Here is a 121,896-nt window from a genome sequence, read left to right as displayed (position 1 = left end):
ACCGTGCCAGAGGTGACCCCTGGAACCAGTTGGCCGTGTGCTCACATTGACCATCCACGATGCCATACGAACATTCTTGAAAGCCTCATCAGTAGCAATGCTAATTAGGCACATTGGTGAGGGTGCTTGCATTTGTGTCATTAATTGACTGTGTTTTCATTTTTGTGGGTGCCTTTAAAACAGCAATGAATTTCTCTATGGGTCAAGCTAGTAGCTACTGTTTTGATGTTTTGTTTGCTGTTTGACAATAAAGACCAAGGGTAACCCTGCACTGTGCTCAAAGATGGCTTTGTGTTTTTGTCTCAGCAGTGTCCCCAGGGATAGTCTCTCTCTGATACAATAGGTAACAAGCCCATGGCTGTGTCCTGCCTCAAGCCCTGCTCTTCCATGGAGAGATAGCAAGGGAGAGTCAGCACAGGAGAGATAGTAGGGGAGAGACATCAGTGAAGAGGTAGCAGTGACCTGCTGCCACCCTGCCCCCAGCCCCAGACACCTCTGCTCACCTCTTCACAATGAAGCTCTTCTTGTGTTTATCCAGAACTGCTCTGCAAGTGTCACCCATCTCATTAGATCTCAATTACACTACATACTCACCCTTGAAGTGACACCCCCACACACACACACTCACTCACAAACTATTTGCATTTAACAGGCCACCTCATAAACATGAATTGTGCAACTTTGTAACTTTGGCTAAGTGGCAAAGAAAGAAATGATAAGGTGATTTCCAAAGCCCATTGTTTACATAAATATATCAGTTTAGTTATTCAATGTAAAATATGCATTTTGATTAGCAAATAAGTTGAATATTTTTAAGAGTACTCTTGCTGGGCATGACATTAATGTGGATGACTCTGATTAATGTGTTTGTGTTTGCCTGTTTTCTATTTTTAACCAGCAGTCTACATCTCTGACCTCCTTTCCCCACTGATCTGAATGTGGTGACTTCAGGACACATCAAACTTTGCATGATTTTCTTGAGTAACCCATATATCCATATATGTAATCCTACAATGAGGTCAAATAGGAAATCTGGGTTAATACAGGCTAAACAGTAAAAGAATGTGTCATTTTGCTTTGACCACCTTATAAAGGATCATTTGTATGTTCTCTTTATCATACAATGAAGTACAAAGCAGTTTAAATAGATGTCTGGATCCAAGCAAAGAATGGGAGGCACTGCAAGAAAATATCAAACCAATAACTGTACTGCAGTAAAAATAACAGTGATTTGCACTTCTTACTTTTGCACTCCTGCTTTGTCTCTTCCTCCCTCTCTCTCTCTTGTCCCAGGCTGAGGCTCTTCTGCAAAGGCATCTCACTCCCTCCGTGAGCTGAACAAACCCTTTGTTTGGGGAGAAAGGGGATATCATGAGGAGGCAGACTTTGACACCCCCACCCCCTACGTACATACATGCATGCACGCACGCGCACACACACACACACACAAACACACACACACACACACACACACCCCTGCTTTCACCGATCTCTCTGTTTCTATGGTCAGTAGATAGCTAATGTTTACACCTTTCTTCACTGCATTGCTATGAGAAGGTTGGAGAAGGTTATTAAGGCTTTTATGGACAATATCATTATGTGGGTATATCAAAATCTGAATTTATTTATTCAAGAAAATACTTGAGTACTTGTCAGTTATTTCATTGGACTAACTCTGGGGGAAAAAGCAGAAAAAGAAATCAGATCTCTCAAACAACCAAAGGCAGAAGGACATCTTATTCATATAATTTTAAGACAAATAAGATTACATTTTTAGAACTACGGCTGGGCAGACCCCACTGCGTTAATTACCTTCAACCTTCCTGTGCATAAGTGTTGAACTGGGAGTTCCTCTATACAGGCCATTTATGTAAACCATTTGTGAACTCTGGTGATAGCTTAGATTTCCATCTAATACAACTCTCTTTGTTCCTGTCATGGCAAACTGTTTCTATTGCACTGAGCTCTCACAATCAGTAACAACAATCAATAATCCCACACATCTTTTAAATTACTCTTCTTTCTCTCAGGATGTTCTTACATTTCTCTTACAGAATGGTAGAGTGCATTTACTAGGTTGCAATATTAACTATTTCTAATAATCTATTTTGATCAAATGGAACAATTTTCCCTCTGCATAACCAGTCAAAACAGGCTGTAATTCTGTAGTATCAGTGCCTTGTTTACCACTGACAGCAATTCCCCTGCCTCCACCACCTAGGACTCTACATCCTCCAAAACCAAGCATACAAGAACAACAAACGAGGCCCAGGGCTGCAAAGAAAAGCCTCCCAGTACTTGAGAGCCACCCGGCGCCATAAACAAACAGGCTGTTTTTGAAATGAGAAAAGGATCGCTTCCCATCCCTTTCCGCCAGCACACAATGACAGGAAGCGATTAAACAAGATGGTCCTCAGAGAGGTGGAGGGTGGGTCTCGAGCCAGCACAGCAACTGTTTCATATATCCATCATCTCCCACTGGAGATGAAGGTCTAAACGCTGCGCTGAATTACCACTGGAGAACTGAAGACCAGTAGCAAGTCCAGATCCTGTAGACCATGTGGGCCTTAGAGCTTTACTTACTGTTTTAAGTGGTATAGAAGACAAGCTCACTGGCAAGAGGTCTGCATCATACACACAGCTAGAAACTATTGATTACACCTTTTTCTCTTCTGTTGTGCAAGCTATAAAAGTCAGTCGTCATGGTCCTTAAGGAGCTATTACTGCTGCTCTTCATATGCAAGGTATAACTGCCATTTGCCAGTCTTTACAACAGAGTTGCATTATTTCAAATGTAAATGTACTGAATTGTTAGTCTTTACAACAGAATTGTTATATCAAATGTGTCAAATACAACTCTTATTTAATTTGGGTAAGAAAAAGGAGTTTCCTCTGTGAAGAAGATATAGCCTGATATATCATATGAACATATAAGCTTAACAATGAGACAGAAGAAGTAAGATTTTTGGCTCATAATTAAGCAATCCCTTGTTGTTCAGTACAGTTATCTTCAGTAATTAAAAGGGAATTAAATTAAATGTGCATAATTTTCACTGCCAGTAGATTTGGCAACACAATTTGGTCACACTAAATTCTACTCAAAAATTATATTGTCAGATTGAGTTTCCCTTTGACACAAAGCTAATGGAATTTGTGTTCCTCTGTAAGTGTACGTTACGTAACACACCCTTTGCTGAGTGGTGAATAGGCCGTGTTCCCCTCCATTGTAGCATATGCGCTGTGTAACAATAGGGAAAGTACCGTGCCACAGGGCTTTGTATGATGTCACACATGAACATCCTCTATCCATCCGGCAACAGACTGGAGCTAGGCACATCCAAGCATGCGTATGGCTGCGTCCCACACCCTGGCCAATCCTCGCTAACACCTGACTCTGGACATGGCATGACCATGCAGTAACAGCCCTGAAGCATGCGTAAATGTTGCCACTTTGTCTCACTGGCTGCTCCTTGATTCTTGAGCTAGCATCACATGACCACCGGGTCAGTTCAGAGAACAAAGACTGTGTTTATGCCTGTGCTTCTAAGAAGAGGGCAGTCAAGTGACCTCCATTCTGTTTTTCTTTCTTTCTTTTTTTTTGTTTTGAGAGAGTCCTGAACATACAACTACAGACCATACTGTTATGCCTTCATGCAAGCAGAACAACATCTCTGTTCTTTCAGATGAGAGCCATGAAGGAGCTTTTAACATTAAGCAATCATCTCAACTAAAGCCTGATAGAGACTCAAAACACAAAGTGGACCCATTTAGTGCATTCTGTTTTTCTCCCCATAATTAACCCTCAGAATGGTAAAGACCCATTAGCCCTACTAGCCTGCTGTGATAGGTTATGATGCAGTCTATAGGAAGCAGAGAATGTCACTGGAAAAAAAACAAACACATTCTCAATGTTACATTTGATGTAGCTCTAGCATAGACATGAATGGTCACCACAACAGGGGGTCAGATGTAAAATGAAGTTAGTAAGATGAAGAACATAACAAACAGTATTTAATTTACAGTATTTGGCAGACAATCATACACAAAATGACTTACAGCTTTATTGTGTACTTGAAAATTATTTATCCATAGAGCTTGCACATATAGTGCTGAGTCTAAGGAGGTCATCAATCTTAGTGCCAGAGTCAAGAGCCAACAAAGAAAGATTACAAACATAGAATATAAGTGCAATTTTTTAAAGTGCATCCATTAGTGATAGTTTAAATGCTTTTTAACGTTTGCAGGCTGAGTTTGAAGAGAGCAAGGAAGTTATTCTGACTACCAGGGAAATTTCAGTCCATTCCACTGAAATTGCCAGTGCTATGCTGAGAAGAGGCTGGGTTATTGTCTTCCTTGTCTGATGAGGGGTGGCAGATCTAGTCAAACTGTACTTGCGGCTCTACATCTAATGCAGGCAAGCTACAGAGGGCAAGTGGAGGAAACACAAGAGTGGAGTGATTTTGGAGAATGTTAAAGACAAGTCATGCTACCACATTCTGGATCAGCTGCAGGGACATAATAGCACACATAGGCAGACCTGCCAGGAGCAAGTTGCAGTAGTCCAACCTCAATATGACAAGGAACTAAATAAACACTTGTATGGCCTCACTGGAGAGAAACAGCTGAGTCCTTGCTGATGTCGTACAAGAGAAAGCTGCATGGTTTGCAACATGTGTCAAGAATGATAACTGGCCATCCAAAACAAACAGGGTTTCAGACATCTATTTCTAACTGAATACACTTGGCTTGGGGACACATTATATTTCACAAAGCTCTATCAGAGTCAAACACAGCAGGCCCAGCAGGGCGAAAACCAGATGAGGCATAGGGATGAGGTGCTGCTCGCCTACATTGAGACATCCGGGCTGGGCAGCACGTGTGGGCGGATTGCTCCTCCTAAACTAAGTGAATTATGAAAACAAAGAGACGCATGTTGACTCCAGTGCACACACACTCCTCTTCCCCCCTTGATGCAGGGATGGCCTGGCCTGTAATCGAGTTTCTTCTCTCTTGTGTCCTATCAGGCCGACATGAATAAGCAGCGGAGACAAAGTGGGGATTCATTCTCGCAGCCAATCACATTGGTCCCGCTTCAGTTCCGCTGTCATGCCCGCCCAGTGGGTTTGGGCTGTGTTGAACAGAGAGCAAACAAACACGAGCTGGTGTTTGCACAAGGCTTGGAGTTCAAAGTGCAACAGGCGCTGCTGGAAACAAAGTATTGAAGAGTCACATAAACAGCTTTGCTCTGAGACAGTTTGCTGAAAGAGCACTGCTGCAACACAACAAGTAAATTAAAATGGACCTGAGTACAGCTTGGAGAAACCCTGACATTGATTTCAATATGGGCCGTGTATGTCTATGTTTAAAGGAACATGACAGTATGGGAGGAATGACAACTCAGTGCCCAGACAGGAAATGGGCCTGATAAAATATTTCTGATGAGAGAGAGGGAGGCAGAGAACGGCAGCTGGGCACCAGCTCTTGACTGGTGGAGACAGAAGGAGCTGACCACCCCATCCTTAGCCTACCCCCACCTATGAAAATATTTCAAATGGACAACTGTTTTCATCTTCTCCAGATTAAATACTAAGATTATTTCTGCAATTTAGAGTTTTTACCACAACAGGTATAAGTGAAAGTAACATTTCAGCTAGAGGCTACATAGTGGAAATGTGAGGTTAACACCAGTTCTCCCCCACTCTCCCTCTCCAGTTGTTTCAAGAATAAACAGGAAACTAGTGGCAGTGTGTTTGCGTTTTTGTGCACATGCGCGTGAGTGCAAGCTTGTGCGTGTGTGTGATGGGGGTTTCAGAAATAACAGACTACTAGCCACACTCTTAGCAATCTCCAACTAAAGCATTGAGGGCCATTGCACTTTATCAATTTTATTTAAAATTTGCCATTTGTTGTTTAAAGTTATATTTGAGATCTCTCTCTTAGGTGGTATTACAGCTGTAGGTGTGGAGTTCTGTAGGCTATTACTAGTACTTCTTATCACACTGAATTTATAATTTAATTCAATGAACCTGGTAATTATGCAAAGGAGGTGATGAATACAGTACTGACTTGACAATGTATTCAGAGTAAACGTCACGATTAAGTGAATCAAAAAAGTAAATGTTTAATGAATAAAAGAACTATGTAAACATATGATTATATTCCATTAAGTATAGACACCACTGGCAGTGTAAGCAGTCTTCTGAGTACTGTGAACACTACCCTGCCACAGTCATTTAAGTAGCTGTGAGTGTAAGTGCTTTGGACATTTCTGCAAGTCATTATTTGCCAAAGAGCCATGTCTTTCCCTCATAACCCATGTGTGTGTGTGTGTGTGTGTCCAAGCCTGGCTGCAGCAATAAGAACAATGAACTAGAAGCCTTTGTTTTCTTTTCTTTTCCAAGGTGAGGTATGGATGAAGTGTGGATGATGATCATGATAATGGTGGTGGGTTGTGTGTGGGTGTGTGTGTCATGTGTATTGGAAGACAACAAAAGGAAATATGTTTCCTCAGAGGACAGTGTTTCAAAAATAATGAAAATGTACATTTGAGGAAATAATTATCTTTCAAAAAATAATAAACTGCACAAAATAATACAGGAAGACAATAATCATGATGAAGAAAGAAAGAAAGAAAGAAAGAAAGAAAGAAAGAAAGAAAGAAAGAAAGAAAGAAAGAAAAAGAAAATCCAAAAATAGTTAGCAGGACAGAATCTGAAGCCCATTGCATGAATACTTAACACTACTGTCAGGCAGAGAGAGCAAAACAATGAATGAACCTTTTAAGTGTGGTGTGAGCAATGCACTGAAGGAGAAAGGCACATATGCTACACAGAGCAAATCCTCAATGCTTTAATGGTCATGAATAATTAGGGCATTCTCTCACAGAGCAGATGTCTCTTTCGACAGAACTATCACTGCAAAAGAAGCAGCATCCCACAAATCTCATAGGCAGAGTGATAGAGAGCACTCAGAGAGACCAGGCACGAGAAGCCTGACCCATGAACAATGAACACTGACCAGTGAACAGTCTCTTTCTCCAAGACACATATACGCATACACCCAAATACAAGCAGACACCCGTGCACACACATGCACACACACATTCAAACCCTAGAGACTGAGCGCAGGAAGATAGTGGACCAGCATCTTTCAGCCCTGCTTTCATTGTATCACTGAGCCTATAAATTATTCACCACCACTCAAATATTGATATGGAAATCTCCACCCAGACAAGTGACGACCAACATATAGATAGAGCACAGTCTCATTTTCCCATCACACCCTCTTGATTCTTCTCAAGACTTCCAGAGATTTTTTTTTTTACAGTGTTATACTGTAAATCTGATTTGTTTGAATCTGGACCTTTGAAAACAGCTCTGGTGCAAATATTCTTTGTCTTCTCCTATGGTCCCATGACAATGAGTAACCATGTTCATGTTAGAGTTACATGGCAAAGCATGAATGGACTCAAAAGGTTAGGGCAATACAAATGAATGGAATGTATTCAACTCTGTTTGCATATTGATTTAACCTGCCTAAATGCCAATGGTGGAGCGAGAAATTATTTGTTGCCACTCAGATATTGATATGGAAATTAGCAGTCAGACAAAGTCAAAGCCAAAATATAGATAAAGCATTCTCCATAAGAACCATTGGCTGTATTTATTTCTGCATATATCTTATAGAATTTCCTCTTAATATATTAATCTCAAGGTTTCAGATTAGAGGTTTTTGTTTACAGTATTATACTGTAAATCTGATATATCCCCATCTAGACCCAGTCTATAAAATCAGCTCTGGCATGAACATTGTTTGTCTTCCCCTATGGCCCTGTGACAGTAAATGGTCATGTTCATTTTATTGTTCCATGATAAAGTATGCCCATGTCCAAAAGGTCATGAAAACACCACTAAATGGAACATGGCTGACTCGCATGCATATCGATTTAACCTGCTGAAATGCCAGTGCCACACAGGGAAACGGTGCAGAGAGGGCAAAGGACGAACAATCGAGCACTTGTGAAGGCTCGGAGATGTGCATTTGTGATGTGGCTGGGAGGGTCCATGGGGGCTGCGGCTCATGCAGCGTTCATTCTCCCTGTCATCCAGCGGTGACATGCGAAGGTCAACTTAGGAAAACGTGACACACCATATATTGATTCCGCTGTCAGGAATTCTTAAGTGGCTTAGGGGGGGTTGTGTTAAATATGGTAACAACATTAACACCTATAAAGTGTAAACATCTATAGGGTTAGAGTTGCATGTTATAAAATTAATTATCTTTGATCAGCATGGCATGGTTTTTCTGGCTTAATTTTATCCTAACAGCATCAGTACAAAAGGGCAAATAAATAATAGAGTATAATGTAAAAGTAAAACAAACAAAAACCCACTTCTGTATAAAGAAATATCAGGGAAGATATTATATTAAGATTGTGATGAAATCTAATAGCCTCTGACTAGATATTTGTGCTGAATGGCAAACAAGGAACTGTTCTCCTATCTCCTCTGAGACTACACTGCTGCCACTGTTGATGGTTTTGTTGCTGGCTGCTGTGCTTCTGCCAGTGTGTTTGTAAAAAGTGAAACCTGCACAGCTCTTCTTACCTCAAACGTTTATTTCCCTCCTGTACTGATATGAGTATCTGACCAGCACCACTGTGCAAGGCACACATAAGCACACACATGCATTGCTGATTGCACGCTCATGTGCTCGCTGTGCTTGATAGTCAAGGTCTGCTATTTTGGTCACGTTGCACAGAAGTGCGAGTAAGTTATCAACACAATTCTGCTCCCCAATGCTCTAGGAAAGTCCAGCAGCAGCAGTCCACTCCAGTGCTAGTGTCCTCACTGACAGTACACTCCAGGCTAGCATCATCACTGACAGTACATTCCAGTGCTAGCGTCATCACGGACAGCCCACTCCAGTGCTGGCGTCATCACTGACAGTCCACTCTAGTGCTAGCATCATCACTGACAGTATACCCCAGTGCTAGCATCATCACTGACAGTATACTCCAGTGCTAGCGTCATCACTGACAGTCCACTCCAGTGCTAGCATCATCACTGACAGTATACTCCAGTGCTAGCATCATCACTGACAGTATACTCCAGTGCTAGCGTCATCACTGACAGTCCACTCCAGTGCTAGCATCATCACTGACAGTATACCCCAGTGCTAGCATCATCACTGACAGTATACTCCAGTGCTAGCGTCATCACTGACAGTCCACTCCAGTGCTAGCATCATCACTGACAGTATACTCCAGTGCTAGCATCATCACTGACAGTATACTCCAGTGCTAGCGTCATCACTGACAGTCCACTCCAGTGCTATCAGCATCACTTCGTGCATGTCTCTGATGCGAATGAAGCCTCTCTGACAGGTTATGGTGGGAGGCAAGGGATGATGGCTTTGTAGTTGCTTCTGTCACATCCTCCAGCCTAAACTGCCCTAAAGCTCACAATTACTCCCCCATGCACTTTCTCTGCATGCATAAACACAGCCTCCCTTCTTGCAAATGAACATGGCTAGAGATAAGGAATGGGGGGGGGGGGGGGGGGGGGGGTTAAGTAAACAAGCATCTAATTTCCCCGTTAGTGTGTCAATGAAGTGACCAGAACATAATGACCACCAAAATCGAAAATTATAGGTCACTGCTGACTGATGGTCAGATTGCTGGAGCATGTTGTCTGCTGTGGCTTAAAATAAGACATTTCCTACTGCCCTGCATTGTGCTTATGTGCTCACCACCCTCCTCTCACTCTCCCTTACTGGCAATAAAAGGCTGTTGTCTGAGCTGTGTCTCCCCCACAGTTTCCTAGCAAGGATGACAGCAGCGCGTGGGGGAGCAGAAAAACAGGATGCAGCCTGTGCTCTGGTGACCAGTGGGCTGAGCCTCCCATGCGTTGGACCTGGGCTGTAGTGCTGATACAGGGGAGCACTGCTCAATATAGTGCCTGTGGCCACGTGTGCATACACACATGTGCGCACACAGAGGTGTGTGTGTGTGTGTGTCTGAGAGAGCATTTTAAACCAGTCCATATAGACATGTAAAATGCCACAATATAAAACAAGAAAGATGAATGTTGACATAAGACAGGGAACCTGACCCAAATGAACATAATAAACCATAGGATTAAAGAGGTTACATTAAATATAATCATACCATAGGATAACATATATCTCACACTGTTATTTAACTTGAATTTGCCTTGCAAAGTAGTAGTACACCTGCTTTTTTGACAAAAACCTGGAAAATATATGCCCATTGAAGGAGACCATTCATTATTTATTTAATCAATCAGCAAAATGTGTGTCAATGAAAAACACTATGGGATTATGCTTGAGTTGCTTAGTAAACTTAATGTTGTACAAACTTAGTGTCAAGACAGCAATCGTTCTATAGTAATACCAGAATTTCCCCCCCAAAATCTACATTTGGCTTCAGGTCCTTGACTCATGTTACAAGTTTCAGTTGAGTTAGGCCAAGGGTGGTTGTTACTAGCTATTGTGTCTGGCGGGGTAATGTGCATGTGTGGGTTTGGGTCTGAGTGTGAGAGAAACAGCACTCTACTGAATGGATCGTTGTCATCTGCTTATGCTCCATAGGGCCTGTTTGTATCCAGGTTTGATTTTTACCAGGAGAGCCAGGCCTTTGACGTGGCTCTAAGAGATCTGTGTGAGAAAGACTGTGTGTGTGTGTGTGTGGGGTGGGGGGGGGGTGGAGGGGGGTGTCTAAGACAGGGAGAGTATGTGGTAAGGGGGGTGGATGTTTTCTCTCCAGTGAGCTAATTGACACAGATGTCAGGAGGAGCAAAGGGGGGGGGGGGTGGCAGAGTACCCACTAACATGACTTTCAACCCCACCAAACACACGTGCACATACATGCACACGCACACACACACACACACACACACACACACATACACACAGCGAACGGCACCCAGCACACCCTGCCAAGCCTGGTGCATGTATGTGTGCGTGGGAGAGCAGACCGGTGTGTGCAGATGGGGGAGGGGTGTCAGGAATGCGCCTCTCGGCCTGTTCTTTTGTGTGTTGTTTGTGAAGCAAAGTGGGTGCGTGGCCTGTCAGGTATCTAAAGCAGTCTCCTCACTGAATCATGGTCACAATTGAGCACCACTACTGCTCAGAAGCTGGAAGGAACATTTCAGGCAATGAATGATGTAATCTGCCATGCCAAGAAACCTCTGCAGCAAAACACTCAAGCAAACTTGTTTTTAAGGGGGAAGATTACACAGTTGCATAGAATCTTTGGTGCTTTCTTTCTCTCTCTCTCTCTCTCTCTCTCTCTCTCTCTCTCTCTCTCTCTCTCTTTCTTTCACTTGCTCACTCTGCCAGGCTGGCATTGGGACTCGGTTCTGCTCATCTCTGGTGTGCTCCTCTCGGCACTCTCCCCGATGCCCAGTGTATCCTCAGGCCCCTGCTATGGAATACGCCCAAGTCTCAGTGCTAATTATTCAAGAACAGCCACCTCATTATTAACTGGGCTGAGATAATAAAAGATTCATGCACCATTTGCGCTACCAATGTGAATACAGGCCTTTTCTTACCAAACTCTTCTAGCCTCTGATAGACTGTCACAGATAATTATTTACTACTATCATCAGGTACTAACATTACAAAAGAAATTGTTAACAGGAAAATGTGCTGATAGAACAAAAAAAAAACAAACAAAAAAAACATTGGTTCATAGATGGTATACAGCCTTACAAATGCACAACAGATGTTTAACAAGCTTCAATTCATATCTATAGCTTCTTGTCTTCCAGACATAATTTTTTAACAGATGACATTTATGCAACCTTAAGAGAAGATTGTAATACTGGTGGTTTAAAAATATCAGCCTCAATGCCTGAGGTACAGCATCAACATTACACACTGCAGGCCATACAACTCTGCATAGCTCTAAATTCTGACATCAGATTCCTGGGAAAACCACTCAGCAAAGACCAAAAGATCAGATCCTATCATTGCTTGGGAAAAGGTAAACAGGCCATTTCTAATTTTACTGGAAGGCATGCTGAACTTTGGTTTCATATAAATGACTCTGCTGTTAAAGTTCCCTGATAATGACTTTTCAGTCAAAATAATTGTTTCCAGTCTAAATGATATATAGATGTATCAGAATTGGTCACTAGGTGTATTGAAGTTGTTTTTTTTCATTACTTCTGGATAAAGTTTCATATAAATGTTTACAGCACTTTTCACTTTTTGAGTGCCACTGCGCTTCCTGCATAAGCGACATGCCAAAACATCACATTCTGCATTAGACTGATGTTAGTGATAGCTAAAAAAAACTGCAAGGTTTGGTTCTCACGAGAGCTGCAGCTTGGTGTTTTGAGGGTTCCGTGCTTTGTGCAGTATTCTCAGACAATTTGGGATAAGGGCCAGTCTTTGGTGACAGTGTGGGGGTGAGGTATTGATGCACTAGCTGCAGCCCTGCAGTCACTGAGAGGGGTTGATTGATAGCCCGATCTCCAAAATCTATAAATAAAGCAGCCCTTCACTATCCTGGCATAGTGAATGGGGGAACATTGGGCTCGTCTTGATGCAAACACAATATGATCTAGTTAGTGTAAAAGGGGTAGCCCTAAACCATAAGTGAAAGGCACTATAGGGAGAGAGCAGGAATCCTGAGTTGGCAATAACATGGCAATATCAGATAACCATTGGCACCATCCTGGGTCAGCTAAATGTTAAATGTGATGTTTCAAAACACATTAGACTGACTATCTTGGGTAAACTTTCAATTATGGTGCACACAATACATGTGATATATAACTTTTAATGAATGCTCTCTTTCTTATTGTTCATGCTGGAGTAGCTCTTTCCTCTGTGGTCGTACCAGATAACTAGCTTTGACCAATAACAATGGTGTCTCACTGTTTTGGATCTGATAGGGGAATCAAGCAATAAGAGTAGCAGATTTCATACTCCAGCTAAAAAAGAAAGGGACCGAAAACTCAAAGATTAGCGATCTTGAGTGTTGTCTCTGTAGAAATCCCCAAATGAACATTGAGGATTCTTTTTGTCCCACTCAGCTCCCCCCACTGCCCCTGACTCACACATCCAGCAGCCTCCACTTCCCTGTCACTGGGCCTTCTTTGCACTAAGAGGAAGCCCTCAATGTATTTATAGAACCCTTCATTTGCCTGAACAATAATGACAGCCCCCACCCTGAAAGTAAGGGTAGCGTGTAGGACAAAGGTTTTGTTTCACTGTCGTGACAACAACAAAACCCAGTCTAACATACATGACTGGGAAAAGAATTGTATTAGTACAAGATAAAGTTTTTGGGGTTGAGAGCAAATGTTGAATATGGTGATTTCTATGTGTCATTCATTTGGGGAAAACAGTTGATAAAAACTGAATGTTGCATCTGCTGTGTACATCTCACATCTAAATGGACCATTAAAAAACTGCTTGGGATTTTCACTGTGATTTGTCTGGACCATCCATATTGTTTCCCATGAATCAAAACCAAAGCAGACACAGGTGTAGTTCACGCACATGCTACATGTCTTCACACCAAACACTGACACTCCTCTGACTTATTTTTTCAGACCCTGGAAAAACCCTGAAGTCTTATTTTTGCTCTGAATCAATGTAATTCAACTGGCTTACACTCAGTGTCATGGGCACCCAGCAAGGTTCCTGTTTAATCTGCCATCACTGTAAACATGGGACAAGACTTACCCGAGCTCTGACAGCAATGCCACCAGCTCTGCTTCCCATTGTTTGGTATGGGCTGCACAGCTGTGCCTGTCATCTGCACTGAGCGAGGGGAAAGAGCATGCAAAATTGGTGCACACACTGCAGATGAAACACACTAGTTTGCCAGAACAAACACAGGAGCAGCAGGTGTCGAAACTTCAGACTTGTTGCTGTAGATACGTGCTGATGTCTGTTTATTTGATTCGGTGATGTGTAGCCTAGATTTACAGTTGAACATAGGGCAAATAACATGTAGCTCTGAAGAGAGTGTTCTTTGGGATTTCTTAGACTCCATATCTATGTTCACACTGGTATGCTCAGAGGCATGTTTCAAATACCAATCTCTGTGGACTGAAAAGACATACTATAATACAATGTGTGTGTGTGTGTGTGTGTGTGTGTGTGTGTGTGTGTGTGTGGATGTGTGAACAAACAGGCTCAGTGATTAACAGCACTTAACAACAGTGTAGTCCTGATTACTGTGGTAGCAATGCAGTAAAATCTAGAAAAAAGGCCATACCCATCCATAAAAGAAGGGAGCTTGACTTTGAGAAAGCACAGTAGCACAACAGTTATTATACTTGAACACTCTCTACAATGTAAGAGCTATGTCAGACACTAAAGCTGAGCTGTGGCTAGTTCTGTGTCCCTTTAATAAATGCTTGAGTGACAGTAGCACTCTTGTATCCATTAATTATGGCCTACTTATTTGCAGAATAGCTCAGTTTGCACAGGCTGCACCTTTGCTCTCTGCTTAGTTATGTGACAGTTGTAGGCTTTTTTTTGGGGGGGGGGGGTGCTATTGGGCTTTATGACTGGAAAGAAAAACGAAGGGCAATACAGGGCATGTGGTTGTGAAGTTTCGGCCGAATGAGGTTGCTGAAAGTGCAACAGACACCTGCTGAGAGTCAGAGAGGTTCTGACTTTCAGCAGGTGTCTGTTGCTCTTTCAGCAAGACATGAGAACACCCTGTTCCCACAATTAGGTCAACATCTTAATTAAATATCTAAAACACATGGTAGTTTCAGTACATCTTGGGTTGTTGGTCATACCACAGTTTTAATAGCATAAGTGTACAAAAAGATGACAACACCCATGCAACAATTCAGGGTTTATTTCCTAAAGTTTGAGACTAATAGAGCTGTTCATTCAGTTACACTAGAAGGGAAAGGCAGCTACACCAACTAATTTTTACCACAGAATTTTTGCACTTCAAAGGAAGGAGTTTTGAAAGGGGGTGGGGGAGTCAAGGTGGTATCCAGTACACTGCAGTATTGAGTCCTGGAAATGGTCAGTGTGATCATGTAAAAAGCTACATTTATTTATTTAGCTAATGGATAAAATCAGGATTTTTTTTCCAGAGGAACCAAACTGGTGTTGTATAAATATATGTCATGTGAGTCCAGTTTACAAAACAGATGTAGTAATGTAGTGAAGGTAACCCTAACAACTTTAAGAGTTCGGACACATGCCCAGGACGCTGAGTGTGGCTGGTGCAGTGAACCACCCTGAATCAGCGTGACCCTGCTTTCTCTCTGTGCTCCTCCTGTCTGCTGCTGGCTGGCTAGGGTGCATGCCAAAGGCTTGCCTGCATTCCACACACGGAGAAGAGCACAAATACGGGCCATTACTCCCAGCTCCAGCATAAACACGGGTAGACGCAGGAGCCGACGGCATTCCAGCGTTCTCCTGCCTCGCTGCCCCACCTCGCCGCAACGGCCAAGAAGGGGACAACAGGCGAGCGGGCGAGAGGTCATGTAGGAGGTAAATAAACGGAGGCAGTGGGCACACTGGGGTAATGAGCTCAGAGTGTGGGGGATGGGAGAGGGGAAGTGCTCCTCTTAGCTGGATCAACCCACTCAGTGACAAGACTATACATTAATGTACTGTATTAGTAGAGCTTGTGAACGTTTTAGAGCACAGATATAGGACAATAAAAGCTGGTGTAGTTTTAAGACATTGATATTGCTTTGTCATAATCCAGCCCTCTTCAATTATGTCAATTTTTGTACTAAATACAATGTATAATGTATAAGATACAAAAACAGAGAGCGCTAGAGAGAGACAAAGAGAGAGAGAGAGAGAGAGAGAGAGAGAGAGAGAGAGAGAGAGAGAGAGAGAGAGAGAGAGAGAGAGAGAGAGAGCGCGCATGTATACTATATCCCTGCTTGCTATGTGGAACAGCTCCTGTTGGCAGTTGGCCGGCCCCTCCTCCACTCCCTGGTATCTTTGTTAATCAGGTGTGGGGGAGGAAAAGAGCCTTGGAAAAGAGCATGCACTGCTCTGCCCAGCGGCACATAAAGAAAGGGTTAAAGGAGAGTCTTTGACGGAGCAGCCAGATACAGAGTACAAACACAGCCACTAAACCACTGACTGCAGGGAGCAGCACAAGGGTGTGGTGCTAGACATAGACATGTCTGTTTGATTAGACAAGCATATGTTGAAATTATTTATATGTCAATAGACACCAGGTCTACTCTCATTTTCCCTTCTCTATACTTCTGTAAGTTAGTGAAATACATAAAATTGAAGATTTTTATTGTTTGTTTTCCCATGGACTAGGCCAGTGCCCATATAATCAGACAAGATCACTGCAAAAGCAACTCACACATAATTATTTGGTATCACCGTAAAATCTGAGCAGGGCACATATGCCCAGACTTTAGCCATGACTCCCTCACCGTGTCCCTTTGGCAACAGTCAAAACTAAATTTAAACATAGAGTAAGAATTGTGAAAACACAATGTGTTGTTTCTTTAGAAACAGTACTGTATACAGCTATATCAGCTTTGCTCAGTTGTGTCCTTGCACAGCAACAATTATGACAGATCTTGTACGAGTTGTTTTAGCTTTCGTTATGGCTTGAAGAGCAAGAGGGGTTGACCTATATTATAATAAACCAGTTTTGTCTGTTGAAAAGTTCACCACATGATATGAAGAGATTATAAGTGACAAGTTTTGAGTGGGCCAGAACGTGATCTGACATCAGCAGGGCTTTGCCATAGCAGGGCTTTGACCAGGGGCCAAACAGATAGTCATGCAAATTAGAGTGCAGGAGCACAAAAAAAGAGATGCTAAAGATAGCTAATACACTTTGGATGTTAGCATCATTCCTTTAACCAGCTAAAATGATATTTGGGTAAACAGTCAGCGATCAAGCTCACACAGAATGTTGATTCCCTACTCTCCTGAATAGACATTCCAAACTGTCCCCTGAATGCCCATGTGATGGGGATCATTGACACTTGCTAAGGGACACCAACATGTTTGAGAGCACTAGGCACAAACCTGGGTTAGTAATTGGTATATATTAGATGGATGCTGGCAGCTTCACTTTGTTTTCATGCTTGCCTCACAAGGTTGACGCACTTGTTTTGGAGCTGCTTCTAAACTGCACGTGCGGGTCCTGCCTCTGCAGCCGGTGGCTCAGAATAGCACCAACCCCACCCCTCCCCCACACATACCCCTCATCAGACAGACACAGCACTAGGTCACATGGACTTCCACAGAGCTCATACATTTCTCTCTCTCTCTCTCTCTCTCTCTCTCTCTCTCTCTCTCTCTCTCTCTCTCTCTCTCTCTCCATGCTCTCACATAGACAAACAAACTCACATGAAACACAAACATGCCTGACATATAAAACTGAAACAGTTAAAAAACTAACACTTTTACACATTAGTTTGTCAAAGATAATACACAAAATGTGATAATTAAACTTTTGCATGAAAGCAGGACTGCCAAATGCATTAGCTGTCTTTGTTAACCCATACACTTTTCTTGTAATCTTAAACTATTATAGAATAGTGATTACTTTTTTCTATCTATCTATCTATCTATCTATCTATCTATCTATCTATCTATCTATCTATCTATCTATCTATCTATCTATCTATCTATCTATCTATCTATCTATCTATCTATCTATCTATCTATCTATCTATCTATCTATCTATCTATCTATCTATCTATCCGATTGTGTAAATAGGCCTATTTATCTATCTCACTTGTTTATAGCCTTCTAAAAGATGTAAAAAGATAGAATAATAATCAAACTGATTAACTGATATTTGAACCCTATAGTAAAATTTCCTGGTGCCTGTAAACAGTAAATTTGCCAGTTTCTCATAGAAACCTATTGGGGTTTATTCGCAAAAATATTAACCGGGGCCAATCGTAACAAAGGATACTGAGCACACGGTGACTCCACCTCTTTCTCTCAGCCTGCCTCCGAGCTTTTCACATGTGTATATAATCCCTGAGTTGACCCAGAAAATAGTCATTCGTTTCAAGATCTGATGCGGAGGTTCTTTTGTGCAGTGTATGCACTCGAGTATGAATCTTAACCTTTTGGAATATAAACTGTAATCCCGAGGCTTGTGCATCGCAAAACTAAGCCTGATTCGTCCTACTGCGGCGAAATAGTTGAATTTTGAAAAACAGGACGCAGGGTAAGGATATTTTTAAATGCTGAGCTGATTTAGGACTTGGGGTGGTAGCTCTATTGTTCGCTTTACTGGTGACTTTCTTAGCTACACGATACACAGTTGCAATGATGTTATGATAACAATAATACCAGTTACGAGTTTCAATACAACAATACATATTTTATGTGTTTTTTGTTTTTTTTATTGTGATAAACATAATCCAAGGTACAGTTCAATTCTAATAACTGTTATACGCTTTTGTTGCTTCGACTCTGATTGGCTTATTAACCAGTATACTTTGACTACTAGGATCGGAGAACGCCAGAGTAAAACATTCAAATGTGTCACTACTACTACTATTATTATTATTATTATTATTATTAATAATAATACTACTACTACTACTAATAATAATAATAATGATGCTAGTAGTAGTAGGTGTCAACTTTTATTGTTATTAGTAGTAGTACTACTACTAGTAGTAGTAGTAGTAGTAGTAATAGTAGTAGTAGTAGTATATTACTGTGTTTTAGAAGTGTAAGTGGTTTGGATTTGCTTCACTGGTATTTGTAGAGGCTATCCCTGAAGTACCAGTCACGAGTAGCCAGGAAGATGAGGAGTGCAAGACACCTTGGTAATTCTGCTATATTAAAAGTCAGTGCTGGCAGTGATGAGGAATCTTGTAGATCTTTGTGTTGCCATAACCAGGTGTCTCAAAAAGGTAGATTTTGTTTAACCACTGCCCAATTAGGACATTATCCTTCTGTCAAAATTGTGGTCTTGTGTCATCCATGTACAAGCCTGTAGCTTGGCTTTGTTTTTTGTTTTATGATTAATACTCACTAGACACACACAATAAGATGCATACCATAGCTTTGGTTTCATCTGCTCTTTGCTGTCTTGATACAACATGCACGCTTACTTTGAATGCTTTTGGTTGGTCAGTGAAGGGCTATTTGAGGATGGGGATTGGTAGCAGTGAACATGAACTAAAGGTTTGTTACCACTCCCCTTTTCCTGTAGCAGCCACCCTTGTTGTCCTCAGTATCCCTGTTCTGAAATCTAACACTGTATTCCCTTTTAATGAAGGGAGAAGCCATGGCAGAGCACATGATGATGCCCATGAGCCACGGCCAGGCCAATGGCCCCCTGCACAGCTACCGACTGGGCATGAATGGTCAGCAGCACGTGCCACCGCCTGGCCTCAGGGCCATGCCCGGTGGACAGATGATGCACTATGGCCCCCAAGGAGCGATGGAGGCCACCATGAGGCAGCGGCCCAACATGGTGAGCCCCATGAACGGGCCGATGAACAGCACACCCATGGGCCACCACCAGATGCAGACAGCCAATATGATGTACAGTAACCAGGGCCAGCAGCACCATCATATGCAGCAGCAGGGCCAGCACCAGCACCCACACCCGGGCCACCCACAGCCCCAGCAGCAGGGCCAGCACCAGCACCCAGGCCATCAGCAACCACAGCAGCAGCAGCAGCAGTACATGGGCGGGGGCCTAACTTCCCAGCAGCTCATGGCCAGCATGCACCTACAGAAACTGAACACCCAGTACCATGGGCACCCGCTCGGGGCCGTGAACGGCAACCACATGGCGAATGGCGTGCAGTTTCGCATGGGTTCCGCTCAGTTGGCCAGCATGCAGCACATGGCTGGCCCCGCTCTTGGTCTCAATGGTATGGACACTGACCTGATCGATGAGGAGGTTCTCACATCGCTTGTTTTGGAGTTGGGACTAGACAGGGTGCAGGAGCTCCCAGAGCTGTTCCTTGGACAGAACGAGTTTGATTTTATATCAGACTTTGTCAGCAAACAGCAGCCGAGCACTGTGAGTTGCTGAGGCATGGACAATGAAACTCCGAAAGGGTGGATATGCAGAAAGGGGTAATGGATGCCCTGTTCTTATTCTTGGAGGAAATCATCCAAGCAGAGCAGAGAAAAGTAGCCAGATGTTTCTCTGGTTCATTGCTGAAGTATAGTGGTGCTCCAGCCAGCACTGTATCTCTGCATGGGGATGGAGTACTACATAAAGCTTCTGCCCCTCCAGATGTGAATGTAATAACATTGCAAGACTGAGCTTGATTCAATGCAACACACGCTTAGTCCTTATAACAGTTTTACATTCACATGTAACTTATTTATGTTCTTTTGATTATCAGTGTAGATCACACCCACAAAAAAGAAACTTTGGGTGGGGAATGTTTTATGTTGCAGTTGTGATTTTTCTTTTTTTGGAGGGGGAGGGGGGGTAAATATTGAGGTTGAGGTATGAGGATTAATGGTTTGGACTTGAATTGTCTGCTTGTAATGATCTGGTCAGCAACGATATAGCTGGATCCTTAAAATATATTGCATTGATCTACGTATATCAAGCCAATTCTTTTAGACACCCCTAGTATCTTCTGTAGATTATGCCATCACATCTGTTCTATATGAGCTATAGAGCTGCCTTTAAATCACACAGCTTCTCTTTTTGTCCTTTTAAGGAGGTTAAGGAGTATTCAACATGTGACTTAGGTCTTGTGTTAATAAATAGAAAGCCAGGTTTCAACCATGGTTTTATTTGTACATTTATGTCTGAATTTACTGGAGTAATGGAAAATGCTGCTGAAATCAACAAATGGGTCACCAGTTGCCATCTTGCATCATTTCTGGTTTAGACTTTAAACAGTGATCTGATCATATTATTCTCATGCATCTTTTCTCAGAACGGGCAAGATTTTAAAAATGTATGTATAAAAAGAACCAAGAAGTCATAAAGAGTGAAATCAACTCCCATACAGATGATGGTTACAGGTCCAGTGCATCTAACACATACTGGTAGTCACTATTGTATTTTCCAGCTCAGCAACCACTATGTTCATGCCCTCTAGTCTCATTTAAGAATCTTAAAGCTGAAGTGTTGGCCCTGCCTACCTGTCTGTGCTGTGGTACGCTCTTCTGTTCTTCAAACAGGATTCATTAGGTGGGTGTCTTTACTTTGTGTCCCAAATTCAAGTGAGTTTTACTTCTAAAATGCATTGTGAAAGTGTATTAGGTTGGGGGTCAGTGCAAACAGTCCAGGTTAATCTGTGCTGACCTGACTACCAAGACTTGTGGGTTTTGCTCCTGGGAATGGAGTACATGCTCCATTTATGGACACGTGTTGCATGGGTTTCTGGAGGGGATTGCAGTGACGAGCTGTTAACGCTCCACTGTCATTTTCCTTTCTTTCAGAGGGGCAAGGGAGGGCACAGAGGACAGGGGGATGGATTAAAGGTTTCCAGCAACATAGTCCTCTACTGAGAACATGCAGACTAGCTGAAGATGTCCCTTAAAACCTGTACTGTGTCCTCTTCGCTTTTACTAGAACTCTGCCCTAAGCCTGTAGAACTCTGCCCCGAGCTTGGATGTTGATCTTGAAGATGTAACTGTAGTCATGCAGTGCTGCACATGCTCATGTACAGTCTTTCTTTTTTTTTTTCCTTTTTTTTTTTTTACCAGTGTAATTAACTTTTCCAGTCTTGACAAGTGTATCCTCTGCTTCAATGGCTAAAGGAAGCTTGAGTTGACCGTAATGGCTGCCCAGCTATCAGTGTGGACACAAATGGTCTTCTCTCTTGCTTCTGTTTGAAGAAAATGTATTTATTTTAAGCAATAATAAACTATTTTATTTATGGAACAAAACTTTATGAATAAGATGTTGTTTATCCTGTCGAGTGCTTGAAAACAAGGTGTGAATGTGAGGAGTTCAAATGATTTGTTAAGATCACATTTTCAATAATCAAAACTCCAAGTCTTTCAAGTGGCTGGTGAATTGAATAGTTGGGGCTTTCTACACAAAGCTACATCACCAATTTCAGCACTCTGGGGAATTCATCTGCCTTCTTTGCCTCTGCAATTTGAAACTTGCAGATAACAGTCACAGTGTGTGTTTGTCTGTGGTAAAATGTGCAGACAGGGCGTGTGAGGAGAACTCTGGGCTGGTCTATGTAACGGCTTTCGTGTTTTTATTTGAATATAAAGATGATCTCCTCCCAAGCCACAATTGTTATCTAGATAGGAAATGTGTAAGAACTGTGAATACACCTTGCCCTAGTCTTAGCACAGTGTAATACTTGGTTAATATTACAACTTTGAATGCAGTGACATTGTCTTTGTGTGTTTTCGCAATTAAGTCACATTTGTTTATTTTTGAATGTCATCACATAGTAGACAAGACATTTGCTAAACAGGGTGTGACACGCAGATTTACATGGAACCATTGGCTGTTTCCCTTCCTCCATAGGCCACCCACAAGAGCTGCTACACACAGTCTTCTTCCTGCGTGTGCTTTCAGTCTTCTCAGTCTACATCAACAATCTGAAATCCACTACAATGAGATGTAAAATCCATGAATCCATGACAGGATTACACAGTGGTCAGAAAATTCTCATTAGCAAAAAAAGGAACAAAATACAAGCAAAAATAGTTGTTTTTGTTCAAAGTCTGGGGATTTCTCCATGGGGTTTACCCATGAGTTTCAGAGGATTCCTGTGAGACCACCTCTTCAAATCAGCTCTGGTTTTACAGGCAGGCAGCATTCACTTCCTCTTACAGTACTTAATTTCCTGTCAGTATAGGCGAATGTTGAAGCTTACTCGCTCAGACCTATGTCTGGTAAGTGAGGACAGCCTGATGTCACATTTGCCTCTGTGAGTAAAGGAAAACTGACCACTACTGTTTACACATCCACAACCATTTTCAATAGAACATGATTTTGGCTGTTCCTGGGTAAAGTAATAAGTAAAAAATGTAAGTAAAAATATGTAAGTACTGTAATATTGTAAAAGCCACAACAGAAATGTAAGCAATGATTGACAAAACCATCAATGTTTATATCAAATATGAAAATCGGTTCTTACATTTTTCATTTATGCTGTTCCACCATGAACTAATGTAATACAGGTTTGAATTGTTTTAGATCAATGAATAAACAAACCATTTAGAACTTATAATTAAATTTCTTATACTATTGACAAAATGCATTTACTTTCCTTCTTTGTTATTTCCGTCATTTCCAAAAATTATTTGAATTTCTGAGTGTGACTTCTACAAACTTCCATTTCAAAGACAGCCTCTGCAAAGCTATGAACTTCATTTTATTAATCTCACTAATTTGGGTTTGGTGGCACTCAGTGAATTGCTGTTTAATCCTTTAGCTAGAAGAATGTCAATGGCTTCATATAGGATTGCTGAAGAAGTTAGAGAACAGGTAGATGAGGTCATCTAATGCTCACATATGGGAAAGGTGCTTGCAGGTAATGCACGTTTAGGCATGTTCTCTATACATGCATGAACATGCTCTATATTTTAGCTGTGAAAAATGTATTCACCTTTGGAAAATTACATATTTCATTGATCTTCCATTTGAAAGAAATTCTGTAGAAGACTGAAGTTGCTGATCTTTTTGCCTGACTGCAATAGTAGTTCAGCGGTTGCGTGGATCACTGAGCCTCTGAATGTCATGGTCAGATTTGGACATTGGCTAAACCTCCCTTCCATCAGGTATTGTACATTCGGGAAACTTTCAAAGTGATAGGAGCACTTATGTAATCAACGCAGATAACAGCCAACATAAAGTTAACTTTTCAGTAGTGATGGTTATGTAGGCTTCTAATCAGTATGTTAATGTTGACTCATTATCCTCCATGCTGGCCATTTAATGCATATGATGATAGAAGGCCATGGCACAGAAATTGGGGGCTTGAATGGCTAGAGATCCTCTCCATTCTCTTGTGCATTTTTTAGGCCTTTGATGTTAAGGGCAATGTATAAATTATTAATTTTTGCTGTGTGAAGTATAAGCCTCAGCCTGGCCAGCTACAACAGGTTGAGATAGGAGTGGCAGTGTTTTTTTTTTTTGTTTGTTTTGTCTTGTTTTGTGTGTGTGTGTGTGTGTGTGTGTGTGTGTGTGTGTGTGTGTGTGTGTGTGTGTGTGTGTGTGGTGGTGGGGGTCTCACTCTGTTGTGTCTCCACAGATCTGGCTCTAAGCTTCTTCATGTCTTAATCTGACCAACAGACACATGGCTACTGGGAGCCAACTTTGAGCACACTAAGCTTTTGGGTTCTGGACATAAGGGGCCATTGCTGTTTGTGTACTGAGAGCAGGGTAGTGGAAAGGTTCACACTCCAAATGCCTCCTGAGCACTGTTAGAACCTCAAGGGCACTACTTTGGCAAGCTACGGCCAAGCAGATTGAGCTTGATAGGGCTTGATCAGGCTGACATTTGTTGTGCAGCACCATGGTTTTGGCAATGCTGTGGGAGCCTCTTGGAGGTTCAGATAAGATCTGTAGCAGCACCTGTGTGTAGAAAGCCAGACTATTGCAGTTCCAGTGGCAGGGTCTGGATCAAGCCCAAATAACCTATACAGCCCTCCTGCATGGTGAGCACACTTGCTTTCAAAGCAAGCAGAGGGTTCTGGGCTGGGAAAAACTGTGCCATGTTTCCCTACTGGACTTCATTCTGAGTTTGTTAGAAATGGACCTGATAATGTAAGTACAAACTGTGGTGCACTAAAAAGGAACACTTTACTTAGAACACCCCATTTTTACCATAGAGTTACTACTACCCTAGTGTTAATATAGCTAAATGCAGCTATGGGAACACTTACTACAGACATTATTAGAATATCCTACCATGCACCTATACTTATCATCCACTTTATTGCACACATATCTTTTATGGTTGTACAACCACACACTGTAACTATTTCTATACACAGTGTGTCAGCTACTATCTTCTGCATTAAAGTCTGGTCAGTTTCTAACCCTGGGACCACTGCTCATATTTTATTTAGGTGACAGACCATTCCCAACACATCAGTGACACTGACATGGTAGTGGCACAGTCGTGGGTGTTGTGCTGCTATGAGTACATCAGGAGCAACAGTGGAGCAACTGCTGGGTTGATAATGGTCCACTACCCAGACGTATCCAGCTCACATTTGTCTATTAGATGTAATTAAATAATACACAAGATGTAATGAAATAACACCTAATAACAAATAGTTATTACATTTCCAATAAAGTGATGGCTAATCACTCTATTTTCCTGAGTTCCCCTTGCTGTTTATTTCTCTCAGCTGAAGGATTTAAATGACTCATCCCCCTCATGTCTCAGATCTTTGCTTGGACTTTACTGACATTTGGTAATTAGTATGCTAATCACAGCTGAGAAATATGATGGGAATGCAACACATGGCCTTGCATCACAATATTCAATGCAAGGACACTGGAACATTTCTGGACAGAGGGCTTTCCCACTGTATCTAGTTGTGAAACATGAAAGTGAAACATGTGACATTCATTAATTACTACAGGGTACACACGCACTTTGTGGGTTAGATCAGTTAACTAAGGTTTTAGAAGTTGTTTCCTGTTTGCTGTGAGGATGTGGCAAGATTTACAGTATGTTGTATCTTATTGCAGTCTATGTGCATGATCTTGTCAACACCAAACAGAGATCTCACATGAAGAGTCTATGGGAATGGTCTTGAAATGCACTGAACCTGAAATTATGCTTAATTAATATAATTTCAAACAACCATGTAAATCGGGATGTCTCATTAACGCACTTATAAAATAGCCATTTCGATAAGAATTATATAATACATACACATGCATTGCTTGCAGAGATATGTCCACAAAGGATGGCACTGGTGCTTGAGGTTTGGAAATGAAATGAAACAGTATAACTCTCTGATGGCAGCATGCAAATGCTTACACAAATGTGCATTTGGTAAAGTCAGAATGGAGCCATGGTGTGATATTGTCAGTATTTTACTATAGTGCCATATGGAGCCAACATTAGCATCACAACTATATAAATACAAGTATTTTCTATTGAGATATTTACCATACTGTATCTAAAATATAAAGATTCAGATGCAAGAAATGGCTGTTTACTTCAACTCTAAAGTGCTTGTATGTAACTCAGAACATTTGTCAGCAGCCAGTGCTTGTGCGCCAGACCCTAAGAGACAAGAGATTCGCCCGCAGAACCTAAGAGATTTGCTGCCCCCTTGTGTTACTTTGCAGGTACAAACAAGATGAATTTAACGTATTCACAAGCAAAGTTCTATTTTTTTTTCAGCATTTTTTGCTCTAAATTTTAATTTCCTTTGAATTTAAGATGGATTGTAGCTCTATTGGCTTGGCAAAATCAGTAGTTTTAATACGGTCAAACAAACAAACAAACAAACAAACAAACAAACAAGCAAACAAACCCTTCTTGCCGGACCACCAAACAGCTTGGCGTAGTAGAGGCATGAGTCCCCTTACGCGCATGCGTAAATTCTCTCAGCGTACCTCAACTAGCTAGCTGGGTGCTAAATTAACGGTCATCAGTTAGCTAAACTAAGTAGATAGGCTATATGGGTGAATTAGGTCCAAGAATCATTTTCACTAACAGCACGTTATCACCTAGGCCACCACTTTACATTATACAAAATGTATTTCTCCGTATTTTGAAATATATACGAGTTTGAATGTACGTTGGGTTCCAGCGAGATGTTACTAAAGGGAAGGAAACCTCAGAAGTGGGATTTCGAAATGGGTGTTTAACATTCTCTTGGCCATTAAGCCCAAATACTGCTACAGCCATATATAAATAACCTGTAAAGCCGAATACCCCCTATTCACTTCTAAACTTAAACGCAATTTAAAGTACCAGTTGCAATATGCAGAATGCTACGATGTCGGCTGTGGGATTAAAACCTGACGTCCTCATACGTTCTCTAAACGTAACAAAATGACCGTTAGTAGGACTTAATAACCTACAAATATTTTTCTGTTTCAATTTTTTAAGTAATATAGTGTGTTATATTCTCGAGGTCCTGAAGAACAATGCAGGAAAGTCTACAGAAGATTTATTTTATTTGAGCCTTACTGAGTATAACGCTCAGAATGTATGAACTCTTTAACAATATTGTGTAAAAATAAAATAAAAAAGTACAAATAACACACACAGAGTAAACATTAAAACAATACAAAACACAAACTTTATCATGGAAATAACTGCAGGTTAGGTGTTATGTATAAAGTACAGTATTAGGTACAACAAAATGTCTCTGAAGGAGACATCAATCAGAACCAATCCCAAAGGAGAGATCTAGTGTTTACCTGAAGTTTACAAAAACATGTCCAAGCCCTTATTGATTGGGGCTATAAAATGCATGGGGAAAAAATAAAGATGTCTTAAAAGCCAAGGCCTAGAAATGACCTGGATATAGTCCACATGTCTCCTGAACCTGCAACCTAAGGCAGAGACAAGAACACACAATACATTCCAGATGTATATAAACACCTTGGAGAGAATTGTGTGTGAATCAACAGTCCTGATCATGGAACCTGGGCAGTCTGTGCTACACTGTGTAATGAGTACCACAAAGGATGAGGACAAAGAGAAATGAACAGGTCACATCAGATGAAGCGACACATGTTGAGAAATGGCCAGTGAAGGCCACTGCTACAGTATGCTTTAGTAGGCATAAGCCTTCTCTTGGAAGGGGTGCTTGGTAGGAGTAAAAGGGGGTGTCAGAAGACAGCTCTGCCTTTCAAGATCAGCGCCCCCTGCTTGAGTCTGTCGATGTGCAAGGTGGATCAGCGCCCCTGCTTAAGTCTGTCGATGTGAAAGGTGAGCTTGAGGGCGGGGCCAAGTTTCAGGCCCATGTATTTCATCATCATGTCGCTGCGCAGCAAGAGGAGAGCCTTCCCATCAATTTCCTGAAACAGGCCAATGGCAAAGAAGACTGGGTCAAAATTACAATCTATCACATTGAAACCAATGAAGTGCATAACGATAGACTTGTAAGTATGCCCTAAATTTGCCCACATGCTCATGAGTGAGAGGCCACACAGTGGTACACTCATATTAGCAGCTACTCTGCTCTCCACTGGCATGAACACTTTAGAGCCCTACATCTTTACTGGTTTATATATACACAACTATTACTATTATCTTGTTCTGCTATTCCTTTGGTTTCTTTTGTCCCTCTCTACTCCTTAATGTACATGCTTCCTGAAGAGGTCTGCGTGTGGGCCCAGCTGAGGGTCCACATCTCTGATAAACTGCATGACGTCCTCCACTGTCCACAGGTTTGGGTCGTGGCCACTTGGCCGGGGACTGTCCCTGGTGTTCAGGAAGCGCTCTGAACCTGCACACAAGCGCCAATCACAAAACTCTACTCAGACAAATATGTCAACTGTGCAACGCTCACAAAAGCCTATTATGAAATACTAATTTAAATGTACTTGATTCACATGTGCTTTTACTTAAGTCATTTTAAAAAACTGAGGCGCGTAAAAAGCCAATACATTCTAAGATTAGGCAAAGAGCACTGCTCATATGTTCCATATGTCCCAACATAATCATGTAATGACAGGAAAAAACTGTATTAAGAAACACAAATATCAACATCAAAAATATGACTTTTATGTGCAATTCAGCGAAATCAGTATATTGATGTGATGTTGTGATATACAAATTTTGTATATCCAAATCCATTTCACTGACATGTTCTCAGGTTCTCAGTTCAAAGAGACAAAACTACAGAAGCACTAACTGGGGAGACAGATGTGGGATCAGGGCCTATGTGGTTTTGTGTGTGTGCCTGTGTTTGTTTACAGGTGTGTACACACCTGCAGAGCCTAAGCGATGCAGCTGGCCAGGTGAGCGGCAGCCCTGTGTATGAGGGTGCAGACCCAGACTCTTACTAGGTGACAGGGGGGTTTTCTCCAAGTGCTCTGTGCCTCCATTCTCCAACAGAAATGGCTCTGCTGAACACAAACACAAATTCATTCAGTGATAAAACATGAGAAGCTGAGAACATAAACACACTTCATACAGTGCAGAGTACATTCTAGGATGAAAAGTTTTCATCTTAGGGAATGCGTGCCTAAATCCAAATATTTCAGGCATGTTCTTGCTGCAGCCATGCCTGACTCCAGCCATTGTTATTCTGTACTAATGGTGTGGTACCTTCAGAGGAGAGGCGATGGCTTCTGGCCATTTTGTGGGGCAATGGGCTGTTGCTGCAGGAGTCCTGGATGAATCTCTTAGTGCCTCGCCCTGGTCCTGAACTAGGGCACTCTGCGAAGCTCCTCCTCTCTGACAGACAGACAACAGGGGACACACTTACAGATGCATGCATGTCTGTACAGACTCCAGCATATGACTTACATTCACCTCAGTGCCACTCAGTGACTTCTGTGTGCATGAGTATGTGCTTGTGGGGATGTGTGTGTGTGTGTGTGTGTGTGTGTGTGTGTGTGTGTGTGTGTGTGTGTGTGTGTGCGTGTGTGTGTGTGTGTTTATGTGCATACCTGCATGCGCATGGCTTTCATAGTGCACCCCTCCCTGAGACACAGGCTGGCTGCCGAAAAGCGGGTCACAGTGCAAGTTGTGACAGAGCTTCTCTAGGAAGCGCAGCACGTATGTTACGCTGTTCACTGCTGGAAGGGTCAGGGTGTGCTGCTTCTGCTCAAAGTGCGCTGTGTGGCAAAAGAGCAAGAGGTCTGAGTTCGAGCGGCTGGGGCATTGCACACAAGATTTAAACAGAAAGGATTCCATAACCGTGTATCTGTAAATGGAAACCACTTCTAGCCTGGAATCACAATAAATAAACTCTAGCAACTATAAGGACATGGTCCATAGGCATTGTAAAGATAAGCTGCAGAAGGTGAGTGAGGGATCATATGTATGTATATGTGTGCTGACCTGAGATGATCTCTCCACCATGGCCTGGTTTGAGGCAGGAGAAGACGGTGCTCTGGTTGTGGGCAGAGTCCACGCAGGCCTGCACACACTGCTGCAGCACTGAAGAGGCCCGCCCCGGCCCAAAGTGGTCCGGCAAAGCCTGCACCCGCCGTGAGTCCAGGTGAGGACCCACCTTCCCGTGCTTGTTGAGGTACACACACACTAAAACGCACAAGCGCAGCAGGAGAGAGGGCACAAATAATAAGGTGGAACATTACCCAGTCATCACATCATGGCATCTTCTTTCAGAGCATGCGCACTGCCTGACCCAAAGCTGGCTAAATCAGCCATGCAGCTGAATCTGGATGGCAAATGGAAGACACCAAGCTAAATCTAAGATGCCTATTCAGGTAATTGAATTGACCATTTCATTTTAATAAGACTTCAAATCTACTTGTGATCTCATAGTGAGACATGGTTTAAGGGTTCTGGAGAGGAAGTGTAAATGTCAGACTGATACCAGTACCTGTGGGAGCCTGCAAGGCAGCGCTGGGGATAGTGGCATTGTCCAGTGGCACGGAGCTGGTGTCTGGCTCTGGAGTGCTGCTGGTGGGGGAGGTGGGCACAGGGTCAGGCATCACACGCGGTTTCCTCTGTTTATTGGAAGGATGAGACACGCACACAGTAGAGTCACCAACTATTGGTGCTTATGTTTAACCTTCCACACGACCCAAATAATGACAGACATATGCAGACATCAAACAGAGTAGGGGGCAATAGGCAAGGTGATTATATAAGGAGACCTTGCTGCCAGGTTTAGGGCCTCTCTTCTTTGGGATCTTGATGGGTTCCGTTTGGCTCTGAGCCCAGTTGGCAGGCAGTCGACCTCGGGGTCTGCCAGGACCTGCCATTGCTCCTTCCAGCCAAGCAGCACGTTTAGCCCAGCCGAGCTACATGTCATACAAACAATACACATGTACAGATATTTGAGAAATATCCTTACATACACCTGAAGTAATAGACATACACCTGAAGTAATCTGAAGTTGAGATGCTTTTATTGTGATGCAACAAAGGAATCCCACTTAATGTGCCATGGTGCTCCCTGTGCCATGGTATACCCTGTTCCTTGGTGCTCCTTTTTCCATGGTGTACCCTATCCCATGGTTTACTCTGTTCCATGGTGCACCATTTTCCGTGGTGCACCCTGCTCCGTGGTGTGCCCTGTTCCGTGGTGTGCCCTGTTCCGTGGTGCGCCCTTTTCTGTGGTGTACCCTGTCCCATGGCATACCTTGCTCCCAGGCTTAGGGCCTCTCTTCTTAGGGATTTTTACAGGTTCTAGTCCTTTTCCAGGCTGCTCTACGTGGGGCTCCATGATGGCTGTGGTGCCCTTCTGGCTCCAGGGAATGGCCAACTTTCTTCTTTTGCGGCCTGGCTTGCGTCCCTTCTGGGCTGGAGGCCTGCCGGACGTAGGGTGCATGCCTGTGCCCTCCACACTGCCGTCTGGCAGGGTACCTAGGGTACCCAGCGGTGGCTTCAGTAACCCCACTGAGGGCATAGGAGAAATGAAGAAGGAGTGTGACATAACCAGATGGGTGCTGCCACTGGCAGACTCTGGTTTCTACAGAAAGTAAACTAGGCTTTCATCACCGGGTAAACATGGCACACCTTTTATAAGGACAAGCACAGCAATTTTATTAGGACCAGAAATGGATAAAATATCACATTTGTGGATGAGACAGCCCTCTTATATATGCCCAGTGCTTAAAACTGAAAAGTTTGGACTTAAAAGATCAGTACTTGAATCTGTATTGGCTTTGAAAAATGATCTCTAATCTTTAGCTTGATTGCAGAAGCAATACTGACACTTTAGAACTAACCCTGAGTGAGTGATAAGAGCAGCAGTGGCCACAACAAACACCAATCAGACAACAGCATCACAGGGCTTTTGTTTTAAGAGCCATGGTGACCCATTTCGCTTTAGAACCACTGAACAAAGGCACGAGTTGTGTTACACATTCCAGCTGCCAGTGGCCCCTGAAGCACAGCATGAGTGAGTGTATGAGCATGCATGTGTGAGTAAGACAGAGAGAGATAGAGAAAGAGAGAAAAGGGGAAGAACTATTTCCAAAGAAGGGTTAGCAAGCTTGAAGAAAAATAATTAAGAGTTAAATGAACACTGCATTTTTGTGCAAAATGACAAAAACAATGAACACTCACAAGCGAAAGAGACATGTCTAAAATATGACCTGCTAGAGTACTCTCTCTTCCACAGCAAAACACAACACCTTTCAGCTGACACAGAGCAAGAGTTATACGCACCTGTACAGGTAGCCAGCTTTGCAATTCAGACTAAGCTAAGAAGGAATGGAGAGGTTCACACACAGCCCAGGTTCACACAAGCCAAAGTGACAAGGACACACATTACACAGGCGATGTGCCCTGATTTAGGACTGGTGTGTATGTGTGACTGGGGTGTTACAAGCCCCACACACTTCCTTCCTGCCCTCAGTTTCGATCTTTTTGCAAAAGACCTTGAAAAACAAAGTGAGGAGAAGGTACCCTGTGTGTGTGTGTGTGTGTGTGTGTGTGTGTATGTGTGTGTGTGTGTGTGTGTGTGTGTGTGTGTGCGCGCGCGTGTGTGCGTGAGGCCACTCTTGAGGACTGAGAGATTATGATAGCATGACAGCAATGTGCCAACTATGTGCCAACAGTGGGCACAGAGCACAAGTTCCAGTGCATGTGTGACCACTGGCTAAGCACAAGTTCCAATGCATGGCTCATATCAACTGTTTGTAGGCCTCCCTTACCATCTGTCCCTCACAAGGGGCCCTGTCACACACTCACACACACACATTTGCATATGTCGCCTACGCGAAGTTGAGGTAAACACACACACACACACACACACACACACAGATCAAATGTGTGAATTAAATCTGTACTAACACACTGTCACACACAGGCAGGCGAATGAAACAAAACAGTACACAGCTTACCACAAATAAATCTACAGCTTTCCAAAATGGTATGAAGTCCCTCAGTGCATGCAATGAGTGTAATGGAGTCTCATTCTTTCTCTATCCCTTTCTTGCACTTTCGCCTGGGTGAAAACTCACTGAACTCACTGTCCCTTTTTTCACCCTCTCCTCCACAGTCCCACCCAAAGCGTTTTGCCACTCCTTCTGTCTCCTCCTCCCTGCTCTGACATCACAGGCCATGCCCACATGAAACAGGAACCCTTAAGCTCAATTCTTTCTCCTTGCCACTCCCGCTGGAAGCTCCTGGAGGGCAGGCGCCAACGCGAGGCCCACTGCTGGGTAAGAAGCATTCAGCAAGCAGCAGCATGCCAGCTGGGCATGTGCCAAGAGCTCACAAGTACCTGCAAGTGCCCTTCACATTCACCCCCTCTGCCACTGTTTTACCAGTAGCCAGGACATGCAGAGTTCCACACTTTACAGTGCACTTTCATATTCACTGTATTCCACTTCTGTGACTGGGGAGTCCATCATTCTTTGTAGTGTTTATCTCCATCTTAACATTTTTAACCAGTAGTTATTTGAAAATGCTGCATTTCTGCCCCAAATTATTAAATTTTTGTTATGTTGGTGTTTCTGTTAGGTAAAACAGAAACACATTTACATCAAAATGAATGTTCTCACTAAGCTACATTGAATTAAAACCACATATCTCATTATTGCACAAGAGCTCAGATTCTGCCTATTTTCTGGACAAAGGCAAATGGCACCTTTCATCCAGTTTCTCATTTGAGCACTATGCTGTTCTGTTTCTAAATGCTGGAAAAAGCACCAGTGACGAAGCATATAACAAGTACTGGCTCAGAGACAGAGAGAAAAATGAGAGTGAGAGAAAAAGAGAGACAGTGAAAGAGAGAAAGGGACAAAAAGAAACACCTTTGGTGCCGGGGGGCTGCAGGTTGTCTCCAGTGAGCGCACACCAGCCGACAGGGAAGATGTCTCTGGAGTCGTAGCGGCAGTAGTAGTCAAAAGCGCCCCTCCAGCCGTCGAAGGTGACCAGCACCTCCACACCCCGCAGGGCCCCCACTGTGGCAGGGCAGATGAAGTGCGGGTTCTTCCTGTCCACTGCCTCCAGCTTCATCCCCACCTGGAAACAGTTCTGCTCCGGTGAGGGAGGCTCCTGCTGAGGAACCACAAAAATGGCATGAGAGAGAGAAAGATGGAAAGAAAGAGTGGAAATTAGCGTGAGACAGAAATGTTAGGCCAATGAAGAGACACGTATGTCTTCCTCAATGCACTGACACAAATACCAACATGATTACCAATACTGGCACTAATGAATCAGCATTTCTAATGCATGCATTGGTACCATTGCCACTCTATGTTGGAATTTTTTTGGAATGTTGTAAAATTGGGCATTGTTTTACTCACTAGTCATTTTAGGGAGATAGAAATAACATGAAGAAAAGAATCATTGCAGACACTTTTTGTTTGTAAATAAGAAAATGAAGCTAAGAATTTTGACTGGCAGAAATATATGCTTGTCCCCTCAAGGATTTTGTTTACTGGACTTAACACAGAACATTCAATCACACATTAACATGCATATTTCACATATACTAGTGTCATAATTGAATATTAAAATAACTTTTCATAGTCTGCCTTCTTAAAATAATTTAAATTCTTCATTTACTGTATAAACCCCATAATTATTCACAGTGCAACAGTTATCTCACAGTTCTATAATTTTTGCAGTCCCACAATAGGAGTGTGTGTGTGTGTGTGTGTGTGTGTGTGTGTGTGTGTCTGTGTGTGTGCATACATGTGTATGTGGTTACCTTGTGAAAGATGCGTGCTGGGGCCATCTCAGCACCATTAAGCGTTTTTAGTAAGAACATGGGCCAGGATGATGCATTCAGGCGGAACCCTGGAGATCAAAACTCCCACTGAGAAATCATCTCAGAAATGAAACCCATTAAACAAGAACAATCATGAGGAAACACTCGATCCTCTCTACAAGGATTTACATCGTGAGGATATGCCCCAAAATATAAATGCTAAATACTTTAATATGTTGTAATTACTAATATAAGTTCAGCAATTACTATGTAATTGCATGAAATGCACTATGTAAATGCATGACTTGAATTACAATTAACAAACCATGTAATAAAAAAAACTTGATTCTGTAATCTTCTTTAGTAACATCCAGAGGATGGTCAAGGCCTTACTAAAGACCTTACACATGGAGTTCTGATCTGCTAAAACTTGCCAGTGGATTTATGTCATATATTAAATAGAAAAAAAAAACATTTAATAGAGAATTTAATATAGAAATATTAATTTCTATATAGATTACTTTCTATATTGATTTAATATTGAAAAATATTTAACAAGAAAAGTATTATAAGATCAAATATGTTAAATCTCTATATAAAATACATGAAATCTTTCAGTAACTCATACCAAATGAGAAGATGAACTGAAGTCTTTGCCTCAGTTTTCTATGTGTTTCTATGTGTCTGTGGGTGTACATATGTGTGTATGTGTGTGCTTATATGTGCATGAGTGTATGTGTGCATGTGATATATGTATGTGTGAGTGCATCTGTGTGTGTTTGTGTGTGTGTCCTGCTTACCCAGAGGTGGCTGCAACATGCCCCCATTCTTCTCACAGTTGCCAATGGGCTGGATCTCAGACGAGTCAACCAAGCGCCAGAAGTCGTTCTTGTTGTCACTGCCGTCGAGACGCAGGCGTAGGCGTGAGCCAGTCAGCCCCACTACGGTGGCGATGCAGGTGGACGTGGTATTCCTGGGGTCCTGGGCCTCCAGCTTCATCCCTGCCTTGAACTCATTCACTGGAGGTGTAGTGCTCTGTGGGGGAGCAGCATGCACTCAGAGTCCAGCCCCAGCCTCAGTGCAACAGTGCTGCTACTACTTTAACCCAGTGATGAAAACCCTTTTACAAGGTCTGTCATGTCAATAAGTCGTTCCAAATTAACTCATGGTGCTTGTCAGCTAGGCTATTAAGATTAAGCCCATTCTAGAGCTATGTTTGTGTGGACAAAAAAGATGCTCACCTGTTTGAAACAGTGGGCAGGGGCAGCTATGGCACCTGTTTCTTTCAAATACTTCTCCCAACTAAAGTGCCCTATGGAGGGACAGTGAGGAAAAATCTTTGAACCTCATCAGGTATACTGTAGTAGTATTCACTTATAGGTTCCACCCCTATCTCTCAGATGTAAGTCTAACTATGGAGAAAGTACACTGGTCCAGACATGGGTAACATTTAATTCTGAAAATTGGAAGGGTGCAGGTCAAATATGAAACAAATGAAATAAAGCTAACAGGTTCAAACCAGATTAGTGATGACCCACAGGTACCTTGATACTGTGAAGGAACGCGTGACGGCCTTCCACTCCGGGCATGTTTGATTCGCCTGCCATCTTTCCACTCAATAGCTAATGAGAGAGAGTGGGAAAAGTACAACAAATGGACATATGTCACCTTTACATCACATAAAATACAGTAAAAATGAAAATGCTTTATTTTTATTTGGGAAAATATACACCTTGTTTACCAAGTAAAGCCTACCTTACTTATAACAAATAGCTTTGGTAACATTCTTGTAAAATGTCATGAATTGTATTCATGTCATGAGCCATATAAAACCTTACCTTTCGGAGGCACAGGTTTTCTCATGATCCTGCAGTACTTTCACTTCCCTCTTTAATGGACACAAACCAGTTTCATTGAAATTTAAGTACTGCTAGACTGAGACCAAGCCTCTAAACATTCAAAATAAATTAGGACTTTACATCAAGTCGAATCCATATTTTGGTTTATGTTTACTATGAGTCTGTGAGAGAGGTGAAAAACGTTTCTCTTTGATTTAATCAGCTAGCGAAATGTATTGGGTATCTTCCTTCTGTGCCCCAGGCAGGGGGTAAGGGTGTGGGACACATCAACACTAAGTAACAAAGGAGCAAAACCAGCTGTCATCCCTGTCTCGCTGTCAGATGGACCGTTAGATATCATGTTAAAAAAAAGACTGCACAATCTTTTTTTAACCACAGTCCATCTCGCTTAAGTGACACTAAGGTCGTCGGGTCAGACATCGCGCAAGTGACCCTCGAAGTCAGAGTAAAGTGGTAGACCTCGTGATTGCTTTTCTTAAATAATAACAGGAACACTGACCATTTGCGCACCCATTAAAGTAGCAACGCAGTACTAACCTAGCTAGCTAAAAAATCTCTGTCCCACTTTCACTAGCTAGAGTAATAAAAGCACCTTGATGTTGCTAAACAAATATCAACACTCCTGTTTACAATATATATCACGCAAAACTGACATGGTTTTAGAGGTAATGAAATAAATATATGCAATCGTGTACAACTAGATAAATAATAAACCCATGAACAACAATACCTTAGGTCTGCATTAGTGTCTTGGGATACGGTTCCTCAGTTAGGTATTTTTCTCTTTCAAAAGAAGTGCGCCTTTTTGCGCCAAGAGGATGGCGTCCAAATTCAGGCGACCAGTCCCTCCCTCTCCTCTCGCAAAGAAAATGACAGCAACGTTATTTTCCCGGGACGCAACAGAAGAGCCAGTAATAACACACGAGAGCTAACGGTTATCAAAGAAAATCTTAGTTAAGTACTTATTAGACCAACGAATATATCTAAAATAGGCAAAGACAAAAAGCAACCATCCAAAACAGAACACAAAGCCAAAGCCGACCTAAGGATACGCCAGGGATCAAAGCAATAACCCGCGACAAATAACCAGCTAGCTGCTAACATTACTAGCACAACATGTCTCAGTTTGAGTAAAGATTCGTTACGGTTAGCTGTCTAGTTGCGTAATCGCCGTTATAAATAGATACTTTTTCACAACAAATATAAGAATCGAATAAGCGTCCGGGTAATGATATCTGCATCACTGATGTCTGCTGGTACTCAACTGCACTGGCATTCTCATGGAAGGCTAGCTAGCTAGTAGGGCTAACAACAACAGTAATGTAGCCTAGCTAGTGAGCTATATTAACTATCTTAGGAAACCAAGCAACAAGATTAGCCTTCTGAGTAGCAATGTATCAGAGACTGTAGCTAGGTAGCTAGCATTGTAGTTCCCCTCAATGGCTTATTAAAGGAATGTTTGTAAACCGAGGTAATGCCAAAATAATATTAATATGCGCATGTAAACAAGATAATTTACCTCGTTCGAAAGATTTTAGTTAATTTCCTAAATGTGATGTTAGTCCGCCATGTTTTGTAGTGCGCATGTAGTCTTGTTTTTAGTGAGGGGAGGGAGGTGAATGAAGGGGTCTCCAGCACGTGCCTCGGCAGCGCAGAAACGCGCGAGGGAGCTATCTTAGCCGACAGCGAGACCTCGGAGGGAAAATGAGTGGAATATTTTCGGTCTTTAGTAGCATTTAATAAGAAAAACTTAAGTGAAGAATTGACAGCTTGGAGAAGTATTGTAATTAGAGTAAAGTTGGTTGTATGGGGTAATGCACATTATTTTGGAACTAATTGTTTAATCTTCAAGCGCTTGAGTACAGTTCGTGACGAAAATGCAAGCAGAACAAAAGAAAAGCTTGTTTTCTCCATGTATTTATTTATTTGTTTGTTTCTACGCTCGTTTGATTTCATTAGCTAGCTAGTTCATTTAGGTACAGGTAAGCAAAGCGCACTCCCAAAATGGAATGGCTAAAAAGTTTTGTTTTTTTTCGGCGTAAAGCTTCAAGGAACTTCGATACACTGCCCATTTACAAAATGAACGGAAATTGTACAAAACATTGTTTTTCGTATATTTACCTCTATCTGAAGATGATCTGATAGTCTACTAATCTTTACTTTGCCCATTTGTGAGAGGGTAAAATTTTTCACTGGCTTTTAGAGCTGTCAAAATTGCTGGGTCTAGGTGATGGAGAGTTCTTGCCACAGATCTTCATTGGGGTTCAGGTTTAAGATTAGGCTACTCAGAGTTTGACAGATTGATATCAGAATAATTACCATTTTGATATTCAAAGACTATATATATTAGACATTTTGTATAAATGTGTTACCATCTAGTATGTCTCCATCAGTGCTGGTCTCGATTGTCTGTGGAGATATACTTTGGAACAATTCTCTGATGTGCTGTTATTTAAGTGACATAAAAATTGACATAAACATATCGAACGTGTTGTCGTCTGAAAACTTGGCTAATCGAAAATAATAGCATCATGATTGATAGCAGAGTAGTAATAAATTATCTTCCACCAACACCAAAAATCACACATCTTAAAACATTAATGGGACAAACTGAATAGGTCAGCTTTTAGAGAGAGAAAAAAAGAATCAGCTTTTTATGTTTGTTTTTAGAAACACCTGCTTGCGCGAACCTTGCAGTTGTATTGTCCGGCTTCTGTTTGCAGGACCCTCGCGCTTTGTTAATGTAGAGGATTAATAATCTCGTATTTTTCATCAAAGTCTTGACGGTAGGGGGCACCAAAGATAACGTTCCCTCTTCTCGGTCTAAAGTGACAGCAAAAGTGGGCAGGGAGAAAGACGTGTCCAATTGGATTGAGAACTCCCAACTCACCTGGGAAATTACGGAACACGACCACGCAGTAGATCTACGAAATGAAGTTGCGGAGCTGATTTTTTTAAATTAATAACACGGGATACAATGTATACAACCGAACGCAGGCGCATGAGCTTGCACGAAACCAGAAGGAAAGATCCTGTCAGAGTATCGGCGGGAAGTTTGTGGCAGGACCCTCTGGCTATCGAACTCAGCGGCACGAATAAGGGCTTAACTTCACCTCGCTGTCGCAGCCGAGTCTTATCGGTGGTGTATGTTGTTGCTGAAGACGCTTCGGTGCCACAAACTGAGGAAAATCTTTCACTAAGGTGCCTTAAGGAAGCCTGCGCAGACTCGCAAGGGGATCTTAAAACCATCCCATTTGAATGTATTGCGGTGGGTACAGCCAACAGTCTGGATAGTTTCTACAATGCAGGCAAGTGTAGGCATGTGAGAACACCCCAAGGTCTGTTTGCCTTTAAACGCTGTGGGAAACGTAGCGCTCTAAAACATTGTATAGACCATTCATATACATCTAAGAGGCTTTCTAGAAAGCTATTTCTTAAATTTCATTGCAGATGTTGCTGTTGTTGAGATGAGCGATTCCTTTCGCCAACCTTCCCTCTTTTATCACCTCGGTGTGAGAGAGAGTTTCGGCATGACTGACAATATTATATTGTACTGCAATAAGCAAGAAAATGATCTTCATGTTCTAAAGGTAGGCAGTGTAGGACTCTTAGTATTGTGCAATAAATACTTGCAAAATAACACATGATTTTTGAATTTATGCATGTAATCCTACATACACTGCTAAAAATAAAACAATTCATGGCATGTCTGCATTGTTGGTTTTTGCATGGACACCTATGACCAATTAAATTCTTGAACATTTCCTTTATTATTATGAAACACGAATGCTTTGCCATATAAGACACAAGCCACAGAAATCCAACATTGCTTTGATTTCAGAGAGTTTTCTTTATTTATTTACTTATTGTTTGCTTGTTTGTTTGTATGTATGTTTGTGTCCCAACAGGAGCAATGTGGGAGCTATACTTTTATACCATACATGGTGTCGCCTCAGGGAAAGGTTTTTCTCTTGTGATGCAACTCTAATGTGGGGCATTAAGGAGTTCTTGCAGCCTAGCTTTAGCATTGAACCATTGCTGACCCCTTTAGTGAACCAGCTGGTTAAGCTTTTGGAGAATGTGCAAGTTCATGCTAGGTCAGTAGTTGTCTCTTTGCAATGAGTACTTTACCCATTAACATTTCGAATTTTGAAAAAAACTGCTCGTCTCCTGAATGAGATGAACTGATAGAGTGGACTCTATCTCCACAGCGAGTATGTCCATGAGTCCATCCGGCGGGACATCCGCATGGCGCGGGAACGCTTCAGTGGTCAAGCCCTGAGCCAGGAGCTGGGCCACATCCAGAAGCGCCTTGATACGGTGGAGCTGCTCAGTCCCGACATAGTCATGAGCCTCCTCCTGTCCTACCGTGACATCCAGGTGGGGGTTGGCAGGGCAGCCGAGCACATAGAGCACAGTCAGTATACTGCTGATTTCACGCTTTCGTGCTGGTTTCTTCTATTGCTGCATTCTCTTGTATGAGCAACAGCATTTTCTCCTTCTGTTGCCTGTGCATGTGAATTTGTTTGTAGATGAGTAATGTCTGATTACAACCTAACATTTTGATTTATGAACAGATGTGGAAAAATTGACCCAAATGCTGTTTTCTTGTAATTAATGTCATAAACAAATCAGCCACAATGACGCAAACACTGTGATACTTCTGGTAAATTGTATAAATGATTGAATATAATTTAGTCCTTTGCTTTTCCACAGGACTATGAGTCCATAATTAATCTTGTGGAAACCCTGAATAACTTGCCCATGTGCATGGTGGCAACACAACCAAACATCAAATTTCATTATATATTTGCCCTCAACAGGTAATGTTCTTTGATGACATGCATCATCATAGCAATATGGACTATTTTCTGTCATACATGTTTTCAGTAGGTGTACAGTATTGTACTGAGATTTATGATTTTATGATTTATAAAATTATTGTGGAATGATGGATCATCTTAAGCATGTTGATTTTAAAGAATGGCAATCTTAAACGTGTTACCCAATATCTTGTCCTGTCCCCCCCCAACTGTCTTTCCAGGAGGAATCTTCCTGGCGACCGTGCAAAGGCCCTCTCAGTTATTCTGCCCTTAGTGGGGTCCGGAGACCAGGTTGCATCAGATGTGTACTGCCTTTGTGGACGCATTTACAAGGACATGTTCATGAGCTCTGGATTCACAGACACGAGCAGCCGTGATCAGGCCTGCCACTGGTGAGGCCCGATATCCTATCTGCGTCTCTGCCATTTCTACTCCTCACCACAGTGTTGAAGATGTTTATGCTTGTCACACACTTAATGGTGTAGTGTTAGATGCAAAGGAAATATAAACACATGAGACTGCAATTTTTAAATTCCATTCAAAGTTCAACGTTTTTGTCACATACATAGTCATACACAGTATAACTGGCAGTGAAATGCCTTTGGTGAGCTTAATTTAGAGTAGGTCAGCTTAATTTAGAGTAATTGTTTAAGGTGTAACCCTACCTTACGAAATCTCTCCACTGATTTGTTTCGCCTGAGAAACTGGTCATGTAAACCCTTAAAACTAATACTGTGTGTCTTGAATGGCAATGTTTTATGTTGGTTAAAGTAACACATGTAATGTTTCAAAAGGAAGTAAAGATACTACTGCAAGAGAGTGCATCTCTGTGATACAGCATCAACCTGCTGCCATTGAGACAGGGTCTGAGCAAGCACACACACATATTTGTGTGAAGAAATTTTAGGCACATACACTGCTTGCACATACTACATAGACAAATGTAACTAATAATAATAATAATAATAATAATAATACATGAAATGAATATAGTGCTTTTCAAGAGCCCAAATATATAACTAGTATGTGTGTATTAGCAGTTGTTACATATATATGCGCAAGTAGTATGTACACAACTGGTCCACTGTATTTGGTCTCTCATAATTAAGGGATTTTTTTGGACATCTGTTGCTTATTCTTTTTGCATCCAAATAGACAGCGGCAGCATTATGATGTTACATTATTTCAAAAGAAGTAAAAGGCATAGCCAATATTCCATAACAGGGATAAAATGTAATACTGTTCCCAGCCAGACTCCCTCCCCTCTGCACTATGTGCATCTAAGCCTCTGGGACAAAGAATGTTGAGCTACTGATATCTTCACAGGCAGTTTGACCTTAACCCATGGATAGCTAGGATATGGGTGCTGTAGGTTTGTGCACATAATGACCTAGTGGTCTCATCTAAAGGATATAATGTGCCGGTACATACCTACCATCTACTGTGGGCACTGTGGCTGGCTAAGAGATTTCATCGGAGCCATCAGCATGCGCAGAGAAAGCGGACATGCAGCATTCATGCTATCGGTGGTGACAGTATTTTCACAACAGAAGCTGGCTTTATCTGCACAGCCATGCTTTCAGGTCGCCCTTATCTGTCCTGTTTTTACCCATACTTTTCTGTACAGGTACGGTAAGGCTTTCGAGATGGAACCCTCTCTGCACTCAGGCATCAACAACGTGGTCCTTCTCATGGCTGCCGGCCATGGGTTTGACACCTCTGTTGAGCTGCGCAAAATTGGTATGTGTCATTCAGTTCCTGCACCTTTGTCCTGTGCCCTATATATTTAAGGAACAAGAAATGCTCGAGGGTGAACTGATGCTGTACTGCCTCATTTGTGTGCTTGTGAGATCATGTCCTCAGCATCAGTAGGACAGAGAGTTTTCATGATGGCAGTACAGCAAGTGAAGGGCATTAGTGTTCTCTTGCACAACTGAAGCTACAGTTTGCCGGGATTGTCATGTTTCAGTATTGGTTAACTGACATTGTCTTCATTGTCTTTGTTTTGCCCTGGGGGCCAGGTGTCACTCTCAGCAGTCTACTTGGCAGGAAGGGAAGCCTGGAAAAGATGCAGGACTACTGGGATGTAGGTTTCTACCTCGGAGCTGGAATTCTGGCCAATGAGCACAAGAAAGTCATAGAGGCCTCTGAGAAACTCTATAGACTCAAAGCACCAATGTGGTGAGTATCTTAAACAGTTAATAGTGTTGTTCTCAGGAATAAGCACTTCCATCTGGACATGTCTTTAAGATGACGGTCAGGTATTTACTTTAATGGGAGCCCCATACATAACACTTTACCTAATTGTTCAATGTGGGTTGTATTATAGGTATGTAGGATCAGTGATGGAGACATATATTCTGTACAAGCAGTTTACCAGACCACCAGAGGTGAAGCATCCTAAACAGGAGATGGTGGACTTTTGGATGGAGCTGATGGTGCAAGCATGCAAACCTACCATATCCACAGCGCACTGCCCTGTAAGAGTGTGGTCTGTACTCCACCTTGGGACTCTCATGAGCAGCTAGAATGTTGGCCTGAAGCCTGTGGGTATTGGAAACAGTGGTATCTGTAACGGCTATCGTTACAGGTCCTTATCCTGGAGCCAACCAAGGCATTCCAGCCCAGTGTAGTGAGTGTGAGCGAGGAGGACGAGAGCCGCACAGTGCAGCTGAGACACGTTGCTCCATTGAAGGTACGTGACACGCCAACTTCTCCTCTCTGCTCTTCCACCCTGCCATGTCTAGCCCATGGTGGGCTCATGTGGCTGGCCACCCGTCTGTGCTGTGGGCTTCTGGACGAGTGCCGCCAGTGATGGATCAGCAGGGTGGAGCTTTCTAGTGGTGATGAATTATTAACAAGGTGTTTTTTTCTTAAATGAAAGGCAGAGGAGACTGCGCATAGTAGACAATAGCTGAGGTCCGGTTTCACAACACTGTAATGTGACACAGCGTTGTGAAGTTCACACGTACCAGAGAATGTACTAGCACCATGGCTGAAGAGGCATACATATACATTGGACCTTACTAACCCGGGGCAAGTCTTATCCAGCCATAATGCAGCCGTATTATCGCTTCAGAAACAATCGTAGTTTTGGTCATACAGTGAGGTGAATGTTGTATTCAGTATCCCAATGGTCAGAAATGATTCAGTCGTCTTGCAGCTTATTAGAATGTTGTAGAATGTGTTTCAGCAATATGTCTTCGTATTATTTTGACCTTTTTTAGTGGATATTTTAGTGTCTCACTAGAGATTTGTGGTGAGCACTTGTATTAAAGGGCTTTGTATTAAGTCATCTGTAAGCATGTTCCATTTCCTCTTGTCCCACTTAGAAAGGCCTCTATGAGTGGACTTTCCCTGCATCAGCAATCCGTGGCGTGAGGTATGCTCATGTGGGACACTCACTCACCACAGCTCTCAGGCATTTATGTTCACATTTATATTAAGTAGATTAAGCAGACACCCTTCTTTAAAGTCCCAGCTGTCTCTCTCATGCCGCCGCCTTCTCTCTGTGAGCCTCTGAGCTAACAAACAGATATCTTAAACCTTTTCCCATGTGGCTACAGTTCTCTTCCTGATTCCAGAAACAACTTCTGTGCTATATTTGAATCTTTGTCTTTCAGGCCTTTAGCCTAGTTTTTGATCCCATGGTCAGCCTTCAGAGCAGTGGAGGGCTTGTTTTCTGCACAGATGCTTGCAACATCAGTCTGGCATTGTTATGTAATGGGTCAGATGTGATCATTTCCTCAGGAGAAGCAGGTTACACTACTTGCCCTTTATGCTCTTTCTACTGCCTGGAAAACCTTGTTTCCTGGTCTTGCAAAGGAAAGTGTGAGCATGTTTTTGGGTATACAGTGTGTCATTGCACTGAGAGAGGAGTGCATACAGCAGTTGATGACTGATGACTGCATTATTCAGCTTATTCAGCTTTAGTTGATCTGTTTGCTGTGTTTTATCTATTGCTTGGCCTAATTTATACTGTGTGAAAGAGTACCCCTCACTGTTTCTGCTGAAATGACATGCACATGGTTTTACTTTCACATAAGATTTACAGAAAAATGTATGCCACAATGTGAGGTGTCTGTGAATAACTTATGTCTAGGGTAAAAATTTGTGTACCAATCAATATGCTTTTTGGTCTCCTCTTTCAGTATCTCTAAATTTGATGAGCGGAGCTGTTTTCTCTATGTCCTGTATAATTCGGATGATTTCCAGCTGTGCTTTCCTAGTGATCTGCACTGCAAACGGTGAGTAATACATACACACATGCGCGCACACACAGTGAAATGAAAACAAGAGTGTGGAACTGTCATGTTATGCTTATTATATAGATAGAAATATTCACAGTCAGTATTATTCTAAATAGACAAGCAGCCTTCATTACTGTAACGACAGATTTTTTTTATAGCTCATGTGAGTTATGACGTACTGGAAAATGATTGTTTAAATCTGTTTGTTTAGGGATTCAAATAATAACATGCAGAACATTACTATTTACCAGAAAAAGCAGGAGTATTGTTAATGGTTAATTGCTTTATCATTGTGGGTGGGGAGGGGCATGCTTCCTGCTCTGCTCATGTGAATGTGACTATCTTCCCATAGATTCTGTGAACTGGTGAACTCTCTGATATGTCAGGGAGAGTCTTCAGTGGATGAACTTAGCCCTGCTAGTGGAGGAGTTTTGGAGGTGAGACAGTTTTGATAATACCCATTTAACCATTACAAATTAACTACAGTATAATAAGAACATTAACTTTTGCTAGTTTTAGTGTAGTGGTTCGTTTTCATAACTTGAAACTATACAGAACAGTCTCTGTTTGGCAGGATACACATAAAGGGGGTGTTCATTTTATTAGCAGTCGAGTGCTTACAATTTACTAGCTACCTCTGGGGGAAAAGTGGAGTAAGAACACTGACATATAGATCATCCAGGTACTTCAGTTCCCACCACGTGGGCAGTCCCACCAGTTGTCACTTACTTTCTTTGCTTCTCCACTTCCTCCTGTGCCATGTTTAGCCTTGCGTGCATCTGTATTTAGAGCCCCGACAGCAGTTTCACCGTATCCTGAATGGGTGTTTCTACACAGGAATGTGTTCCCCTCTACTGAGGATGTGGGGATAAAGTGCAATATGCTCCTTACCTGTGTGAGGAATACAGCATGAGAATTGGTGTCTAATGGCTGTCCGGTCTCTGCCGTGTTCTCATTCTGCTTCTCCAGCACATGTATGAGAAAGGGGAGAATGGAGAGAAAGTGCTGCTCGGGAAAGGAACGTATGGAGTGGTGTATGCCGGCCGAGACCTGAGCAATCAAGTGCGCATTGCCATCAAGGAGATTCCGGAGAAAGACAGCACGTATGGACATGTTTGACTGCTGTCGTTTCATTGATCCTTTCACAGTCTTTCCTGTTCTAGCACTAAACATTGAACTAGAAAAATGTTTAGGCCTTTCTGAACATATTCAGAGGTGCCAAGGTTTTGATAACTTTTGTCCTCAAGAGAGATTAATGTGTATTTAGACTTTTCCCACTCAATGTTTATCCCCAGAAAGCAATGTGGGTATATACCTAAGGGCCGCTGTTATTTCTTTAAAGCAAACGACACCATAATGCAGACTTGCAGCCTGTCATTCAAAATGGGAAATGGGTCATTTCACTTCACTTGGGTTACACTGAGGGTCACCTTTTTTGTCTGTCTGTCTGGCTGGCTGTCTGTCTCTCTCTCTCTCTCTCTCTCTCTCTCTCTCTCTCTCTCTCTCTCTCTCTCTCTCTCTCTCTCTCTCTCTCTGTGTCTGTCTGTCTCTCTCTCTCTCTGGCAGCTACTCCCAGCCACTCCATGAGGAGATAGCTCTCCACAAGAGGCTAAAGCACCGCAACATTGTCCAGTACCTGGGCTCCATCAGCGAGGATGGCTTCATCAAAATTTTCATGGAAGAGGTGCCAGGAGGTATGTGACGTTGCCCCCTCCTAACTCCACGTCATTCATTGAGTCACACAAGCAATGTGGAAAACCAGTCTTTTATGTTCAGCTGGACATTTTGGTTGCATGTTCATGTGTGGGAGGATGTCTGGCAGACAGTAAGTGCTGCATGCTCTTTGATTCTTCCTGTAAAAGCTTGCCTTGTTTGATATTTCAACATGAGTGCACATGAGCACACAGAGATAGTGTATATTTTATTGTGGCAAAAATATTGATCTACTCTCATTTGTTTCCACAGGAAGCCTGTCCTCTCTCTTACGATCAAAATGGGGTCCCCTTAAAGATAATGAGCCCACCATTGTCTTCTACACCAAGCAGATCCTTGAAGGACTCAGATACCTTCATGATAATCAGATAGTTCATAGAGATATCAAGGTACAGTCCTAAGAGAGCCACAGATTTGAACCTGTAGCTGTGTAGACATGAACAGATACCTGTCCTGTTTTTTCTGATCATTTTGCCTATCCCATCAGGGTGACAACGTTCTGATTAACACATACAGTGGTGTACTCAAGATTTCTGACTTTGGAACCTCTAAAAGACTAGCAGGAATCAATCCATGTACAGAGACCTTTACAGGTGAACTTTGTACTTAAGTTACTTTGAATTCACATATTTATCATGCACTGATTGTGTGTGTGTGATGGTGTCATAGCAAATCAGCTACTATGGCTTGGAGAAATGTCTCATGCATGAGCACTTTTGATTTCACATTGACATGGTCAGTTAGAACATGCTGTTGGTCAAGACTGAACTAGGGAGATGGGCCACATTAGCAACCCCAGGACTCGCCACTCCCTCGTGCTTTCACATAAGGGATGACAAATTATGCAACACAGCCTTCTCTTTCTTAATTTTGTATTTGACTGTATTATAAACCTTTAATAAACCTTTTAATCATTGAGACCTGTTTTTTAAAATCCCAAATGCATGTAGGTACTCTGCAGTACATGGCTCCAGAGATTATAGACAAGGGCCCACGGGGATATGGGAAGCCAGCTGATATCTGGTCCCTAGGCTGTACCATTATAGAAATGGCCACTGGGAAAACACCCTTCCATGAGCTTGGCAGCCCACAGGCAGCCATGTTTAAGGTAGCACTTTTGTCACACTTATGATGTAGCCCTCCTATAGTGTACTGCAAATGTAGTTTTGACAGTGCATCATAGGCATATACTCTTAAGGCCTTGGTTTAGACATGTGGATGTGATGAAGGAAATGCTCCCATTAGGACTGCTAAGCCCAGGCCCTTGTGTTCCAGGTGGGCATGTTTAAGATCCACCCTACCGTGCCAGAGTGCATGTCGGTGGAGGCCAAAACCTTCATCATGTGCTGCTTTGAGCCCAACCCAGACAAGAGGACCACTGCCTCTGAGCTGCTAAAATATGTCTTCCTTAAAGGCAGAAAACGAGCCAAGCTCCAGCCTTACTTAGCCGAGGTCGAATCCAGCTCTGCTGGTGAGTGTGGTCCTATACACTATACATTGATAGCTCTGTTATCTGTATAATTAGGCATGAAACTTCTTGTGCCTTAGTGTATGTGGCTACTGTAGTTTTGTGCAATGTGTCCAGTGCCTTTTGAAAATGTCCAGGTTAGAGGTGCCATTTCTATGTATGTTATGGAGCATTGTAGTTTCAATTGTTAGGTACTGCAGTGTATTCCTGTGTATTATTATATATAAGCATAAAACTGCTGTTCACTGATTTGGCCTGGTGTGAGCAGGAGAGTACCACAGGAGCATGTCTGTGCCCATCGCTGTGTATGTGGAGGACACAGATGCTGAGAAGATGGAGCTTTCCAGCTCTCTGGACCTGAGGAGTCCAATTCACCACATCAGAGGAAGTGATGTTTCAGAGAGCCCTCCCAGCTTCCTACCGTGAGCTAGAGCACCATGACAAACACCTGTTTATTACACCATGACAAACACCTATTTTTATTACACCATGAAATGGGTGCATGGTGCACAAGCACTAGTTAAATGTAACTGAAGTGTTGTGTTTGTGCATGTGGGCGTGTGTGTGTTCCAGGGTGTCAGGGGAGCAGCAGGTTGACTTATCGAGTCCTTCTGTGACAGGAGAGCAGCTAGGCCTGTTCCTGCTGAGGAAGGACAGTGAGAGGAGAAACACCCTTCACAAAGTGCTTACTGACTACATAGGCCAAGTAGTATGTAACATTCAGGACTCACTGCCACCGGTAAATCAATTCTCACACGCGCGCATGCACACATGACCCACATCCACACACAAAGGCAATGTGCATCTATTTTGTGTTGTGAAATATGGACTGCATTATCCTGAAATGGTGTTTGTTTTGTGGGTTTTGCTATTTGCTCTACACTCCTGTCCTGCAGACTGAGGAACCCAGCATCACCTCAGAGCAGATCAAGCAGCTGATAGGCTGCCTGTCTGAGAACATCCGCTCCCCAGACAAGAAGCAGCTGACAACCCGACTCCTGAAGCTTCGCTCAAGCCTGCACACGGACGCAGTAGCCCTCGGCAGCCTGCAGGCGGTGCTCTTCAGCTTCCAGGATGCTGTATGTGGCAGCATTGGTATAATTAACATTGTATCAGCAGACAGCTCAGGAGCACACCCTGACGAGAGCCTTGCCATTGCTTCTACAGGTGAAGAGGGTGCTGCGGCAGCAGCAGGTGAAACCTCATTGGATGTTTGCTCTGGATAACCTGCTGAGACAGGCTGTGCAGGATGCCATCACTGTTCTACTGCCAGGTACATCCAGGCCCACTCTCCACGCTGCCCCAGTGCCTTTACACACTCCACCCTCATGCCTCGTTTCCTTGTGCTCCTTAGAACTCAAGCTTCAGCTGCAGTCTTCCTTCGAGATGGAGGAAGGCACTCCTATCGAAACAGAGCAGCCCAGGGAAAATGGCCAGGAAGCATCTGCAGAGTCCCCTGCTGGGGACGGTGGCCCTGCCCAGCACCCAGAGGGGTCTGAAGGGCAGGCCACAAGTTCCAGACTGCCTGCCAGCCTCCTAAGCAGCTATAGACCCCTGGCCCAGGAGTTTACCAAGTTACGCCAAGAAACCTGGAGGTGCCCAACAGCCAGCTCTGGACAGTGTTTACCCCAGGAGTGTTCTAGGAATTTATTTTTCAGTGCTAGCTCATTTGGGCTTATATAAGTAGAGATGACTCTCTTTGACTCTTCCACCTATCTGCTTGTGATCATTGTAGGAATGAACAGTGAAACTGATACTGAATCATGGAAGTTCATATTACTACTCCAGCTATATTCTAGGATAAGAACATTCCAAATGCCTCATAAACGGCCAGAAGGGGGCATTGGTAGAACAGTAAAATCATTTGTGAATCCTTGAGGCTGATAGGCATCATGCTTTATTTTGGGTTTCCAGATTACTGACTCAGCTAAGTGAGAAGGAGAAGGAATACCAGGAACTGCTCAGGGATTCAGTGCAAAGTAAACAAGGGCAGATAGATAGCCTTAAGGAAAGGTCTGCACCAGAAACCAATGGTAAGTATTATGTCCTCCTTTGTCCTACTTCTCCTGTCTTGTTTTTCTTCCCCTTTCCTAAAGTGTTTATTCTTAAGAAATAAAAGCATTTGCCTGTGCCAACTGGAAGTTACAACAAGGCAGTGTTTTATACCACCCTCACTCGCCGATGCAGTACTACATTACTGATGTGAACAGCTGTGGGGGAAAGGTGTTGGACCTCAACATAGTCATTAGTCAGTCACACCAAGCCCAGGCACAAACTCTTAAGGCTTGTCTAAATATTCCTTCCCTGTTAACTGTAATCCATGAAAGTGTGGTGGTTTTCTTTCATGAGTAATTAAGACTCTCCTGAATGTTAGTGTCTTGCATATTTACATTTGCAGCATTTGGCAGATGCTCTTATTCAGAGTCTTATTCAGGATTTGTTACTGATGCTCATCCATGCCCCTGTCATCATTAAAATGAAAGGGTTGGCTTAGTGTTATAACAACTAAAGACGGTCTCTCTTTGTGTGAATACATGTGGAGTGAGGAAACCCCTGTTTAATTAAAAGAAAACCTTGCTATCATGTTATGATGCATCATAACATGTAACCACCTCACCTCTGAAGTTCACACATCACTCCCCTGCTGAATTCCCTTCATTGGCTTCCAAACCTTGATGCTCTCCTACAAAGCTAAAAATGGACCAGCCCTTCCATACATGATGTCTATAGTCAAAGTCCGATCCGTACCTCAAGTACTTCAAACCTCGAGTACAGCTCGGCTTGAAACGCTTCAGGTCTCGTGGAACAAGCATTGAGTCTATCCTGTCCTGGCTCCCAAATGGTGGAATGAACTTCCACTGGCTGTCTGGATAGCAGAGTACCTTGCAGTCTTCAAACACAGACTAAAGACATTTTATTTCTATTTGTGGAATATTTAGATTGACCAAAGATTCCGCACTTGTTGGGTAACCAAAGCTCTAACATGTATAATTTGATATTGTTTCATATTGCACTCATTGTCTGAGATGGAGCTTATATATGTTTTGTACTTCTAGGTATCAGCATTGATCCCTATATTTCAACAGTATTCTAGTTCCATGTTATCTGAACTATAACCTACTGTACTGGCTATGATGCATTGTATGAGTAGATGACAAGACAGTTTTGTAAGTTTCTCTGGATAAGAGCATTTGCTGAATGCCAAAAATGTAAATGTACACACCCTCTCTCCCCAGATAACAAGGTGGAATGGTCGCATGATCAGACCCAGGCCCTGGTGCAGTGGCTGAAGGCTGTCCCAGTGGATGAGCACACCATAAGCACAGTGAGTGCAGTGCTCTGTCCTGCTCTACACAGCACTGCCATGCAGAGGCCTCATGCTCATGTTTGTTGTCATGCAGGTCTTGGCTCATGGCTTCACCCTGAATGTCCTGCTCTACATGGCCTGCAGGGATGATCTGAAGTATTGTGGCATCAAGTGAGCACGCGTGCAGACTGGCCACCGCCTTTCAGAAATTGTCAGGAGACAAACTGCGAAGTAATGTTTTTGACCGTGTGTGTGTGTGTGTGTGTGCATACAGAGGTGGCATGCTGTGTCGTATGTGGAGAGCCATCTTGAAACAGAGGATGTCTCATCTGAATTCAGTGACTGAGGAAAGTGAAGAAAGCATACTGTAACTGACAGAACTCAGCTATCATCCTGTGAGCTCAATGAGCTTGAAACATTTGTGCCTTTTGTCTGGCATCATTGTTTATGTATTTTCATTTCATTTGGGATGGCTATTAATTTTGATTTTGAGATCAAATGTGTGCCTTTTCTAAGAAGTTGATGTATAGAGTACTCATAGGTCATACTGGGAAGATGTACTCTAATAGGTATTTGTTTCAAGTTTCACTCAGGAAATTAAGCAGGCCTCAGAGCCTAATATCAGAACCAGTTGGGACCCTGTTTCTGCAATTCCTGATTTGGGAATATAATGGGAGTCTGTATATTGAATTTGGTCTTGGGATTTAGAGCCAACATAGTTTGATATGAACTATTTCCAAAACAGTTCTATCAACATATTAAAGTAAAAACTACATCTTTTTCACAGAAATATGAAGTCCAAGTTCAGGCCATATGATGTGGAGACATAAGCAGTAATGTTCAAGTGCATTATTGCCATAGAAGTGTAGCAAAGTAAACAAAAGAAATCTGCTAACGAAGCAAAAACTAGAGGTTTATGTTTCCCTTTACATTATCCAACCATTAATGTTCAATTTTCTTTTTATGAGATTTTTACTATGGCGATTCCAGGCATAACTAAACATCAGTACTTTCAGAGCATAAAATAATGCTGCTGGTTTCACAATATAACATTTCCATTGTATGTTACATCTTATTACTGTGTTAAATGAAGGAAAGAAAACTTTACTGACATTCTTAAAAATGTACATTTTTACAATAAATAAACTCAAATAATAGGCCTGCTATGTGTTGGTGTTAGAATGAACACTTCTGGACATTTAAAGGAACAGTTTTTCCAGTGATTCCGCTTCACATTAGGAAACAGCCATTATACTGACACCTTGTGGCTTGGATGTTTCAGAGATTATGTACTAAACCTATTCTAAACATGGCCACCTCCATGTGTGGGACCCACTTGAAGGAGCATAAACTGGTTCACTTGATGATTTATAAAGCAATTTGATTCATCTCATGTAAACTGCACTATATAAAATATAAAAATCACTTTTCATACATATGGAAATTTCATATATACACTGTAAAAATACAATATGATGTATAATATACATTATACATTGTACCACATACCTAGGTTGTGTGTGTGTGTGTGTGTGTGTGTGTGTGTGTGTGTGTGTGTGTTACTGTGACAGACTTGGACTTAGTTCACAGACAGGCTATTTGGAAGGAATGAGTCTGCTTTGAGCATGCCAACCATACTTCCTCATGTTTTTACACTGTTGACATCACCATAGCAACAGCTGTTCATCTCCTCTTGGTATCACAGACTGCCTGTCTCGTCTACTTTCTCTCACCCACTCTCTCTCTCTTAATATCACTGTAAGTCATATGTAGGATTCTAATGGAATAATGCAGCTGAAATTTCCATTACTTTAGTCTTGAACTTCACTTTTACTTAATTTACTGCTAGGATATTAAATATGTTACTGGTAAAGTGCACATTTTTTTCTGTTCAATGAGGTAAACATTTGAGACATTATGAAAAGTTCAGACATTTCTAAAATTACACATTGTGCCTTTTTTGTTTTGTCTCTCTATTATTAGTCTTTTTTCATTAACTGTTTTGTCAGGGGTGTTTCCCTGAATCCGCCAGGTGAGGGCGCATGGTAACGTGACTGCTTTTGAGAACTCGCAAGATTACAGCCAATCCACTCGGTGGCAGACATGGTGCACCACCAGGAAACGTGTATATTTTTCACTCATTCTTGTATTTTCAGTCAATTCGTTTACAATGATGTGTGTTCATACCTGAGTGCAATTCTGAGTGAGACTGAAGAAGAGCTCAGTCCTGAACAGCTCCCGGCCACATCTCCCTGTCTCATCTGATGGCCTGTGGAATGCTGTTTCTGGATCAGGCAAGCCCACATTCTTGTTCTTCTCTCTCTAATCCAGAATTCCTTTATGCATAATCACGTAATCACAGCCTTTGGATAGGTTTGCCACCATGACGGAGGGGGTGTGGTGTGGTGTGGTGTTGGGGGATGGGCAAGGGCAGCTCAGTCATGTGACTGAAATGAGGCATGATGCTTGAGCACATGCTGGAATCGGTTGGCAGCTGAGTCAGGTTTACCACTGCTACCTGCAGGGACACCCACTGCAGCAGTGTGCATGACAGACTCTTAAAACACGAGCTAGGATGAAAGCCTTCATCAATGCATGGGATGAACCTCTGCTTAACATAGGCAAATCTATAAACATTAAATCTAAAGAAGATAAAGGATTTCATTTGAAGCTTTTGAGCTTCTCTTTGAACATTTCGCACTAGGACACTACTAGAGGATTTGGAAAGGGTCTTTGCTAATTACATATTCTTGGTAGGGTCATGATTGTAATACTCTTTGTTTGTCGATTATGATGTGACCATAAGATCACTTCAACATATCCATGATGCAAAATAATTTAAAGCAGTTAATGATGCTAAAATAATCTCACATTCTACTGGGAACAAAATGTATCCAAATGGAATGCCAATTGAACAAGTTCTTTTGGGTCTCATGCTTTTGTAAGTTAAAGCCTTGGTGTGCATGTCTTTCTTCAACCATCAAGTGATGTAACACACACAAACCTTACACCCTGGTCTTTATTATCAAGGGGAAGCCTATTCAGACTGCATTTTCCTGTGGGTTTGAATATTGCTGTACAAATCCCTTTGTGGTGCACAAAGGCAAGTCATGGACTGTGTTGAATACCAGAGAACCAGCGAGTCTGAGCCTTTTCATTGAATTTTGTCCACCTGGATTGAATGGGCCATTTAAAGACTTTGCACATTTAATAGCTACTACATTTCTTGTTGTGGCGCTTTGATACTATAAGCTTTCCTGAGCAAACATTGCTAATTGTTGGTGGTATTATATCTTGGACAATTTGATAGGAAAGCTGAGGACAGGCAGTGTTCTGTGTTACAAGTTCCTTAAATGGCTTGCTTCCTCTTCTACACCTGGTGCAAGGCCTGTCTGTCCTTGTAAAGGCTGATTATATATCCAATCCCTTAAAGGAACAATCATGCTGTTTTCTGGAAAGGGTTCCTGTAGGAAGGGGATTTGCCCTTTGAGGGGCCCAACATGTGGAGGAGGGCTTGTCTAGTGCACCATGAGGTGAGGAAGACCAGGAGCAGGATGTGCAAAAATAGGAGGAGCTAGAACTGCAGCCACGAACACATCCAATGGGCTCTTCTTTAAGGGTTGTGCATGTTCATATACACAATTATAATTTCATGCTCAGATTAAAGACACTTTCTACCGTACCACCTCAAATGCCATTTTGATGTTCAGCACAGTATCAAGGGCTTTTTGGTATAAATTGTTGAAGCTGCTGTTTATGATGATCCTGAGATTATGTATGTTTATGAATTTTTTGTTTTATAGTGTTCTAGTGTGAATATAATAATAATAATAATAATAATAATAATAATCTAATGCAAATAACTATGAGAGAGAAAATATATGTGAGATAAAAGCAGTCTTTGATATAACATACATTTACTGGAAGGAGTTATTTCAGTGTCACCTGAGACCTCATGCTCAGTACTGAAGAACAACTTCAACTTCATTCTGCAAATAACAGGTCTAATTTTTCACCTAGCTGAAGGTCATAATGCCTCTTACACATCGTGTTGAATCAATTAAAAATGTTGTAGGGATTGGAAGAATGCTGACCAGTGTCGGGGGAGGGTGGGGATCACAGGCTCATTTGTCCTTTTCCCTCTCTTTCTTTGCCTCCGTTTATAATGTTAATGAGAGAGAGTAGAAGGGGAGGATCTCAGCTGCAGCAGAGGGGGTGGGGCCTGCACGAAACATGGCAGGACAGAAAGAAAACTTCTGGGATATAAGGGGTCTCAGATCAAATCTACCGTAACCTCTCTTCTCTCTCTCTCTCTCTCTCTCTCTGTGTGTGTGTCTGTGTCTGTGTGTGTGTGTGACTGAGTGGTATGTATTATTTGTATATTGTGGAATAAAGGTGTAGGTTGAACGTATGACTCAAAAGACTGAAATAATCTGGTTGATTTTTCACCTATTAAAATCTAATAGTATTGTTACCTTGTTTTTTTAAAGTTCAGTTAGTATCATTTTTCATTCAATATAGTCAGAACAAAATACAAAAAAATTGGAAAATTATAAAGCCTCTATGAGGATGTGGGTATTGTGCTGAATTTACTTGTCTTTAAGTATGTGAGCTATTTTAATAGCTATAACTAAATCTGAAGATTTAGGACAGGGCTGAACCTTATCTTGGAATATAAGACTGAAGTTCAATATTGTAAGACTCACAGAACCCAGCATGCTGTCTAGGGATATAACTTGGTATGTAACATTGTCAAGAAATAATACGACAATAATAAAACAAAGGTTGTTAACCAAACTGTGCTATCTTATGATACACACTAAAGTGCAATATACAAGTGTTTTTTAGAGGCAGCCCTGTGTAACGCCATATCCTGCTGTGCTCTTCTTTACTGCTGAATGGATAGGGTTCATTTCCATAACCATCTCCCTTTTGTGGAATTTTTTTTAAATGATCAAACCCTTTTCCATCATATTTTTTTCAGTTTACATTGTCCCCTGGCATTCTCAGAAACACAGCAATTCAACACTGAACCATAGTATTAAAGATTTTTAAAAATCTGTTTAGAGAAATCAGTTTTAATATCCCAAATATGCTTCTCAGCTGCTTCACAGCTAAGCCTGAAGAGACTATAGGAAATGTGCTCCCCTATAGCAAGCTAGCACCCCTGTAATGTTGCATCAGTACGCATACTTTCTTATATTTTTCTCTTCCTGCCACTACTGCAGTTTTAATCAGTTTAACATGTAGAAGAGACTTATGTTCTTTCCCACAGAATTCCTGTGGTCTGAGATAGAGGTAGTACGCAAGACTGTGGATGTGGGGAAAATCCTGACATTCTTGCTATTGTGATTTTATTAAGGGGCCACACATGACCCTGGTCACTCAGAAAGGCTGACCCATGGACTCTGTGAGACAATAGGCAAGCTTATCCAGTGAGAACATATTGAACCTAGGCTTTAGCACTTCACTATAAGCCCAGTCATTATCCACAACACATATATAGCTGGAACATGTGGCTGTAACAGATGACGAGTCTACTTTTTTTTTCTGTCATTTTATGTGATGACAGTTTTCTGAACCACAGAATAACATTCAATTCTCTGCATCCATGCAGAACCTTCAAGAGCTGTTTTTCATTTACATTAGAATTAAATTTTGTAGTCAAGACATCAGGCCATTTTTCTATAAAAAAGGGGAAAGAGCAGTTGAAACAGCATGGCAGCACTTTCTTTCCTCTTGGCAGTGACAGTTTTAGCCAGGAGTTTTAAGAACACTTCTTTATTATCATCTCCTTTAACCCCAGTGTGCTATCCACTGAATCACTTGTGGCTACACCATTGCTGATGTGATTACATCAGTGTTCTATTGTGTAGGCCTATACGCTGCTTGCTTCAATCCCTCTCACTCACTATTCAACTTCAGTTATGTAATATTCACTTACTGAGTACCCACAATGAGATTATGTTTGTGAATGTTGTGAATATGTCACCAGGTGTGCGCATGTATCGTGTTTCCCTGTATCCGTCTGTGTGTTTGGGGGGGGCGACTGTGAGTGGGCTTCAAGAGCAGTGGGACAGCTGCTTTTGTGAATGAAGCCTATTTCTCTCTTTCTTAAGCAGAGTGGGGACTCTTTTTTTCCTGTGCACCCATGTATGGTGGGACCCTTAATAGACTCCCTCCTGCTTCATTCCCTCTAGCTTTCCCTGCCTGTCTTTCTCTTCCTCCGAGATGCTTTATACACACAATACTGCCACGTGATGAGGATCCTCTCTTTTTTTTTCCTATGCCTCCCCAACCATCACAACCTGAATACGTTTACCAGCACTGCACAATAACTCCCCCATATCACTAGCAAAAATGAATGACACTACAAGAAAGGTACTACAAGGTACTATTATTTTGCTAGATGGAACTCAGTCTTGTATGTTTGAGGTGCAGATGGGAATGTATTATTTTAGCGTCATCGACAAGCAGTACTGTACTTTGATAACATCATACTATAAGGGGTATATGTTGCATCAAGATGATAGTACTTGCTCTCCTCAGTCCTTAACTTCACAGTAGTCCACATAGTCAGGAAATATCTGCATATAATCCTGAGGTTGTGATTTGCTTATACAATGTATTTTTATGTACACAAAATTACAAGTACATTATGCTCTGCAAATAACAGATTATACTCACAAATGACAAAATAGCCAAGGGTTGGTCCTGTAAGGAAAATGTGTGAATACTTGTACATAGTAGGGATATAAGGATTAGGATATAGCTGTAATTTAAAAAAAATTCCATGTAAAGGTTATCACAAACAGTTTAGTCCCCTCTACACAAACACAATTTATGTAGTAGTCATAGAGTGGAATGCAGAGGTGACAAACTGTTTTAAGGTTTTCATCTTACATCCTTTGAAACACTGTTACATGTTTGCTGTGACCTGTAGTACAGTCACACAAAAAAAGGCAGAGTAATGAAAAATTTGAACACTGTCTAACGTAAACCAAAAATATCAGCATAGATTTTTAAAAAACGTTAGAAAAAGATTGTGTTTCCTGACATTTACTTATTTTTACAGAATAACTAAAATAGTAGGTAATGCTATAATAACTATAAAATGAAATTAATCCATGTCATTTTTACAGGATTGTTCCTAAAAGTGGTGCGGCTCATGGATTGATGTCACTTTTCCATAGGCAGCAATCACATTAATCACATTTTCATGTCCACATACATTACATGTCATGTTATTAACAAACATGTTAAATTAAGTGTTTGCTATTTTTTATATTGTTTTTCTGTAGTATTTCTTTCCTCTGTTATACCATAGAATCACTATGCATTTAATATGTGCTTGCATTTGACTGTGAAATGTATCTATTAGACTTTAATTCAGAAATAACCTTTATTTTCTGATATCGCAACCCCAGGTTATTATCTGTCTCTCAGTAGCTATACCTTACTTCTTCTTGAGTAGGTTGGTGGTTTAAGGCTTCTTTAAGTAGGACACCCACCTTCCCACCCAACGAGTCCTCCTCTGGGTCCAGTTGCAGTGCCAGGTGGCTTTTGGGGGGTTTGTGCTAACGCAGACTAACAGCTGTACAGAGGAGCCCCACTGGCTCTTTTTGGGGATGGGATATTCCTTCTCAACCACACAATTTGCCACCCCCTCTCTCATCTGCTCCATGTCTGCACTCAAGCAGATGCTAGCTGTAGTCTACAGGCACATTCATGAGTTTGTTTTTTGAGCGTTAAAGTTCCACTTCATACCAGCTTGTGGACAACTGTCAGGACAAGTTACGTTGCAGAATGTGCATGTTTTAACCTATTTAATGAACATACTATTGGATATTGCCTACATAGTTACTACTGAATGTAGCAAAATTAATCTAAATACTTAAATACAGAGGAGAGCAGAAATGTAAAAAAAAATTTGAAAGGTTTATGTAAACTTTAAAAAGACGATTGTCAGTCTACATTAGCTATTATATTCAACAAATCTCACATTGCTTAGTTTCTGAGGTTTGATTACTTCGACAAAATTCGATTAGGGCTGCTTTTAATCTCGAAAAATTAGGTACATTTAAGCAATTGGGGAAGATTAATGATGTCAATAAAATACATCGCTGAACCAGGCACTGTCACCTATGGAATTTGTAAGACCATGCTATGCAATGTATCGTTATTGCCTGTTTAAAGGTCCAAGCTATCCTGTACCAGCGATCAGCGAGTCGGGGATGTGTTAAAATCAGTGGTAGGATCCACTTTATGTGTAAGGCAGGTGGGGACTCGACCAATGAAAATAATTCCATAACAGATAAGAAACTGATCCTAAATCCAAAGATAAAACTAATACAGTGTCACAACGAACTAATCTAAGGCTGGAAATGAAATATCTCTGAAATGGAAAGAAATGTTTCATCCGTCCGCATAGCCTACGCCCATCCCTTCAAGCCTTATTGGTACAGTCGAATTATAAGGCCGAGTTAGGACGATTCTTGAACCGAACATACTATCAGCTGTTGACCTGGGTTGTGTTTGCTGAGGTGTTCCTGTGAAAGTTCCCCAAATTTAACTCCCACCAGGCCGAGAGGAATCTCGGTTTTGTGGTCGATCTACGAAATTGCAGTGTGTAGTCTTGCGATTTTCTCAAATTTTAAGACTCTATTTAAATAGTCCGCGTTTCTCTCGCCCCCCAGTGTTCTGGGTACGTGGGGTAGGTAAACGGAGTGAGCGGACCAAGTTTTCAATCTCCTGAATCCAAGAGGAATGAGTATACGGTTTATTGGGAGAACACGACTATCCGCCTAATTGAACATAACAAAATGGAATGCAAAGATCTTGACACTGACCTGAGTAGGAATGGATTACTCCCAACAGAAACGCGTAAGTTGGAGTTTTTGACAGGGACGCTATGCATCAATCTATGTGATGGTGTATAGACCCCCACTGCAAATAGTGTGGTTTTAAACAGAATGGTACATGTTGCCCTGTCCATCTTTATCACATGGATAATTGGCCGTAATGTTAATTATATTGGCATAGAGGTTCATTGAAACCAGCAGAGTGTTCAGTTCAGTTTGCTTTAATAATCGCATATAGTAGAAAATATAGGATAGTGGGCTAGGAGCAGTTACATTTTAGTTCATATCCACGTTCATTTTTTTCTTAAGTGATTCACATAATTAATTAGTGTCCGTTTTTATCAGTTGATCTTGAGAACAATGTTGCCGTCCCATGAATGTGTCATCAGCGCACATGGCATGATTCAGACGTTAGTTGGAACATGTTACAATGAATCATTTAAGAACAGTGGACGGTTCATAGAGTAATTGCACAACCCAGTCAGGGTGCGAGCATGATGAATTTGATAGTCTAGTTAAAACAGGACATGTATTAGACTCGCTTGATATTTATTTAGCTTTGAACAGTCAGGTTGCATACACATGGCGTGTCTGATGATGCCCTGTGTATGATCGTAGACTATCATTTTTTCCCGTTTTTTTAGTCGTGGATTATAGTGACGCAATGATCTCGAGATGTGCGGGTAAATACGATACCAAACATGTCCGATGCGGGCTACTCTTGGCCCCCTCCCATGTTCACACTACCCGAGCAGAATGTGGATTTGCGTGCTGTAGTAACCTGTAGGCTATCGCGAATTCACCCACTGTAATGATCAGTCCAATGATGTCAACGAAAGATGGATTGCTGGTGATTCCCAGGGGTCAGATCGATTAATTCCACGGGGTAATGGTTTTATATGTGACTGCAAACAATCCTGCCCCTAAAATGAATGTCACTTAGACTGCCAAGCTGTTGTGCGTTTAAGAAAATTATTTTATTTGTGAGTGGACTTGAGGTGCATAATTTTATCCATTGTATCTTTAGCGCAGGGAGCACAATCTTGCATGTTAATGTGTTCCCCACATGTTCCCTACGTTTTTTTTATTTTATTTTTTTATCGCATTAAAACTGGAATTAAACTTCCCTATATATAACTATATGAGACCAGTAATATTTCTTCCCTTCAACTTATTTTTGTGAGTACAAAGCCACAACATTATCTCACTGGTGAATGGTATAATCAGCTAAATATAATGGAATTCCTTTTGAATATAGCTTCTTGAGACTTACTGATTTGATATATGCAATGTGTCAGTTCCTCCTCATATGGCTCCTTGCAGAGCTCAGAAGGAAGAGTTGCTGCAGTGGTATTTTCAGGCAGTGTCGCCTCTGCATTGTGTGTTCCTCTCCACATTGTTCTGGAAATGAGGGGTTTCTTTCAGCCTTCTCTCTGCTGACATCAAAAGATTGTATTTGAGCCTTCCTGCTTGGGGGGGGGGGGGGGTCCTTCTGGTGGAGAACAAACTCAGGATCTTGAAAATTTTGATAATAGGAGCTTTAAAGACATCGAATTGTTCTGCTTTCCCCAGATAGGGTAAAGACCACAGAAGTCAGGCAATATATGTCAATGTGACCTTCATTCAGTATAGGTTTTAGCTGAATACATGTGATGTGAACATTTGTGTGTTAATAATTTCAGATGGAATGCAAATAACAGCTTTAATTGAGTAAGCATAGCACCTCAGGTGTGTCTTTTGTAGTCATGTTCTTACTTTGGTGAACTATACCTTTATACAATGTGCATTATAAACCTATTTATTTTCTAGAATTCTCTGAACATTTTTGTCCCAACAACAGTGGTGACTCATTTTTTCTTTATGCGAGCTGTTGTTTTTGGGAGATCTACCTCACATGCCATAAGTTTGATAAGCAACATTCTTGACAGTCTTTACTTTCCATGCCCTGCTGGTCTTACTGTCTGTGCCCTGCTGGTCTTACTTTCACCTACCCAGAGGCCCTACCTTGATGCCCTGACAACAACTGGATGATGGCACTTAAGGGTTTTAAAGGGTTTTTTGTGTTTTGTTTTGGGTTTTTTTTGCATTTGCACACTGTGAAAAATACCTCAATTTTATTCTTTAATTATTTAGCAGAACTAGAGATAATCTTCTCTTTTCAGTTTATTTTGTTTGTTGTTTTTTGGTGCCAAAACCAAATTAAAATATGCCATGTGATTCAGTGGCAGTAGAGATACTTTTAGTTTTATGGCACCATCAGATAATTTGTATACCTCTGTAATGCATTACATGTGTAGTGCACTTTGCCTCTGTAGCAAGCACTCCCTCTCTAGAATTGTTCCCTGTCAGGACATTTGAAAAACATTGTATAGTCTCTGTTTACTTTTGATCTACAGTAGTTTGCAATAGTCCAAGGCTCTGTGGTGAGCACCAACGGACCCTCCTTTCATGCCTGTGAAGTTGCTGTTGTTTGGTTATGTCTTTAATCCCCTACAACCACAACTGAGGGTCTGAGCACAATGAGCTCCAATCAATAAAGCTATTTTGCTCCTCAATAGATCTCTTCCTTCTACCTCTCACCTCAAAACTAGTTCACTATGGTCTTAGACTGCTCATACACTCTGTAGAAAATTAATGATTAGATGGAAACAGATCTGATTTTGTTTTTCCCTCAACCAATGGAAAAATGTAGTCTTATCTGTAAATCATAGGAGAATACAAGATCATATGATGTGCTTACTATTCAAAAAGCAATATTTTCTAAATTGTGAAGCAAAGAGACCTTTTCAGATTTCTGCATTAACTACAAAAGGCTACAAAGACCAAATCCCTGTAAGTAAATCAGTAATAAGAATATTCCGGATTATGTTACTGTATTTAGCATATGCATAGTGTAGTAAACAGCACTTCTTCAATTTTTAGTCTTTGTGAATGAGCTAGATAGCTGTATCTGTTAAGATTCGAAAACCAGTTCGCATTTCAAACATCCTATGTGGATACACAGTACATATTTTAATATCAGTTGTAAAAGGATACCCTAAACGTTGCCCTGTAGTCAAAATATTGACTCTGAGGCAAATCTTCCTTGGAATGCTGCTACTCTTTCAGCTATTGCTGACTGCTGTAATTGAACCAGAGCCGTGCAACATCAATAAGAGTAAATTCTACAAAAGCAGTGCTGTAAACCAGTAAGGCCCTAGCCAATTAGTTTTCAGTTAACAGTGTTTAAAACTCTTTGGTGATCTAGTGCTGGTACTTTGGTTGACATAAATGTCTGCCTAAAACAAGCTTCTCACCAAGCGGCACATCGCCAGCTGATGAGCTGGACCTCAAACAACCCGGGATGCTGTGTTACCGCATGGTGTGTCGGCGTGTGTTTCCGTAGCCCTACCAATGCTGAGGTGGCAGGGGATCATTTTTCTGGTTTCTGTTTTCATGTTTTCTGAAACATGCCATGTGCCCCCTACCACCCCCCTTCTGTCAGGCCTGTGGAACAGGATCGCTCAGCTCTGCAGCCCACAGATCCCACCATGGAGCCCTTACGCAATGGGCAGCAAGTCTGCACCAAGGTGACGTTCTTTGGGATGATTTGAAGGGAGTGGGGTTTGGTATGGTATGTCTTCAGAGGATTTGATAGATTCAGTAGGAGACTAAGGCCTTCTTAGATACAACCCTCTTTATAGGGTCACTGTTTTTAGTATGGTGTGAAGTAGGATGTTTTTGTGTAGTGCCACTTATGCGATCATGTAGCATAATGAAGATATTGAAAAAGCATATTGCGTTATGGTCTCTGTAGAATGGGAGAGGTGTGTTTGTCCTGCTCTTTGACCTGGAGAAACTGATGTTGTGTAAATTGTGTGTCTTGTATGCACAGTTTGATCATGGTTCATCGGTTTGAGTCCAGTAGTTTTATTTAATGTATCATAACTGTCAATAAGTGTAATGACCTTTGACCTTGATGGTGTTTAGGATATCATTCAAGCCTTTTCCTCCTTTTGCATTGAGCTTGTTTAAAAATAAATGTTTCTGCTAAGGTGTATAATATATTATACACACATTCTCATACACACACTGTAATATATTATACACGCACTCTCATAGCTACTCTCAGCAGTGACATTAATATCTGAAAGGTATCAAACTTATTTTGTGCATAATAAATTGTGCTATATCCAGGAGCCATCAGTAGCAGGTGTAACCCACTTTATTTATTTTCATAGTTAGAATAATTTAGGTTAATACTGTCTAAACTTTTTAATTGGCTATCTGAGCCAAAAAAAGGCATAAACAATAATCTGTCTTGGAGCTGTTTTGATGGAAGTCAGGACAGATCCTTGAATCCTGATTAGTCATTAGTCTCTGTAAAAAATGTGTAAACAATCACTGCATTATTTTCTTGTTCATGGGGGAATCTTTATATGATCTATCATCTAGTTAATTCCATATGCATATGATCTTCCCTACAAGAATATATTGCAGATCAAATGTCCTTTACCTAGCCTGCAGTGCTAATATAATTTTACAGAAGAAAAGGATACGATGGATGCTTCTTAGTATAAAATCTCATTTAAAAAAAATCTTCAAATTTTTCATCATTCTGTATCATTAACTCTTTATTGCTAAGGCGTTATGTAGCCACCACTGTGCACAATGGTTCCGACTATGTTTTCCAGTTTCTTGTGCAAGTGTGAGTTAGCTGTGCTTGGAATATAAACCATCCCTCTGTGAATTTGTCTTCTATTCCTGAGGTTCATCAGAGAGAGAGAGAGAGAGAGAGAGAGAGAGAGAGAGAGAGAGAGAGAGAGAGAGATGCTGAAATTAGAGGCAGATAATTAATTAATGAATCTATAAATTAATGAATAGAAAATTGGAGGGGGAGCCAGGAGAGGAAAATGGCAGAATGGTTCCAGGGGTTGAGTATATGCTGGCTGAGCATCACACCAGCATGGCTTTCATCTGCAGCACCAAGATGGCAAAAATCACGTAGTGTTGGACATTGCATATTCACATGACAAACAGTCCCTCCTCTCCTCCTCCACCTAAGGAAATGGTGAACAGAAGACAGGCCAGGCCTTTCAGACTAAACACCAGCTAAAGTAACTGTTATTGAAATCATATAGTATTTTCTATGATTATGCAGGTGATCAACTGCTTATTTTCAGAAAATAAGCCACAATGTACTATAGATGTGCTAACAGTCATATTTGGAGAACTGCTAGCAGTTCTTGATAACCATAACAGTAAGCAGAAGATATGAATACAGTCTTGATATAATGGGTTTAATTAGTAATCTTTCATTATATACTGCAGATCATTTTTGCACAACACATCATAAAGGCTCTTTAAAAAAATTAAGTTGGTAAGTCAGGCTTTAATAAAGCCATCCTTAATATGTGAGGGAGTTTATTAGTGCAACATCATAGTAGGATCTCATGGCCTGATACTGGCAGATGCTTTCTAGCAAACATCATATTCAGAAAGATCAAAATAGCTTTAGTGAGGTCTAAAGTTTAACAGTGCAGACATCACAAACAATAGTGATTCAGTCTTTCATTGTGGTGCAAAACCACTGAATAGCTATCAAAAATTACACTGAATGTGTCTTATGAGCCTTTAAAACTGTGCTCACTTATTCTCTCGAAACATGAAGCCTCTTGTTTCTTTCTGGCTTTCCCTTTTGTTGACTTCTTTACGTACCTGTAGTTCTTCTGAGGTCCGGGTGTCAAGACGGGGCCTAATTTTAGTCTCCTGAAGTTGTACCCCCCCTTCTTCACTGAAGCAGGACAGAGTGAAGGGGAATTCGCGTTTATTTTAAGAATGTTCTGGAAGTACAAAAATCACACCACGAGGCAGACAGCCTTCACACAGTCAGCAAACCTCTAATATTAGAGCCATAAGAGTGCTGTTAAAGCCTGCTGATGTGGATAATGGGCCGTGTCTCTGTCTCATGTGGACATTTACATGTAAAGGCAACAGGTTTATTTACTGTTATTTTTAACATGGATGTGGCAGTAGTATCCCTCAGACACTTCATGGCCACCTCAAGATTCCTGCATTTTACTTGATTGTGCCCCCAATAGTAGCTGGTTACAGTACATAATCTAAAGGCACAGTTCAAACCGGCCTTTAGATTTAGTATTAAGTAGCATTTGTTGTCATATGCACCAGGCACAAATGCATGGTCCAAGGGAATTCCTGCTTGCAGCGGAACTCGGTCTTCAACATCAACCACACTGTCCAGTTCATTGGATTATGTTTTTATAAATGCCAGTTGGATAATGGACATTGGATTGGATAATGTTTTCATAACCCCTATAATTTGATTCCCTCATCTGAACTCTTTCTCTATAGCTGAGAGTCAGGGCTGTCTTTAGTTCTCAGTGGCCTGGTGGTAACGGCCGTGTACATGGTGTTTTTAGCTCCATGTTTTAGCTCCATGTTTTGCCTGGGTGTGTTCCTATGGAGCCCTTAATTAGGCCTATCATTTTCGGATAGTCCCAGGATGGCTAGGTGGGGCTAGCAAAACCAAAACACTGTATTTAAGAAGATCCCTGTGTCTCTGCAATTACATGTTAGGTGTATAAAGAATACACGTTGGCATTTCCTAGTTGTTTACTCACTCAGTTCAGTGGTTAAGGTACTCCACTATTAATTAGAACGTTGCCAGTTCAAGCCCCACTATTGCCAAGTTGCCACTGTTGGGCCCCTGAGCAAGGCCCTTAACCCTCAGTTGCTCAAGTTTGTATTCAGTCATAATTGTAAGTTGCTTTGGATAAAAAACATCCACTAAATGCCGTAAATGTAATTCTATTGGTAATTTTTTCCCCCCAATCCGTTTGAGTCATTCTATGTATTCAAACTGCAATAAAAAATGAACGAACCCAGCCTAGCTCTGAAAACGCTAATTTGTCTTAAAGGGTGATGCGTTGAAGTTGTATGTCACCTTCACCAGAAGTGTAAGCACCAGCATACATAGCACATGTCCCAGTGAGATGACTGACAGATGCTTCTGCCTCTTGCTTGGAGCATAACAGAGATACAGTAATCCTGGCTGTAGTGCTTGTACTGCAAGAAACGGATGTGGAAGAAAAATTGTAGCTTTGACAACACATTGGGGTGAAAAATGCATTTTTGCATATACTCTTCACTGTTTACTAAGCAGGCTAAAAGTGAAAGGTTGGACTGCAATCTGACTGGACTGTAGTCATGCTGAAGACACTCCCTCAGCATGCACTGTCCAGGCTGAGCTGACGTGCTCTGGTTTTATGTTTTTAACAGTGGAACAGATTAGCCCAGAAAGTGGCTCAGATCTTGAGACATCTCCTGAGAGACATAGCAAGACACAGTGAAAGCGAATGAGAGAGAATGTACCAAAACAGACAAAAATCATATGTAATGAAATCAACATTTCATAGCAGGATAATATATCTTGAGTATTATGTTTAACTTTGTATTTTAAAATTTTGAAAATGGGTTGCTTTTAATTTAGAGAAACTAGAGAAGAGGAACCTTTGAACCTTAACAGTCTGCCCCCTGCCTCCCCTCCTCCCCCGGCATGGATCCAGTAACTGGTGTTTACCCTGGGCCCCCAGCTTGACTGCTCTTGTCTGGTTCTTTCCCCTCTTGTGAGGTTCACCCTCCTCCTTACATCAGCCATCCGGGTTGGGGGGAGACGGTTGCAGGCTGGAGGATGAGGTCATTCATTAGCCACGTAGTCCCACTTAAATGAGATGCATTTCTATTCTGTGTGACTCTCCCCCCACCCCATCCAGACTTTGGCTTCACTAACAGTACTCCCTAATGCTTTTGAATGCCATTTCATTTCCATTTTGCAAAGAACATGACTGGGTTCCTTGTCCATTAGAAGCAATCTTGTTGGTGGGGCTTGTTCTAAAATCCTAATTTGACCTCCTCTTTAGGGTTCCTGCTTTCAGTCTATGGATTTTGAATTATGTACTCAAATCTCTTAGCACTCTTAAAAAGTACCTTATTAGCTGAGTGTCTGCAGTGCAGTTGTTAGAGAAACAAATATGCTAAATGTCTCATAAGCCATGGAATTATCTCCTTAAATTAATTGAGGGAATTAATCGGAGTTCTTGTTGACTGCTTGTTGTATACTATATGACTTTCACAAGGTTGCCTTGCTTCTGTTTGCAGATTAGGCTTTCCTTTACAGGCCTTCTGAATTTCATTCTCTCATACCAGCTTCTCATAGGCTAGCAGCCGAGTTTAGCCTTTTACTGCCTCACCATGAGTAAAGTTTATATAGATGGATACATTCCTGTCCTGCACCTCTTCTATGTGACTATAGAGCAGGAACCAGGTCCTTGCGAATCTCCCCCTCTTTCTCCCCCTCTTCAACTCCTCTCCATTCTGCATTGTTTTCACCAGTCATATATGCTTACATCTCAGTTCCTGGGTTGTTAGAGGTTTATTATGAGTGAAGTGAGTGACCCTATGTGAAACCCTAATGGTTTGGCACAGGATATTTGACATATCATCCTGTGTATAATTACATCTGAACACTCTCTTATATTGATTTTAGGTCAGCCCTGAACAAAGGTTTTTCACTGGAGAATCCACAGTGATGGTGTAATTTAGGTCTACAGCCTATATTGATTAATATTGCTTCCTTTGATGATTCAAGTCATGCACTAAAGATGCTAGTAAGACATCTTTTGGAATGGTAGCCATAGCAGTGTGGGCTATACTGAAAGGTGCAGTATCCTCTGTGGCCTCTTGTAATGAAATAAGATAATTAGAAAGTGATAAGACTTGGAGCAGCACTGTAAAAGCATGGGTTTTGGGTGGCCTGTAAATGGCAGCGACCCACTTCGAGGTGACTGCATGGTTCTGGCTTAGAGTCAAGCAGCACTCTCTCAAGGTAGCTGGTGCACTCTCAGCTCATAAAAAAAAAAAAAGAAAACGTGAGCTAAAGGGTTACACTTGAACAAACCACAATCAAATCTTTGCTGAGGTACTCTTGAATCCCTTCAAGCTGAACTGGAGTTGGAGTGGTAAGCTTTAGCTGCCAAGCAGTAGCCGTGGCTGAGTTGGACTGGCTGCTTCCCCTCTGCTCCCTCTCCTCCATCTATCCCCGTCACTTGCTCTTAAACAAACTGCTATTGCCTTTGTAAGTACAACTCTTCCGCCTCATAGCTGCTGAATGGTTATGTGAAAGGAGGGACGGCCTCGCTGTCTCAATGAGAGGATCCGGAATGTCTGGGTTTCTGAAGAGTGAGGTTATTTTAAGTTGATGGAATGTGATGGAGCATTGGGGACAGTTCTTCTGATGGATGTACATGTCAGAAGGAACTGCACATCTGTGAAGTTCAATCAGAAGCATCACGAACTCTGACAGGATTGAGGATGTTCTGGTTAAACATCTGGTTGCCTCTGTTGAGTAGTGACTCAATGGCAATAAAGAAATAACTTACTGGAGAGGATGATTTGTATGGACAGAGATTTTGCAGTGAAGTATTGATTTTGATTTTACATTGGCTTTGCAGTGGAGTTTGCACAAAGTACTAAACAGGGTTACTATGGATATTTTGATAGCACATTTTGTAAAAGAAATAATAAACATTAAATAAAAATAAATAAAAATACCACTTGTTTTTTTTAATAATGTTATAGTAGCTTGCTTTCTACTTCGCCTTGTCAAGGGTATTGATGATTCTACAGTTATCTTTAGGAAAGCCCTGTTTAATGCCATATGCCTAGCTTAAACTTTATAGCAGGTTTCTCTCTGTGGGCTTTCATGGCTGAGCAAGAGTTTGTCAGGCAAATTAAGAAAGTACGATTCTCTCAAATAACATTAAATGAAACTGTATTATCTCTATATTCAAATGTTGTAATAGTACTAGATTGATAGCATGTCCCCAGGCAGCCATGAGGTTCAAATTGTTTTGTAGCCTGTGTTAGAGGAGGCCTGAAGTTATTGTTTGAGAATTTAGTCTCGAAGAATGTCTGCTTATATTTATACATTCAATATTAAACAGGCCCCTTGCCCTCCACTGACATTATGTCTTGACCGTAAGAATGAAGTCAGCTTTTATCACTTTTTCTTCTCCTGTCACTGCTGAACCAGTGTGGGGAAGTGAGGAAATCCAGCCAAATTCACCATTAGAATCCATGAAGGTATTTCAGCTGTTAGTAGGAAGCTCCCCTGCCTACAGTCAGCAAAACAGTCTTCAGCTTATTATAATGCAATTTCATTTATTTAAATCTGAATTTAACTATTTGTGCATCTTGATCTGCTGGACTGAGTTGCAGAACTGACCATTTTCCAGAAATGATGAGAACCAAAGGCAAATGCTTACTATTTATCTATTTATCGGATGCCTCTCTGTCATACCTCCGTGTTCTACCAGATTTCTACTTCTGAAAAGTCAGTTATTCTCAAAGTCACTGCATTGCTCTTTTTCTAGCTGCATATAGAAATAGAAGTTGGGCTGTACTTGTTCACTGTGTCTGTGTGGATGCTGTTTACATGCGCTCTCCCTCTCTCCCTCTCTCTCTCTCTCTCTCTCTCCCCCCCTTTCTCTCTCTTTCTCTCACACATTCTCTCTCCCCCCTTCTATCCCTTCTATTCTTTAGATGTCACTTCTCCAGAGGTAAACCCCACTATAGCCAATAGGGAGGAGGTAAAGACCCTGTCCAAAACAGACTCATGCACACCCATTAAGAAGGAATCTAGAGACCTCACTTCAAAGCCACCTGTGACACCCAGCCCAGAGTCAAATACCAGTACCCAACCTAAAAAAGGTAGGCCTGTGATCTGCCTGATGCAAAGTTGTGCTCAAACAAACTGTACCGCAACACCTTCATGTTTACCTTACGACAAATGACAGTTATGAAAAACTCTCTTTATGTGACCAGATAAGTGTGAAAAGCCTGAGTAAACCAAGAACTGCAATGACCTAATTCACATGTGATAACAGCGCTTTCCTCTGCCTTAGAGCCATACCAGAGCTCATCACAGTGCTCATCACCGAACCACAGGTGGTTACTGTGGAGACATGACCTGGATTTTTTCCCTCCCTGGAAATGGCATGAAATAGTCCTCCCTCAATGAGTGCCTGTGCTGTGTACCTGTTACATACAGCAGTCTCTGCTTTGGAAGTGTGTTGGCTGCGTTTGGTCTCAGGGCTTACATTCTGTGTTTCTGTTTTCGGTATGGGGCTACAGCATTAAACTCCTCTCTCTAATGTCCACTGTAATTATCTGTTATCACATAGTTAGCATTTTTGGAGTTAACCAGAGTGAGTTTTGATCCTCTCTCTGATGTAACCCCTGTATATTCACCTTCCATGAGGAAAGCCTTCTCTGTCTGCCTATGGATGAGAAGAATCAATAGCATCACATCAGCATGTATTTCCTGTTTGGTGGACTTGAGCTTGACCCCACTGATTCGGCTTTCAGGTGAGGCTGTTGCAGAGGAATCTGTGTTCGCTGTATACCCTCCATGCACCCTTTCTGGGCTGACCCACTACTTTTGCTGTCCCAGCCCGAGTGACTCATCAAAATGAATGAGGGCTGATCGTTAGCACGGGTGGCCCACGGGACTCGGCTTTCCGACAGCTATTAATACCAGTGCCAAAGTGGAGCACCACACCGAGCAGCAGACCATTTCTACTCTTTCACGTTTGCCAATTATCAGGCTTCCTTTTAGCTGTCATGTTTATGCGATGTTGGACTTCTGACATGTGGTACTGGCTGAAAGTCCATATAGTGATTGGGGAAAGTTGTAATTATGGTGATAGGAGACACCCCCTGTCACACCCCCAGCCATGGAGAAGTGATTACATAGCTGACTCTCTGTCATTGTTTCTGCATCGTTGTCACTTAGAAATAAGTCAGGACCAAGGAGTGCAATATCTGGATGTGTCTGATGACCTTGTGTTGCTGGATACACTGTGTCAAATTTGGGTTGATGCTGGATGGAACTTCATTTGCTGTGTTGGAGACATCTGAGCCTACTTGGTCACATACAGCATTAGTCTAGACCAAAGCCATATGACTAGCATTAATGGCAAGTTGTTCATTTTCCTGTCCTGTGTCCATGTGATTATAGTATAAAAATATGTAAATCACACCAATAAGAGAAAATGCTTCCAGGTCTGAGAATTAATGTGAGAAACACATACTCTGTTCCTCATGGATGATGGTCTCCATTCTAGCATGCTTTTGGTGACAAAAAAGGATCAGCTTATAGGTCACAACTGAATGTACAGAAGTTAACTTTAGTTCTGTTTACAGCATGCCTTGTTATTTTCAAACCATTTTGGCTAGAGATGTGGTGTTTCCTTTCTCTTTTATTTTTTAATACTTTAGCTCAGGCATTTCTAAGACATGCTCAGATTAGTCTTAAATATGGTATCTTTGACTCCCCTGAGGAAACATGGTGTGAATTGCCCCAGACCCTGATAGCTGTGTGAATGGATTTTGTTCCTGCTGTCAGGTTCCAGTGCCAATTTCCAGTGTCATATAGCTCTGCAGATGTAAACTGGGGCTAACCTGCCCAATAACTCTACTCCGCTCTCTCTCTCACTCACTCACTCACTCACTCTCACACGCACAGACTCACTCTCACACACTTTGTATCTGTCTTGTATGCTTGTTCACTTGCGCTCTCTCTCTCTCTCTCTCTCTCTCTCTCTCTCTCTCTGTCTCTCTATCACTCTACAGAGGCGGTGAAATCAGAGGACAGGCAAAAGCTGGCAAAGGAGAGGAGAGAGCAGAGAGCCAAATATTTTGGTAAGTGTGCAAAGGGTTTTCAGGAGCAAGGTGCCTCCTGCTGGTCAGGAACACTTGTGTTTACCAAAATGAAAGACTTCCTTATGCCTTGTGAGCAAGTATGCCAGGGCTGAGTGCCTAAGTGTGCACAGGTTTTTGGGCCAGACCTGTAGAGAAGCACCAGCACCCCGAGTTAATAGGCTGAAGTATACTGAAAATCCTGCAGGGTCACTGCAGTTATTAAAAAAAGCTGTGACTGATCATCCTATTTTCTGTGGGCATGAGCTGGAGACAACCTATCCTCATATCAGGCTAGTCTCAGCATGAATGTGTGTGCTCATAACTGAGAAGCAACAACAGCCCATCCCTAGTATAGTACAACAATCCAAGAACATGTCCATAGCTGATGCACAGTCATTGAACCAGACATTCAGCAGCCATTTTATGAGAAACTTCTATCTCGCACCTACACTCACTGGCCACTTTATTAATTGTATAGCTAGGATTTCTTATAAGACATTACAGGCAATAGTCTCTGTGTTGCTGAACATAATTTTTCAGCCTGGTAGTGGAGTCTGTGCTAATATGAGTGTATTGAGCACTGTTGTGTTGCTGGAATTTTAACATTTCAGTGCTGGGTTGAGAATGTTCTAGTAGCCAGAACCATCCTGCCCACAGTGAAATGGACACTGATAAACAGTGGGACAGCCAGCACAGACTTAGCCATGTAGCAGCTCAGCTGCTGTCCATGACTGTACTAGAGAAGTTCACACACCATGTGGGAGTAAAATGAGTGGGGAGTAGATGAGCTGTCAGGATGTCTCGCACTTCATCCCATTTTAAACACACATCATTTCTGTGATTGCCCTTTTTATGAGACCTAAGTGGGAATCTCTCACTGGCCGTGTGTGTGTGCGTGTGCGTGTGCGTGTGTGCACGCGTGTTGGTCTTCGCTGTCCACATGACAGCAACACACTGCTTTGCATGATTGACAGGCACTCTTGTCTTCTTTTTCACTTCCCCCCCAGAACAGCGAGGCCAGCTTCAAGGTAAGTCTTTTAGTGTCCGTGGTGGTGGTGACTTATGTTGTGCATCGTCCACAATCGAGGCCATTTCCTCCTGGCCACTTTCCTCCTTTCAATTAATTGTTTTAATGTGACTTCTTTCCTTCTTCCATTTTGTTAATTCCAGTGGCACTATAACACTATAACCTCTCTATCTCTTCCACCTCTCTCCTGAGAAATGACAAATTCACAAGCATCTATGTCATAAGTTAGGGAAATAGATATTTTCAGTTAACTCCTAATTTAGCTAATCTGCTCTGACTAATAGGACATACATTGCTCCATAGCTCTGTAGACATTTTTTTAATTTGAAGGAATTAAAAAATCTGCTACTTGTACTCAATTTCTTTTGAGAGTGAACCCATCTTGGCAACTATTACATTTAAAAGTTAAAAGCTATATTTAATGTGAAGACAATGTCCATCGGTTGATGGGATAGTTTGGACCTGGTTTCTCCATTCATCTGAGAGTCAGTAGTAAATAAATTAGGTTTAGGGTGATGTACAGGTCACAGGCTCCAAATCCAGTTGGAACTTCTCTTCACAAAAGTGCTTATTATATTTGGGTATGTGCATTTTGTTATTGTTTGTTACTGCAACAAGTTCAGTGTAATTACCAGATATCTCTTGGAAAGCACTCTCACACCAGTCAAATTTGGCAGGGAACAGATCAATGTTCTTGTTTTGTTTACTTGATCATGATATCTTGTGAGCAGATAGTGTTGATTCCAGCCACATGGGTGCAGTGTGCATACGTCATTTCTAGATTCTATGTTTGTATGGAGCTTGATGTTGGTAGCAATGACAGACATTTTGCTGTTTGTTATTTTTATCTTGAGAACATATTGGTGCATTTATTGAAATATTTTTATAGGTGTATTTATTCAGCCTGTGAACCTTTCATTTGATCCTTTCAGGATAATTTTAGTGTGCACTGCATAAAACATCTGTGACTGTGCATGTGTGATCAAAGCCAGGGGCTACTCCTTCTGATACTGGCAATGTGGGAAAGACAACAAACAAACAAAACTGAAACATTTCTAAAGCTAGACTTCTTCAATATTCACCAGCTGCAGCTCTTGGTAGTGGATTATGAATTCTTAATGGAGAGAGAAACTGGTCCAATCAGACCACTACTGGTTCATCGCTTTACATCTGCGTTGCTTCAAAAGACCTTAATGACCTACTTTAAGACCTCCTTTAATTGCATTTTTTTATACTTCACCCTTAACTTTTTAAAAGTATTTTTTAATTAATTGTTTATGTTTTCTGGTAGACCTAGTCCTGTGTGCTCAGAGTGTGATTTTCGTGTTCTATCATTTAATAATTCTGCTCATGTAGGAAAGATATAAAGTACTTTCCCAGCCCCTCATATGAAAGTGCTCTTAGGTAGTCTGACAGCTTATAGTAACAAGTGGCTTTTTAAATCTACTTACAAAGTATTTACCTCCTAACATGGATAGTACAAGCAGGACATCTCTGCAGACTGAGGCATATGGTTGTTCCTAGGAATAGCTGGAAGCACCTGATGTGGCTGTGTAGTATCGATGTCAGTCAGAAAGCATTAGAATATGTTTAGGATAACCCTTTAGAACACTTGACTGTAAGTACATGAATATGTGACCATGAGAAATAGAAAAAGTATGTGCATTTGAAAATGGAGGGCTTTACAGGCATCTGCTACGTTGGATAATATAAGAAAAAAAAGTGAGTCTTTAAACCTAATGCACAGGGTGTATGGAAGTCAGAATCCCTCAATGTGTGGATGGGTATATTTAAGTGTATACTGAAAACCATGCAGCTCTTGGTCTTTGTTTTAAACAGCATCATGTGCCATAACTAAAAGCTATGAAACACTGGTCACTGGTGATTCATGAGGTTTATAATGGCTTCTGCATGTGAAAAAGTGTCACTGTGCAACTGAATACTGTGAGAAAGAAAACTACTGGTAGACCAAATGTCTGTTTTGTATTTCTCATGTGCTAGTGTTATCTAAATCTTGATGCGAATCAAAGGGCAGGTTTGACTTGAAATGCCTGTCCCTGCCTGGTCTGCGAATGTGGCCTTGTGTATGGAATCATAGTGTTTAACACTTCATGACTCTTGGCCTTTGTTTGTTTTTGTTACCTTGTTTAAAAACTGATAAAGAGATTTGTTTTGTAAGACTCACTGATGGACTTAAGGGACACTTAACAGACTTAAAGGAGCAGTTTTACAGTCCCTTATTGAGATTTGACTGGATTTCCTGTTGAGAGACACTCAGAGAATGCAGTGTAGTCATGATCAGAAAAAGAAAAGAAAGGTACTGGTGCTGCTTGTTAAGTGTGTATGCCTTTCCCTGCTTCTCCCCTGTGAAGCTGCTAAGAAGTCCGAGTGGCTAGAAAAGGAGGAGCGGGCAAGGCAGCTGCGGGAGCAACAGCTACAGGAGCGTAGGAGGAGGCTGGAGGAGCAGAGGTTGAAGGCTGAGAGGCGGCGGGCCGCACTGGAGGAGAGACAGAGACAGAAGCTGGAAAAGAACAAGGTGAGCTGTGCTTCAGTGGCCCAGATGGACTCGCAGACCACCCACACAAGCAATGCTCCGCCCACACAACTAATGCTCTACCCACACAAGTAATGACTGCAGACTGTAATCCAAACTGAAACTGAGACAATTTTTGTGGCATAGCAATTCATCATTATTACAGCTGGTTGATATCATTGGCTCTGTAAGAAAACATGGAGATTGTTCATTGCTAACCGAGTCTGTCTGTGGTTAGGAACGATATGAGGCGGCCATCCAAAGGTCTGCGAAGAAGACGTGGGTTGAGATTCGCCAGCAGAGATGGTCCTGGGCTGGCAGGCTGAGTGCCAACTCCAGTCAAAGCCAAAGTGAGTAGAGTCCTGGGCAAAATATCTCACAGGGCCTCATCATATTGAAGAGTGTGTTATAACTGTTCTCTTCAACAGCACATAAGAATCTGGTATTAGGTGGTTTGTGCTGGGCTATGGAAATTTGGTTCCAAGCACCAGCCGAATCCTGTTGACATTACTGAGCACAGAAATGTAAAATTAAGTAAATAAACAAATCACTGCTAAATTGGTTCTTTAGCCAAAGTAAATTATTGTGACCATAATTTAGTATTGGTTATATAACACAAATGAATCACTCAACCCATATTTTAATGTGTCTTCAAATTGGTTGTTTTGTTACACACAAAAAAGAAACAAGAGAAAGAGCACAAACATATAACAGCTGAAGACTCCCAAACTCTAGCTGTATTTTCCAAATCAGATGATCACAAGTCTGGTCATGCAATAAATGTAGTAAATGTTGCTGTTAAAAGCCATAGTATGACTGACTGCATGAGAAAGGATACCTTTGTGCTCATCTTATAGATGGTGCTCTCTTCTTTATCCCTAGCATTCATACCACAGCCACACAACACAACAGGATGCATCAGTAGTAGATAACCAGCTAGCTTTGTTACTTGGTTCAAGGAGATATATATATATATATATATATATATATATATATATATATATATATATTGGAAGCGTAGCAAGGTTTGAGTCATCAGTACTGCTAGCTTGTTACCTGATGGGTGGTATGGGTGGTTGTTGTTTTTCTGCTGCAAACAATTACACACAGAATTTATGCATAAATATTTCAAACGCCTCAAAAACAGAGAAATAATTAAGCCTTATTTCTGCTTCCTTTATGAGAGTGGATGATGTATGACTAGTATTCTTACTACTTAGGGTGCCTTGAAAAATATTCATGAAGTTATCACATTCATTTGGATTACTTTATTTTCACACAATTTTCATACTTAATGACACTTAATATTCATATTTTACTTTATAAAAGGCTAAACATCAATATGAATTAATTTATCATATTAAAAAAAATATTGGTTTTATGTAAGAAAATATTTGATATATTACTAACTGAAAAATGCTGTTTGGTTAAGTATTCAACCTCTGCTGTGCATGCTCCAAGTTTTCACCCTAATGAGGACAATTGGCCTCTACAATCATTAAAGGTTTCAGCTTTTCTGGATCAAATACCCCCTTAATTGGTCATACTGTGAATTGAAAGGAAAACTCTGAAAATGAAAACAAAAGAGCTATTCAAGGGAATGAGAGAGGCAAAGTTTATAAAATAATATCCAAAAGCTATAAAATAAGTGTCTGTATATCCCAGTGAGCACCATTGGATCAGTTGTGAGGAAGTGATGCCACCCAGGCTGTCCCACAAAACTCGTGAGGGAAGCCACAGCAGTCATTTTGAAGTTAGAGTTCAATGACTGGAGTGAAGTTAAACTAGTCAACAATATTAAGAGCTGTGTGTAGAACTGGCTTGTATGGGAGGGTGGGTAGAAAGCAGCCTTTACTGAAGAATAGCCACATCACAGCTCAGCAACACATTTGGAGTTTTTCAGAAAACATCAGAATGACCAGCTAAAATGTGGAATAAGGTTTTGTGGTCCCAGGAGCCAAACTGGGGTCTTTGGACAAAATTCAAAATCTTACCACTGCTCATTCCTCAATAGCCCTCATCCTAATAGTGAGGTGGCATGATCCTGTTGTGGGGATGCTTTGATACGCTTAGAAGGAGAGAGGTTAATCAGATCTCATACATGAAAATAAGAGGACTAAGTCAGGGTGAGCTGGGCTGCTGCATTTTGGACACTGCTGTGGTTTCTTGGCTCTGATGAAGTTGGAGGGGAGAATGTCCTGGTCTGATGCTAAATCACTGCAGTGCACCACCTTTCTACCACTGAAGTGGTGACATCTCCTGAGCCTCACAACCTCTTGTGCTAATTTTTCAGTGTGTTATCTTCAGGAAAATGGGCAAAGTAATTAAATTTTTTTTTTCCCCCATGCCCTGAACAATTTCATTATATACCGAAATAGTAACAATAATTTGACTAACGAACTTGATAAACATTGGCCTAAAGCTTAGCCAATGAAATGTTACCTGTAAATGCCAGATGACACTGTGCTTTGATAGTAATGGTTATTTCCTGTGCACAAATTCTTGTTGATGTAAAATATCCTGAAAACCACTGCTGGTAGGGTTTTATTTCTGTCAATGGTGCTTCATTACTTTATATGAATGCAGGGTCTCAGCTAAGAGTCAATTCTTGTTTTTTTATGTGGTGATGAAAAGCGTATGTTTGGAAAGTTTTCCAGAAGGTCCTTTGTGCAGCCGTCATTTATGAGTACCACATTGGTTTATAATGCATGTGTGCTTCATGGCTTGCTGCTGGGCACCTCAGCACCTCAGACCTCTGCAGGAGCCAACGTTGTGTGTGTACGCTATTCTTTGGCTTTTACAGGCCGATGCTCAGTATCTGCGGTCAACCTGCCCAAACACGTGGACTCTGTTCTAAACAAGCGCCTCTCCAAATCCTCTGCCACCCTCTGGAACTCCCCCAGCAGAAGTAAGGCCATGCCCCCCCCTAGACTTGATTCCACCCCCTTGCTGTCTCTGATTCCTCCCCTCACATTTTATCATTTGTTTTATCTTTATATGATTTTCATTTGGTCTTGAATCACCTGCCTGTTCTGGGCAATCACTGAATCATTTTTCCTGCCCAGACTCTCCAGCTGTTATGGGTCTTGAGTTTGATAGATTCTGACATTTATACATTCATACTCAAGTGTGAATGTATGAATTTTCATGTCCGGTCTGTATATGCTCCGTTCCCCCCACATTCCATGTTGGACCTCCCCCCTGTTGCTTGTTGTGGGGCTCCATCGTCTGAATGGTTCATTTTTGGTGGTGGCTGATTCTGTCTCCTTTTCTTTCTTTATTCATCCTGGTCTAAATTTCATAAACAGACCTGTTTCATTGTGTTCAGTGTATTGAATGTTTTAAACCCAATGATAATAATGTATGATTTTAAGTGCAGCCCATGGCTCATGCTTGGTTAATCAAGCCAAGCAGCTTTTTGTGAGAGTAATTCTTTTTCATTCATTAAGTAGGCCAGTCTATGTAGTGCATGTGCCAGAACTAAAAAGTGGAACATATTCAAGTGAGTTGAACCAAAATGGAGTGTATATAGCTGCTGAGACAGCCGTGAAATCTGCACAGTACCAAGGTGACCCATCTACACAACAAAATCTTTCTTTTCTTTCTCTTGCTTTCTTAAAATGTTGGCATTATTTGTAGTATATAATATACTGTATGATTGATATGATCCCACTGGCAACTTTATTTAAGTGTTTTGTTTAGTTTTTTTTTTGTTTTTTTTGTTGTTTTTTTTTTTGCCTTGCTGTTTTATGGATATCCATTTTCTTTGTTTCAACCTCCCTGACATTCGATTCATGTGTTTAGTTTATGATAGTTAACTATTAATCTTTGTTTCCTTTTCTGTGCCTTGGGAAATGTTTGTTGATCTTGAGTATGACCTCACTATTTTTTTATTGATTGGGTGTTATGCACTTGTTTCTAGTTATTATGTAGCATTCATAGCATAGCATGCTAATATTACAGTGTATGTTTCATCTTGACCTCTGTGAGCATCCTTGCTTACCCCAAACTGTGGTGGAATCAGTTTAATCTACATATATTCACCAGACACTTTATTAGAAGCCTTTACTCACTGGCTATTTTAGTAGGTACATCTATGTCATGGGTTCATTTTATGTACAATTACCATCTACAGTACATCTCTTTATGTGCACAAACTACCCTCTTTATCTGTATCATCCACCCTCTTGCCTGTTCATCACTAGACCACATGACCATTGCTGAGCAGATGGTGTTTGAGGTTTGGACACTTCTCAGCACAGCATGACGTGGTAGTGGTACGGCTGTGGAGTTTTTGTTTGTCAGGCATAGCAGATGTCACTGTCACCATTTAAGGGCTAGAGAATCCTAACACAAACTGTGCCTAGCGCATGATACAGACCAGAACTGCACACCTTTTATTGTGTTTCTAATATAGAGATTCTAACAAAGGGCCTGGTGAGAGTATACTGTTGATTTTATATAGTGTCTGTATATAACTGTAAGGTGGCTCCTTTTAGACTGAGAGTGGATGAGGAGGTCTTGATCCTTTATTTCTTTAAAGCATGTGTCTGGTGTGTGTGTGTGTGGGTGTGTGTGTGTGTGTATGCTGACGTTTCTCTCCTTCTGCAGCACGCAGGTTAGAGTTGAGTCCGTGGGAGAGCAGCATTGTGGACCGCCTGATGACACCTACTCTGTCCTTCCTGGCACGCAGTCGCAGTGCAGCCAGCGTGCTGAGTAGCGGCAAGGACTCCCGTAAGTAACAAGTTTATATGGTCTTGCAGCCTGTCAGCACACAGGTAAGACTGCTTACAGGCAATGATTGTGATGCAGCATTTCCAATATGGTAAACATGAAGCATATGAGGAAAAGCCACAGTGGACAGAACATTCTATACATTTTATATTTGCTTTTTGCAAATATGTGTTTGTGCATACATGTGCTGTTGTGTGTAAACATATGAATGCGCATGTGTGTGTATATATCTATATCTTCTAGAGTCTCCAGTGTGCCCTCGTTCTGCTTCAGCAAGTCCGCTCACAGCATGTTCCCAACGTTCACACCGGTGCTCTGAACGCTGGAGAGTCACGATCAGCACGCCAGACATCACCCAGCGCCAACGCCGTGGAGATTCCACGCCTGTATGCTCATTTTTTTGTGCTCAACGCATACGCACACACATATTCACAGACAGATATACACACAGACACACACACACACACACACACACACAAAACACCCATTCATTTTGTGGTTCTCTCAGCGATATGATATAAATAAATAAATAGACAAATAAATAAATAAATAGATATATTCATTCATGTGTTCGCCTCTGTAGGTCAGCTGAACCCTGCCACCACGAAGTACCCTATGACTATAATATTGATATTGTTTCAGTAGTGCCTATTGTTTGTTTCTTGGCAGATGGATAAAAAGAAGAAGGAACGAGAAAATGAAAAGGAGAAGAATGCCATCACCAAAGAGAAGGTGCTGAAGAAGAGACAGTCCATACCGCCTATAAGAAGCAAAGCTGAGCCCAGGTAACGCACACCTAACTGAAGGACTCGTTTCTAATTTGCTAACTGTTATTTTACCTTTTGTAATATTGTAACTGTGATGACGAACCCGTCATCACCATACTGCATAGAAGACTGTGACATTGAATAAAGAACTCACCATTAAAATCATTAGGTTAAGTACATCTACTCAGTTGTCATGATGGGATGCAGATATTTTAAGGCCTCCTTCTCTCCTGTTTCCAGCCCTAGCCCCTTATCGAAGCAACAGGCATCTTCTCCCATCACGCCCAAAGGCAGGGCGGCCTCTCCCGTCACGCCCAAAGGCAGGGCGGCCTCTCCCGTCACGCCCAAAGGCAGGGCGGCCTCTCCCGTCACGCCCAAAGGCAGGGCGGCCTCTCCCGTCACGCCCAAAGGCAGGGCGGCCTCTCCCGTCACGCCCAAAGGCAGGGCGGCCTCTCCCATCACGCCCAAAGGCAGGGCGGCCTCTCCCGTCACGCCCAAAGGCAGGGCGGCCTCTCCCGTCACGCCCAAAGGCAGGGCGGCCTCTCCCGTCACGCCCAAAGGCAGGGCCGCCTCTCCCGTCACGCCCAAAGGCAGGGCCGCCTCTCCCGTCACGCCCAAAGGCAGGGCCGCCTCTCCCGTCACGCCCAAAGGCAGGGCCGCCTCTCCCGTCACGCCCAAAGGCAGGGCCGCCTCTCCCGTCACGTCCAGAGGTAGGCCTGCCTCATCCAACCCTGCAGATTCCCTCAGACCCTCATCAGCCAAGGCCAGCCCCAGCACCCTGAAGGCACAGATTAAGAGGGCCAAGACACCTGTCTGGGTGGAGGGGGACACCAATGCACCCACCTCTGCTGAGCAAGCCCAAGACAACAACGACCCAGCCATTCCAAATGATGCGTGCAGTGAGTGTTATCTTTACCTCAGCTCTGGACTGACTGCTGTAATTAGAATTATCTTCATTACTGGAGCATTATTGCATCAGTGTGTTCTGGCTACATCATCCACTTTTCTTAGCTTTTGTATTAGATTTAGTTTGCTGCATTGGACTTTAATCACACAGCTACAGGCTACAAAAATGAATAAATGGGGTGTGTGTGTGTGTGTGTGTGTGTGTGTGTGTGTGTGTGTGTGTTACAGAAGCTACAATACAAGTGGATTATATGGCTGTTAATTAGGCTCAAGAGTGTAGGCAGCTCGTTAAGAGAATGGCTGTATCTGCTCCAGCCCTGGTAGCTGTAGTAATAACTGAATCATATACTAATGACTGTACCATTTACTAACTACCACTCAGCTCCCGTTCATTCCAGCAGGAGACCCAGATCCCTGCCTTAAGGAATGCCTTTCCCACTTAATGGTGAATTGTTTTTCTTTTGCACTTTCAATTTGTATAATATTCTCTCTCTCTCTCTCCCTTTTTTCACTCTCTCATATCTCTCTTGTTCTCTCATCCAGCCTCCTCTCCTGTACCTGCAGATGTTTTGTCTGCTGCCCCTGACACCCCTCCCTGCCCCAGTGCTCCAGTCAAGGAGGAGATGTCCTTTGTTTCTGAGCACTCCCGTACCAATTCCAGCATTCCTGTAACCTCTTCATCCCATTCTCCTGCCAAGCCCATGGCTGGAACCAACGATCCAGAGGAGGCTGCCCGCATCCTGGCTGAGAAGAGACGGCAGGCACGTGAGCAGAGGGAGCGGGAGGAACAGGAGCGTCGGTATCAGGAGGAAAGGGAGAGGTGAGCATCAGAGTCTGAGAACACACACACTGCCTTAGCCTCGCAGCACACTTCCATGAGATACCATGACTTTCAAGGTTTTTTCAGGTTCCAGTAAAGGACACACTTTACAGCATGTCCAGGTGTTTAGATTTGAACATTTGGCATTGCATGCTCCCACATTTTCTCTCAACAGCATGCACAATGATGGTTATAATAATAATAATAATAATAATAATAATAATAATAATAATAATAATAATAATAATAATAATAATAATAATAATAATAATAATAATAATAAAGCTCAGTTTAAATTGTGCTTAAAAAAAAATCTGATCTAGGAAAAAACTAGTTTGCATGTGAGGCCTTATATTAAAGCTGTGCTATGTAGCAGAATAAGTTGTCCTTCAGTGGTGTGTGATTTGCCTGTGGTGAGGAGCTGTTGATGTTTAAAGAAGGCCAGTTCAGTTGTTTGTGATGGTGTTTATGAGGCAGGCAGGCCTTTGGCACAAGTGTAATGAGAGTTCCAGGATACAGTGGCCCTGCCCCGATATCCACTGTGGATCCGCTTATTTTTAGAATCTCTCTGTTTCCCCACATTTCACTGAGTACACTTTATAATGTCCTGCATACATAAATGCCTGGAACATGCACAGATTGCCTAATCTGAGACATTCCTAGTCGAGCCTATTTTTTGTTTAAAAGACTGATTTTTTTTTTTTCTTCTTTGTGCTAAGAATGCCATTATGATACAAGTTTACTGATTGCTTCTGTATGTATGTGTGTATGGCAGGTTGGAGCAGGAGCAGCGGGTAGCACAAGAGGCAAAGGAGAGGGAGCGGAGGGAGGAGGAAGAGCAGCTCTTGGCGGAGCAGCAGAGGCTGAGGGATGAAGTTCAGCGTCTGCAGCAGGAGAAGGAGGCTCAGGAGAGAGTGAGGGCCCAACAGGAGGAGAACCAGCGGCTCCACAGACAGGTTCAGTTCACCTCTGCTGCCTTTCAGCCCACTCTATACCTACTCTCTCAACCCCATTTTTCAGTACAGGCCTGGGGAGTTTCTGGTCATCAGCTGGTCCCAGATCAGTCTAGGGAAGCCAGCCAAGTGGAGCTCTGGGGAGAGTTCTGAGGAGGAAAAAACTTTGTGCCCACAGTGGCAGTCAGCCACTAGAATGCTGGGTGACGTCTGCATGCACTTTTATTTCTCAACAGTCAGAACTGCAGATTATATTAAAAAGACTGAGCAACCATTTTGTGGACTTTAACCTACTGTACTGGCTAGAATGTATTCTATGAGTAATTGACAGCACTTTTGTAAGTCGCTCTGGATAAGAGCATCTGATAAATGTATGTAATGTGTTTGAAAAGAAGTAAAATAATTGTGTTTGTCGTAGTGTGTTGGGCATTCCCAACTCTACTTTGCCTAAGATAGGAATGATTTAAGGGTAAATTTTAATGCAAGTCATTTGTGGGGCATTCATTCTGTTCTGTATTGGATTTAACCATGATAACCAAGACAGAAATAGTAGGATAGAGCATACCTCCTTTATGTGTAACACCCCCCCCCCACCCCACAACCATGCACCAGATGGATAAATTGGCCTGTGTTTTGCTCATAGACCTTATAATTGCCAGTTTGCACAGGAAGAAAAATCCATAAATAAAATGTTTGTTGGCCTTTACACTCTGGATGATCTGTGCAGATGGAGCCGTCTTTGAGGTGCCAGTCTTTATTCTTTTCAGCACTGGCACCACCTTGTGTTCAACATGGTGAACAATACAATACATAAACTCAAATTCAATCTTATGTGTATCTGAGGTATACATACATTACATGGGGAATTAAAGTAGTGGAAACCCATAAAGGAATATGTTTGTTTTGAAATGCACTGGTCAGCAGTAGCCCAACATTTCTGTCGTGTTATTACTGCATGTGTTACAGAGAGAGGAGGCTGAGCTGAGGGCACTGGAGCAGGCAGAGAAGCAGCGTCTGGAGCGGGAGAAGCACTTCCAGAAGGAGGAGCAGGAGAGGCTGGCCAGGAAGAAGGTTGGAGACTGAGAAGCCCCTTGCAGAGGCACCCCTGGCCTGGGCCCCAATATTGGCATATCGCCTTTAGACCTCCACTGAGGAGGGATGTTTATTTCTGTTCTGTGTAAACATGGAGCATTACCATCATGATGCATCAATCCACTTACTCCCACAGGACTGGCATGACTTTGTAGAAGTAGCCCTAAAGAGCAGCTAATTACTGGGTCTGGCACAGGGGGAGTATGACTCCGATACACCACCATAAAGGCGCTCAGTGGCTTGCTTTAAGCCCCAGAGCGAGGAGCCTAGCATTTCTGTTTACCAGACACAGGCAGCCTCTCTATCTGACCGGCACCAGCTCCAGCTCCAGTGCCAGCAGACCCACTAGAACAGAGCATCTTTCAATAGAACCACCTCGGTGTTCCTTTGTCCCATCAGCTTTTGGACTTCAGAGGGATTTTATATATGTCTGCACATGTTTCTGCCAAAGAGCTTGGCTTGATGCCTTATTGTTCCAAACCCAGTACTGTTGTCCCTAGGGAAGACTTATTGTTGCACTGTGTTCATGTTGTATCAAAACACATACTCTTGCGGAGAAGGAGACAAGGGCATTCAGTGTTGCAATCTGATTGATTTTATTTATTTATTGCCTTTGGATGCTTTTCATGATTCTTTTTTTCCCCTTTTCACCAGCGCCTGGAGGAGATATGAAAAAGAACACGCAGAACAGACGCAGGAGAGAAGGTACGGTTCTCATTGGAGATGCCTTTCCACATAAGTTGGCCTGAGCTCCTAACCTAATTTTGTTTCCACTTCCCTTCTCTCTACAGAAGGACACACAATCTTCCCCTTCTTCGCAAGTCAGTGGTGGAAGTGCCAAACCTGAACTGGAGAGCAGTAAAGGTAAAAGACTGACAAGCTTAAAGCATTTCCTTTTTTATTACTAGAAAAAAGCTTTTCAAGTTCTTTCTCAGTCCTTGGCATTGTTAAAAATTTATTCTAGGGCTGAATGGAAATTTGTAACCCCCATTACCATTATGTCCTTTTCTGTCCTAATTCATTTTGTGTCTGTTGGTAGGCTAGTTGCTCAAGAGTCTTTTACCTTTGTTGCACAATCAGTAAATTCTATGCATGAGAGATGCTATTGTAACGGAATCAGCATTATGTTGCATGTTTGCTGAATAGCCAAACCTCATAAAACACATCTGCTGTTATGGGCAAGTGGGTTGTCTTTTGGGTATTTCTTCAGGGTTGAGTTACTGTGTTGTGAGTCACATGTATTATGTCCTGTTTACTTAGCATGTTGTCTTAAAGAACTCACACAGGGACCTGCATAGGACATACAGTTTCTCCATGCTTCCTACCTTATAGATCTTATCAGTATTGCAGTTCTGATGAAATGAGTTCTTAGGAATGGGGCGCAACACAGCTTCATTGCTAAATCCATTACATGACACTGATATGGTACATGGTAGTTGGAGCCATTCCTTCTCCTCTAATCAAGCACTGGATAGGTGCACCTAAACATAGCTGCAGTCCATGAGGATGGAATAGATAAAATGGATGGAGTAGATGCATAGTTTGAGCATTTTCTTTTCAAATAAAAGTGGTATGCCAAGATCTGTCATCAACTAGAAAGTACAGTGAGTGCTTTCAGAATTTGTTAAATGAATCCAGATGATGTGAGTGATTGTTTTGACAAGCTTATAGCCAAGTGGCTAAGGGAGAGAATGAGAGTTCATTTATAGGAGTGACATTATGATATTTTCTCTTACAGCATCAGGTGACTCCCATCCAAATACAGAGCTGAAAAAGGAGAGCCATTCACAAACTGGCATGAAAGAGGGGCAAGTAACAATATACTTGTTTTTAAAACCTTTCTGTGAGCAAGTGATCAGTGTTTAAGCACTTGATTTGGGTGCGAAGATGTCTGTTTGTAACACATTTTTCAAGTGTTTAAACAGAGAATTGTACTTTGCATTTGTAGATTGTTATTAAACCAAACAGAGGTCCACTGTACAGTTCTTAAGAACTGTGCAGTTCTTAAGCTCAGCCTATATATATTTTTTGTATCTGAGTGAGGTACTCAAAATGACTTGGATATTTTTGAAACTGGAATACAACAATAAATTGTACATGACTGGATTGGGAACCATTGCTTTAGTAAAGCCAGTCTATTTCTATGTGTCTGTACCTGAGGGATTGTTTCTGTCCAAACACTGCAACTTGCCCATTTCCTGTTCTCAGTTCTTCAGTCTTTGTGATGAATGGCATTCAGCCATCCCAACATGAGAATGGCTTGTCTTCAATTGGCGAGGCATCCCCCTATAAAGAGATTTTCCAGTTGTCCAATCAGAACAACACCAACAGCAGTGGGCAGGAGAAGTCAGACACTAACATACCTGATGAGCCAATTGTAGCTTTTGATGGTGGGAGTTCCTTTCTGAAGAAAGCAGGCCCAAATAAAGCCTCAGCATGCTGCAGGTGAGACTGGATATATTGGCTTGTTTTTGTTCAGCAATGTATAAATGGTTGACAGGAATGGAAGCACATGTCTGTGTGTTTTACTAATAAGGCAGTAGGCTTAACTTTTCATAGAAGACAACGCACACATCTAGCTGTTATACACACTTCTAACATTTCTTTTGTTAACGTCAAGAAGAAGTGACCTTTTCAGACTAACCTTATTAGAGTAGGAAATGTAGGTAGAATGTATCCTCCCTAAGAAGCTAAACCTGTTCAGATGTGCAAAAATGACTCAAGTCATTCTTCCATGAAACTATCCCTGTCAATGAGTCAGAGTTTTTCTCCACTGGTTCTTCTGTCTGATAGAGCTTTTATGTCTTTAAAACAGGCAAACTGTGCTGTTACAATTCGGGGAATAGTTTTCTGATACATTTCAAATTGGTAGAATTTGTTTGATTGTCACATGTGTAATTTGGACTCCAAATTGTTCTTTACACGGCATATGGTTTTACATGTCATATTAATTTCAAATCTCAGTGTTTTCTCACAGCAGTTTTGCTTCATTCAGTATCAACATTTATGTAACCAAGTATGTTACACATACAAGGAATTTGTCTTTGTGAGGGTGCACATTGCTGATGTGTAACTAAATAGACCAGACAAGTACCCAGACTATTTACATATATCAAGATAAAAATAACATATTAAAACTAAAGGGGAGTAAATAAAATAATAAACACAAATAAATAGGAAAAAAATACTCAAGACTACAGCGTCTCTGTTGTCTTTACGTTGGAGTTTGGCTCACTGTTGTGGAGGATCCAAAGCAGATGGTTATTGATGAAGCTAGGATGGTCTTGAGGATTACTGTAAAGAATTGGATCATTAGGACCTGTCAAAAGTTGAAGTTCGTCAGCTACTATAGAAATAACGTTCTCTGTAGTGTTCTGTTGGTGATGTGGACTGTGTTTCTACCCCAACTTCGATGCCTAGATATGTCAGTTCCTAGGAACTTGACGACTGTTTATTCGAGAAACCCAACTTGTTGAACTTGTTTAAGCTGTGATTCCGTTCAGTTTTCTAAAGGAAGAATTTCCTGCCTGCTGATGAACATAATGTGGGTTGGGAAATGCCATGATGCCAGATGCAGTGTGTCAAACTGCTGTCATCTCTGTAATGTGCATCTCCTCTGAAACTGTCCATAATGTACCATTCTTAAGGTTGGCCATTGCTTACTGTAGACTGCAGTGTGAACATTCTCCAGGCAGAGCGAGAACAGCAGCATGGGACAGATCCCTTAGTACACATTAAACCTTTTACATTTTAAGTTCAGTTTGTAGGCCTGGCCATGTCACTGGCACCGTATGGCACCACATATCTGAAGTGTTAGCCTTGGCATGAGTCCTATGAGCTGTCTCTTCGCCTGGTCCTCTTGGGTGTTGATGTCACAGCAGGTGTACCTTAATCCCTTGGGATGGGGATGGCTGCCTGACATTGAGCTGATGCAAAGGAGCAAAGAGCCTGGCAGACATTCTCTATGGGAGCTCTGCCATGCGCTGCATTGCTAGAGGGGTGGTGAGGTATCCTAATCTGGCCTCACGGGCAGTCAAGGTTGGAAACAGGAGCCTGGCTCTGGTATGCCCTCTAGGCCTCCTCTTTCTGAAATAGTCAGCATTACTACCAGCTGCCCCCACCCCCTCTCTTCTGCCCAGAGCACCAGTTGCTGCACTGCGGACAGGCTCCGATTGTAAATTACCACCAAAGCAAACACAAAGGAGGTCACACCTCAGGGCGGTCAACTCCCATAAACCAGCATTTTCAGTCTGCATTTATATGTGGTGCTTTGTCCTGCTCTGCCCTAGCTGACATTCAGTCCTTGTTGTAATGTTAGCGCTGGATTCTTAAAGTCTCCTGCTGTTTGTCATAATTTGTGCATATAATATCTCACAAATTTAGTTTGTGCACATGATTTTGTAAAAACATGTGGCATTTTTGTCTGTTTGGTGCTTCATTACTTCCATTAGACGGAGAGCAGAGGCCCAGAATATTCTAACAAAACACAAACATGTTTTTGTTTCCTGATAAGAGCCCATATGAATGCAACATGTTGCATGATACCGTGTTTGAGATTTCTACAGTATGGCCTAGTGCTTGTGATCTGCTTTAAACATGGTTTTGCTTCTAATTCCATCTCTGTGCTTTTTCTGTTCCCTGCAGAGGTGCTCTGAGCCTCAGCTGGATGGAGGCGCATCTTCCATCTGCACAACTCCCGAACCTCGTGTCTGTGATGAAGCACAGGCTGACCAGACCTGTGCCAAACCAATCACTAACTGCTGTTTAGATTGTACTAGGCATTGCTATGATCTGAAGCTCCCATCGACAAAAGGGTGCAACTGTGAGAAGCCATGCTCAAGTCAAGCTTAAGTAAACCAAGTGTTACCACCCACCGAGGAGTCATCTGTGTCACTAGCACAGCCCACTCAGTGGTCTGAGCATGCACCTTAAGGCAGACCACTTCATGCGGCTTCGTGATCAGAGCAAAAGATATAAACACATGACGACTAAATGATTTATGGCTGTTTTTCTTCTTATCCTTATGAGTTTAAATGAGAAGTGCTTTGGCTATTTTGTTTTTAATGTTTAGTTATTTAATGTGAGGACAATTGTAACTACTGGGTACAACTGTATGTGAATAATGTAAATTGAAGTACAGGAGCTAGTGGTTTGTGGAATAAAACTATCAAAGCGACTGTCATGTCTGTCCACAACTCTAAAAGGGTGTTTGGGCTATGTCTGTAGGCCCATACAGCCTCAAAACATGTTTCACAGATGTTATTGTTAACAGACCCACATAGTAGGATTAACCCACCCCCAGGCTATTTATCAGAGACAGATTTCCAATCAAATAATTTAGTAATTTACTTGATTGGGATATGGTTTCTGCACTGAGACATCACTTATCATATATTCATGCCAGTTGTTAGGGATTGATTCTAATACAGAAGTGGCTTAATGTTGGATTTCAAGTTCCATTCAGACATCAATGCAAATCTAGTTTTAATTTTAAACAACGCCATTTATTTCTTCTAAAATATTTTGTTTATTTCTTTAGAGCAAGATAACAAAAACAAAGGCATATATAAAGCCTCATCTTTATTCCTCAAGATTACCTGTAAATGATAGTACAAATGTCATAATATTACAAATTGGGAACCAGAATCGAGCAGCATTGCAGAACTTGCAACGTGTATCCCTGGGTACTCCTCCTTAACTGAAATATCCTCTCAGGTGGTACAGCTGGATCTGGAGCTGCCTTTTTTCCACAGAGACGGTGTGGCGAGGGTCTTTGTGGTTGTGTCTGCATTCCCTTGGGCTCTGGAAATAGGCACAAGCACCTTGACCTCCAGAATACAGACCCATCCCAGCACCATTGCTTCCTCAGTTTATGTCTACAGTGTGTCTTGTCCTCTCCCCAAACCTCATTTGATGTATCTTCATTTTATTGCTCTTGTCTGAAGGAAATTACTTAGTAATACATAGCTACATGCCCGGTATGTTTTGCAGTTTTTAAGAAGTAAATTGTGGATACAGCATTGCACTGTGATCACTTCCACAGATGTCTGAGACACATTTTTATGATAGTTGAGAGATTGCACACATTCTCACTGTTACCCCATTGCCTCTTTGAGTGCAGTAGCCCATCTTGTCGTATGGACAGGTTTGTGACGGTCTCAGTTTTTGAAAATTATACTTATTGTATTGGCTTGGGCATGTTAGGGGAGACTTTTTTTTTTACTGATTAATCTTTTAAACAGTATGACACTGACCTCAGGTCTTTTATATGTCCTCCAGGGAATTCTAGCACAGCAGAGGGCAGCACCACCATACCACCTCCAGGTCCCAGATCAGGTTTCTCTCACATCAGACCTTTCCAAGTGGCTGCCAACATTTATTTTTCATTGCCACCATTATTTCAAAGAAGAATTCAAAGTATAGACTTTGAGCAATTTTGATCTGAGTGACTTTGTGGCCATGTTGAAAAGTGTAGCTTTTGTTTCAGCCTTGCATCAGTTGTCGGTGTGTTTGGTGCTGAGAAAGTAAAGGAAGGGTTATATTTAGGACTGTGTTCCTGATAGAGTGACAGTGGCAAGGCAATGCCAAGACAATGGATTAACTCACAGAGAATGGAGGGGGTGTTGGATGGTATACAGTTTACAAGGCTCTGATGGATATACAGCAGGACGAAAGTCCTGTGAATCCAGTACAGCCCTGTCACTCCCAACAGTCCTGGAATAGTTAAATGTTGGGTGCTGGGACATGCTGTCCTGCTTATCAACAGCTCATTATCTCCTAAGGCGGAATCCTAGGGCTCCTTTATTAGCATGTTATGACACCTAACAGCCTGGCTTATGCATTCTTTTTTATTATATAAATGTTTTATTTCAATGCTGCATTCTGTTGAATAAGTAAAACAGTCATGGTTATTATGGGTGAAAATGATCCTTTTTAACATGTTATGTCACATCTTCATTTGTTTTCTCTTTGGTCTTGCAACCAAGGACTCTTGGTCCTTGTGGAATCCCAAATGTTATGGAATAGATAATGTGTTTCCTGTGTTTGCACTTGATGTATAAGGCAACTGAGAGGTCACACTGTGACCCAAGACAGCTGAGAACACAGGTGTAACTATATAAGCATTTGCACCATCAAAGGGCTTTGGCCAAACTGCTTGCACCCAACCCCCAAGTCATCTCTCACTCACACTCACTTGTGCTCTTATCTCCCAAGCAACAGGCCCCCTTCCCACAGTTGTTATCTGATGACGGCCTATTAATGGGACTGGCACTCACAGTAAACCCGCTGGACATTGTTGTTCGCTTTCTGTCCTTTCCAATCAGGAAAGGACATTTTCTGTCCTTTTTCCAATCCTGTCCTTTCAATCAGGGACATTTACTAGCCATATAAGTGAAAAGTCAGGGTTTTATAGCTATGTTGGTGAAAGTCATGTTTGAAAATTGAATCCTGAACCTCCTATAATTTTCTCATGGTCATGGCTGTTGGTTAGTCTGTTGATGATAAATGTGCATGAGTTCACAGGCACAGGAGCGCAGTATATAGGAGGTGATGGAAATGTTGGTCACCAACAGCTGGTATTATTTGGGTAGCAGCTGGATATAAAATTGGACTTGTTAAAGTAACTTTCCATTTGGATGCTGGTTGGCTTTTTGAAGTTGTGGCCTAGTGTGTTGAGGCATGATCAATGGTGGGAGTTTGGCAATGATGCCAGTGCTAATCTTGAGTCTTGTGCATGAAAGCAAGTAATTTTCCTAGATGTGGCTGTAGAAAAGGCCCATGTTGATGCCCATCAGCTTGCATACTTGCTTGATTAAGTCATTTTCATCTCCATATGTGCAGTAGGTACATGGTGACTCACTCCACATAACCTAAAACCCTGGTGCTGTTAAATGAAGAAGACCCAGTTATTTTTCAAACTGCTTATTGACTAATAGGCTCAGGACCAGTGATCATACAAATGGGGAGGTCTGATGATGGGTATCTTAAAAATGAACATTTTAAGGATACCAGTTTACTTCAAAACTAGGTCAATCCAAAGTTCTGCTCTGCCTTTTGATGGTATATGAATGAATTACTTTGTATTGAATCTTTTCCTAAACCTTTTTTTACAAGTTGCCTTAAGGTTTCAGCAGTATATGAACAACTGTCAAATATGAGAAAGGGCAGAAGTGAAAAGCAATGAAAAAGTAAATGGAAAAAAATAGAAAAATCATTAAGTAGGAGTGCCACGGATGAGAGTGGGAGGGTTGTTTTTCCACTCTTGCATCAATTTCAGACAAAGTGGTGGTTTTACATATGCCTGTCTTCTGTATGCATGACACGTTTTAAATGAGGTCGATGATGCAGCTTTGATTTCCTGCGTATGTAGGTCTCTTAATCCTCAGGCTGACACTGTATATGCTTTATGACCAAGCCAACTGCCGATGGTTCTCTGACTTCTGTTTTGACAGCTTTCATGTTGGTGATTTTCAGAGCAGAAGAATTGTAAACTGCTCCATGGCATACCATTTTTACTGTGGCCAACCTTTCATAACAAATCTTCTCTTTTATAGACTCTCTGAGAAGGATGTGCATTGTGAAGAATCACACCATAGAAAGGGCCAGATTCATACACAACACAATACCGAGCTTGCATTGCACAATGCTGTAAACCAGCACAGAATGAATTTTGATTCAGAGGAGAACAGAGTACAGAGGTTGTATTGTACAGAATGCATTATGATTCAGAGGAGAAATTCACCTGCACACCCTTAGCTTTTGGTTAGACACCACTCATTAAGATACCCAAATGCACTTTCACTGAAAAATTACTTTAGTGCTACAAAATAAATGGGTGTATGACTAGGTTTTTATAGAACCTATAATTAAATACAAATATTACAATAGTGGATGATCTTAAACAAACTATTTCCTGTGAAATGAAGAAGTGGAAACACTTGCTGTAAAGCATTAGAGTTAGTAAAGTTCTAGTGCTAGAACACTCTCTGAGATCATGAGATGCTGTGCATGATGCTGAGTGGTATATGCCTACAAAAACATTTTTATGTAAGGTCGGAGAGCGCGTTTACTGTTTATATTCACTACTCATTGTGGTAAATCACAAAGATGACACTTGGTGTTTGGCAGTCCTAATTCCAAATTGTTGGAATTATATGTAAACATGATACACAATGTAATGCCAATACGTGTGTGTATACAACTGCACATTTTAACTGCACACATGAAAAGGCCCAAAGGACAAAGTTGGGAAAAAATATTATTTGCTATGTACCTATGCATGTCTCTGTATTGTTATTTAAAAATGAGGGATGGTCACCAATATGATGGAAAAGGCATGAGGATAAGATAAAGTATGAAATTAAACATTGGAGTTTTATGACATTGTGGTTAAAATTACAAGGAAACAAAAAGAACTATAATTCTTCTTTTTACAGCTCTTTGAATTTTTTTCTCCTCTATTGGATTGTGATTTACTGTGTAATGCAGATGGTTTCATTTTCCAAAAAAGTTCTTTGCACATTTTCTACTCATCTTTTTTGTCATCGTTGCCCAGGTTAATTTTTCTCACATCCTGTTTCTCACTGAGAAGAGACCGGTAAGATAATGAATCTTTCACAGAATGGTTTTTGGGCAACATGGCTGTCCCACCATATGGTGGGGAAAGTATAATAATTTATTATGCCTACATTCATCATCCAAATATTTCATTAATGCTATTTTATCAACTTTACTACATAAAGCTACAAAGAACAGAAAGCAAACATTTGCAGCAGGACTGCAGTGTATTCAGCAGGTGCATTGACAAATAATTGACAAATAATGTTTATTTAGGGTATCAAGTGTCTGCTGTATTTCATGCAGAACTTGAAATCTGTATTCTGTCCTCAGTATATCTTAATGTTTTTTATGTGCAGAACATTGTCATCATATGTTGAGCAGTCTGGTTCCAATAACCAAGGCTAGATAAAATTGTTTTTCCTCTAGACCTGTCACACCGCAGCTTATTAAAAATACTTCTTCAGAACATCAACAGCAGTAACAAGGTCCCAGGTTGTGAGTCAGGTTACTCCCTCAGCCAGGAGAAATGTTAATCTGTCTTGCTTGTGTTAGTCAGCAATCAATGAGAAGAACTGTAGTTCCTAATAGAGATCTGAGCGCTGCTGTCTTCCTTTTTCATCAGGCACCATTCCGTGTTTTAAGTGGCCTTGTTTCCTTGATCCTTTCATTAACTTTTTGCTTGTTGCTATACCTAAATTCATCATGCCTCTTTCTCTCCTCTGGGGAGTGGAAGTGAGAGGAATCATTATAGCTGCAGCTTGCTGTGAATTCCTTGCAGGAAAATGTACATATTCAGCTTCAGACCACTGAATGTGCTTTTTGGTGTGCAATTAATTCCCTAAGAAACTTCTCTGCACAGCTTCCAGTCTTTAAATTAGGACTTAGCATTTCAGGGCCTCTTCTGTAAATGTCTTGGGCAAGGTAATAAATATAGCTGCTGATGGCTGGCATGAATTGTCTATTCTGGTAGTTGGCTATAGAATGGTATGATGGAGATTACTCTTGGTTTTTATAGATGATTTAATCCCGTAATGAACATATTTTAAATCCAAATTTGTGGCTGAGGTAAAGTTGTCCGGGATGACTAGAGCTAAGCAGACCACAAAACACTAGATAGACACTGGGGCAGGATACCTCAGTCTCAGCATGATTTTAAAACAATTTTTGGAACAGATGTCACCTCTTGCAACAAAGATTCAATGACAATGAATCCAAGTAATTTTTTGTCTAGGGAAGTGTAAATTAAAATTGGTCCATGTCGATGAACAAGCAATATGTTAACAATGACTGTGTCAAAGGGTTATTACTGCATCAAAGTGCTAATGAAACCTAATCTATTTACACTCAGAATGCCACCCTGATGCTAGTACAAATATCTCTCTCCACCTTGCTGTGCTATAAGACCTTATGGGAATTTTCTAGTGTAACCTTTTGTCCAGATGTCTGTCTGTTCCTTGTGGAGAGCTAACTGAAGTGTGTTTAGTCTTTACTAATATTTGACCATGTTGTTGACTCATGGCTAAAATGTAATCAGGTTTTATTTTTGCTGTTTTGTTCTTTGTTTTCTCAAAGTATGAGGAAAATGGGTAAAAAGAAAGAGATCCTGAACATGTTGTCCTCATCTGGGATTTAGCAGGGGAGGCAAAGACATAAGTTAACCTTTAGCTCTCTCTTAGGGACTTAAACACCCACGGCAACCGAATCCAACAACCACATCCCTGGGGCATATATGTAATGCCCAATTTTAATATAAAGCCAGGACTCTCTGCAAATAATACCAGTAAAAATCCAATCCAGAACAGTGCAAAGATTAGGTTTGGAGATCTTAATAGAGATGTCTAACATGTGCATCCTTGCTGATCTCATTAGAAACATTTCATAACCAACCCAGAACTAGAGCTCCACAGCAAGTGGTCAAACGATGTGCCTTTTACATTTTTTTTAGTCCTTCTACCTCCTCACCCTCCTCTTTGGAAGAACTTTAGTTCTTTGTTCATATTGGTCCATTAAGATAAGAAAAGGCTGAATCAGACTGTCCCACACGAAAGAGGTCTCGCAGTAGTGCAATACAAAATGGAAAACCACAATATCCCTTGTCAGAATTTGATTAAGGAATTCTCAGAGGCATTGAAGTATACTGTTAAAAAGCACATTAGGTGAAAAAACCCAAAGTTTGATAAATGTACTTAGCAGACCAAGGACACAGCTTTGCAGATATAAAGCAGATTGGCCTAACATCTCTGTTATTAGAGAAGTGGGCATTGGCAGTGCAAGCTTCTTCAAGATCTTGAGATCATCTTGAATCTTGATCTCAAGCTCCTAGAAGTTGTTGTTGTACAAAAAAAATTCTCATAAAATGTCTAAATTCTTTGACTGTCATTTGTATATCTGTGAAAGTCTGCGTAGTTGTTCATGTACTGCCAATACTAATGTGCTTTTGAGGGTGCGGGGTAATGAATACTACCACGTGAAGATATATTTCCTGTTTTCCCACTTTAGCTTATGAATTTTTGTGTAAATTTAGGGACTATTCAGATACTGTCTTTAAAAGAAAGTCTAAACTAAAAATGAATAGAGTAATGTGTTTAAATGGAAACAATACAGATTAACCTTTAGGTTTTCAAGGCCAAGCAGATGAGTTAATCAGCTGTCCTCTCTCCTCTTACTTATCACTCACTCAGTCTGGTGAGTGACAAGTAAGGGGAGAGAGAGGACAGCTGATTGGCCTCAGACTGAATCTGGTGTCAGGACCTCATACAGGGCTTAAGGATAGCTTATGAGAGAAATTCTAGAATGCCCCTCCCTCTTCCCTGGGTTCACAGAGGTGTCACTTGTCTGGAAGACTATTTTGGAAGGGTGTGAACGCTTTAAACTCCACTTTTTCATGATGGCCCACCTTCATTTATTCTGTGGAAGGCTATAAGTCACTGCAGGGACATCAACTTGCCATGGAGGAGAGAGAGAGAGAGAGAGAGAGAGAGAGAGAGAGAGAGAGAGAGAAAATGAGAATGAGTGTGTGTTGGGGAGGGGGGGGGTTGTAAGAGTTTGGCTGTGTATGTATATGAGAAGGTGCTGTGGAGGAATCTGGGTAATGCTCTGTTACTTGACTTTGGATGGCAACCAAAAGCTGTAAAAGCAGCTCTGGAACAAGCATCATGGACTTCTTGTGGAACACAGGATGTTGCAGAACAGTAGGCCTATTCAAACCAACCATTTTCCCCAGCATAATTTTAAATTGTAAAAAAAAAAAAGAGGTCACAGTATTTTAACACATCATGTCAAAAAAGCAGAGAATATGCTTGTTTTTTTCTTCTACAAGAGCAGCAGAGGTTATTTGGTCTTTTATTTTGATCTATTCTCTCCGGGGGAGAAAATAGTCTGATATCCTGTTATGTGCAATAGTGGTTTTATTATTTTTTCCCAGGTTTGTTCAATGTTAATATTTTGATCTGGGTTTTTTCATTTATTTTATTTTTATTTAATGTGCGTGCGTGCATGTGTGAGAGAGTGCAAGTGAAAAAAAAGTACATTTCTTTGCAGCCTGTCCCATCTGGCTTCCATGATGCTCTGGGCATACAAACTTGAAACCACGATACGCATTTTACGCCAATGAGACGGCCGAGTTCCACCATTCCACCTTGTGGTGCAAACAGATTTTTTTGGAAGCAGATGGAGACAGCACATAATCTGGGGTAAGAATGACTACCTTATGAGGCCTTGATCCAGGGATACAGATAGAGTGAAAGCTCTCCATGGGGATATGATTATTTTCGGCTAAGTTACCAAATATGGTGGAATGAAATCCAGATGCATTTTTTTGGCTGTTGCTGCCAGAGTTGGGTTTTGGCTATATCTGCAAGATCAAGGGAGCACATTTAAAAGAGTGAGAGAGAGAGAAAAAAAAATCTATTGCATAACTGGATCTTCTAATTAAATGCCAGTAAAGGCAAACCCTTATAGAGCTGCAATGCAATGGAATTTAATTTTACCAAAGCATGCCTAGAGACTGTCCCAAATAAGTTAATCTCTCTCTTTCTCTCTCTCTTGCTCTCTCTGTAGTACTTTGCTAAGTGATGTGAGGCCAGTTCTTTGGGACATCATTCCTGGTGAGAAGTGCACTGTTTGAGTTTTCTTTATGCTCTCATTCCATAAATTTCCTGGTTGGGACTGTGAGGGGATTTTAGGTTTTCCTGAGAGGCAAACATGGCCGTAAAGAATGCTTTGCAAAGTGTAAAGAAAACAGCTACCCTAGATGATGGGTAGTTACATATTCCTGAAGTTGGTGTAATGATATGGCAGAAAGTGAGAATCTATCATTATTATTATTATTATTATTATTATTATTATTATTATTATTACAAAAAAAGCAATGGTTCAGAGGGATTAGATGTTACTTGACGAAACGTTTCAAATTTTAAAGAAGGGATGTATTGTCTTTCTTTAAAATGTATTTTCACTCTGTAGGGCAAAATGACCCCTTAATAAATAATAATAATTAAAAAATAATAATAATAATAAAAAAAAATAATAATATGATAACAATATTCCAAAGGAAACATCATTTAAGGAGTGAAATATTTTGAATACATGCAGATGTAGGCCATGACTTAGACCTGCAATGTAGCTTATTAGCATACTGACACTGTTTTCATAAGATAGCATTGGCTTTCTTTCTCCACTCTATCCCTTTATGCACCAGTAAGTGAATTTATTTATTGTATGATTTTTCCAAAAATAATTTTAACTTCTGGGGTCTAACAATCACATTGCATGCGAAATTTTGCTGAAATGACTTAATATGAAATTACCAACTAACTAAAGTCTGTAGCTTCTGAATCCAGATTTCATGGAGTGATGGCTAAGTAGCCTTGTATCCGCAGAGGATTTTTACCACACAATATTTTCTCTGGCACTGGAAGGTTTGACATACTGCCACTGTTCTTGCTTTGCAGTGCCTGAATTCCCTTGCTTTTTAGGTAGCTACTTTTATTATTTTTTTTGTTTTGTGTTGTCTGTGTGAGTATGCAAACTATGAGAGAATTTACAAATAATCTCAGCCAGCTTCACATTGTCAAGTTAACGTCCACTGTCATCACTCCAGTGCCACAATTATGATTACATTTGCAACACAAGGCAAACCACTGTAACAATTGAACAACATTGTCTCAGAAGTCAGTATCTTGATTATTTCAGTCACAGACTTCATACTCTTCAATAGCATTCAGAGATGTTTTTCCAAAAAATATCAAATGGCTGAGGTCATCTATAGCAGCCACTCTAAGTCATCTAATTCTGTAGGTGAACACTTGTTACGAATTTTAGATCTTACTGCTTTTACAAGATATTCACACAGCCTGCTGGCCACATGCTTTTGATTCTGCAGAGAACACAATGCACTCACACACACAAAAAAAAAACCCCTGCTCAAAGTATTTGAATAATTCCATCTAGATATTCATCCTCTACTAATTTGCTTATTTGTTAGCATTAAAAAAAAATTCAATCCAAATGGCATGCTTCCTCATATCATTTTATTGTATGGTGCAATAAATCAAGCATCTTTGGACAGCAACAAGTTTCAGTTACACTGAGCAGTACAGTTGTACACTAAAGTGTGCTTAGGAAATAACAGGCACCTATTAGCTGGAACATTGAATGACAGCAGCTCTGCAGTGGATATCCAGTCCCTGTACACAAGATTTCCACTGTGTGCCACCGTGGAACATTTTAATGAAGAGCAGCCTATTTAGTACGTGTTTATTCACCCGTTAATAATGTTAACTTAGTTACAGTTACAGGCTGTGCTCAAACAACAGTGAAGGCTTGTCTGCAAACCATACAAACATGCTACATAATACACTGTGTGTTTTGATAAGATGCCACAGAAAGGATTAAAAGTCTAGAAATTACTTTTAATCCATGACAACATGAAGATGTTTCTTATTAGCAAAATCATAAGAGCTATGTGTTTCTTGGTGAGTCCAATGTTTGTTTGTTTTTCAGAACAATGCACAGTATTGAGATGTCATAAAAATTCACCCAGTCCATATAATCCATGACAGTCTGTAACATTGTGAATCTTAAAGAACAGATCTCCATCCCAAGGCTGAGGTTAGGGTCTTGGCCTCTCAGAGTTTCTGTTGTCATTAACTGCATAATTCAGTGCTGATTCATAGCTACAAGTTGTTAGCTCTGTGGGTCTTTCTGGCTCTAAAGGTCTGTGTGCAGCAAAAACTGTGGGGAGGAAGCCTAGTCTGTGGCTAGGCCCCCACCCCTTCCACCGCCCCGCCCCTCCCCACCCTGCCCTACCCCATTTCTGAGCTGGAACAGCCTGTTCCTAAAGTTTTACACTTTGCACCAAAACTGTGACAATTAGCCAAGACCTTGGGCTAGACTGGTAATACTCATACAAATCATTGGTGTTGGTGGCCACCCATCAGAAGCTTATTACTTCAAACTGAAATGAACACGGTACACTGTTTCTAGCTGTTCTCAGTCTCTCAGAGTCTTGAATGCCAAAGTATCGTGCTCTGTTGAAAAAGGCTATTTTTATTTCTCTCACATCGTTATTATTCCCCTAGCTTCTGTGATTCGGCCCAGGATACTGTCTTTTCCTGAGAACATGGCAACACAGGCTGGGTTTGACAGACGACCAGGAATGACTCATTGTGGTTTTAAACAGCAATGCCGTTGGAAGTCCCTGACTGAAGAAGCGTTAACATATCACATGCAAGCAGAGGATACTGTACCTCAAAGAATCCCATTATTAGGGGTGTGTGTGTGTGTGTGTGTGTGTGTATAACCTTGTTTTACAAAGGTTATACCATATTATGGGAAGTGGTAGCTCAGAGGTTAAAGTACTTGACTTGTACTCAATCAGTAGGTTGCTGGTTCAGGCCCCACCACTGCTAAGTTGCTGCAGTTGGGCCCCTGAGCAAGGCTTTTAACCCTCCATTGCTCAAGTTGTACTTAGTCATAATTGTAAATTGCTTTGGATAAAAAGCATCAGCTGAATGTAAATATTACCAGTGTGACTGTGCTTGCTTTATTAGCATCAGTAACACATGGCTTAAATGAGGCCTGCTCTAAAGAGAAGCGGGGCCTGGAACCTAGTTCATGAAGCCAAGGTCTAGAGTTTATGACACTAGCAAAAATAACTGCCTATAACTTTTGATTACTGATATTATGTTACAGCTAAGGGGATGGCCTTTGAAAAAATTCAGGTCAATAAATAAAAGGAGATGACATTATCACATAAACATGATTTATCTGCTGATCCCAACACCTTAAATGTATGCAAATGTAAACTTAAAAAACCCTAATTTTAAATTTAGCTTTAATTTTTAAGCAGTGGCTCAGCACTATGCAGTTTGCTAGATACTAATTAAAGAGTTTTTACTCACAAGCTCCTTCCAAAGATGACTAACTGACTAACAGGCAAATCAGGAATTTCAACTATAAAAGTTTAATTTTAGTTATTTGAACCATAAAACCTTACTTCTATTCAACAAAGGAAGTCAAACCCACCACAATGTGGTTGAAAGCAGAATCTACGAGCACAATATATGAGTTTTACACTGGAAACCCAATAAGTACTAAGCTTTCTCCATTGGCCAGTCTTGTGTCTTCTCTCAGATTACCAGTGACATGCTGGAATGGTAACCGTAATTGAGACCGTTAACAGCCCCCAATATTGACTGACAGTGCTGGGAGATATGGAATTTGTGGATGGCAGATTTGCACAGGCTCTAAATTTACCCTTAATGCAGGGGAAGGATGTGCAGGCCGACCTGTGTGATGAGCTGAACTGTGCTTGAATGGCTGCATGGAGAGTGCAGAGCATGTTGGTATGGTTTCGCCGCAAGTGTACAGAGCCGTGTTTACAGCAGCCAGCTGAGGCCTCATGCATGTAATTTTCTTTATTGAAATAACAGATCACAATGTCCCCGTTCTGGGACTGAGGTGCAGGCTAAGTTCACAGTTCGGTGAGTTAACCCTTGTCTGGGGAGTAGAGAGCAGCTGCCCTTTGCACTCAATAACACTCTCAGCCGAGCATCCATGTCTCTCTAGGAGTTCTCACTGGAGAGGGGCAGCTGTGTTTGCCATTTTTACATGCATTGCCTACAGACACATTGATTGCTGTTACAAACACAAGCCTTGCTTGTCTCTGTAACAACAGGTCACAACTATTCCGCACTGTGTGACAAGGCCAGTAGGTATTTATGAGAGTCATTGCTTATGAAATCTTTCTCTGTATTCCACATACTCAAAACAATAAGGATTGCCATTGACTTTTTTTTGTGAAATTATGGCAGTTCTATAATGTTCTAATAGACAAAAATTGTGATGCATACAAAACACTTTTTTATTGTCTTTAGAAGTGCTGTTTCACCATTTTAAGACATGCACAACAGTGACTGGTATCTAAACTTAACTGGTTTCAGCTGTCACTTGAATACAGCATATTAATATGATATTGCAGAAGAAAGGAGATTATCAGCATAGCAAAGGGACAAATGTGATGTGCCAAATGCTATAAATGCAAAATCCACTTTCACATCTGTACAATATAAACTCTGCACTGACTGGCTACAGATTCTGGAATATCTGAATTTTTGCTTTGGGCTCACAACATTGAAGCTATGCATTTCTTATCAAACATGTCATGTCCCAATGGTGGACATATGCCATCTACATCATTTGTAAGAGGAAATTTGATCAATGGAATTATTTTACAGCCCAGCTCCATTTGTTCATGGAATTGATTTCTCTATGGAATAATATTCCTTTGGCAAAGTTCTATTCTTACATGCTGTATGTTTTCCTCAAGAAAAAACTCTTCAATTCAGTGGTTTGTCATTAGTGACTATTCCAGCAGCTGTGCTCCTGTTTCCTGCTGAAATTAGTTATGACCCAATCAAAGTCCAATTGTGTTAGTGGGGAATTGACCCCACTCACAACCTCCCACCTTCCTCTTTCAAGCTGTCAGAGGTTGGATGTCACATACATCCAATATTTAAAATATAATTTTAGCACAAGGCTTCCCCACAGAAATGCTATACTGATTGATCAAAGCCCTGTTCATGGGGCCTCCAAACAAGGCCCTTTGACGCAGAGACTGCTATTTAGCAGGATCTCCACCTGTCACAGTTGCCTGGAGTAAGTCCCACGAGGACTTGCTGCTTTTATGAGCACACCACGCTGCATTATACGAAGAGGCTATTTAAGTCTGGATGGTTGGCAAGGAGCTGTAAGTAGGGGCTTAGGAACTAAAGTTAGACAAGGCCAGAGGCCTAGCTGGGAGAGCTAGGGAGGATTTGCTTAAACAGGACAGAGCTGCAGAAGTGCTTGCTGCCTTTTTGGACGTGCTATTGTTCTTTGATATATTGTTCAGACTTTGATATCTGCATCATAAACAAAAATTTTCAGTATTCCATGGAACATCTGAAGGTTGTATAAGCATTATAAAAAAGCACTAGCAGACCAAGATGTTGGAGCATTACATACAAAAATGTTTATCAAATTTGAATTAAATTACTAATATCTAGATATCTACAAATAACAGCTAACACTTGATTACAAAAAGAATAACAATGTTTTATACAATTAGTCAGTATATTCCTCCAAGTGAGCTGGTCAGTTTTTTTAAAGAGTAACCAATCATCTTCTTTCTTCAATGCATTTTTCAATGAGTTTGCTATAGTTCCAAAGTAGTTAGGTAAATGTATTGCTCATTTAGGAATTCATGCAAATTTCTCAGACCAAAGCAGCATTCCTGTCTGACAATATTCCTTGACAACAAACACGAAATGCCCATGTATGCAAACACAAGGAATTAATTGGGTTTTATAGGTGATTTGGTGCCTTTATACATGTTTAATCTATGTAGGCACATATTTTAATACATTGTGAAAGTGGCTCTCTATAGTGATAAGTGCAGTGATGTATGCAGTTGACATGGTGTACTCTGCAGGAACATTTCCCTGTTGCCAAGTAAACAAGAAAAGGTTCATGCAGAATAGTAGTGAAATAAATATGAAGCATTTAAAAAATCTAATAAAACTGTAGTAATTTAGGGTAATGATATTAATGTAAGACTGTATTTGTCACGGTTGGCCCCTTCTAGTATTCCTGTCTCCATGATTTCCCTGTCTCATGTTGTCGTTTCATTTTCTCCATTCCTATTCCAGTCCTTGTTTTGGTTTTCACTGTTTTCATTAGTTCACCTGTGTCTTGTTAAGTTATCATTACCCTGTGTATGTAAACCCTGCCTTTTTGTCTGTGTTGGCTGGTCATTGTTAATCCTAACCTCAGTGTAAGTAATACTAGCCTTCATTTATCCTAGACTCATTATTATAGCCTGCTCCCTTTTTGTCATCGTGTGTTTTGTTTCCTTTCGGTTAATCATGTGTTCCCGGACTCTATGTGTTTGCTCACTGACCCTGGACTGTTCTAACGACTCTGATTATGGATTTGCCCTTAATAAATCTCGTTTTTCTCAGAGTATGCATCCGCTTCACAATCATTCCATGTTACAGTAATCTAAAGAGATGCCTCTTTTACTTGAAAACATCCACGTATGTGTATGCCAATGTATTAATAGGTTTCTGAAATATTTTAAAACTTTGGAAAGTCTATGGTTAATTCCTATGCTTTTAGGAGTACTACTGTCATTCATTATTCCAAATTTATGGACTGAAGATAGAGACTTGCTTAATGTGATTGCCACACTGTAGGGATCTACATATTCACATGGGGGTATTGTCACTGACCTTTATGGTTCTCTTATTCTCCTATGCTGTATAGTGTCATGCTCAGCAGATTACATATGGCTTCCTTCCAGACCTCACAAACACTAGCCCTAACGTGGTTAGATTAGGTCTACGTATCAAGGTTGCTTGCAGTCGCAAATCTGGAGTCAAACCTCCTGAATGCAAATCATTTACACTGTTTAAATTAATGACTCAGTGTGACAGTAAATATTTGCTCAGTGTCCACACCAGAAACTTCCTGGTCCCATATAGAATTATACATGGACAGGTTAGCACAAAGACTGAAAAAAACATTGTTGAAAGTATTTCTGAGCACAAAAGCAATGCATTTTATGGTATATTCAGTAAATGGTAAGTGAGTCAGTCACTGAGTAAGTGAGTCAGTCATTTTGATGGTTGTGAAATGTCCTCTCTCATTCATTTCATTAACTTCCTTCTACCCTTTGAAAACTTAAAAATGCAATGTTGTGAAAACAGCAACTTGTCAGTCATTCAATTAAATAGCATTTACAGGATTAATAAAGCTAATAAAAGTTAATAAAGTTAATAAAGTGTGCACAGGAAGATATCTTACAGACTGAAATTGATGAATGTGGAATTTAATGTAATGACTCAATCAAACAAGAATCGCACCCAGAAAGCACACAGATCTTGTATATTAATATATTCACAGTACCTGTGTGTGTTCTGAACATTCTTAGTCGATGCCTAGCTTTTCCCATAGAAGTAATTCAGTGCAACTACTAAGTGTAGGAATTTTCATGTGGCCTTCTTCAATCATCACATGTAATATTAACTTATCATGCTGTGTGTCTTATATAGCACAGTGTCTGACACAGCATAGTTTATCCAATGAGTCTGAAGTGAAAGCAGAAACGTTACAATGGACTGTGTCTTCCAGAGTTTACAGAGTCCTTGGTAATCATATTACAAAAATAAAAGCTTAGCATTTGCCTGTAGTATACTTTAAGGATGTCCTAAAATGCTGGTGTGTATTATAGATTTTACTTTGTTAGTACAGAATATACTTATTACATCTTCAGGTTTTAACTGACAACCATTAAACTTTCACAAATACAATTACAAAATAATTCTGAGCTTCTCCATCCATTGGTTGTCTTCATTGCCTGCTATGAAATATATGTGTATAGTTTGATATGTTGATATAGTCAGTAATCCCCTGGGTCTGATAATTCTAATTATGCTCTGATAAAAACTACCAGTCTGTAGCTCCTTCTAGGGTTTCACTAGCCATCCCAGTCTGTGCTGTCACAGGTTGCTCTGATATGACAAGGTCTAGCCCTGTAAATACCTCTAGAAGGGAACACATCAAGAGCAGCTGGGTGAAGTGTCTCTGGTGTCATGCACCTATGGCCCCTCCACACACAACCAGAATGTTCTGTATTTATTACAAATAAAATGCAAGAAACAGAATTCTATCTGCCTTGTAAATTATCATGGACTGCAATATAAATAAGCACACAAATTAAACTTGATTATTGTGTTACAACCGAATATACTGAATACTTACTGTAAATAAACCATCAGTAATTTAACCATTTAAAACCATGCACTATACATAAACAACTGTCAATTTGGATGCTAACATTTGCACTTATATTGTCTTTGTCAACTGTTGTGATTGATAATAATAATTTTCCTTTATTATGCCAAACATCATGTGCAAATGTCTTTCAGCCATTTGTGGTGCACATTATGCAAGTGTAATTAGTGGAATAGTGAGAGGGTAAGATACATTATAAACAAGTAATAGCAGATTTTGACCATTGACTCAAGTCAGAGCATTGAATAGTATAGCTTTTGTCACATAGTAACGAATGGCGAATGAGATGTAAGAACTGATTACTACCAAAGAAAAATACTATTTCATTATTACTTTTACTTCATTTGTATCTCCATGATTGTGTTTTTGTGCTACCTAAACGTGATTCCATTTAGACCCATGCATATGTGCTGGTGACCCTTTGAAGTAACCATGTGGAGGTCTGTGTCTGCAGTTCAGTGGTTGGGCCTTATGTGGGAAGGCATGTATTACAATATCATTGTTTTGAGGTGAGCAAAGAGGTGCTATAGATCCTGGACTCATGAAGGCAGACTGACTGCAGTAGTCAGAGGATACTGGACAGGAAAGAGCTGGTGTGTGTTGATCAGGTAGAGTATGTGATGTATATTGTTAGAAGGAGATCTGTAAATGTAACATGTCCTGCTCTATTTTCACAGTAATAAAAGCTGCATCTTGTTTGTTATTTCTAAATATGCTCTTCATTTTATGCTTTGAAATTGTAGGTTGTGTCTATATGTCATGCTTTGTTGAACTTAAGCAATAATAATGGATGGATTCCAAGATTTTTGCACAAAAATGAAACTATAATACATTTTACATAGTAGTATGAGAACTCTATGATCAGTATGGTGCTGGTGTAATAACATGTGACATTAACTATATGAGGTACTGACACAATTTATTAACCATCAACATGCTTCAGCTCTAATTCACTTCCAGTTACATTGCACAACAGTAATAGCATGATCATGTTTTAGAACTTTGGAACACTCTGGTTTTCCCTACTCCATAAGAGCCATCTTAAGATGTTTTGTGCAGTGAGAGAGAGAAAAAAGATTTTTCAAAGGGTTCTAACAATATTTCTTCAACATTAAGTAGTTTGCATACATCTTTATATGAATACATACAGAAATCATGTTAGTGAATGGATGTCAAATCAAATTGTAAATTGTAAATCAGATAAAATATAAAGAAAAAAAGGAAAATAATGGGACTTTGTATTGAATTTTATGTAACATTCTGATGTAACAGTTAACAGATGTACAAAGATGCTAAAAAACAAGCCTCAATCGAATAAATAATAACAAAAATAAATGGTGTCAGCTGGAATATACAATGCTACAAACCAAAGAAAATGTCTGGGGAAACAACCCGGAAACTTTTCCTCCTCTTTACAGTGCTTTATCCATGGAAGGGTTATGAAATCACTCTTGCAGTCAACAGAATGTGCTAATGTCTTTAATGATGATGAAACTGTTGCCCTTTCCAGGAGTACTGTGCATCTACTGTAAGAATGTATTACACACTGGTGAAAATGTATCATATTTAAAAATTAGCCAAGTCAGAAACTCAAATTAAAATATGCGGAAAAAAACAAGTTTATCCTTTTTTTTTTTTTTTGGTTTCATGCAGCACACTACAATAAAATAAATTCTGTACCTGTCTCTCATAGGTTATGCATGGTTTATTACTGAGTCTGGCAACTGTGTGCTCAGATCCACTGAGACCTTGACATATTAATTTAGTGTAACAGTAATCATTTGCTCGTACTTTTTAATACTTCTTCAATATTGTAATTTTGTAACTGTGTTCTTATAAAAACAAGAATATAAATATTTGATTACCAATCTTTAAAAAAAAATTTAACTGTTTAATTACAAACAGTTGTTTTCAGATATGAGCCATCAGCCATCAGGCATTTTCTCTGAAACCCACACCAAATGTCAAATTCCTCTTTCTGCACACAGCTTTGCAAAACATAAATAATGCCTAAACTTCTTAAATCCAACAAGTGGGATGCTTTAATGGCCAGTGCAATGAATCAAAGTCTACTGGAACTGATGACTGAGACATCCAAAATGTAATATTATGGCAGAGCTGTTTAGACAACTTAATCAGTATTTTCTTCTTAGCATTGGCCTTTGATCTTTAGCATGGAACATTCACGTTATTAGAATACAATTAAAAAAAACGGACACCCTCAAGATAGTAAAAGTAGTATAGTTGAAAAGTAACCTATTGATTCACACATCTTTCAGATTTTCTTATTCATATACATATTGTGTATTGCACCAATCTACTCCATATCTTACATTTTAAATTTATATTGTTTTCTATTGTTGCTCCCGATTTAACATACAATTCAGCTGAAGATGACAAGATCCAAACTGAAAGACCCACGCGAGCTGTGAACATTATTAGGCTATTTACTTTAACCATTAGACCAAGGCTGGATTTTATTTGTAGATTCGGGAATTCCAGTTGTGGTAGGAACATGCCTTATATTTAACACGTATTCACCATTTATGCGTATAAATCACATTTTAAGTGTAAAGGACAATTAATTAGTCCAAACAACTGTATAAAAGCGAGAAGAATTCGGAGAGGTTCCCAATAGATTTGAAGCGTCTGTTTCTTTAAGGCTTTCAAGGGGCGGGAAAATCTGTCGAAGGCGACGTGTTCGACTGGGGGAATCCAGGGACGAAATCCGACTTTACTCACTTGTAGTATTGCTGCTGTTCCTGTTCGCTGTCACAGCTCGAAGGTGGCGGATGACTTTCACTTCGGTATAGTCTTTGCGTAATTCGACATCACACGCTATACGTGGTTCATGACACAGCAGCGCGATTATTATGTTGCATATGACACTTGAAGCAAGTAGTTAGTGTAGTGGACTTTGTGCAATATACTTTCTTGCGCTTGTTTTAACACAAGTAAGTGGTTCTTCAGTGTTCGTTCCTGTCGTTTCTTTGCTGAAAATAGATAGTCTCGGCTAATAACTTAATTGAACGTGTGGCATTAAACGAAGACTGTTAGTTCTCGAAGAATACGACATTGGGGTCTCTAGTGCACTGAGACAGACAGAATCGGTAAGTGTTTTCTAAAACATCTTTTTAATTTTTGCCACAAACGAGATAACCCATCATTCAAATATTATTACAACAACATCAATCAAATAACTAGCAAGGCATCTTTACAAGGGCAATCTTGGATACAAGGCTGGATCTTAATTATGTGTATCATTTTGCTCCTATCTATAAATCAACTATGATCAATGACATTTGAACGGAAACCATAGATGCGATAATTGATTATTCAAAACTGAGTCACGGATTTAAATACAGGTCATCGTATTATAGGTTTACACACTCATTCAGTAAAATCCTGTTTTGTTGGTTTCTTGACTTCAATTTAAATTCTAACCTTGCTAATGTTTTATCATCTTAAATAGATTTAAACTAGCAACAAATTATGCATTCCCAGTTGGCTGATTGATAACTTTAAGCTATCGACTACAGATCTCAATTTATTTTGATTTGAACCAAATATGAAACGGCAAACACAAACGTTTACAGCAGATTCATATTAACGCTCTTAAAAAGTGCAGCACCTGTGAAGCGCTGTGGGAGGGCGACACAGACTAGTTATTCACTATCACCAGAGATCAGAAATATAGTTACATAAGTCAATACACAGTAAAACATTTTCATGGGTGCTTTGAGGTCTTTGCTAAACTGTTGTGTAATAATCATTTAAAACTAAAACATTTAAAACTAATCAATTAATTAAATTATGTCTTTTTATTTTAAAAGTGAATTTATTATAATAACTAAAATAAAACATTTAAAACACAATTCATCTGTGCAGTATTGATGGAGACATATGCAGTAACCCCTAGGTGCTCAGGCCATGTATCTTAGTTTGCTTTCAGCACAGCATATTTCAAGTTCTGTTGGTTATGTGAGAGCAGGCCACAGCTAAATGCCCTCTCTTTTTAAAGTTAAAGAAAACAACAATGAGCAGTTAGAATAGCTTGCTAAAAATGAGCTTTGAGCATAACACAAAGCCACCAATTCTATAAATATGTTGATTAAAGGACAATCTGTCATGAGCTTAATATCTTTGAAAACATCAGTGAGTTCTGTAAATGCTGTAAATAAATACACTCCTTTCTAGGCTTTTAAGAGGTAACCCCTGTGTGGTCCATCATATGAAATTATAGTCATTTTGGTAAAATGCATGCTTCATAGTGCACTGCACTCCTCCAAGAGTATTAACTGCAATTCATCATGATACTTCATTTTTATTTTGAACACCTAATACCTACCGCCATGCCTAAATGGTTTTCAAGAAAACCCTGGCTGACCTTGCAGATCTTGTAGATAAATTAATGGTCCAACTGTATTTTGTTTAATGGCTTTGAAGTTTTATCTAAAAAGAGGGTTATATAAAGTTTGTCTACATCTGCTTTGTGTTTGAACCAAGAGTTAGCAAAAGTGGCAGTTGTTTTGGCCATTTATAATGGTGCTGTTATCCTCTTTGCTCATGTGGCAACCCAGGCCTTAATGATAGAGGACCTGATTGACTGGTGTGTCTTTAGTGCTTCCATATCGGGTATCTCCCACCATTGTTTGCATCAACTTTCACCCTCTCAGTCGAACAGGTGATGAGGCTTGAGCCACAGATGCCATTTTGGGAGGTGTGTGTTGGTGCATGTGTGCATGCATGTGGGTTTTAGTAAAAGAGTGAAAATGAGTGAGTGAGGGACATGGGTAAGATGGGAGAGAGAAGAAGGGATGAGTTTCTGTTGTTTTTTAGTGCTGTGTGGGAATGGTCAGCACAAGTGAATCATTTCTGGGAATCACTACTGTCTTTTTTAGATGTCAGATCTTTAGATGATAAGATGCTGCAGCATATTTTACACGTTTACACATGCTCTGTATTGATATACTATGAGTTGTTTTGATAGCTTTAAAAAGAATCTCACTAATTCTCCCATACTAGCTTTCGCCTTCTTCAGGAAAATGAGACAGTGATTAACCAACCTCATGTCTACAGATAGTGTACAGGAAGGTGAAAATGGAACAAGGCACTATTGAATTTAAAATTAGTTAATGTGTTCAATTTATTACATTTTAAACTTAAAGCTATTAAAATAATAGTGTATATAGCGTGCTGTTTGTGTGGAACCAATGGCTACAATTCAGTTGAGTAAATTAATTTATATTTCTCTTTTAAGTGCTGGTATTTCCATGTCCATTTATCCCTTTTCTGTGATATCATATATTATTTTTCTAACACATTAGCACATGATGTGTGCTATTGTCGGCTGGTTCTTTACTGCAGTTTTTGGATATTTCCTCCCTGGAATGTAAAACTCACTTGGGAAAATCTCAAAGACAAATTTGCTGAGTTATGTCAACCACCAGGTGAACAACATAAATTCTTTCATGCATTAGTCATTTGTTTGTATTAGTGTTAGTTTCATTTCCTTGTCACAATAACTACAAATGAAAAGTTAAAAGCACCTTGGGTTCATTTCCACATGAAAGTGCAGTGTATCCTACAGGATATTATGGAGGGGTGAGCCAAATGCAACAGCTGTCCAAAATGAAGGAAGCTGGGACTTCATAAATGGCCGGGATACATTTCACTGTGCGCAGAAATAGGAAGGATGCGCTTCAACCGCTATGTGTGGAACAAAGATGGCGTGTTGGCTTTTAGTGAGTGGGCTGCAGTTTCTTCTTGACTAACCTGCACCCAGAACTCCTACCTTCACCTACCTGCATTGAAAAAATATTCTAAGTCTCTGGAGTGCTATGGTCACTCGTGTGCCCCAGCACACCTGTATATGAATGTGACAAATATCTTAGTAGGTTGAAGAATTGTTGATAAAGTTGTCAATTAATCATTTTCTATTTCCGTGCCTGTATAGAAGCAGTACAGATGGATCCATCTGGGAAATATGTTTGGAGAAGTGATGAATGACTCAAACACTGAGAACAGCACAATCCCAGAAAGTCTTAGTGATGGAGAATAAAAGCAAAGTTTTTGTCTTAAATTACATTTTTCTAAACTACTGATTCAGACCCTGACTATTTGAAAAAGGTCTTCGGGGTAAGAGATTTCACCTAGGATCAACTGTACCTGTAGACATATTTATTAGCATAGGAAATGATGAAACTTGAGCTGATTGTAAATCAGCAGATTTATTCAGCAGTTTTAATACACGTGATGCCTAATTTATTTTTTAGCTGTCTGTGATGCACTTATACATGACTTTGAATCAAATTGGACCAAATGGTTTAATGGCTTTTGCTAGCAATATCAGCTAGCGGAGGAGTTCATTATTTGTTGTATTTAATCATAATCACATGACGGTTCTGTGAAAGTTAGTGTTGGATTGTTTGTACTGCTTTTACTTTACTGTGCTTTATAAAATCTTTTTTTTTTTCTTTCTAATAAAGCTGGTACCCTGGAGCACCAGTGTTTCTACCAGTAGATCAAGCACCACCACTAGTGGTCTGGTGGATAATGGTGATAGACATCAATTCCAGAAGCACTTCAGCGCCTTTGCAAATACATGTGGTATATAAGTGTAGCGTCAACAAAGTGCTCTACCCACCACACTGCAGTGTAGATTGCTGCCTGTTTGTGCTGCAAAACCTGCTCTGACCTCTAAGATATGTCCATCCCCCTCCCAACAATGCCCCCGAAACAAATAAACATATGCCTAAACTGTTTTTTAGCACTTTTGCATCTCAAGTCAGATTCATATTTGTATAGGCCTTGAATAGCTATTGCATTTATTGTAAATTCTCTTTTAGATTTGTATGTTTTCAGTTATGAGTGACTGGCAGGGCCACAGTCTCTTCAGGTTGTTTAGCATTGTAAACATTGAGATGGAAAGCAAAATGGGATGTCAACTCTTTGCACCTGAAATGTGCAAGAAATCCTTTCTTGTTATTTTCTGTCCCCCAACATCACGTGTTTCCAACAACAACTGATCCTTTACCTTATCCTCATTTTAGAAAATATTATATTTAAATTCTAACACAACATTTTATTTTCTCCATGCTTATCTCACTAATATTTATTGTTTTCATTATAAATGTGCGTTGTGAACATCCAGTAGCCACCATGTTATTTGTTAATGACATGATGCGATTGTGTTCTCTCAACAGCAGTGATGTCTAAGACAATGAGATCTGCTTCCAGGACCCGCTCCCACTCTGCGTCTAGGTCGAGATCACGCTCTGAGTCACACTCTCGCTCCAGGTCTCGAAGCAGCTCACGGTCACGCTCAAGGAAACACCGCTATGGGTAACTTCCTACTCATTCACATTTAAAAGCCTTTGGTTATGTAGTTTCCTGTGCAGCTGCAACAGACTTTAAAGTTAATGAAAAAGCATTAAGCACAGGTGTTGACACCGATGGACAGTAATTTCAGTTTTAGCTAGATGTAGTCTCAGATTCAGGTTTCATTCCCCAGTTTCAATGAGGCACAATGTGCCTCAGTGGAAAAAGATACATTTACATTAAGGTAAAGGTGTCAAAGGTTTCTCTGTTTACTGTATCAATATGCCTAAAACATGGAAATAAGCACTGGCAAGTATCACTCAGGGCTATAGGATTTGCACAATTGGATCCAATGGTAATAGACAGAGAAAATATCTGCAACCTGTTAAGCTTGTCTGACTAGGTGCACAAGCACAAAGTGGATTCACTTAACTGACAGCACCAAAAGAATAACATTTAAAATTGCCACTGTGTACACAGGACTTTTGTCAGTGCCCTAGATTCTGTGGTAATAAGATCCACAGAGGCAAAAAAAAAACAAACAGTCTAAGAGAACAGAACCCATGATGACCAATTGTAGTGTTTCAGTGTTCACTACTCTCTATCATATACTGACTATTTGAAAGGCCTGACAGACAACCCCAAGAACTATGTGCAAGTTCATATGACATGCTTTTTATATTAGTTTTAATTTTCTGTAGCTTGTCTCAAAGCACCAAGAGGAAGTTCGGAGATCTCATATTTGCAAAGTTTATTTTCAGTCCTCATAAATGACTCATTGTATAGTAAAATCAATGTTCCATTACACACATGTAGTCATTTTATTTAACTGAACACCCCCTTTGCTCAGATGGCTATAGAATATGGCAAATATGGCTCAAGGTTTTAGGTTGTTCAGCAAGATTGATCCTTTCTAGTGTGTGCTTTGATGCATTGGCCTAGGTGATAACACTGTTATACTTCTGTCTTTAAAGCTTCTTTGCGCAGCTGTGCTATTCTGCTTGACAATTATTTTATATTTTAAACAGAACTGTGTTTTCTTCTAAACCATGAAAATATAGTGGGGCAGTTTATATGTCTCTGGCAAACCTTTTATATCCCCTGCTTGCAAGGGAAATCTGGACTTTGATATGGATGTTTGGATGACAAAGCCCAAAACTTGTAATGCCCAGAATGTGGTAGATTTGCATTCTGTGGGAAAGACACATATGTACATCTTTGTGAGTCGATTAATATTGATTTACTTCAACAAATTTTCTATTTGTTGACCTCTTGTGATCCAGCAAATGCCTAAATGTAAAGCTAGTATATTTTGGCCAGCAAACCGAAACAGTAAAAGTGCATTGGTATCCAGAATTATGGACTGATTTCTTAAATTCACTCACAATAATTTTGTGATCAGAAATCTGCAAAACAACTTTTAGAATAAAGCTTTTTAAATTATTACTTCAAGCCAACTTTTCTTGGTAAGGATGCTGTTGTAATAGGCAGTCAAAGAACATGCTCTATGCCTGGCAGTATGAGAGTGGAAATCTTTCCCATATGACCCATGTGACTGCCTCTTTCCATCCATACTCGGCACAAGAGACATAGAGCTCCTCTCACTCTCTGCAATGAATGCAATGCTGCTCTGTGTACTACCACTTCACCCTTTATTCCAATGAAAAAGCTCACTGGGTGAGTATAATAGAGCATTTAAAACATTTTTAAAGTCTTTATAAATGAGGCAGATAGCTGAGGTAAAAGAAACAATACCATAGAAATGTCAGTGTATTTGATTGTATGTCTGTTATTTGTGCTCTGCATTTGTTTGGAGGAACCTAATTTAAGGTGGATTTATAGCAATGACTAAACTTCACTTGAATTTTATTTCATTGTTGTTATAAATTAGTTGAAAAAATTAGGCAAGTGGCACATGAGTTTATAGACCGACTGTAAAAAGGTGGTCAGCAAGCTCAAAAGTTTCCTTGCAAAATATGGGATCCTTTGGAAGCATAAACCTCTATACTTTTTCATTCTTTTTACTTTTACCTTAAACGGATGTTCACTTGAATTTATTTGGTTTTTTTTTTACAAGGGATACAGTTATGATAAAATGATGAGAAATACAGGTCAGATGTTTTGCCTATTTCTGTCTGTGATCTGATTAACTGTAATACATTCTGCATATGGAATGTGTTGGGGCATTTTCTGTTTGGGATTGAAAATGACACACTGTATGTCTGGAATTATCCACTGTTGGAATGAAATTTGTAGTAAAAAAGGTTGCAAAAGTGAAAAAATACTATAGTTCATCTTCCAAGTGCTTGTCATGCAAATTAGTGTTAAAGAAAAAATGTTTGTGTTCGTTTTGGGTTATGCGGTGTTTTATGGCCACCTTGTGGATTGAATAGGCTCTGCAGCAACAGCTCTACTTGGACTCATGCAGTTATTAGTGTAGTGTAGTGATTCTATGCAGACCTAAATTTCATTTTGTATATTACACATCTCACACAAATCTCTTTGTCAGCCAGTTTGTATATTGTTGAATCACGAGTATCAAAACTGACATTAAATCAGGTTTCACTGCCATGAACTACAAAAAACCCTCAAAGGTAGTCAATGCTTGGTTATTTTGGAGTGAAGTTAATGCAGTTTTTCACTGTGGATCTGGTAGTTTGTACTTAAGCTTATAGTTTAATTTTTATTCTAACAGAAAACAAAATCTTCACAGAAAACTGTTTCTGTGAACAAGTTTTAGCTCGTGCCTGAACCTCACAGTGATATGCATAAGTTTGATCATCAGTATGTTTGTACATGTATGGCTATATCATTCCGATTCTCTGTCCTTGCACCACTGTTTTTTGAGCACTGTTTTTTTGTTTTTTTTTTGGGGGGGGGGGGGGGGGGGGGCTTGTGTAAAGGATTTGTTTTGCAGTGATGGAATTGAATTTGAATGTTGTATGTATAAACTTGCATATTATTGGGATCTTTTGCATGAACTAGAATACAGAATGTTATATGTAGATAACAGTTGATTGAGGAAGACTCAGTGTTTCCTGTTGCTCTTTCCAAGCTCCAGGTCCCGCTCTCGGTCAAAGTCCCATTCTCCGCCCCATAACTGGGAGAGGAAACAACCACGGGAATATCAAAACCATCGTGAATTCAGAGGCTACCACAGAGGCTTCCGGAGGCCTTATTACTTCCGGGGCAGAGGACGGGGCTTCTTCCGTGGCCGCTTTCAACGTGGAGGGGGATACAATAACTTCCGATCGAATAATTGGCAGAATTTTCGCCAGCAACCACAGCAAAAACAGCAGCAGCAGCAGCAGTATGCCCACAGCCCCAAGAGAGGGCACTCTCATTCATGCACGCCTAAAAAGCGCTCCCGCAGCCATTCCCGCCGCTCTGACAGGTCTTCTTCACCACATTCACACCACTCCTCTTCCTCCAGCTCTTCCAGACAAAGGTCTGGGTCTGCTCAGCACAGTTGCAAGGCTGCAAGAGAGGGTGTCTGTGCACCTGAGGAAGCACAGAGGAGTGCAGGAGATGAGACACTGTCAGAGCAAGGAAGGGCCTGCGCAGAGGCAGAGGGGAGTACAAAAGGAGGCAGAGCACCTGAAGTCTTTCCACTTCCAGTGAACCACGATAGCAGCTCCAAGATGGCCAGCCCACAGTTTTGCTCTGCTGTCACTGCTGGTCATGCTGATTCAGCTCCTAGTGAAGCACATTCTGTGTCTGTGAGTTCAGGTACAACTAGCAATGGCTCCACCTGCTGGCAGACTGTCACCTCTAAGGCTTCTGCCACCAGCCCATCAAAGAAAAGTCCAACAACAGTTTTCTCTGGCTTTGGACTTTTTTCAGACATTGATCAGCAAGAGGATACGATTGCCATGTCCATGGCATTTAAAAAGTAAGTTATTATCAGGGCAAAAAATAGATATACTTTGTTAGTAATTATGTATAATTTAACTTCTTATACATTTATAAGTGCAAGCAAAAGTCATATAAAGCAGCATTAGTGTCCTTTTTCAGTTAAACTGATATATATATATATATATATATATATATATATATATATATATATATATATATATATATATATATATATATATTCACCATTGGGAAAGATAGATAAACAGGGAATAGGGAAAAATAGTTGCACTAAAATAATAAATGCAATACATGCAGAAAATGTGCTCTACATTTCAATGAGATCTCAAGAATGTAGAACCAGGAGTGCTTCTTGGGGTCTTCACATAAATACTTGTTTTTTTGACTGTATGTAGATATGATTAACTGTCTGTGTCTTGCTTTCACTGATTAGATTCTTGGAGGAGCAGAAGAATAAAAAGCAGGCTTCTGTTAATACTCCCACGCACAAAGTGGCAGACAGTGGAAACGGCTCAGGTGAAAAACGGTCTGAAGCCCTTTTGGATCAGTCGTCTGGGCTCTGTAGGCCTGTAGACCACAACAACAAAAGGGAGAGTCAGAAATACAAACATGTTGACAGAGCCCCATTGCTTTGTGAAGATGCAGAGGAAGAAGAGGATGAGGAGACTGAGCCCCAATTACCCCTGCAGGTTGGTGAGAATGCCACTTCCAAGCGCACAAGCAAACTCCCATTCTTTGCTCGGGAACTGTTTGAGCAGCAGGTCAGCAAGCTGGAGCACATAGATTGGGACGATGAACTTGAGGCCTTTCTGCTAAGCAGGAAGCAGGAGAGAGCTGCAAGCTTTTTGGCTGCGTTATCTAAGAAGGAGAAGCTCTCACGCAAGTTCAGGGAGCTTTCCCCTGAAAGACCATTAAAGGTGAAACGGAAGGAGAAGTCCACACTGAGCCCCTCTCCCACATATGCAGCTCTGCCTCGCAGGAGCTCTGAGAGGCGAGAGCGAGAGATGATCATGAATATGAGGGATGAATCCCCACCACCCAGGCATTCTGGGAAAAGAGAGACAGAGTTCAGTCTCAGAATGGATTCGCTTAGTGACAACCTGGCGAGGTAAATGCTTCTTTACCCTGTTATTACATCTGAAAAATCACAAGTCTCAGGTTAAGCAGTGAAGCATGTGTTATTAAAAACTTCAAAACAGGCTATTAGACAGATAGAAGCATTACAAAGAATATACTTTTGAATTACATGATTCATATAGAAATTGGTGCATTTCTTTAGGTTGCTAATAGCTAATAGTAAATTCAGTGGTGTAGCTGTGAAAAGTTGGATTCAAGAATGGACTCAATGTATGTTGTACCAGAATTTTGCCCCACTCCACAAATATTTCGCAGAACAAAGAATATTTGGTATACTGACTCCAGACAATTTGAGAGGACCTGCGAACTCTTTTAAAACATTTTTTTAATATAATTTTTAAAAATATACTTCTGTTCATTTTTAATATAAATCACTGTATGTCAAATGATCTGTGTTTAGTTTACTTCAGTAGTAAATGTTTATTCAGTTTTAGTTTTTCTTAGACATGACATATTCTTTCAATGGAGTTATCATTACTAATGAAGTGATTATAATTATTCCCCCCCCCCCCCCATCACTTGCTTGGTTATGGTCCTTGTTTTCATTTGTCTGTACAACATGTTCATTCTAATGTACCTTTGGTTGATTTTTGTATTTATGGTAATGTCAGCCAACTATCAGCCACTAACTATTGTTTATTACTATGTCTTGTAGATCCTCTGTTTTGTCTAATGACTGGAGGAATGCTATGGATTTTGTGCACCCTGATAAAAAGGAACAGGAATTCCACTCAGTGTTCCAGCACATTCCATGTAATAAGTTATGCAGAAGCCCCTCAGAGCTATTCGCTCAGCATTTAGTTGCAATTGTTCATCATATCAAAGGTGATTGTCTCTGCTAACACTACATTTACATTCACAGCATTTAGCTTACACTTTTATCGAAAGCAACTTACAATCATGACTGAGTACAGCTTGAGCAATTGAGGGTTAAGGGTATAACTTAGGCAATTGAGAGTTAAGGGCCTTGCTCAGGGGCCCAACAGCAGCAACTTGTCAAGATTACAGTTCAAGTACCACTGAGCTACACTACAATTCTGATTGTTGTTTGAGTCTTTTAAAAGATTTTCTATGTGGTTCAGCAAAT

General features: G+C 40.9%; 5 protein-coding genes across 15 annotated transcripts in view; 4 read left to right on the top strand and 1 right to left on the bottom strand.

The window, feature by feature from the left end:
• The first annotated feature begins 18,011 nt into the window (after positions 1–18,011).
• On the top strand, positions 18,012–21,844 carry cited4b (Cbp/p300-interacting transactivator, with Glu/Asp-rich carboxy-terminal domain, 4b). Its single transcript, XM_027001613.2, has 2 exons — positions 18,012–18,185; positions 19,251–21,844. Exon 2 carries the CDS (start codon positions 19,260–19,262, stop codon positions 20,016–20,018), a length of 759 nt encoding a protein of 252 aa, XP_026857414.2. The 5' UTR covers positions 18,012–18,185; positions 19,251–19,259; the 3' UTR covers positions 20,019–21,844.
• Positions 21,845–27,050: 5,206 nt separating this feature from the next.
• LOC113572197 (polycomb protein SCMH1) lies at positions 27,051–38,177 on the bottom strand. Of its 6 annotated transcripts, none has more exons than XM_027001572.2 (17): positions 38,089–38,177; positions 37,300–37,424; positions 36,549–36,598; positions 36,255–36,332; positions 35,952–36,022; positions 35,511–35,745; positions 34,711–34,799; positions 33,809–34,055; positions 31,186–31,442; positions 30,699–30,845; positions 30,422–30,548; positions 29,917–30,117; positions 29,523–29,690; positions 29,179–29,307; positions 28,839–28,976; positions 28,212–28,354; positions 27,051–27,923 (listed from the first exon to the last, which is right to left on the bottom strand). In XM_027001572.2, the coding sequence occupies exons 3-17, from the start codon at positions 36,571–36,573 to the stop codon at positions 27,801–27,803; spliced, it is 2,178 nt and encodes a 725-aa protein (XP_026857373.1). In that variant the 5' UTR covers positions 36,574–36,598; positions 37,300–37,424; positions 38,089–38,177; the 3' UTR covers positions 27,051–27,800. The 6 variants fall into 6 exon arrangements, 5 of the variants coding, with proteins under 5 accessions (XP_026857373.1, XP_026857376.1, XP_026857377.1 ...); XM_027001575.2 differs by having other exon boundaries at positions 33,809–34,052; XM_027001576.2 differs by having other exon boundaries at positions 28,839–28,973; positions 38,089–38,172.
• Positions 38,178–38,259: 82 nt separating this feature from the next.
• Positions 38,260–53,287, top strand: si:ch211-1i11.3 (mitogen-activated protein kinase kinase kinase 5). Its single transcript, XM_027001630.2, is given in 29 exon segments — positions 38,260–39,877; positions 40,020–40,159; positions 40,478–40,534; positions 40,536–40,666; positions 40,781–40,949; positions 41,286–41,392; positions 41,614–41,784; positions 43,020–43,132; positions 43,414–43,573; positions 43,722–43,872; positions 43,983–44,087; positions 44,725–44,774; positions 45,544–45,639; positions 45,995–46,079; positions 46,612–46,745; positions 47,209–47,336; positions 47,608–47,744; positions 47,843–47,948; positions 48,306–48,463; positions 48,631–48,826; positions 49,092–49,245; positions 49,397–49,562; positions 49,720–49,902; positions 49,991–50,096; positions 50,178–50,418; positions 50,738–50,856; positions 52,060–52,148; positions 52,225–52,301; positions 52,405–53,287. Coding segments are annotated over 29 exon segments (3,957 nt in total). The 5' UTR covers positions 38,260–39,546; the 3' UTR covers positions 52,502–53,287.
• Positions 53,288–60,630: 7,343 nt separating this feature from the next.
• Positions 60,631–91,759, top strand: map7d1a (MAP7 domain containing 1a). The gene is given in 18 exon segments (XM_027001551.2): positions 60,631–61,013; positions 71,591–71,758; positions 73,682–73,750; positions 77,150–77,313; positions 77,549–77,660; positions 80,114–80,218; positions 81,922–82,044; positions 82,288–82,430; positions 82,714–82,829; positions 83,052–83,710; positions 84,261–84,537; positions 85,313–85,493; positions 86,457–86,561; positions 87,237–87,287; positions 87,374–87,446; positions 88,321–88,390; positions 88,791–89,027; positions 91,227–91,759. Coding segments are annotated over 18 exon segments (2,838 nt in total). The 5' UTR covers positions 60,631–60,952; the 3' UTR covers positions 91,351–91,759.
• A 19,464-nt stretch (positions 91,760–111,223) lies between these two features.
• Positions 111,224–121,896, top strand: part of thrap3a (thyroid hormone receptor associated protein 3a) — a 14,825-nt gene continuing 4,152 nt past the window's right edge. For 2 of the 6 annotated variants that reach the window (XM_027001580.2, XM_035530867.1), the window contains exons 1-5: positions 111,234–111,589; positions 115,685–115,823; positions 118,855–119,691; positions 120,106–120,780; positions 121,465–121,634. In XM_027001580.2, coding sequence (XP_026857381.2) covers positions 115,690–115,823; positions 118,855–119,691; positions 120,106–120,780; positions 121,465–121,634 — 1,816 coding nt within the window. In that variant the 5' untranslated portion in view covers positions 111,234–111,589; positions 115,685–115,689. Of the gene's footprint in view, positions 111,590–115,684; positions 115,824–117,393; positions 117,477–118,854; positions 119,692–120,105; positions 120,781–121,464; positions 121,635–121,896 lie in introns of those variants that run through there. The other 4 variants (XM_027001578.2, XM_027001577.2, XM_027001579.2 and 1 more) reach the window with 4 other exon arrangements.

This window comes from Electrophorus electricus, chromosome 10 (assembly GCF_013358815.1).
Source record: "Electrophorus electricus isolate fEleEle1 chromosome 10, fEleEle1.pri, whole genome shotgun sequence".
Lineage (NCBI taxonomy): Eukaryota > Metazoa > Chordata > Actinopteri > Gymnotiformes > Gymnotidae > Electrophorus > Electrophorus electricus.
This window is presented reverse-complemented; position numbering and strand designations above follow the sequence as displayed.

Coding starts and splice junctions, on each gene's coding strand:
- cited4b (XM_027001613.2), top strand. CDS start 19,260: ATGGCAGAGCACATGATGATGCCCATGAGCCACGGCCAGGCCAATGGC.
- LOC113572197 (XM_027001572.2), bottom strand. CDS start 36,573: ATGAGAAAACCTGTGCCTCCGAAAG. Junction 36,023..36,254: donor CGTTCCTTCACAGTATCAAG/GTACCTGTGGGT, acceptor GTCCCTCCATAG/GGCACTTTAGTTGGGAGAAG. Junction 29,308..29,522: donor TGAAAGCCATGCGCATGCAG/GTATGCACATAA, acceptor TCTGTCTGTCAG/AGAGGAGGAGCTTCGCAGAG.